This window comes from Schistocerca americana, chromosome 2 (assembly GCF_021461395.2).
Source record: "Schistocerca americana isolate TAMUIC-IGC-003095 chromosome 2, iqSchAmer2.1, whole genome shotgun sequence".
NCBI lineage: Eukaryota > Metazoa > Arthropoda > Insecta > Orthoptera > Acrididae > Schistocerca > Schistocerca americana.
In genome coordinates, this window is record NC_060120.1 from 934,272,691 (window position 1) to 934,416,869 (window position 144,179).

At 43.2% G+C, this 144,179-nt stretch overlaps 1 protein-coding gene across 1 annotated transcript; it reads left to right on the forward strand.

The window, feature by feature from the left end:
- Positions 1-26,939: 26,939 nt before the first annotated feature.
- LOC124596016 (formin-like protein 20) lies at positions 26,940-72,715 on the forward strand. Its single transcript, XM_047134970.1, has 6 exons — positions 26,940-27,091; positions 57,546-57,778; positions 59,299-59,451; positions 62,344-62,644; positions 66,725-66,904; positions 70,344-72,715. Exons 1-6 carry the CDS (start codon positions 27,074-27,076, stop codon positions 70,542-70,544), a joined length of 1,086 nt encoding a protein of 361 aa, XP_046990926.1. The 5' UTR covers positions 26,940-27,073; the 3' UTR covers positions 70,545-72,715.
- Positions 72,716-144,179: the final 71,464 nt, after the last annotated feature.

Below are 144,179 nucleotides of genomic sequence, written 5' to 3' on the forward strand. Positions count from 1 at the left end.
TAACAGGAGGTAAACCGTCGATGGCGGCCATGATAGTAAGACCAGCAGATCTAATTATAACTAAAATTATTCAGCTAAACAATACTCATGCAACAACAGTAGACCTCAAAAGACGAAACGTTACATGGGTAATAGCATCCCTGTACGCCCCAACTCCCTTGCCATAGAGCCATATGCGGACTGGATTAAAATGGTGGCGAACTATGCAAGAGGAGAAAAATGGCTCATCGCACCTGGTACCAACGCGAAGTCGACCCTCTGGCACGCAAACACTACAGGTGATGGAGTAAGAATCATCAATGAAATCCTCGCTGAGTACAATCTGTAGTTCTAAACAAGGAGGGACAGCCGCCAACATTCGACGATGGCAGGTCACAGTGCGAGATAGATATAACTATAGTAAATGATGAAGCCTTACCACACTGTCACACGTAGGAACTGCGGCCAAGACTGGTACATAATGACCATAACGAAATAGTGATAGAGCTACATGGGACTGTAGAGGCTAGCAATGAAGAAGGAAAGCTGTTAAACCTGAAGAGAGCAAACTGGCCTAAACTGAGACAAATAGTGGAATCAGCTGACCTTGCCTCAGAACGTGGCAATGAAGGCTATAGGATCCATGTCCTCACGCAACTATTAGTAAAGGCACAGGAAGAAATATTCCTAAGTTCAACTGCATGCCAAAATACGAATGTCATGGACTAACGAATTATCCCTACTCTCAAAGGACAGTAGGAAGAAACGCAAATTTTATCAAAAGGCTATAACAATACAAGACAAAGAAATCAGATTGGATGACTATCGTGATGCTAAACCAAAATATAAAGAAAAACTAATAATCATAAGAAAACAGCATTGGGACAACTATGTCAAAACGCAACTAGTTGAAAACATCGGGGGCACACAATATAAGCCTTTGACAGAGAACATCAAATCGCCCACTGTCATGTTCACATTGAAACAAGAAAACGGGAATATGACGAGAGAATGGAGGAGCACTGCGGAGCATCTGGTTTTTAAACTTTTACCAGACGATAACTCGACATCAAATAACCCAGACCATGCAGATATGCGACGAAGTTTTAATGATGCCTACGTGACAAAAGCAGTAACTCCTCCTTTCGCGAACGAGGAAGTACAAAGAGCAGTTTTCAGAATGAAAATCCGGTAAGCACCAGGCCCAGACAGTATACATCCGGAGACGTTACACCAAGTAGCCGCACAGATAACCCCTTTCTTGACAAATACTCTAAACGACGCACTATCGGAAGGGGAAGTACCGGCTGCATGGAAAACAGTAAACACAGTGATAATAAAAAAATGCAGCAGACAAAGATGCTACAAATCCGAGGTCATACAGTCCCATACGTCTATTAAACACGTTGGCGAAAGTTCAAGAAATGCTATTATGTGACCGATGCAAGCTCACAGAGAGCTACAGGGACGTAACGAACGTCAGTACAGTTTTTGCAAGAATAAATCAATCGACGACGCCATCAGTCAAGTGCTTCGAATTGTTAGTAACACCGACAGAAAACATGCAGTAGTCCTACTAATAGATATACAAGGAGCATTTGACAACATGTGGCGGACTGGATCATTCTTTATACGGCAAAGAGAGCTGCAGGAAGCCGGCTCCCTATACCACAGCTTGAAAGACTAGTGCCGAGATAGGGTCGCCCAATGGAAAGAAGGCAACAGATAGGTGGTCAAGAAAATAAGAAAAGGATGCCCACAAGGTTCGATCCTAGGGCCCCTATTCTGGGATATTACAATTGAGCCACTTCTTAGCCTGGTGGAAGAAAGCGTTAACCCAGAAGGGATCGTGGGTTATGCTGACGATCTATCAGTAATAGTGACGGCGATTTCAAGAGCCGAACTGGAACGAAAAGCAAACGACACCCTGCTTGAAATGAACAACTGGTGCCAGAAACATAAGCTGACAACAGCCCCAGCAAAGATGTTATATATGCTGATGAAGGGGAACCTACAGCGGAATGATACGATTAGGTACCAACAATACTGCCAGGGAGAAGGTAACCAGATACCTTGGAGTCCAGCTGGACGAAAAACTATCACGTATGCATCATATAAAGCTAAGAACAGAAAAGCTATTCTACACAAACTCACCAGAATAAGCACGGCAGAGTACAGGATGCCGCTGCAAATGATCAAGACATATTACTGTGCAATATACGAGTCGATAGTGACTTTTGTCCCTAGTACATGAGCACACAGATTACGTCTATCGACATATGTGACAGCCGCCAGAAGTGGTCAGAGGAACGTACGTACTCCTGCGGCTATCCGGCGCCTTTGGAACGACATCTACTGAAGCCCTATGCCTAGTGCTCGGCACATATCCTATTGACATAACAATCAGATACAGAGCGGCAGCGTATTTGCTGGTACGGGGCCAACATTACAAGGTTCAGGAGATAACTCACGAGGGTATCCCGACCAGGCACTATTTAAAACTATGGAGATTGACGAAGGGGCAAAGGCAGTGGGACACCAGTGAAAAGGGAAAGCCCGTACATGATTTCTTTCCTAGTATTGAAGAGCGCCTAAAAATGAGACATGCTGACCCAGGTATAGGCATGATGCATTTTCTCACGGGTCAAGGACATACCCAATATATTTCAACCGTATAAATCAGGACAGAGCCGCCAATTGCACATGTGGAAACCTGGGCACACCAGAGCATGTTATTCTCCACTGCAACAGATACGACCCAAGTGAGGAACTTCAGTTGCTACAAGTGGACCTGAAGCGAGCGCTGCCGGACTCTGATAAATGGAAGTTAATCAACGACACAGCGGATAGAGTCTCAAAGGCCCTGAAGGAGAAGAACAGAAGAGAGGGGCAACGCCAGGCTGCGCACTCAGGACCACAGCAACGATAGCCCCGGCAGGACGACAGCGTCAGCCGGGAAACAGAGGGAGGCGGCACGGACGAGAGCTATCACCACCTGTCAGACCAATATTTGTAAAGTCATAATGTTCTGACGGTATAACACAGCAAAATAACTGCACAGGGTCAGCCCCCTGCTAAGGGGTCATGGCTATGACTTTCTATTTTTAACCTAGATTAATAAAGTCTTAACGCCATGACAGCATAATAATTGTACACTGTTTGACCCTGCCGAGATTTTGCAGTTATAATGTACTAATTGTAAAAGTTTTATGACCTGACTAATTGTAAACTTCTGTGAATTGTTGCTGTAGTAATATGTAAAGCTTGTAAACTTGAGTATGAAAAACTTTAACTTTCTGACTGAACAACTACATATGTATGATGTCTGTCAATGTTAACTTTTATCAGGTTACCTTCCATTCAGAAGGCTGTTCACGCAGCGACTGTTATATTGACTTGTAAGTAATAGATTTCAGCTGTCAGTCGTCTTTTTAAAATTTTATTGACAGATCTAGATTTCAGCTAGAAACTAGCCATTCTCAATGCACTATCATTTTTGAGTAGTATTCAATGAACTGTAGATGAAGCCCGACCAACAGGCATTACATGCATTGATCAAAAATGATAGTGCATTGAGAAAGGCTAGTTTCTATCTGAAATCTAGATCTGCCAATAAAATTTAAAAAGGACGACTGAGAGCTGAAATTTATTATTTACGAGTTAAGTTTTATGCTATAATGTCCCAGATTGATAAGCTTTAATGCATACACTTCAAGTAACAACTGAACAACCACATACATATGATACCTGTTAATGTTAAGTTTTATACGCATAGCGTTGTACATCGGTAAGGTTTCAATGGTTATGGTGGAAGTAACAACTCAATGTGAGCGCGAAATAAGTCAGTTTCATTTAAAAGTCCAGACTGATGTTAAATAAACTGTAAAGCGCAAGCAATAGACAAGTCAAACGAAAATTTTATCACTACACTCTTGCATGCTTAAAACATGAATATCAAATTATTAATTAACTTTATCTAAAATTTCATCAACTTTAAAATTAATTCTTCAACTCTATAATTATAATTTATTTGTCAAATCTTCATATATTTATTTTTCAGTAAGTATGTATGGCTGCAAATTAATACTCAGAAAGAGGGCATAGTGGTCTATCTCCACGGTGGTGGGACACGAGCAACGACACACAGAGTATAGTCGTATCGCCCTGTGTGTTAGCTAAGAGACCAGCCCATAAGATTAAAAAGGACCCGTCTTATACATGAAGATGGCGGGTCATTACAGAGAGTAGCAACAGTGAAAAAAAAAAAATGGTCAGAGGCTCCTAACAGGTAGGCAGTTTTTCCACCTCTTCAGCAGAACACAATGTCTACACATCTTTGTGATAAATTATTGGGACCAGCATTCTATCTCAAGTAATGGTTTTGAGATGTTCCTTTGCCTAATAGGTGCTTGTGGCTTTCAAGCCCCAAACGTCCACTACAAGATTTACTGTTAAATGACCAAACTGCCTGCTTATTCTCACCTCCACAAAATACTATTCAAAGGACAGCCACCATAATGATCCCACATCCTTTAACAACATACATGCTCTGATCAATGCCTACTCATGCTGGTAACTTCCTGTCATTTAACAAAAACGATTTCTTGATTGTAAAATCAACATTAAAGAGCAGCTTTGGATATGGAAAAGAGTAAGAGAGTGACCCATCCTCTCTGACTGCCTCCCATCATGGCTGATTCTGCATGTGTAATGTTCTCACTTCAAAATGGGCATAGTGTGACATGGAACAGAGGAAATCATGAAATAGTACTTAGATCTCGCAATGACGACATGAGTATGGGGCGACTTTGCCAATCAAGACTGCACATGAAGAAGACACCCTAACTTGATCTCGTTCACTTCAGGTGCCACTCACTCACACAAAACTGTGCGTCTGCATGCTGAACAGATGAACATTGCCAAGTGTAGTATGATTCATGTGCAACCAAGCCTTCAGACAGACAATTAATAGGCGGTTAAAAAGGCTTTGCAGCAGCATTTTTAAGCACTCATACAATATCTGAGGTCAGAGATGACTATGTCCTTAATCATATTACAATTCCATGAATCTTGCACCGTTCTCTACCTCACTGGTTTACCCTGCTCAGTCATACACCAGGTTTCAGTCATCCATAATAGACAATCAGACAAGAATTTTAAATTAAGAAACACACTCATTGTAAAGTCTAAACAAGTAAGTATCACGTGTCATCTGTTGCATTTATTTCCTATGGCAGTGTAATGCTGTTTCTTCTATCTACAAGACATCTGAAAATCATTCTCTTTAAGTAAAGTTAACATACATACTTGAAAAATTATCTACAATAGATCTGTTGTATAAAAAACTTAAATCAGTTTCACAAGAAAGTATGCAAGATTACATGAAAATCTGGTACTCCAAGTATAACTGGTACAAGCCAGTTACAAATCCACCAATGATAATAAGTATTACTGTAATGAAAATTATTACAAATGCGTGGGCTGTAATAATAACGTTATAGATTTGGTCATCCCCATTTTGTGGTCTGGGTTGACCCGATTTGGCATGAATAAGTATTCTTCCTGATGTTCCCACTATCCCTGCTCATGTTCTGAAATGGAGACACTTTACATTTGCAGTCACACAGATAGAACAGGCACTAAACACACACACTCATGGTCTCTGGACTGGCTGAAGCACCGAGGTGCAGTGATGTTGTGCCAGCGTGAGAGTCGCCCTGATGAAGGAGCAGCGGCGTATGGCTGTGGTCCCCCATTCGGTTAATAGCAACATAAATAAGGCACCTGGACTGTTGGCATCATCTCGACCTGGCAGCAATAGGTAGTCTTGGCTCTAATCAATATGGGACTTAACATCTGAGGTCATAAGTCCCCTAGACTTAGAGGTACTTAAAGCTAACTAACCTAAGGACAACACACATATCCATGCCCAAGGCAGGATTCGAACCTGCGACCGTAGCAGCAGCGTCATTCCGGACTGAAGCGCCTAGAACCGCTCGACCACTGCGGCAAGCATTGGCAGTCTGTCGCGATTTTATGTGTGACGAACATGATATTTAGTGTGTGGGAATGTGACACCGGTCTGGTTGTATGGCTCCCAACATCTCCAACTCAGATAGTGACGTCTCTGCCCCTGTCTCGTCTCTCGATCCGGTACCTGAAAGAGGGTAGTCTTCCCTTGGGTTAGGTGGTGAGACAGTATTGCATCTGATGTGCAACCCGTCTCCTTAGTGAGGATTTCCTCTCTACCATTGTGCCAACTTTTGATGTCTCTACCATCACCAGTGCCCGTCTGCACCATAGTAAGCGACTGCAGGAGTAACTCGTCCATATTGTGCCCACCTGGTTCCGCAATCCGTCTGTAGAGGTGGTGTGTCCAGCCCTCAATTCCCTCTAGGCCTTGTTGTGGCGCCTTTGTGGGTTCTTTCAAGGTGTGGTGTGACGTCAGGGATGAGACTCCAATCCAGCAGTCCCACTCAAAATTGTTCAATGGGTGGATGCTGTCGACTGTCAATTTTCAGCACCAATCCTGTCTGCCAGGCTGTTAAGGATGTGACGTGGCATCAATTATGGGCCACCCTTGTCCGGTGGGCCGCCTCCATTCACAGCCACATGGGGCAAGCTGGTTTACAGCAGCTGTGGCTTGTAGTGCAGCTCCCTGTCTCCTTTCCCTTTTGCTGGGCTGCGAAGACGGCAGACATATCCCTAGCTGGCATAGCATTTCTTCAGTGCTGCTGACTGGCCCTCCACTCGGCACATCTCTGGGAAGCCCACCATAGGCATTCTTCTTTTAGGTACGTCGTGGTCACTGTTGCCGGCTGCAGGGTGTTACCTCATGACACCCCACAGGATCCGTCGATAGAGGGTTTGACAGCTCCCAAAATCTTCACAGTCCTCACAGTGTGTTTCAGCTTCCACTTTTAACAATTACCTACTTACATAGCTTCTTCTGAACAAAAAAACAACCCCAAAATAAGCTCTTTGAACAAATACATTATGAACACATATGCACTGAAGCGCCAAAACACGTAAACATGCAGAATACGGCGATGCTGTCGGCAACACCTACACAAGACAACAAGTGTCTGGCCCAGTTGTTAGATCTGTTACTGCTGCTACAATGGCAGTTAATCAAGATTTAAGTGAGTTTAAATGCCGTGTTATAGTCGGCGCACGAGCGGTAGGACCCAGCATCACCGAGATAGCGATAAAGGTGGTATTTTCCCATACGATCATTTCGCGAGTGTACTGTGATTGTCAGGAATCCGGTAAAACATGAAATCTCCGAAATTGCTGCGGCCGAGAAAGCCCCTGCAAGAACGGGACCAATGACGACTGAAGAGAATCGTTCAGCGTGACAGAAGTGCAACCTTTCTGCAAGTTGCTGGGCCATCAACAAGTGGGAGTATGCGAAACATCATTGGTTTGGGTTTTCAAAGCCGAAAGCCCACTCGTGTATCCTTGATGACTGCACGACACAAGCTTTATGCCTCTCCTGGACCCGTTAACAACAACATTGGACTGTTGATGACTGGAAACATGTTACCTCGTCGGACGACTCTCGTTTTAAATTACATGGAACGGATTGACGTGTACAGGTAAGGAGACAACCTCATGAATCCACTGACCCTGCATGTCAGCAGGGGACTGTTCAAGCTGGTGGACGCTCTGTAGTGGTGTGGGACATGTGCAGTTGGAGTGATACGGGACCCCTAATACCTGTAGATCGACTCTGATAGGTGACACGTATGTAAGCATCCTGTCTAATAACCTGCATCCATTCACGTGCGTTGTGCATTCCGTCGAACTTGGGCAATTCCAGCAGGACAATGCGACACCTCACACCCCAGAATTGCTACAGAGTGACTCCAGGAACTCTCTCCTGAGTATAAACATTTCCACTGGTTACCAAATTCCCCAGAAATGACATCATTGAGTATATCTGGGATGTCTTGCAAAATGTTGTTTAGGAGAGGTCTCCACCCTCTCGTACTCTTACGGATTTATGGACAGCCCTGCAAGATTCATGGTGTCAGTTCCCTGCAGCACTACTTCAGACATTAGTAGTGTCCCTGCCATGTTGTGCTGCGGCACTTCTGCGTGCTCGCAGGGACCCTACACGATATTAGGCAGGTGTACCAATTTCTTTCGCTCTTCAGTGTATGATTACTTGAGTAATCGTAATTAATTAGAATAAAGAGAAGAAATGTGAGTTACCGTATTGACTAAACATCACATGCTTAACATTTATACTTGTCATAAATACACTCCTGGAAATGGAAAAAAGAACACATTGACACCGGTGTGTCAGACCCACCATACTTGCTCCGGACACTGCGAGAGGGCTGTACAAGCAATGATCACACGCACGGCACAGCGGACACACCAGGAACCGCGGTGTTGGCCGTCGAATGGCGCTAGCTGCGCAGCATTTGTGCACCGCCGCCGTCAGTGTCAGCCAGTTTGCCGTGGCATACGGAGCTCCATCGCAGTCTTTAACACTGGTAGCATGCCGCGACAGCGTGGACGTGAACCGTATGTGCAGTTGACGGACTTTGAGCGAGGGCGTATAGTGGGCATGCGGGAGGCCGGGTGGACGTACCGCCGAATTGCTCAACACGTGGGGCGTGAGGTCTCCACAGTACATCGATGTTGTCGCCAGTGTTCGGCGGAAGGTGCACGTGCCCGTCGACCTGGGACCGGACCGCAGCGACGCACGGATGCACGCCAAGACCGTAGGATCCTACGCAGTGCCGTAGGGGACCCCACCGCCACTTCCCAGCAAATTAGGGACACTGTTGCTCCTGGGGTATCGGCGAGGACCATTCGCAACCGTCTCCATGAAGCTGGGCTACGGTCCCGCACACCGTTAGGCCGTCTTCCGCTCACGCCCCAACATCGTGCAGCCCGCCTCCAGTGGTGTCGCGACAGGCGTGAATGGAGGGACGAATGGAGACGTGTCGTCTTCAGCGATGAGAGTCGCTTCTGCCTTGGTGCCAATGATGGTCGTATGCGTGTTTGGCGCCGTGCAGGTGAGCGCCACAATCAGGACTGCATACGACCGAGGCACACAGGGCCAACACCCGCCATCATGGTGTGGGGAGCGATGTCCTACACTGGCCGTACACCACTTTTGATCGTCGAGGGGACACTGAATAGTGCACGGTACATCCAAACCGTCATCGAACCCATCGTTCTACCATTCCTAGACCGGCAAGAGAACTTGCTGTTCCAACAGGACAATGCACGTCCGCATGTATCCCGTGCCACCCAACGTGCTCTAGAAGGTGTAAGTGAACTACCCTGGCCAGCAAGATCTCCGGATCTGTCCCCCATTGAGCATGTTTGGGACTGGATGAAGCGTCGTCTCACGCGGTCTGCACGTCCAGCACGAACGCTGGTCCAACTGAGGCGCCAGGTGGAAATGGCATGGCAAGCCGTTCCACAAGACTACATCCAGCATCTCTACGATCGTCTCCATGGGAGAATAGCAGCCTGCATTGCTGCGAAAGGTGGATATACACTGTACTAGTGCCGACATTGTGCATGCTCTGTTGCCTGTGTCTATGTGCCTGTGGTTCTGTCAGTGTGATCATGTGATGTATCTGACCCCAGGAATGTGTCAATAAAGTTTCCCCTTCCTGGGACAATGAATTCACGGTGTTCTTATTTCAATTTCCAGGAGTGTATATGGTGTGAAGAGTCTCTGGTCTGTATGTGAGAGTTGTGTTGTGTTAGTACCATTTCCCACCATGCACACCCCTATGATAGGCCGGCACTGTATCCACAGTGCGGTCCGAAGACATAATGTCCATTAGTCACAAAGGTAAATTTAGGTTGAACCCCAAGCTCAGTTCAGCCAATGTGCGGAAGTTATCATGCCACATTAAGTTAATACGAAGAGCTGTCCCTTATGACGAATTTCTATTCAATCCCGACTTTCATTTTCAAGCAGGCAGTGAACGCATTGATACGATGATGCATCAACCACGCTATTCATTTCACCACGTTCCTCAAGACGTCGTACTATAACCTAATAGATGACGATTACAAATACATCAATTACAGAAATGCAATTAACGAATTATGTACACCGCGCTACGCAGTACACCTAGAATTGCTAATCCATTGAACATCTATGGACAAATTAATTCTAACCTAGCTGAACTACTACAAACACCTATTCTATAAATCTAGTGTATTCATATTTTAGCATGTTGATGTTGCTCGTTGTGATGGTTCTTGGTGCCTTGTTTTAAGCTGTGTCCGCAGCAGCCGAGAAACAGTTTCTATTATGACATCTGCTACGTTTTCCCTGTGACGGGTTGAGCGACCTAATCTGCATATTATGAGCTTGTTGGTTTTCTTGCTGCCACTGATTATTGTTCTGCCAGTTGTTTCTTTGCTGCTGTGGTTCTCCAAAATCCCACTGGAACTGGTTTGTATTTCGTTGTTCACTCCAGTTTCCGTTTTGCTGTTCGTTGCACTTGCCTCGTCTACCTCTGTTCTCCCATGGTAGCCGGTTAGTTCCTCTATAGTTCGAGTAATTGTTTCCCCACAATCGATAATTTCACCCATTTTGTCTGTTGTCGTTCCTTCCTGACCAGCCTTGCCAACTGCACTCATTGCTTCTGTTCCTGTCTCTTGCGTTTTTGTTTCTTCGACGTAGTTTAATTCACTTACTGCGCTCTTGAATGATTCAATGGAATCGTCGCACCTTCCGATGAGGAGCTGTTTGTAGTGCAGAGGTCATTTGACATAACTCATAATTTCCGTGGGACTGTAGGGCTGGTCCGGATTCTTCTTCAAGAGCGATTCAAAGAACTTCACCGGACTACAGAATCCTGACGCATCTAGACGTTTTCAGAGCATAACAGCATAATCTCCTGCTTCATTCTTTCCTCCGTGTCTTGCTGTCAATATGTGTTAAAGGACGCGTCCCTTAACTCTTTATATGAGCGACATGTGTTGTGCAATCGATCCCTCAAAAAATCCGCCGATAAATTCCAGCTTGTATTTCAGTGGCCACGATTCCGGTAGTACACCGCCTTACTGAGCTATTCAACATTTTGTATGTAATGTATCGTTATTCTCTTCATACACTTGGAAATTTTGAATTGATAAGAAACGACTGTGGTTAAGTGATTTCACATTTCCTGCGAACGAACTTTCCCTCGTTTCTGCACCACGCATCTCCATAAATCGGTGTTCAGACAATCCGTGTGCACTGTTAGGGCCTCCTGTTGTGTCGTCAGATTCACCGAGTAATGTTTCCGTTTGCCGAAAGACGTACACAATTGTGCTCAGAGCGCTCTATGGCGGCTGGTGTGTTCTCCTGCGGCATTCGCCTTCGTGCTGGTGATATAGCCTCTATATTGCGCATCGAAATGTCGTAATACATGGTCTGCTCTCCTTCTCTGATCATGCGGGAGTTGTGCCGAACCAGACCGTCATTCCAATTGCGCAACCCGCTGACGTGCTTACTGAACGTCTTTTGCTAGCTCTTTTTGCTGTGAGGTGGTCCGAGTCTGCTTTTCTTTAACCTCTGATATTTCTGCCCGTTTAATCTCGATCTGTTCGAGGCGCTTCACGTTCACGCTAATAGTTCTTGTGTTCACTGGACGATCCTTCTTCCCCTTTTTAGCAGCGTGGCAAGAACCTTTTTGGTTTTGCACATTTCGGTTCTGGCCTGTTTTACTTGTTCTTTAAGTAACAAAGCGTCCTTGCGTGCCCCTTGGCTTACTAACCTTGACATCCTGGTATTACGTTTTGCCTCGTTCACGATCTCTCATGTCTCTGTCGATGTTTTCTTGACGCTTTCTACTTCTTCGGTAACACCCGCGACTTCCTTCTTAACCTGCTCTATACTTTCAACAAGCTGTTCATCTACCATCCGTATCTCCTTCGTCTCCTTAGTGGCTAATTCTCTCATCTCCTTTGACGTTAATTCCTTCATCTTCTTCATCTCTTTGAGGTTATCTTCTCCCTTCTTCTCCGCTTCCTACCTCTTCTTCTCCGCTTCCTGCATAAATCGCATGAGGTCCTCAAGTTGAGATCCTCCGCTAGTACCTCCAGGACTAGATGAACGCGATTCCATTGCTCTGAGACGATTTGTTCGTGAGCCTGATCTGCCACTCTCATTAACGGTACGTCTTGCCATGCCTGCAAATTCTACATGATGCTCTGCCGAGGTTTCATTTTCGTGCTCCTTGTCTGACTGAATTTCCTCGTCATAATCAGATAATTCCGCGTTCGACGTATCCGCAATGTCAGCTACGACATTCGACTGAAAATTGTCCTCAACTTTCTCTTTATCAGTGCCACCAGTCTGACATTGATACACTTATCACGAGATTCGAATATTCTCACTACTTTGTAGCAAATGTGAGCATGGATTCAGGTTTCTGCTCCCGGGAGATTTCTATTACTCCTCGTCGCAATGCCACACAATTCTACTCTCTGGCGAGCCACAAATTCTAAATCCCTGACAACGCATATAAAATATAAACAGCCATAATCTACGATAAAATGCGAAAGCCACCGATAATCCACCATCCCTCACGTTAACATAACACCGTTCTCCGTCGGGAACAATCAATAAGTGACACACAAATCACAACAACAAATGAATCATAATACAAAGAGACAACACAAACAAATTTACAAGCCATTTATCTCCAGCAATTGTTATGGTCGCGCGAAACTAATTTACCTTATGCACCAACTGAATTTAGACATGAGAAAACGGAATCCTAGTAACGGAAATCGCATCTGACGGTCACAGAAGGCGCAATCAGTTTACGCCATGACAGCAGTCACTTTACACGTAATCCTTTCACTTGACTACCCGGCCCATGCGTTTGCTAAACTGATTTTTCCCTTTGACTGGGTTTGTTGCTGTTAGCCCGCATTTGAGGTTAGCACATTTATCCGAATCTATGTGAGCTTGAGTGCTAAAATAATATTAATGAAATGGGGGGCCTGTCATTATTTTAGTCAATTGTTGATGGGTCATTAATGTATCAACACAGGATTTATCTTTTATAAAAGTTATGGTACAAGTTTATTGATCAAAATATCAGGATAAGCAGTACATGTTAGTGTGATGACAAATAAAAATAACTGTTGGCAGCACAAACAGATGCAATAAATAAACTATGCGATCAAAAGTATCCGGAAACCCCCAAAATTATACGTTTTTAATATTAGTTGCATTGTGCTGCCACCTACTGCCAAGTACTCCATATCAGCGACCTCAGTAGTCACTAGACATCGTGAGAGAGCAGAATGGGGCGCTCCGTGGAACTCACTGACTTCGAACGTGGTCAGTCAGCTGATTGGGTGTCACTCACGTCATACGTCTGTACGCGAGATTTCCACCGTCCTAAACATCCCTATGTTCGCTGTTTCCGATGTGATAGTGAAGTGGAAACGTGAAGCGACACGTACAGCACAAAAGTGGACAGACCGACCTCGTCTGTTGACTGACAGAGACCGCCGACAGTTGAAGAGGGTCGTAAGGTGTAATAGGCAGACATCTATCCAGACCATCACACAGGAATTCCAAACTGCATCAGGATCCACTGCAACTACTATGACAGTTAGGCGGGAGGTGAGAAAACTTGAATTTCATGGTCGAGCGGCTGCTGAGAAGCCACACATCACGCTGGTAAATGCCAAACGACGCCTCGCTTGGTGTAAAGAGGTTAAACATTGGAAGATTGAACAGTGGAAAACTGTTGTGTGGAGTGACGAATCACGTTACATAACGTGGCGATCCGATGGCAAGGTGTGGGTATGGCGAACGTCATCTGCCAGCGTGTGTAGTGCCAACAGTAAAATTCGGAGGCGGTGGTGTTACGGTGTGGTCGCGTTTTTCATGGAGGGGGCTTGCACCCCTTATTATTTTGCACAGGCCTACACTGATGTTTTAAGCACTTTCTTGCTTCCCACTGTTGAAGAGCAGTTCGGGGATGGGGATTGCATCTTTCAACACGATCGATCACCTGTTCATAATGCACGGCACATGGCGGAGTGACTACACGACAATAACATGCCTGTAATGGACTGGACTGGCCTGACCTGAACACCTTTGGGAGATTTCGGAAGGACGACTTCGTGCCAGGCTTCACCGACCGACATCGATACCTATCCTCAGTGCAGCACTCCTTGGAGAATGGGCTGTCATTCCCCAAGAAACCTTCCAGCACCTGATTGAACGTATGCCTCCGAGATTGGAAGCTGTCATCAAGGCTAATTGTGGGCCACAACCGTAGTGAATTCCAGCATTACCGATGGAGGGCGCCACGAACTTGTAAGTAATTTTCAGTCAAGTGTCCGGATACTTTTGATCACATAGTGTAGTTAACACTCAACTGGGTGTCAACAGGTTGGCATAGACTAAGGTTTGTTGCTCGAAACATGGATAACACGATCAGAAATTATCTAACACTGAATAGACTTTAATTTATTTATTCTACACAGAAGCTATACCCCGTTGGTCGTGTTGAGAACAAGTGGTGAGACTGTGATCCTGTTTACCCTAATAAGTCAGAGCAGCAATCATATACCCCTTTCTCGATGTATAGTGCTGTCGTGGTTCAAGCATCTGCAGAGCAGTAGTGTGGGACGCCTCTGATTTGCTATCACGAGCATGAAAATATACAAAGTCACGAATGGCGATTTTGTTAGACGGATCGCAGTTACTCTCTATTGAGGCCCCGAAATCTCGGCTGTGCACACAAGGAGATCAAACGCCAAGGTGACAGATCAGTCGCGAATAAGATTGCCCTCAGCACAGTGATTTATCCAAGACGACTGAGGTCTAAACTGTTAGTACAGTTAAGGCCTCACTACAGGCTGCCCAGTCAAGGCCAGTGCTAGTTCAGAATAAGTGTCCAAGTGCAACTCACTCATAACAAAAGTCAAGACTAGAATCGTCCCCAGACTGAAGTGTGAATCAGAAGACCTACTCCAGACCTGTAGTCTGAATCGGAAGACAAACCTCGGTAAATTCCACAAAAGCACTCCTGCAGCTTCCCCCATAAGGGCCAGTCACAGGACGCTACGAGCTGCATGTGTCACCTCTAACTCGTCTGCTCTACCTATTGGCCAATCCTAATCAAAGTTAAGAACGTTCTTCTTTTTCCTGGAGAGGCAGCCAATCCCTGACTCGCATATATATAGTGCTCCCAATTTTGTTTTTTTCCCATGGACACTTTAGGCAGCGTTTCTGTATAACTCTAAAGTGAACAGACACATTTATCACATAGATCATTATCTGGACAGTCTGAACGTTATAGCGTGTCCGACTAGAGGCATCGGCCAGACAAAAAGAAGTGCTTTTGTGCTCCAGTGTAGATCATTTCAGAACTGCCATAAATGTTGGGTTCCTTCTAAATTTGTTTCGAAAGCCTGAGGCTTCCAAAGAAACTCTCCAGGCAAAGCAATGACAGCTCCCTCGATAGCGTTCAGTCCACGGTGGACAAGGGAACTCACGAATTTTTATGGTCGCCATTCCTCTTCACAATGGGCGGTTACGACGCCGTCGCAAACTTATTGGCCAGGCGATCTGGATTTCTCTTGCGAACCTGTTCCTGCCAGAGGCCTCTAACAGGTAGGTCCAGGTAAGCAGTTTTCCTGCCTTTTTGGCGGAATGTATTGTCTGCAGATTGGTGCGAAAAATTCTTGAGACCAGCATTCTGTCCCCAGTAAGTTCTTTGAGATGTTCCTTCCCTAAAAGATGCCCATGGCTTTCAAGCCCCAAATGTCCACCGCAAGATTTGACCAAACAAACTGCTCGTTGTCAACTGCAGAAAATACTTTTTGAAGGAGAACATTAACAACGTACACTCCTACCAATGCTTGCTCATGCTGATAACTTCCTGTCGTCTCATATAAACGATGTTTTTGGTGCAAAATCAACATTAATAGCTCTGAATAATGAAAATACTGACAGAGTGACTCATCCTCTCTCAATTTGTAAGGGTAATAATTATAGCCCAGATATGCATATTGTACCCATTGCATACAACCTCTGATATATATATATATATATATATATATATATCCACACCTTCTTTCCTTAACTTCTTCCACTAGTGTCCCAGTACTTTCCTGCGTTTTGTTCTACAATCGCTGTGTCCCTACAATCAGTGATCATACGCTTCTCCCAGAACTTCTTCTTTTAGTTCCACTAACTCCACTATCATTGTCTTACACTATAACTCATCACACACAGTGAACTGCAGCTGCAATGCAGATTGTTTACATTTCAAATTACCACCTTGTGCTGTTTGCCCTTCTCCTAGTCCATGACCCAGCGTCTGCATCACTGCTACTTTTCTGCTGAAACCATCTCTGTATGTTTCTTACCAAGCTTTTTTACGACTTCATACGCGAATTTGATCAACCTCAATGTACATCTTGTCAGCTTACTAGAAGCGTCTTGAAGTCCCAACAACCTCTTAAGATCTGCATCGTGAGTTACTACTTTAAACTTACTTCCACAGAAATAACATTGGGAATATTCGATTCCATGTATCACACTAAGCATCTCTACTTCTGCATCAGTGTAATTTTTCTCCACTCTGTTCAGTTGCCTAGAGGTATATGCTACCGGATGCTCCTCTTCTTTTAATGCTTGACTGAGAACACACTGCACAGCTTGATTAGAAATATGAGACACGAAGAAAAACTCTTCCCCATAGTACATAAAAATTACTATTGGGCTTCATGTAAAAGCTCTCTTTAACTACTAGGGCCATCTTGGCATTCCTTCATCCATTAGAAACTTAACGCCCTTTTTTAACAGTCGCATAAGTGGCCAGACCACCTCCCCAGATTCTTGCATGCGATTTCTCTAATAACTACCCAAACCCAGGAAATATTGTAAGTCGTTAGCATTACTAGGGACTGGAAGTTTCCGTACTGCATATACTAACCTCGAATCCATCTTAAATCCTTCAATGTTAATCATATGCTCTAAATATGCTACTTCTTCTACAGCAAAGTGACATTTTTCCACGCTCAGTGTTAAATGCATTCGTAAAATTCTAAACACCTCACAAACGTTGTGTATATACTGCCATATCCTTCCATCTTGCATTTAACACCTGCTTATTCATCCCCTGCTCCCCCTTACCATTCGTACAATCCTGATGGTGGTGTCCACCCACACCACGTCTACTGCACTGGGGTTGGCGACTTTGTCTCTGTAATTGTTGCATCTTCCCACATCTGTAGTACCTCACGTTAGCGGAAAATACTTCTCTTTTATCTTGGGCCGGCCGTGGTGGCCGAGCGGCTCTAGGCGCTATAGTCCGGAACCGCGCTGCTGCTACGGTCGCAGGTTCGAATCCTGCCTCGGGCATGGATGTGTGTGATGTCCTTAGGTTAGTTAGGTTTAAGTAGTTTTAAGTTCTAGGGGACTGATGACCTCAGATGTTAAGTCCCATAGTGCTCAGAGCCATTTGAACCATTTTTTTCTTTTATCTTGCGTTAATGTTCCTACATCAGTTTCTTCAAACTGTGTGATTAATTTGACCGTAGAGTACAAACATTTTAAGATAGCCATTTTCATCCTTCCCGACATATCAGGTGACAAGACACAAATGTGTTCAATACCCTCTTTTCTACTACGTGGAGTATGACACTTGGCTTCTAGTGCCAAACCTAGCTTCATCACCTGCAGTATCTGATCCTGTGAGCATCTCAGATTTCTGGTTGCTAACTGCAGGTCATCGAAAAAAAAGACGCAACATCGTCACTGGCTTTCCAGAAAAAGGCATGATCACACCGGCGGTGGCTGTACCTAGTAAACCATTAAGTTGCATGGCTAATTCTAACTGTTCTTCACCATCTGCAAACTCGTTATGCAAGTCCATGTTATGTGCTCTTAACTGCACTACATCATTAACCAGCACTTGAACTGCTTCCTGACTACTTACACCCCACATCTGTGACCCGATCATGATGAAACCTAAACTTGCAATAGACACTAAGTAACACATATCAAATGTATAACAGGTCATACATCACAATCAAACATTTACATCTTTCGTCTTATCATCAATCATGTTGACTCTGTGCATTCACTAGCCATATGTCTATATTTATGATAGCCACAAACAGACTACAGTTACTGATTCCCTACATGGTGCAAAGGGCCCTAGCATATTATGCTGACCACATTTCACTGCTTTTTATTATCACTAAACTGCGAAAGTTCAGCCACTTCCACTGACTGTATAAGCTAAACCCTCAAAGTTTTGTGAAACTCCCTTAGACTTAAAAATGGTTCAAATGGCTCTGAGCACTGTGGGACTTAACATCTGAGGTCATCAGTCCCCTAGAACTTAGAACTACTAACCTAAGGACATCACACACATCCATGAGCGAGGCAGGATTCGAACCTGCGAGTGCAGCGGTCGCGCGGTTCCAGACTGAAGTGCCTAGAACCGCTGGGCCACAACGGCCGGCCCCTTAGACTCCATACGCTTTACTCGTAAGACAGGAGAAACAACCACAAAAGTCAATGGTGCGACAAAACTGCATGCTGTGGTTGTGAAACCATGCTGTATGGAGCTCGACTGTGCTGACAGTAGCTGCCAGACCGGGGCGACTAATACCAAAACACTTCTGAAACCATTTTGTAGCGAGCCAGGGTGAGTGGGTCAAGTACTGTACAGAGGTGGTCATATCGTGGGGCGTTGAAGTGGTGGTGCTTCCCGGTGGTGGCAAGGAAAACTTGGCTTCAAGGTATAACTCCTTTATCAAATTTTGCGCAATAATAGTGGAAGTGCTGCAACGTCACGGACACTTACTGCGGCAGCTTATTGTCTGCCAGCTGCGCCGTGAGCTGTGGAAGGTCGTGGAGTCATGATGAACATGTGATGTCCTTGTTTGCTTCGCTGGCGCTTTTTTCTTCGCTCAACAGCGGTTGCTCCAATTATCACTGTGCAGCCGTGAGCTAGAAGTGCCTGTGATGCAAACATCTGCCCAGATTCTCATAGAGGTTCATTGCTACCAGAAGAGAAGCTCACCCCAGTGTGGGTAGATAGCAGTGGTAGTGCTCTAGCCACGAACAACGGCTCTCCAAGGCAGAAGCCTGGAGATCGACCACCTGTTGTATTGCTTCTTGTACACAGGTGCGGACTTAGCCACGTGAGCTAGTCTGGTGGAGATGGCAGCCCACACCGGCGTCAGCAGACTTGCATGACTGTGGTTTAGCAGAGGGTACTGCCAGACTGTGCATATTTTTACTAGAATCATAGGGTATTTATAGTGATTAATGGCACGTTTGTTGTGCCGATATATGGGTTCCAGTAATATACACCTTCGTGGACCAATGCTGCGAAAACTGCCCTCATGCCGGTTCACAGTTGCACTGCTTTCCTGTGACAATGCCAGGACTGTATGTCCGGACAGCCAATTTGAGGTAAGTAAACAAGTGCGTACGTGAATTCACATACCAGTGCCTGCTTATCGTCTCAAATGCTACTGTAATGGAACTGTTTTCCACACAGAAATTAGTGACTGTCTTACGTCGTGATGATTGTCTTGGATCTCGTTTTTTAACCACACCATTTCACTTTCTTTCTTTACACACATGGCTATCTTTGTCATTGATATTTGATATTGATATATGCTTATTTTGGCATCACTTCTTACTGAAACATGTACATTTACTGTTCTTGTTGTATACGATCATGTCTCCTGGTATGAGAGTACAGCACCTTTTATAATGTCTGGGAGTAATAATAATGCTCTGCAGCTTGTAGAACCTGCAAATTTGCCATGCTAATATTATCTGTTTGATGCTAGCTGCGTTTTGAAAGTACTTTACTTCACCATCCTTGCCCTCAGCCCTTATGTGGCCAACTGAGGAGCTACTTGACTGAAAAGTAGCAGCTCTGGTCACTACAACTGACAACGACCAGGAGAGTGGTGTGCTGATCACGTATCCCTCCATAGCTGCACCCAGTGACACCTATCAGCAGAGGATGACACAGTGGTTGGTCAGCTCTACTAGGCATTTGGACAGAGAGTTTTTATTTCACCAGAATACCTTTGGCATTCATCCATCATCAGCGGTATTTATATTAAAAATGACAAATATTCCTTATAGTATGTTATTTATAGTATATATAAGAGTATTTCAAGAGTACATGATTTTTCATATCATTATAACACGACTTGACTTGTATGTACTGTATGTACTGCTTGTTATGATATACCAATTATTATATTTCATATTAATCATATAATAATAGAACTAAATTTTGTTTTTAAATCATTCTTTTCATTTAAAATAATGTTATGATGTTTCATTACACATGTGAAAATTTCTATTTCTTTTCATAGATGTTGTGAACTGGCTTTTTTTTGCAATGTGTAGGACTGATGATCGTTGTGTCATATTACTGTCTGTGTTGTGTTATTGTTTTCAGTCTGCACTAAATAGATTCATACTTGTTAGGTTCAGATGTTATTTACCTTGTTTTGAAATTTCATCCCATTTTATGACAGTTATCGCATTTTACCTCATAATTAAAGATAAAATATGTACAACACCATGATGAGCTGATCTCCACCTAAGTAAACTGCAATTGATAAAGGAAATACCCCTCTCACATCTATATTTAACTGTATGAGCACTACAGAATACTGATTTAACAACAAATTAAATTATATTTTCACTCAAAACTATGTGTACAATAATCAATACATAAAAAAGAATTCAAGTGATTTGATACATCAAATTAAATATGTTCACATTACATGCAATGCAAAACCTGTTTTCTAAGATGTAATCAACATGTACAGTAATGTGCCAGTTAATGGAACTATTGAAATTATTGAGAGCAATTTACCTACACATGGTAACATGTGCTCAGTTTAAATAAAAGACTTTGTTACTTCATTCATGTTAACACTCTTTCATATCCCTGTGCAACAACCAACGATGTATCCAGGAATACGGTTTAGTAGTTGGAAATTGCCTTCCTTTTACGCTAGGTAGTATTTTTCTTCACCATATTGGAACAAATTTGTTTCTTATCATCCATAATGGACTATGAAATTTAATATTGTCACAGTTATGTAGAAATGAAATTAATTTCATTTGAAGGACAAGAAAACAAAATAGATATCTTCCCCTTGCAATGGAATAACCTACACACAAAATTTTTGTGGTAAGTTCCTATTGGACCAAACTGCTGAGGTCAGTGGTCCCTAGGCTTACACACTACTTAATCTAATTTAAACTAACTTACGCTAAGGACAACGCACACACCCATGCCCGAAGGAGGACTCGAACCTCTGATAGGGGGAGCCACAAGAACTGTGGCAAGGCCTCCTTGACTGTGCAGCTACACAGAAAGATATTAGAGTTGAACATTGAACCAGTTGCTGTCTTTCATATTGCTCCAATCTTTGTTGATCCTGTTTGATTTTTTGGACTTCTGACTTTCTGTTCATTATGTATCCCATGTTTCTTTCTTTTTTATATCCATCCCTGTTCATCGTTATTATTTATAGACATACTGCACTTTGTATGATGATGGTACTTTCATTTTTTAATGTTTCTCCCATTTACAATCATTGTCCATAAAAACGTTTATTGTATGACTAAACATAGGACCTTCTCCTTTTGCCTTAAAAGAGCTTCTAGGGAATTCCATTTCCAACTAGTGTTATGTAATTTTGCTCTAATATGTTTACACCAATCTGCAACCACATGGCTGTAGTGTAATTTAGCAAATATATAAAATAACATTCTTTAATGTAGTACATCGTTTTTCATCTGGAAATAAGACAGGAGTGGGGAACCTTTTCATTACACAATATCTTATTAAGCTGATCTCTAGTTACATGGAATAATATTCAGATTTTTCTTCAGTTTGAAGTAAAAGTTCTTACATTATTAAACACCAATAAACTCATCTGGGAGTTAAAACCTATGATGTCACAAATATCTGTTGATAATGGTGGCAGTACAATTAAAGGAATTGTATGAATAACACCTAATAAATTCAATATTAGGAATAAAGTTACTGATGTTACACTTTTAGAAACAGAACAGTATATTGCTGGTTTAGTCTAGCACATCCAAGATGGCTTTAATAACTGTTATGATTATTTATTTTTGCATTATGTACTCAACTAGAACTGACTGGTTGCATACCAGGGAACCAGTGTTAAACTGAAGTTAGCTTTTTGACAATAGTATTGTTACTGAGCTGGAGACATTGAGCAGATAATGTAAATGCTCTTAAATGATAATAATATTAACATCAGTGAATATATACACTGTGGAAACAATATTTTCAGTTTTGTGATTGGAAGAGCTATTTTAACATACTGTTTACCGTTTCAGTAATTGATAAATGAAATTAGTTCAATCTTACCTAAAACGGTAGTATCACACAATAGTTTCCGTACCATTGATCTGCCTCCCACTTATGTCTGGAAGATTCTGAGCATATCTATGGATCTTTTTGTTCTCGTGTCAAACTTTTCTGAGTCACAATGAATTCTATCAGGATTTACTTTCCACTCATGTGACATGCATCAGTAATTCGCACCTTTGTGCAAGCTGTAATGCACTTTGTTCTATAAACACTTATCATTCTTTATATTCATATTACGGTGTAAACATCTGAATCACTATACTTGTTTTATGGTCAATGCACGCACTAGTTGATACAAACACTAAATTCTCAGACTTTTTAACTACAGCTGTGATTTATGCAACAGTCTCCCAATGCACTGCATGTACCAGTCGGATTTGACTCAGCAAAATTTTAATCTATTTTCCAAAACTCCATAAATTACACTTTTATTGAAAAATGTCTGGTTGTTCCAGTCAGTGTTCATCACTCCGACATATCTTCAGTGTGTTAGCTCTTTTAGAATTGCATAGTTGTCTCTTGAGTCAGTATGAATCAGTGATCAAAAGTTGTCCACTCAGATTAGTTTATAATTATTTGCTAGGTCATTACAGTTCAACACAATACATTATACAGCATTACATCCCGTCTTTAATATACAGTACATGCTGCTCTTTTGTTTCTTTTCATTGTAAGTTAACTGCATATTATCATAATGTAAACGCTGTTGGATACATCATTTGTTTTCTTTGCCAGTAGCTCTGCTGTTATATCTGTGTTGTAATGTTACTATCGTCAGTGAAGAGTTATTATCTAAATCGTCTCAAAGGTTATTTATGTGTATCAAGAACAGAATTATTTGTAAGATGCCACCCTGAGGAACCATGTTAATGTGTTAAAACTATGTGCCCAACTGGGACTGGAACCTGGAACCTTATCTATCAGGAGCAGTGCTCTCACCTGCTTAATAAAGGATACTGCACAGAAATGGCTCATCCAGAGTGTAGGGGATAGTTTCCAGAACGGACCCTTCACTGCGTGGCGCAGAGTACACTCTGAAATTTCCTGGCATATTAAAATTTTGTGCCAGAATATAAATATAACTCAGAAAACTGTCTGGTTTTGTCAACAGTTCTCTTTTCAGCGTTAGCACTGCTCACGCAGTAATCGAGTACCCAGATCATAGTTGTCGACTATGATCTCCTCTCCAATTCTCGGTGCAGATCGCATGTGCCGTTACGCATGACATGAGTTCGTCACTGCAGACTCGTTTTCTGCCCAGGCAAAGAGGGAGCACAACACACCTACCTTTGTTCTTGCTTATCTCGTAGACGTCGAACTTGCGTAGTTAATATCTCTAGCTCCATAGTCGCAGCTATGCAAGAAAATACATGATGGATTTTGTGATGATAGTTGAATAAATTAAGAAACGGCCGCTAGTTTAAATAATCTACATTCTTTATTGGTGCTTCTAGGTCCGCTTACATATCTAACTTATTGAAGTTTCAACATAAGCGCTAGCATTGCGAACACTATAAGGTATGTACAATTCACAAGACACAAACAGTACATAACTCAACTGACAAGGGACTCCCTTTTCCTCTTTTCCGTGCCAAACATGACAAAGTCAGCACAATCCTTCCATATGTCTACATCTACTTCTAAATGTACATCTACATACATACTCCGCAAGCCACACAGCTGCGTGGCGGAGGGTACCTTATATCACTATCAGTCATTTCCTTTCCTGTTCCATTCGCAAACAGAGCGAGGGAAAAACGACTATCTATATGCCTCCGTACGGTCCCTAATTTCTCTTATCTTCGTGATCCTCAAGCAAAATATATGGCTGCAGTAGAATCATTCTGCAGGCAGCTTCAAATGTCGCTTCTCTATATTTTCTCAACAGTGTTCTCGAGATGAATATGCCTTCCCTCCATGGATTCACATTTGAGTTCAGAAGAATCTCTGTAATACTTGCATGTTGTTCGAACCTATAGGTATAAAATCTAGCAACCTACCTCCGAATTGCTTCCATGAATTTCTTTAATCCTACCTGGTGTGAATGGATTTCTTTAACCAGTCATGGACAACTGTTTATAATAGGCTTAAATATTAAACAGATGCTGGAAACTTCAAGCAACATCTCTGCTGTCGTGCAGTGATCATTGCACTCCGTCTTCAGGCCACAAGTGGCCCACTGGTACCATTCGACCGCCGTGTCATCCTCAACTGAGGATGCGGATAGGGGGGGGGGGGAGGGCGTGTGGTCAGCACACCGCTCTCCTGGTCCTTGTGATGGTTTTCTGTGACTGGAGCGGCTACTATTCGGTCAAGTAGCTCCTCAATTGGCATTACGAGGCTGATTGCACCACGACAAACGGCGACAGCGCATGGCAACTCGGATGGTCACCTGTCCAAGTGCCGGCCACGCCCGACAGCGCTTAACTTCGCTGATCTAACGGGAACTGGTGTATCCACTGCGGCAAGGCCGTTGCCCCACAGTGATCACAGTCTGTACAAATATAATTTAGCATTCCTATTTTCAACAGTTCCTGGAACTTGATCGCGGTAGATATTGTGGATACCCATAAAGGCAGACTTACAATTTAGTGTTGTCAATTATATGACGATTCTTCACGTTTTAAATATTGTTTCAGTGTTACGAAAAATCCAAATATAACGTTAGTACCAGTAGTTGTGCGCATTTAGCGTGTTTTAGAATTTCGATTTGAAATGCAATTTAAGTAACTAACACTTGATTTTTATTACAACTGGACCTATTTGAAATAACCTAATATGCATTTTACTAACTCTGTGCTTTAATCTTTTCACTGAGATATAAATTATCGAAAGGTAATAACTTTCCAAAAATAAGCAATTTTTGAACCTAAGTGTTTTATCAGACTATGTATCCATTTGTATACCTTAATTTTTTTTTCTCTTTTCGGTGTTTTACACAATAGATGGTCATTGACGAAGTGAATTAAATAGTAACGAGAACAAATTGTTCCTCAAGATATTATCTTTAGACACGTAGATTTTCGCCAACATGTCTGCAATTACTGTTCGTCAGAAACCTTTCTTTCTTTATCAGTCTACTAGAATAATAAAATTATAAACAGCCGAACAGTTGCAATACATAAAAAATTCTTTACCTAGGTTTCGACAAATATAAATTTGTATTCTTCAGAAGGTAGCCTAAGGACAATGGACATCATAGCTTACATTAGAAAAGTATGAAACTTAAGCCAAGAATAAATTTTAACACAAATTAGAGAACTCTTGCATTACAGAAATATGATAACGACGACTGGTACTTACAATTTTACATTAGTAAGGACTAATGTACCATCGCCGTTTTTACAATTGTCGGCATAGCTCCATTTGTCAAAAATGAAATATAGCCCTAGAATTAGGGTTTGTCCCGTAAATATAAAATAGTTCACGGATCTTGCAGAGCTCACGACCAACTGAGTGTAATCGGCGAGCGTAGTTACTCTGAATCCAGGGCAGGTGGCGCTCGTGGCGAGAAACATGTGCCAATTGGAGTACAAAGGCAACGTGTAAATTATCAGTATTAATAACGTCCTTAGGTAATGTAACAATAAAAAAGGAAGGAAATTAACAGTCCCGTTATAACAGTATGGGAGAATTGGTGCAAATAATGTAGATATACATCAAAAAAGCATGTGGCGCTTACGCCGAGAAACTTACGCCCAGTGGCATATACAGCCAAAATATAAAAAATTACATTACTATATTAGTGAAGCCCACAAATGGTATATATGTCAGAACTTTAAAATTGACAATAATGGCTCTTGTCGAGAAAGAATTACAAACACTGGTACACGATCCTGTTAATACACATTCAAAGGGAAAACCAAAATTTTAGAGCCAGGCGAAATCACATAAGGACCGAGGTAGTGGCAAACATACATCGTGAGAAAACCACCATTACATAAGGGTTAGTGAGCTTAAAGCATTGAAGGTGCATCATAGCTTCCTGAGGAAATAAACCACTAAGGTTACCAGTATTAATGTTATACCATAAACAGTACAGGTTTAAAGCCTTCGAAATATTGTCTACAAGCAAGGTTCAACTGGTCGTTCAGTATATTACCGTCCTTGAGCTCAAGATGTTTGAAAATTTGTAACTCTTCCCACAGATCTAACCTACGCCCTAGAATACTAGAATACAAAGTGAAAATTAGAAAATTGTATAAGCATGAATATCGAGACTACTGTTCGGACGTGTAGTTACTTGTCTGCCGGTTTTATCTGCTTACGTTTGATCGAAAAATAAAGGAGTGTAGTATCTGATACACGGACTAATACAGTATTGTAGTATCTGATACACAGTCTAATTTATTACACCATATAGAATAGTGTGAACTGTGGACAGTCACGTGACGGCCCCACAGTTCTTCCTCCAGCAGGTCTCGGTGCGGCGCCTGTCGGCGGTCCGGCAGAGGACCTTGTGTTCTCCTCCAGTGGCGGACCTTGTCTGACCCGCACACAGACACACACGGACGGCTGCACCCCTCCCACTAGCCGCGGTGGCATTTTGCTTTTTCCCAGCCGCGGCGGCGGCGCCCCGTATAAAACTGGCTGGAGGCCGCGCCAGCCGGCCCAGTAGTTGCTCTGTCAAGTTACCGACCGGCTCCGCCAAGCAGAGCCACCGGACACCCACCGCTACAGACATGAGGACCCTGGCTCTGGTGAGTACCCACTGCAGTGATTTCTTAATGGGAGCAGAATTTTTGTTACTGCAAATCGTTTTGAGTAATATTCTCACCCAAAGCTCCCGAAGATTTTCCAAAACAGAGGCAAAGTAGTTGACCAAATGACTATAGCGACGGTCGTATGCTTCAGCCATGATCGATGGTGGCCTGGGAAGCCGACAGATGGTTCCTGTTCTGCAAAGCAACATAGAAAATTCAGTTACTGTTGGTAATAGAAGAACATGTATCACCGGTGCAAACCACATTGCACGGTTGTAAAAACGATCGCAAACCGATTATTGATAAGTCCGAAGTCACGTGGGAAGAGTAGTGCTATTATGCGTAAGACTCTGGAGCCGTGTTTACAGTTGTGGACTGTAGTGGCGAAGAAAGTGTGGAAAGGGCTACCTGCTGTCTTCGCCCCCCTTACGAACGAAGTGTTCTGCATGGTAATATGTACAAAATACATAGCTCTCCGATATCCATAAGCTCGATTTTGTCCAGTAAGTAACAATGCGGAAATGTATGGAAGGGTTTTCTTTTTTTCAGTAAAATCCTTCTGGTTGTGTGACCATCGGCTATTGAAGACGGTCTTCGTCATGATATGGCTACACAAGTCATCACCCTGATGATGGCTTTCTTCCATAGCGGCCGGAACGTTGGTAGCGTTATTAGACCATGACATTGTCACACATCCAGAACGAATTTATTAAAAACGGGTACTCCCGCGAAAGCGTACGCTCTTCTATTACATATCTAATGCCTTCCGTCAAGAAATACGGCGTCAACTGGAAGCTCATAATCTACCGCCCTATGGATCATATGCTCTAATAGAACGAGCTGAGTTTCACTAGGTTCCGTTAGAGCAGATTTTTTGCATGCCAACAGCTTTCCCAATGATATCCTGGCTCGATGCAGAAATATATATAGTAACTGTACATGAATTTTCGAAATGAAACGTTCAGATTCCTCTTTTGGTTTCTTGGTACTTAATATTTATGAAGCAACTGCATTCGTTTTCTAAATTTCATTGTGTTAACGACCATTTCACATTACCTCCTGTTATCCTTACCAGCCTGTTGAAATTTATATACAAACAAATCGTATAAGCATTCAGATGCGATTTATCTACTTACTATGAAATTATTTTCCTGCTCAGTTTCTCAGTGGAAAAACATGTTGATATTTGAAGAGGGCGTTCGAAGAAAACAAAAATTAGAGAACAAAGATTAATATTTGACGTCTCGTCGATTACAGGGCCATCAAAGACTCAAGCTCAGTATGATGAAGAATGGGGAAGGAAATCGGCTCTGTCCTCTTCAAACGAACCATTTCGTCATTTGCCTTAACTGATTTACGGAAACGTAAATCAGAATGGCTGGACGGGGATCTGAACCGAGACCCTCCAGAGTGCAAGTCCAGTGTGTGAACCACTGCACCACCTCCCACGATCATGGAAGACAGACCCGAACAGCAAAGCTGGAGAGCCATCAGATAACATGGCTCATACCGTCATGACAGCCCTAGTGTGCTTTTGTCCCACATACAAGAGGCAAATATTTATCGCAATTCACAGTATCGAAAGATAGTTGTATTTGAAATACTTGGACAACACATTCATTAAGTTTTGTGTTTTATTGGTAGCGTTGTTATATATCTCGATTGCACTTAGTTAGGCAAATGCATTATTTCCACTGAAAATGCGCCGTTATGAGCGAGAAACAATGCAGGACTATGATACTGGGGCTGAGTGAAACAATTACAATATGAAATATTGTATTGTAATTTAATCAACCTCACGTCATTCAAATGGTTTCATATTCGCTTTACAATTCCTAAAAATATATCATCAGATGATCTGAATATGTTGCATAGTAATTCGCCACAGTACAACTTAAGCGAGTTTGTGCGTAATGGATACTTGCTAAGGAGTCAAAACCAGTTATGTAATCATGTGTGTGACTGAGGTTGAAATAGAGAATTAAAAAACTCTTTACCATACGATCACTGCGTCCCCTCAGGCAGAAATTCTAGTGTACGTAAGTTACAAGTTATTCGCATTATTTTGCTAGAATTGTGAACCTAACAAATATATAGAATGTGAGTGTAGATTGCAAAATAACTCGGCGTATCACTCGAAGCAACATGAGCAGTCAATGTAAGGTCAAATCCGTCAGTATTAACACCGCGGACGTATGTAAACTCTAGCTGCACACAAGTAAGGCACGTATGTGCGGAATTTTTTTTCTGCTATATTGTGGACGACTGTGGGACTAGAACATTTCGTAAGAACGATGGCGCTTGGGGAGGAAAGATATAGGAACAATAGCAATTATTTTCCAGTGTTAAGTAGATCAACACTACTCTTTAGTTAAATGTAACAGACAAAATATAAAAAAAACGAATTCAAATAAATATGTCACTGTTACGTTGAAGTATGTCCGCTTCTCTAGCTGAGTTATCATCGTGGCAGACTGCCATTCGGGGGAACCCGTTCCTAGTTCAGCCAGAGATGTTTCGTTGGTGGGAGAACTGGAATGGGTTGAACTCAGCCTCTTGATGCCAACTGAGAAGCTACTAGATCGAGTGCTAGCTGCTCAATCCCCAAATGACATCATTGGCAGAGTATTGCACAGTGGTCAGTTGCACCAGGATTGGGCTTTCTGTGGCGGCCACAAAAGCGATGCTATTACTGTAATAGATTTAAGTATGTGACATATTTTGGAAAATATGGTTATTTTTACTTAGAATTTTCTTGATTGCACGTCGTACTGTCGCCTAGTGACCATCTGGGTAACTTGACCTCATCTGGTGCCTATATCAGTCACTTAACATTGACTAATTAGTTGACCTCAAGTGACCAAGATGGGCATTGTGTTTGGTGTGTTACTTTCCTAACAAGATATTGGTTCTGATGATGACTTGTAAGAGCAGAAACCTGCAAAGTGTTGTAAGTCCATCCAGTGGGATCAAGACAATTTTGAATAAAAAGTGTTAAAAGCATTTTACAGACTACTTTGTTTGGACATCTTGCTCACTGGAGCTCGTACGAAATTTAAGCGAAGAAATCTGTTGCTTCTCTTAGATTCCTATACTCTCTGTTCCCTCCCCCCCCCCCCTCCCCCCCTCTCTGCCTCCAGCCCCTAACGAATACGAGCTGGCAGAAAATGAATCTAAATAGCTTGGGTATACAGGTTTCTTGCATAGAATCAATTTCTCAGGTCGCGTTCATAGGTAAAAGGAGGAAGAAAAAACATTTGCTCCGAGTAAAAGAAAAAACATTTGCTAGAAGTAACGGTGCATTTGCTGCGTTGCTGAGTTATCGTCAACCGCCCTCGTCGGTCAGCGGCTACCGTTATGAGCGAGGACGTGGAACCGAGCCATCGAGTGAAAGGAAAAGTGGTTCGCCTCCTGGAGTGGCCAGTCAGAGTAGTCGTGTCCTGGACAAAGGACTCGACATGCAGACAGCTCGTCAAATGCGTGCAGAAACGCTGCATTTTGCACAAGTGTCGCAGCAAGTCTTATTCGGAACAGTGTCTATATTCGAAAAACAAAAGAAGAAATTTGAAAAACGAACCACGCAGTCTGTAAAACAATACTCCCAAATTCAGCTTGGCTTGTGAGAGTCGCGAATGTAAATGTTTTTGAGATTTGCAGCTTTCTGAATATAAGCACTATTTCTGCTATTATTATTATTGTCATTATTGTTTTATTTTTACCTAACGTAATGCTCAGGAACTAGAACTGAGAATTTCTTTCATCACTTCTCTCTATCTTGTAATTCCCATCTTACCATTTGAGAGTACCTTTTTTTCTCGCATTCAGTATATGAAGAGAGGCCTGGAATCCATTTCTCGGCAAGCAAATTTCTTGCAGGATCGGTCTTTCTTCATCATTATCTCCTGAACACTACCTTCGGAGTACCTCTGTACCACTTTGATCTGTTACTTCAGGTGAAATTTTTTTTCAGCAGAGTAGTTACTGAAGCAAGTCTATAGTGTTCGGACTGATCTGTAATGTATTAAGGAAAATGGTTTTAAGAGCTATAGATTTATGACTTTATAAAAGTATAATGTGTAGACATTTCATTTCTTGTACCTTTACATTGAAAAACATATCTCATTTCTGGATATTTATGTAAGTTTAATAAAATGATGAATTGTGTTACGATGCACGTTTCTGTAAACGAAATTTCCGTAAGTAAGCTGGAATGCATATGAACTCATGTCTTACGTATAGAATGTTCGTCAAAGCGAATAACAAATGAAAATGTTTAGAGAAGTTGATAAAGTCGCAAACAGAGCGAGGGACAAACGATTGCCTGTACGCTTCTGTACTACCCTAACTTCTTTTACTTTCCTGGTCTTTACGAGAAATGTGCATTGGCGGCAATGCAACCGTTCTGCAGTCGGCTTTATATACAGGTTTTCTATATTTTCCCAATAGTGTTCCGCGAAAAGAACGTAGTCTTCCACCCTGGGTTTACAACCTAAGTTCACGGAGCACTTCCGTAATACTTGCGTATTCATTGAAACTACCATTAACAAATCTAGCAGCCCGCCTCTGAATTGCTTCGATGACTACCTTCAGTCTGACCTGAAGGGAATCCCAAACACTCGAGAAATACTCAAGAATGGGTCGTATAGTGTTCCATACGCGGTCTCCTTTACAGATGAACCACACTTTCCCTAAAGTTCTCCGAATAAACCAAAATCTACCATTGGCGTTTCTTACTACCGTCCTTACGTGCTCGTTCCATTGCTTATCGGTTGGTTGGTTTATTCGTGGGAGAGGACCAAGCAGCGAGGTTATCGGTCCCATCGGATTAGGGGATGATGGGGAAGAAAGTCGTTCGTGCCCTTTCAAAGAAATCATACCGGTATTTGCCTGAAGCGATTTAGGGAAGTCAAACAAAAAACTAAATCGGGATGGGCGGACGCGTGATTGAACCTTCATCCTCCTGAATGCGAGTCCAGTGTGCTAACCACAGCGCCACCACGGTCCGTCCAATCTGTATGGCCTTACAACACAGATATTTAATCGACAGTTACATTGGGTACAATGGCTTTTAGTCAGTTCACCTGTATGGTAGCACGATGATACATTCTTAAAGAAATACTAGGAATTATAATATCTTCCAGTGATAGAGTGCTAGTCCACAGATCATAGTCTAGTGGCCAGCACGGCAGATCAGCGTGTTTGGTCAGAGGGCTGGCTGTCGTCTGTAGCCGGCCGGAGTGGCCGAGCGGTTCTAGGCGCTACAGTATGGAACCGGGCGCAGGTTCGAATCCTGCCTCGGGCATGGATGTGTGTGATGTCCTTAGTTTAATTAGGTTTAAGTAGTTCTAGGGGACTGATGACCTCAGAAGTTAAGTCCCATAGTGCACAGAGCCATTTTTTTTGTCGTCTGTAACAAAAAAAAAAAAAAAAAACTGAGTGAAGTACTCAACGATGAACTTGAAGAGGTGCCATGTGTTTTCCACCCAGACCCAGACCAAACGTCAAGAACAATGACGAATAAAATGAAAAGGGGAAGAAAGTGGGCCGGCCGCTGGGGCCGAGCGGTTTTAAGCGCTTCAGTCTGGAACCGCGTTGCTGCTACGGTCGTAAGTTCGAATCCTGCATCGGGCATGGATGTGTGTGATGTCCTTAGGTTAATTAGGTTTAAGTAATTCTAAGTCTAGGGGACTGATGACCTCAGATGTTAATTCATGGTGCTTAAAACCATTTGAACCATTTGAAGAAAGTGGTTAGCATCGCTGCCTGTGAATCGGGAGGTCCGAGGCTCGATTCCTAGCTGGATCGGTCATCTTCGTCGCAGGGGGACTGGGTGTTGGTGTTGCCCTCATCATTCCATGTCTTGTGCGTCGAGGTGCAAGTCGCCGAAAGGGCATCAAACAGAAAGAGTTGCATCAGGCCGCCGAACAACCCCAGATGACACCTCCCGGCCAATAATGTTTTCACAGCTGTGCTTTCGTGTTTCAACGTGATGTTTTGGTACTGTCCTCGACTCTTGCACTGAGGGAAACAGGGTAGCCCATTAACAACTTAGCTCCTTTCTCACGGAGGCACAAGGCGTGGCCGATGCACTCGGTGAACCACGCGGCTACAGTTCACTGCTCCGCTGCAGAATGCAGTTTTAGAAAGGGCATCAGCGTCGAAAAGGGCGCGAAATTGCGGAACCGAAATGCCGTGTTCTGGGATACATCTGAAGTGTCGAGACCCTGGATACTTCCAATTGTTTTACAGACAGCTGAGACGCTGGCTCGGGCGTTATCTCGGAGCGGCGAGAATGGACTATTAAAAGTGCCGGCTGGGGGAATAAGGTGATCCGGTGGAGATCGCAGGCAGTTCCGCGAGTCCGTGGCCACAATGGCGGGCAGCCACGCCCTGGCCGGCGAGGTCGGCCCGCTAGCGGACACTCCCAGCAAAGGTCAGACCGCGGCCTTCACACCGCGCGTTTCGCAACGCCGGGGCACTCGTCCGACACGCGCCGGCCGAACGGGGATGGCGAGCCGGTTTTGACACACGTACGGGAATCGCCACCAGTGACTCTAGCTACACGACAGTGTATCGACAGGCGTATGTATAGGGTGGTCAGAAACAGTCTGAAAAGCTCGTAATAGCGTTACTGGGGAGCTTTTGCTGAGAAATATTGTTTAATGGGAACGTTCGAAACATTTCTCCCTGTCCAAATATATTTTGCGTCGTCGTTAACTTATCAGAACGTCTCGAGCGCAAATTCAAGCAGCCTGCCAGAGGCACTGTCGCCAAACGTGTTCTTTTGGGTTAAATTTATCACTTTCGAAAGAGGCACATTTTAAGCGATCATTGCAACAAGTGGTAACTCGTAGACTCACAGATGTCTGCGCATTACGCATTGTAGCCTGTCCAAGTGCTTTAATTTGCGCGCACAACGACCTGACTGGCTAACGTCAGTGCTAAAAAACTCAAAAAGGCGAGAAGTATCGATTTCTTTTTAACAATTATTTCTCTGCACAACCTCGTCTGCAATACCCTTGCAAGCTTCTCAGACTGTTTTTGGCCACGCTATACTGGTATATTCGGTGTTCCAAAATCTTTGCATCAAACGTCCTGGGATGGTGTACCATGTCACGTCTGTTAGAGACGAAATGTTCGCTGACGCTTCCCAGCGAAGCTAGACGTTCTTTAGTAGGCCTTTTCGCCATAGGACGACGAAATTTCTGCCAACTGGCACGTTCTTGGTTCAATGGCTCTGAGCACTATGGGACTTAACATCTGAGGTCATCAGTCCCCTAGAACTTAGAACTACTGAAACCTAAGGACATCACACACAACCATGCCCGAGGCAGGATTCGAACCTGCCACCGTAGCGCTAGCACGTTCTGATAACCCCTTTGCTGCCTACTATCCACCCTAGAAAAAATTATAGCAAGATTTTTAGCAAGAAGCGATCCAGGAACTTTAATTTGGCTCAGCCCAGCCCCTTTCATGTGGATCAGATGATTGTATTATAGGCAACACACAAGGTGTACTCACACAGCCGAGTGCCTATATTCCGCCGCCTCTCAGGGGCATAACCTGTACAAAGGTATGTCTAGTGTGGGTGAAAAGTGTCAACGGACATTTTGCTTCTAACAAAAGTTGTTCCACACGACGTAATCTATCACCCCTAGATGTATAATGCAAAGACTTTAAACACCCTGGCCGGCCGGTGTGGCCGAGCGATTCTCGGCGCTACAATCTGGAACCGCGCAACCGCTACGGTCGCAGGTTCGAATCCTGCCTCGGGCATGGATGTGTGTGATGTCCTTAGGTTAGTTAGGTTGAAGTAGTTCTCAGTTCTATGGGACTGATGACCTCAGAAGTTAAGCCCCATAGTGCTCAGAGCCATTTTTGAAACACTCTGTATATACATTTTTGTCATCTGACTGGTTTAATGCGACCCACCATGACTTCCTCACCTGTGCAATCCTCTCCATCTCGGAGTACCACTTGTACCATACGTCCACAATTATATGTTAGATATAGTCGAGTCCCCGTTTTTTTTTTTTTTTTTAATTTTTCTACGCTCTTCAGCTCCATCTAGTACGATGGAAGTTATTCATTGATGTCTTCACAGATGTCCTATCATCTTCTCTCTGCCTTCTGTCATTATTCTCCATATATTCCTTTCCCCACAAATTCTTCGGAAATACACATTTCTTATCTTATCAGTCCACCTAAGTTTGGACGTCATTCTGTAGCAGTACATCTCAGACACTTCGATTCTCTTCTTTTCCGTTTTCCCACAGTCCATTACTCGCTTACATACAATGATTTGCTCCAGACGTACATGCTCCGAAATTTCTTCCTCAAATTAAGGTCGATGGTCGATACTAACAGACTTCTTTTCGGCAGGAATGTCGTCTTCTCATGTGCTAGTCTTCCTTTCATGTCCTCCTTACTCCTTCGATCCTGTGATTTTTAGCTCAAAGTTAACAGGACTACCTCACTTCATTTAATCGATGTCGGCCCTTGTGGTCTGGACGCAAAACTTGTGCCTGGAAACAGAATGGTCTTGGGATCGAATATCGGCCCATATACGCTATTTTTGGCCTGCCTTCGATCTAGCTTTCACCTATCGACGATGTACGAAGTCCCAGCAACGTCACATGGTTCGCATTCCACGTAAACTGTAGGTCCCCCTTCGTAGCGGAACTATCGTAGATTAGACACTCGCAAGTCACCGAAGTGGTGTCCAGTTGACAGACGAATCCGGCAGTTGAGCCAGACGCAGTCTAATTCGGAGTCACCCATCTTGGTGTTACGTTTAATGCTAATCTCATTGCTGTTACTCCTCGTTACTTTCGTCTTTTTTCGGTTCACCCGCGATCCATATTCTGTACTCATTAGACTGTTCTATACTTTTAATCAGGATAGAAATTTCATCAGGAAATTTAATCACTGATATCCTGTCACGCTGAATTTTAATCCCACTACTGATAATTTTTCTTTTGTTTCCGTCATTGCTTCTTCGATGTAGAGATTAAACAGCAGACGCGAAAGACTGCATCTCTGACTTTTACCCTTTTAATCCGAACACTTGGTCCTTGGTATCCTATTCTTATCGTTCCCTCTAGGTTTTTGTACCTGCTCATGTACCCGTATTCGCCTATAAAGCACTCCGTCTTCAGGCCACAAGTGGCCCATCGGGACCATCCGACCGCCAAGTCATCGTCAGTTGAGGATGCGGATAGGAGGGGCGTGTGGTCAGCACACCGCTCTCCCGGTTGTTATGATGGTTTTCTTTGACCGGAGCCGCTACTATTCGGTCGAGTAGCTTCTCAATTGGCATCACGAGGCTGAGTGCACCCCGAAAAATGGCAACAGCACATGGCCGCTGGATGGTTACCCATCAAACTGCCGGCCGTGCCAGACAGCGCTTAACTTCGGTGATTCCACGGGAACCGGTGTATCCACTGTAGTATGGCTGTTGCCGTATTCACCTATAGCTTACTCCTATTTGCCTCCGAATTTCAAAGATGTGGAACCATTTGGCACTGTCGAACGCTTTTTCTACGAACAGAAACCTCGTGAAATAACTGTCGTTATTCTGATATGTAACGGACGTGTCAATACTTACTTATCGAAATTCGTATATTGTCTGAATATGTTTTCTTTGAGGTGACTGCCTCTAACAGTCTCTATAGTGTCGTCGTGACAGGTGTGGATGCAGTCGACGCCATCTAAATGCCAGTCTGCCAGCTTATTGTTTCGTGTTTGCTGCCTACAGCCGTCGGCATATGGGACGGGGCAACTGACATTGACGTACACGCAAACGGGATGTCCAACGTCACGAGAAACAGCGCCTTCGGCACACGGGACGAACTGATTTACGTAATTTTTCGCTCTTTGGCTAGCAAAAAATACAGTTTGTTCACGAAAATGGATACGCGTAAAATTCCTACTTATAACACGATAATAACTATATACGAAAATTCTTTAACGACCAATATGATGTTTCCCGTCGTTTGATTGCTACAAATCGTAGCAATAACAATTCATTCTAGAGACGTTCAATGTGCTGGTGGCTAGGAAACAGCATATATTCATGGGATCTAAGGTAAAACGTAAGACCCACCGAATATAGGCCTCAATTGAACAGGACAAATACAATATGGCGTCTTACATTTTGCGGCACTAGAGCTCGTGACATAGGGAGCGCTCTTGCTTCGTATTCGTTCTACATTACGCGGTATGTTGACGAAATATCGCTGAACTACTTTTATGTTTCGCGTAATGAACTGGCTCATCATCTTTAAATAGTAGGAAGTGACGTCACAAAATTCGTAGAGCGCTACGTCAACATAAGCTAACTCATTCTCTGTGCCGGCAGCTTACCGGCTAGCCCAGCAGCAGGCTCCCCCCCCCCCCCCCACCCCCCCACCCCCCTTACCGTCTTACATCCTACATCACTACGAGCCCTCCCTCGGGCATGGCTGTATGTGTTGATCTTAGCATAAGTTAGTTTAAGTAGTGTGTAAGTCTGCGACCGATGACCTCAGCAGTTTGGTCCCTTAGGAATTCACATACATTTGAACATTTTCCTCCGTCACCCAACCACGTTCATCACCTCCAACTAAGAGGAAAGCGGCCGTTTGATGAGGTGACGGATATGAGATCTGCGAGTAGTGTTTAATGCTTCTAGCATCCGAATTGTGACACCCACTTTTTTAAATGGAACTACATTGCGCAGCAGAATTAAATGCTCCTCAATTGTATCCCATGATGACACATAAGTTTAAAATCTGTGTCAAAGGTGCCAATGACCTTCCTCTGTGACGGTGCACAAGCACGACCTCCTGTGACGTAATCCTCGGGCTTGGAATCATTTCAAGCAGCGAGGTGTCGACACACGTAAAAAAAGCTCAGAGCTCAGAAGTTCATGTGAGATGTAAGGTGGGTTAACGATGTAATATTGGCACCAAATTTTGCCATAATACCACCCAACGCTACCGCGGACGTGTCACATGATTAGAAGGTTGTCACAGCCTCTCTTACCCACATTTCACCCCTTTTGACGTCTCTGCCAAGGGGGTCAGAGCCGTGACGCCTGGAGTTGAAATCACGCAGTTTTCTTGTGGGTGGCGGAGAAAAACAATTCCGACACATCCTCGATCAGAATCGACACGAAAAGGCCTTAGGGGGTTCCATAAAGGGCGTCAACGGAACCAACACTCTCCCTGGGGCGTTGCTTCGACATTTCGTAGTGCGATGGGCAACAAGAAGATATTCTTGACAACCTTTGACACTGCTGTCACTCTCGAACTTTCCAACCCTTCTATAAGGACATTGTGGGGCCGCACCCCTATTGAAAGTGATGGCACCACTTTGGAGTGCAGCGAGACCTCAGTGATTGTTCTGGTCTACAGGTTGGAGCCACAAGGGATGGTTCAAAACCATTCAACAAAATTTGATCGCGATCCGAAGCTACAAAGGGTATTTATGCTTTTTCTATCCTCCTGTTTTCCACCCTCCAGTGGCGTGATCGTGTAGGAGTGCAACCTTAATATGTGCGTGAATAAATCGGCAAAGGATCTCTGTAGTACCCCTCAGCTCGGCGACACCCTCTGTGCCACCCACGCAACTTCGGTGAGGACGTTACAAATATACCTATCCAAACCTCGACCCAATTCAGCCTGGCGGTTTCTCTAGCACCTGGGAATTAGGAAACGCCTTCGACACCTCTTCGATGCATAATACTGTCCCCTCTCCTCCCAACCGGCCTGCATTTGTTCTGTGCTACATGTTTGCAGCAGCCGTTCGCCTGGTTGACTGTGTATCCATTCACGACCATTGACTTGGTGCAACAAGAAACGTGATTCATCCGATCATGTCACGTGTTTCCATTGCTCCGTGGTCCGATGTTGATGATCTCGTGCCCATTGCAGTCTCAGTTTAGGATGTCAGGATGTTATCAGGTCAACATGGGAAGACGTAGGGGTTCTCTGCTGTGCAGTCCCATGTTTAACAACACTTTTGCCTGGAACAGCATAATATTCTGTCTTCAGACCTGCAACGATCGCCGTAGATCGCCAACATTAGTCGTACAAATTCAAAAAGGTGTACAGATGGAAGGGGGGTGGCTTGTCATCATAATTCTGTAACGCCTCGATAAATTCAACCAAAATTAATACACCCAAATAATGAAATCACTTTAAAAACCACCGTAGGCTGTCAGTTTAGTTATACAAAGTACCTTTATTTCACCATGTATATATTTAACCACACTGGCCTGTTTCGGTCTTTGACCATTTTCAGATACAGAGCGACGATGAAGTATTTGTCATATTTAAAATGGCCAAAGGCCGAAACTGGCCAGTAATGTGAAAATATGTACACGATGCAACAAAATCACTTTGTATAATAAAATTGACAGCCTACAGTCGTTTTTAACACTTTGCCGTCCGCACGTCTCGTACAAGTTGATTCGCTTGGCGCCGGCAACGCTAATTCGGATTAGTTGGCTTGTCACCGGCCTTTCTTGACATTATCGGGAGATTATAAATTGTTAAGTTATACTCATCTCATCGTTAGTTTTCATAAGCTCCCAACCCTGTTCCCCCACTTTCATGAAATTGTAGAGGTGATGCCACTTCCCGTAAGAAGGTGTCAATAGTTCCATCCCTGTCTTTGTTAAAGGCTGTCCAGCGCCGGAATATATCTTAAATGAGGTATCCCGTACTTGAATCACACAGCATCCGAATGACTATGCCATATTTCGTAATTTTCGACGCATTGTAAACTTTAAAATTTAACCGTCCTTCTTCAATTGTGATGTTTTGACCTAAATTAAAAGTTTCTTTAAACTTTTTGGAAAAATAATCAGTTGCGAATTGCACTTTGTAAAGTCGGTCGGCATTATTCGGTTCATTGTTTTTGTCGGGAAAAAGAAAAAATGAAAATATTTGTCTGAATCGGTTGCGGGACATCGTTTTACGAAATATCGGTTTGTCTATCAACGGATTCGTTGACCAATAGTCATCGATCCATAGTTATTTTACAAATCCCGTAAGGACGACAAGCCTAAACCATTTTCTACGTTCCGGTCCCCTAAAGCCGACAAATTTGGCATTTTTTATCCAGTTTCCTTCTGTTGCAATTTTGACTGTAGTATTTGGTTTCGTTGCTAATATATTCAAATACATCGTTCCCAATATATAATTCTACGATATCTCCGACGCTCTGTGTACCTGTGGGAAATATGTTTGCACCCGGAGATCCTTCCAATTTATTATTGGTCCTCGGTAAATCAAAGTATGACAACTGTCCACTGTCTTTTTCGTCTGATTCATCCGAATCACTTGGCAACCGTAGAGCTCGCCGAATTCTTCTTGAACGTATTTCCTTACCTTCCGACGATTCTGCTTCACTTCCATTTCTTTGATATCCAATGTCTTCTTCCCAATCGGCCAAGTCGTCCGGAAAGTCAGACAAGACGTCCGCGTATTCATCGTAAATAATCGTATCGTCTCTTTCGTCTCCCTTGATAAAAACAAAAACTTGTTCACGTGTGTAACTTATTGTTACCTAAACGAAACACCAACAGAATGCAAAAGACACTAAAGTGCTGTCGCCGGTCACTGAGCGATGCTATGCTCACGACACCACTGTGGTGTCGCCGGCTGTTGACCGCTATTTCGCGTACGACACCACTGTGGTGTCGTCGGACGGCATAGTGTTAAAATGATTATACTGTGGGAGTGAGACATTCCTGCCGGCCGGTGCGGGCGTGCGGTTCTAGGCGCTTCAGTCTGGAACCGCGAGACCGCTACGGTCGCAGGTTCGAATCCTGCCTCAGGCATGGATGTGTGTGATGTCCTTAGGTTAGTTATGTTTAAGTAGTTCTAAGTCTAGGGGACTGATGACCTTAGATGTTAAGTCCCATAGTGCTCAGAGCCATTTGAACCATTTTTTTCCCATTATAGCCGGCCTCGCTGGCCGTGCGGTTCTAGGCGCTCCAGTCCGGAGCCGCGCTGCTGCTACGGTTGCAGGTTCGAATCCTGCCTCGGGCATGGGTGTGTGTGATGTCCTTAGGTTAGTTAGGTTTAAGTAGTTCTAAGTTCTAGGGGAGTAATGACCACAGCAGTTGAGTCCCATAGTGCTCAGAGCCATTTGAATCATTTTTTTCCCGTTATTGGTTCAAAAATGGCTCTGAGCACCATGGGACTTAACATCTAAGGTCATCAGTCCCCTAGACTTAGAACTACTTAAACCTAACTAACCAACGACATCACACACATCCATGCCCGAGGCAGGATTCTAACCTGCGACCGTAGCGGTCGCGTGGTTCCAGACTGTAGACCCTAGAACCGCTCGGCCACCCAGGCCGGCTAACGGGAAAAAATAAGGAGTATGACAAACAACAGTTTATGTGTTATAGACTCCTGTTCTCACAGAGTGTGGAGTGTATGCTGATAGGAGGAAATTGACACAGTACAAAAAAAGCTAGAAAACGGCGTCAGGCCGTTCGGGAGGATAGACAACTGAGTTTTAACTTAATGTAGAGGTGAATCTCGTTCTACTGCAAACCTCGATGCTGCGTCAGAGCTTTAGTATTTATTTCAGCGCGTGGCAGCTGAAATGCACAAAAATCTCCAGAACACTTCGTCGTGGTTACTAAAGGAACAGACGTCACAGATGTCCACCCCTCCCGACTGTTTACACTGCGCAGCCCTTCTCTCGCGTCCGGATATCCGCCCTCCAGCCACTCTGTCCCTTGTCTGCAAGTGCCTGGCGGTTGTCCAGTGTCTGCCGTATCGCTGCAGCCATCGCGCACGCGTGCAGCGGCGTGCTGGCCACGGCCGGCGGCATTCTTTCCCTTTCCTTCCGCAGTTTCTACCGCGTTTTATGATCCTTCACGGCGCACGACTGCTGTTACACATGTCCCATACTGCACGCACCAGCGCTCGCGGTAACAGCCCTGTTTGCTGCTAACCCCGTTATTCTGTTTGGTGCCTGGCAGAGACTCCTTAAAAAGAAGAAAATATCACACAAAACGTTTCACTTTGCTTATACCGATTTTTTATCGCTTTAGTTGATGATTTATAGAAACCGTGACTGTAGAACCCCAGTATAATTGTTTTCTTACAAGTGCCTTTCACAAAGCGAATATTGATAAGAAGGGAAACATTAATAGTGACAGCAATAGTCTTTTTGTTTATTGCGCACACAAATACAAACCTTCCTTACGCCTGTACACAGTGGCTTTCACAACCGAAGCAGTTAAAGCTTGTAGGCATATGCTGACTATGACTGTCGTAATACTAATCTCTCTGTTTAACCAGCATCAGCCAATAACAGTTTTTTATCATATCCTTATGGATCTGCCATCGAGGAGTGAGTGATTTGAGATACGGGGACAGTAGCCAATTGTTGCGTTGGCAAAAGAGCCAACATCGTGTTCCTAATGGAGACCGAAATACACGCGCTTTAGCTCACGCAGGCTGGCGTGAGAAGGGAAGAACTATACTGACGTGAGGTCTGTAACATGACAAGGGATTAGAATTCAGAAAGCGAACGTAATTAGTTTGATACTTAACTTTAATCCATTAATGATGAACGCCGCTCTTGACGGTACATGATTCACAATATTATCTGTTCAGATTATAGTAACTGAATATGGCGCCTTGCTAGGTCGTAGCAAATGACGTAGCTGAAGGCTATGCTAAACTGTTGTCTCTGCAAATCAGAGCGTATGTAATCAGTGAACCATCACTAGCAAAGTCGGCTGTACAACTGGGGCGAGTGCTAGGGAGTCTCTCTAGATTAGACCTGCCGTGTGGCGGCGCTCGGTCTGCAATCACTGATAGTGGCGACACGCGGGTCCGACGTATACTAACGGACCGCGGCTGATTTAAAGGCTACCACCTAGCAAGTGTGGTGTCTGGTGGTGACACCACAACAATCACGGTCAATTTCATAAAAAATGTAAATCCCAGTTATCATCGTGGTTGTCGGGTAGCGCTGATTAGCATCGAGAGTTACTAGAATATCCTTGGTAACCCTGCCACATTGTTTATTGCCAGCTGCCCCTAAACCACACGAATTTAACGTTATGATGTTTTGGGCACTGTAAACATACCAAAGAAAAAACTAAATAAATAATCAAGTGTCTTATTCTCCCCACATTTACAAACAATTATCACCTCTTGAGCTTTGGTTACTCATAAATGTAAATACGTGTAACCATTACACCGATCTCTGCACCACGTTTAAATGGTGATCCTATTCCTAGTGTACGTAAACTGAACTTATTATCCGAAGGTGCCATCACTTGATGACATTTTCCATCTATGTCCGCCAAGAAATAAGTGAGTAGTGGAAGCATTCTTCCAAGTGATTTACTGAGAGTTGAGAATGCCAGCTATTAGTTCCCGTTTCGTGGCTCTCGTCCATATTTTCCCTGTTATAGTATTTCGTGTCTACGACAGTATAAAATTGTCTTCATTCATCAGAACACGAATTTAATATGTTATATGTTCATGCATTATTTTAATCTACTAAGCATCTAGAGCGGCGAGCATCGTGAGTCATCTGTAAACATGCATGTAAATGTCAATTGACTTTAGATATCACAACTGATCTCGTGACAGTTATAAAGCTTTCTCTTTGAAAATTTTGTAGTGCCTGTAGTGTATTATGTTAAATTATCCTATTATTACAGTGAAATGAATACTTCACAGAACAATAGCAATCATATTGATGTCCGCCTAAGATGGAAAGTAGTAATTTCAGTAAATCTGATACTGAAATACAAAACTTCATCTCACCTGATAGTGACTTACAAATTCATCGTGATAACATTGAAATCAAAATAAATACTGGTCAAGGAAATTTTCATATAACATATCTTTAGTGGCTCAATGACAAGAACACACTGAAATACATCAGTTACATTTATTGATTTCGTGCGTTTTATTGTTGGATATGGAAGTGACTGTGTGCTCTTTGAATGCATCAGAAATTGAAAAAAATGTGGCGTGTAATAGTGACATTCCCTGTAGCAGTTTACTGCACCCTCGGACTCTCGACAAATAAAATATGTATGCTTTTTTATCAATGCTGTATCTTATTGAACTCATTGGCTGTTATTAAACTAGCAATTGTTAATTGAAAAGGCAACAAGCCACAATTACAAGGCGTGAGGGGTATAAGTACAGAAATTTTTATTGGTCACTGAGAACAGTGTAATGAACAACATTACATCAATATTTATTTCATTTGCAGATTACTAATAATAGCTATTAGGTGCAGTATGTTCTTAGGTTGTGTAGTACCTCCAGGTACATGCGGAAAGAGCAAGCCATTAATGCTTATTTTCCTCTGGGTAGTTAGCCAGGAGTTGAAGTGTGGGCACGTGGATACGAAACCTTAGTCTATACTGACAGGCATAGTCCAGGTAGTGGTGCAATTATGACTGTGCAGAAAACAGCCGGTAGTAGAATGAGATTTTCACTCTGCAGCGGAGTGTGAGCTAATATGAAACTTCCTGACAGATTAAAACTGTGTGTCGTACCGAGACTCGAACCCGGGACCTTTGCCTTTCGCGGGCAAGTGCTCTGCCAACTGAGCTACCCAGAGCACTTGCCTGCGTAAGGCAAAGGTCCCGAGTTCGAGTCTCGGTCCGGCACATAGTTATAATCTGTCAGGAAGTTTCATATCAGGTAGTAAATTATGTGACTTGTATATGAGAAGACTGCAGAGATAAAACAAGCAACACACTGAAGTGGGTACACACTAAGATACTAATGACAGGATTATCTACACTTGTTCCCTTAACACCCTGTATATGTATCTGTGGCTGGTTGCATTCTCCATCAACAATACTTAATAATACATAGTTTGGAGGGAGTAGGATTAGAAGCAGGTTCATACCCATCACTGTCAATGTTAAATGGTTGACGAGTCGTTAAGTGACATGGCAAGAAACTGGAGCTATAACAATTTTCATAGTTCGATACTGATTGATTCTGACACTTTATTAAGTGGCTTTACTTAACAAACACTGAATTCTGAATCGTCCCACTCCGAAATAATCGGAAACAGTAGTCGAAAGTAAAACTCGTTTCTTGAAGACATTACCGTAGCATACCAGCCTCAGTAGCCGCCGTCGCTAACGAACTCTGGTGTAGTTACGTTGGACTCAGAGGTAGCCGGTTCCAGTCCTGGAGATGGAAGAAATTTTCACCACGAATATTTCCCTTGCAGGGGAAATAAATTGGCGTCGGAAAGTTTCTAATCACCATAGCTCGTGCCATCGTCCAGTATCAAATTACAAACCCCTCCGTAGTGTTTCATGAAGTGAGTGTATGAGACGCTAGTTACGGGGATCCGTCCATCGAATGCGTTAAGCGAAGCCCTGACGTCCCTTTGGTGCTATTGGAAAGGAGTCGGCTACATGTTAGCACTGGGTTTCACTCTCTACTTTATCTAATCATCATTACAGCCACTGCACGCGGTGGAGGAAAACCGATCAAGTGGTTGAACCTGCCCCTCAACGTATGCCAGTCAACAACACCATACTTCCTGTCAGCGTAACATTAGCATTTTCTACAACGATTTATAGCTTTGCTCTTGTAAGTGATTTTAATATATACACGGATGTACCAGATGCTACTTCAGCACGACACGCATCTCAAGCGTTTCAGAGAAATTGAGGTTCAAAGTGCCAAAATTGTCATGTTAGTGGTTAGTTGTTACATTTTAGCCATTAACATGACAATCTGGCGTGAGGTTCCAACATATAATGAACACGTTTGTTAACAAAAATTTGGAAGACCTGAAGATGACGGAAAAGCCTATCGAAACTCGTTGTTGAAAATAAAGAACTATTTACGCGATATTGGCTTTAGAAAGTTTTGTTACAAACTCGTCCAGTTTTGAGATCCTACAATACCGTTGAGAAGTACTGTAGCTGCGAGAAGACTCAAGAACACTATTGTAGAAGATGAGCGATCTGTGTAGCTGTAGACGGTAGCTGTGAGAATGAACAGCAGTGCTGTCGCATAAACTACCTTACAGACAGACGTCTGTTCGATAATGAACTGCTTATGCAAAATTACAGTGCAAAAACGACACTGTGACAACAGCGTCCGATTACAGTCGCTGTCTGAGGGAAGAACTTCTTCTAGTACGCTGAAGATATGAGCACTAGTTGTAGGAGAACTCACATACCTCTCCGAGTTAATTGTTAAATTCTTCGATAACCCTTTGTGTACTCTGTACCGGCACTCTTGGAGGGCCAACCTCGCCACATATGGCCATAAGTATGTTCCAAGGGAGATACACCGACTCGGAAGTGGAGATAAAACATCTTCGACAGTGGCCCCAGTGTGAGCACTAGGCAGGTGGTCCGCCAAGATGTGGTAAGCCACTCATCAGTATAGAACGTTCTTCATGACTGCCGCTATCCTTATCACACACAACACCTCCAGAGGTTATTACCTACGGACTTCCCTCTGCTTGCTTGTCTCTGGTTCGTCGCACATGGCACCGTGCTGCTGGGATTGCTGTCATGCATTAATGTTGACAGATGAGGCTATCTTTAGTAAGGGTGGCATCGTGAACCTTCACTGCACCGAATTGTGGACCAAGGAGTCCCCATAGCATGGTGTCAGCGATCCATCTGCGCCCCTTCAACCTCAATGTTGGGGCGTATCGTATTACGGGTGCAGTCATCCGCAGTCATCCTTCCACAACGTCTCATAGGCGAGGCATATCTGCACTTCCTGCGGTAAACTCTGTCTCACTAGCTGGAAGATGTTGTTTTGGTGGTATGAAGGGTAATTTGGTTACTACATTATGATGCTCCAGTTCACTATCCTCTAGAGTGTGGAACTAAAACGCTAGTAGACACATAACAATCTCAGCTGTCTGGTGTGTTTTCATGTGTACTTCCGTTGAGACCTACAAAGCCAAACATTTATCTCCCTCTTCAAGAGAGTACACATGCGTTGAAAGCATTTCTAGCCATGTGCCTGTCACATCTTTTGCGCTCAGGGATCATTTCTTGCAGCTAGTCCCCGTTCAGCAAAATCACTCTATATATATGAGGGTCGTTCAATAAGTTACGCAACACATTTTTTTCTGAAAGCAGGCTGGTCTTATTCGACATTCCAATACAGCATATTATTCCCCATCCTCTTGTCTACTAAACCACATTTTTCAACATCATCTCCGTTCAATGCGACCGCATTACGCCACTTACCTGAGAGGGCCTGGATTCCCACGCGGTATCACTCTACTAGTCGACGTCTGAGCCGACGATGAGCTGCATCGATAACCCTCCTCCCCCCCCCCCCCCCCCCCCCGCCCACACACACACACACACACCAATCATCTGCATACTGCTTCCCGCAGAGTGCATCGTTCATTGGGCCAGACAGATAGAAGGTGGAAGGTGCGAGACCCAGCCTGTAGGGTGGGTGAGGGAGAACAATAAAAAGAAGTTATGTGAGATCCTCCCAGGTGTGCAGACTTTTGTGAGGCCTTGCGTTGTCAATTTTATGGCGACGGATACGCTGAAGTTTCTTCAATACACTTCCGAGTTGATCGTTCCACCATGAGTGAAGAAATCAAACAGGATAACCACTTCAAGGTCCCAGAAGACCGGCTGAGTTATACATTTTTCAACTTTTTCTTCGGAAGAGAGTAGTTGTAGGCCACCCGATGGCATGAACCCATGTTTCATTGCCTGTGACGATATTAGGCGAAAACCTGCCACGATCAGCCTCGAAATGTGCAAGCACTTCCGCACAGATGGTCTTTTGTTGCGCTTTCTGCTCTTCTATTAGAAGGCGAGGAACCTAGCGGTCACACATCATTGCGTACCCCAACTAGTGGACAAGTGTGTCAACACTGTCAACAGAGACGCCAAGCTGTGCAGCGAGGTGTTTGATTGTGTTCCATCAATCGCCTCGAATGAGAGTGTCCGCACATTCCATCATGGCAGGAGTCACAACTGTGCGCGGCCGGCCGTCACGATGGAGATCGGACGGGTTTAGGCGACCTTGTTGCGATGATGACAGACGCTTCGCCCAACTACTCACCGTGCTTTTGTTCACTACCAGGTCTCTAAAGATTTCTGCAAGCACCTGTTAATATATGCACTCTCTGTTTTCCCGCCAAAAGCGTTTCAGTGACAGCTACCTGCTTGGGTCGCACCTCCGTTACGGGCCCCATATTGAAGGCCACGTATGGTGCCGCCGATTATCGGAAGTTCATGACACTATCGGGTCTGAAGCAGGAATACCATGATGTCCCACAATAAATTCCGCATTTTTTTCAACCAAAATTGGTCGCGAAAAAGTTTTATGCATTACTTATTGAACGCCCCTCGCACATTGGTAAAAGAAATATGAGTGCAGTTGAATAATGAGCTATTCATCCAGTTGACAACAGGAGGTATACTGATTAATATTAGTTTCTTCCTACTGAGGCTCGCGCGGCGACCATCTTTTACACTACTGAGCATTAAAATTGCTACACCGACAGGAAGAATATGCTATGATATGCAAATGATTAGCTTTTCAGAATATTCATACAAGGTTGGCGCCGGTGGCGACACCTACAACGTGCTGACATGATGAAAGTTTCCAACCGAATTCTGATACACAAACAGCAGTTGACCGGCGTTGTCGGGTGAAACGTTGTTGTGATGCCTCGTGTAAGGAGGAGAAATGCGTACCATCACGTTTCCGACTTTGATAAAAGTAGGATTAGTAGCCTATTGCGATTGTGGTTTATCGTATCGCGACATTGCTGCTCGCGTTGGTCGAGATCCGATGACGGTTAGTAGAATATGGAATCGGTGGGTTCAGGAGGATAATACGGAACGCCGTGCTGGATCCCAACGGCCTCCTATCACTAGCAGTCGAAATGACAGGCACCTTAGCCGCATGGCTGTAATGGGTCGTGCAGCCACGTCTCGATCCCTGAGTCAACAGAAGGGGACGTTTGCAAGACAACAACCATCTGCACAAACAGTTCGACGGCGTTTGCAGCAGCATGGACTATCAGCTCGGAGACCGTGGCTGCGGCTACCCTTGACGCTGCATCACAGACAGCAGCGCCTGCGATGGTGTACTCAACGACGAACCTGGGTGTACGAATGGCTAAACGTCATTTTTTTGGATGAATGCAGGTTCTATTTACAGCATCATGATGGTCGTATTCGTATTTGCCGACATCGCGCTGAACGCACATCGGAAGCGTGTATTCGTCATCGCCACGCTGGGGTATCACCCGGCGTGATGGTATGGGGTGCCATTGGTTATACGTCTCGGTCACCTCTTGTTCGCATTGATGGCTCTTCGAACAGTGGACGTTACATTTCAGATTTGTTACGACCCGTGGCTCTACCCTTCATTCGATCCCTGCGAAACCCTACATTTCAACAGGATAATGCACGACCGCATGTTGCAGGTCCTGTACGGGCCTTTTTGGCTACAGAAAATGTTCGACTGCTGCCCTGGCCAGCACATTCTCCAGATCTCTCACCAATTGAAAACGTCTGGTCAATGGTGGCCAAGCAGCTGGCTCGTCACAATCCGGCATTCACTACTCTTGAGCCGGCTCCGGTGGCCGTGTGGTTCTAGGTGCTGGAGTACGGAACCGCGGGACTGCTACGGTCGCCTCGGGCATGGATGTGTGTGATGTCCTTAGGTTAGTTAGGTTTAAGTAGTTCTAAGTTCTAGGGGACTGATGACCTAAGATGTTAAGTCCCTTAGCGCTCAGAGCCATTTGAACTACTCTTGAAGAACTGTGATATCGTGTTGAAGCTGCATGGGCAGCTATACCTGTACACGCCATCCAAGCTCTGTTTGTCTCAATGCCCAGGCGTATCAAGGCCGCTATTACGGCCATAGGTGGTTGTTCTGGGTACTGATTTCTCAGCATCTATGCACCCAAATTGCGTGAAAATGTAATCACAAGTCAGTTCTAGTATTATGTATTTGTCCAATGAATACCCCTTAGCAATTTTAATCCCCAGTAGTGTAATCGCGGCTGTAATACTCTGTTGCGTGTAAGCTAGGTGAAAAGCGCAGGAAGAGTAAATACGCGCTGTGGTTAACGAGTACTCTAACTGGAAGTTGCAACTTGCCGCTGGTTACGCCGCCGCCGGCCCTTGACGCCCGGCAGGCTAGGCGAGGCGGGGCGCGGCGACCACGGAGGCCCCAAGGCCGTCGAGACCGGTGCCGGTCCCGTTAGAGGCCAGCCGGACAGCAATTGTGGCAGTCCGCTGTCCGCCACCAAGGATGACGGCGTGCGGGCGCGGCTGCCGCTGGCGCTGGCGGAACGCGTTCAGTTTCGCTCTGCCAGCTACTTTCGCTGCCGACCGAGCTGATTGAAGATGGCACTCTCAAAAACCTGCGGCGTGTCACGTATTTAATAACACAGGCACTGAACAGATGTCTACACAAACATAAAAGCCACTCTGTCTCTCGCAGCTTGCCCAACTAACGTTTTTACTTCTGTAAAATATCTTGGAGTGCGTACGGAACGATTTGAAGTGGAATGATCATATAAAATTAATTGTTGATAAGGTAGGTACCAGGTTGAGAATCATTGGGAGAGTCCTTAGAAAATGTAGTCCTTCAACAAAGGAGGTGGCTTACAAAACACTCGTTCGACCTATACTTGAGTATTTCTCATCAGTGTGGGATCCGTACCAGGTCGGGTTGACAGAGGAGATAGAGAAGATCCAGAGAAGAGCGACGCGTTTCGTCACAAGGTTATTTGGTAAGTGTGATAGCGTTACGGAGACGTTTAGCCAACTCAAGTGGCAGACTCTGCAAGAGAGGTGCTCTGCATCGTGGTGTAGCTTGCTGTCCAGGTTTCGAGAGGGTGCGTTTCTGGATGAGGTATCGAATATATTGCTTCCCCCTATTTATAACTCCCGAGGATATCACGAATGTAAAATTAGAGAGATTCGAGCACGCACGGAGGCTTTCCGGCAATCGTTCTTCCCGCGGACGATACGCGACTGGAACAGGAAAGGGGGGTAATGACAGTGGCACGTTAAGTGCCCTCCACCACACACCGTTGGGTGGCTTGCAGAGCATAAATATAGATTTAGATGTAGATGTAGAAGTTTCATTTTCACTGCACGTGTTTCAAATACGCTGAGCTACCAGAGAAACTAGTATAGTCATGCGTATTCAAATACAGAAATATGAAAATAGGCAGAATACGGCACTGCAGGCAGGAACGCCTATATAAGACAAGTGTCTGACGCACTTGTTACATCAGTTACTGCTGCTACAACGGCATGTTATCAAGATTTAAGTTGGTTTGAACATGGTGTTATAGTCCGCGCACGAGAGATGGGACAAAGCATCTCCGTGGTAGCGATGAACTGGAGATTTTCCCGTACGTCCATTTCACCAGAGTACCGTGAATATCGGGAATCCGGTAAACAATCAAATCTCCGACATCGCTGCGGCCGGAAAAAGATCCTGCAAGAATCAGACCAACGACGACTGAAGAGAATCGTTCAGCGTAACAGAAGAGCAAACCATCCGCAAATAGCTGCAGATTCAATTCGGGCCATTGATAAGTGTCAGCCTGCGAAACATTAAACGACACATCATCGATATGGGCTTTCGGAGCCGAAGGACCGCTCGCGTACCCTTGATAACTGCACGACACAAAGCTTTAGGCCTCACCTAGGCCCGTAAACACCTGCTGGACTGTTGCTGACCGGAAACATGTTGCCTGGTCGGACGAATTTCGTCCCAAATTGTATGGATCGGATGGACGAGTACGGGTGTACAGACAACCTCATGAATCCATGGACCCTGCTTGTCAACAGGAGACTGTTCAAGCTCATGGACACTCTGTAATGGTGTGGGGCGTGTGCAGTCGGAGTGTTTAGGACCGCTGATATGTCTATATACGACTCTGACAGGTGACACGTACGTATCCTGTCTGATCACCTCCATCAATTCATGTCCATTGTACATTCCGTCGGACTTGGGTGATTCCTTCAGGACAACACGGCACCCCACACGTGCAGGAACACCCTTCTGAGTTTAAACACTTCCGCTGGCTTCCGAACTCCCCAGACATGAACATTATTGAACTTCTCTGGGATGCTTTGCAATGAGCTGCCACGTCGTCCTGCGGCACTTATGCGTAGTCGCGGGGGTCCTACACGATATTAGGGAGGCGTACCAGTTTCTTTGGCTCTTCAGTGTAATAACAAACCGAAATTATGCTGTCATAGTCTTATCATTAAAAGGTATAACCTTACCTTAAAGGTTTAACACAATAAGAACAGTAGTAAAGATAGAAACTGTGTACTCTGGCTGTTAAAAAGAAGTGACGAATATTTTGCGGGATGGTAGCACCCACTAAAACAACAAGACAGAACTCTAGCGAACACAGGCTCTAAAATGCATACGTTAAGAGATGTGTTCACTTGTTGAACCGAAGATACGCATTTTACAGTTTCGAAGGTGAGTAACTGCTCAAATCTCTTAAGGTATGCATTTTAGAGCCCATGTGTACTAGACATTTTTTTCTTTTTCGGAAGGGTCTACCACCTATCGCCGGCCGAAGTGGCCGTGCGGTTAAAGGCGCTGCAGTCTGGAACCGCAAGACCGCTACGGTCGCAGGTTCGAATCCTGCCTCGGGCATGGATGTTTGTGATGTCCTTAGGTTAGTTAGGTTTAACTAGTTCTACGTTCTAGGGGACTAATGACCTCAGCAGTTGAGTCCCATAGTGCTCAGAGCCATTTGAACCATCTACCACCTATCAAAACATTCGACACTTCTTTTGTAAACACCAAGTACATGTCGTAAGGCTGCATAGCTTACGGCGCTCAAATTCCCATGATGCATTCATATAACGATAATGATAATGATAACACATAGCGACTTCCAAAAAACTTTACATATAAATTCCACATTTTTCAAAACGTGTTCTCGCTGACACTCTCCTCAAAATAATAAAAGTAAAAATGTTTAGCGCTTACTACATTTCCAGTACTAAAACTTCAGCATCAAGTATGACGCTTTAGTTTATTACTTCTTTAGTACCAACTCTATTCGCAACACATTTTCCAGGTAGTGTCCACACATGCCGCTGAATGGACCTACAAAATTATATCACAGTTTGACACATTAGTGCAGGAGATATGCCGTCATAATCACAAAGGAGCCTGAAAAACTAGCTTTTCTTGAAACAGAGTGCAAACTAGTCAGATTATACTCATCCTGTCTTTGATAATAAGAGCAGATAGCTGCTTCCAACAAGCTTTTAACATAATTTGAAACCTTTTCAATATTACCTTGGTTACAGCCCCACAAAATAATAAAAGGAAAACACTTGGTTTTGACTGTTTCGTTAGACCATGGGTAAATAATCTGAACAAGGAAAACAGATGGTTTTGACTCTTTCGTTAGTCCATGGGTAAAAAATTCGAAGCTGTAACATATGTAAATGTAACATTTTGAGGATACAGAGGAAAAGAAATCCGCTACCATGCAACTACACTATAGATGATAAATTACTGGAAACATCATCCATCATAAAGTATCTATCCAGAGCGGCCTTAAGTGGAATCACCAAATAAAACAAATAATAGGAAAAGCAGATGAGATTCATAGGTACAATCTCAAGGAAATTTAATAATTCATCCACTAAAAAAGTGGTTTACAGGCAGGCTGTTGCACCGATTCTTGAACCTTGTCCATCAGCCTGAGACTCTTAGCAGGTAGGACCGACAGAAGAAATTTCAGCAAAGAGTGTCGCGTTTCTGACAGATTTTGATGAAACTTCTCATATCGTAACGGTACAGTTCCTTCTACAGATGTCAGTCTCGTAGGAAACCAGGACGTTCTGAGGCAGCACAAATTTCCCCTGCGGTGCATGCAACCCATTCATCATTCCTATACTGCGGGAAATCTATACCTTCAACTGCCTGCACGTCGTGACATTACATTTTTATCTACGTCTAGCTATGTCCTCGTGAAGGCCGTTCACGTGAATAAACAATACTCAATTCTGAAACGTGTTACTGTACGAAAAACAAGTGAAAGTAGAGCTTACCAGGGTAGAAGGTATCTCTTTTCTCAGAAATACAAGTTTTTACCCTTGTGTGTTCCAGAGCAAGTGCACATTTCATACTTGAAACTATAAAAATTAGCTCCAACAGCAACAGTAATGAAATTAGGAATAAACGTGATTTAAAGTGATTGTTGGAAACAAGCACAAGTAAACTGATATCGGCTTCAATTGTACAGTAAGAGATTTGCGAAATCCTTCGTAAGTACTTTCGGTTTTTCGTCACTGTTATTTCCTTTACGATCATTTTCCCACCGTGCAAAATAGTTGATACAGCCATGGTTATTACAGTTCTCATAAGTACCCATTTTCCTATAGCTACACGTTGTTGATTTCTTTTTCAGATCTGGGGAAATAACTTTCTATAGATACATACATTCAAAGGAACTTGAGGACATTAATTTCGTTATTTAACCCGATGATGCAATGTTCACAAGGCCCTCCCTTACAATGGACAAGAGTTTCTTACACGCAATACATTCGCTAGTAGTTAATGATAATAATTATCATATAATAGACAGTAATGAAACGACAACCATTTGAAACAAGATATGTATTTATTTAACGCTATTTGGAGTGATAGTACTGACTAAGACCTAACGCAAATAATGGAAGCGATTTTATTACTTCTGCTGCTGCTAACAAGAATAATAACAATAGTGACAGTAACAGATACATAATGTATTTACAGCTGTAAGGAAGTGAGATATGAGCGAGAGTAATTGAAATAGAGAGCACCAGCTAGCGAATTAGGGAAAAGAGGAAGGCGCGATGGGACATAACGCTACGTTGTAAAGGTTAACTGTTATTGTTTTAGTGTATATGCCATTAACTCTCTTTCGAAGGTGGAGATGTCATTTAGTTCTTTGACGAAGTGAGGCAGATCGTTCCAGAATAGGGTTCTCGCTACGATGAATGAGATACAAGTTGTTGAGTGATAGAAAGAGCAGAGAAAGGTTTTCCACTCAATGGCATGGTGATACAGCAACCAGTTGGTAGAATGAGGAGAAAAAAACAGTCATAGTTACGATGTTGAAATTACTATATGTTTATTCATCAATGACACGTGTTTCACCCACTTCAACGCGTCTTTAGATTGGCCGACTAATGTTGATAAGCAAGTTATGGATACTGATGATACAACATCCGCAAAAATAAATTGCCCTTGTCATGTGCAAAGAAAATAGTCGAAGTAAATATATGCTTTCTTTATTTGTTAGAAGCTTAACGTCCGATAACCTTGACGGGACGCGTAGCGTGGTCTAGTGAATACAAGGCAGGAACAGGCCTGTACAGTCTTTCAAATGATAAACATGCTGCAAGCGACGTTCTACGTCCTGCGACAACCTACGCACTGGTCAGTCTGAAGATGACTTGAGTTAGGCGAAACGGAAGTCATTGATGAATAAAGAAACAGTAATTTCAACAGCATAACCAAGACTGTTTTGCTCTCCCCATGGCACAGAAAGGATTTTGCCCCAAAGGAAGAGAGTGTTAATGCTGTGTGATAACATCGCTGTAACCAACAACTGAAAGTACATGTGTTTCCACAAGTCTCTTTATAAAATCAAAGGGAATGATCATTTTTTTATGTTTTTGTAGAGTATGAAGATAAACTACTGGCAATTAAAATTGCTACACCACGAAGATGACGTGCTACAGACGCAAAATTCAACCGACAGGAAGAAGATGCTATGATATGCAAATGATTAGCTTTTCAGAGCATTCACACAAAGTTGGTGCCGGTGGCGACACCTACAAAGTGTTGACATGAGGAAACTTTCCAACCGATTTCTCATACACAAACAGCAGTTGACCGGCATTTCCTGGTGAAACTTTGTTGTGATGCCTCGTGTAAGGAGGAGAAATGCATACCATCACGTTTCCGACTCTGATAAAGGTCGGATTGTAGCCTATCGCGATTGCGGTTTATCGTATCGCGACATTGCTGCTCGCGTTGGTCGAGATCCAATGACTGTTAGCAGAATATGGGATCGGTGGGCTCAGGAGGGTAATACAGAACGCCGTGCTGGATCCCAACGGCCTCGTATCACTAGCAGTCGACATGACAGGCATTTTATCCGCATGGTTGTAATGGATAGTGCAGCCACGTCTCGATCCCTGAGTCAACAGATGGGGACGTTTGCAAAACAACAACCATTTGCACGAACAATTAGACGACATTTCCAGCAGCATGGACTATTAACTCGGAGACCATGGCTGTGGTTACCCTTGACACTGCATCACAGACAGGAGCGCCTACGATGGTGTACTCAACGACGAACTGGATGCACGAATGGCAAAACATCACTTTTTCTCATGAATCCAGGTTCTGTTCACAGCATCACGATGGCCGCATCCGTGTTTGGCACCATCGCGGTAAACGCACATTGGAAGCGTGTATTTGTCATCGCCATACTGGCGTATCACCCGGCGTGATGGTATGGGGTGCCATTGGTTGCACGTCTCGGTCACCTCTTGTTCGCACTAACGGCACTTTGAATAGTGGACGTTACATTTCAGATGCGTTACGATACGTAGCTTTACCCTGCATTCGATCCCTGCGAAACCCTACATTTCAGCAGGATAATGCACGACCGCATGTTGCAGGTCCTGTACGGCCCTTTCTGGATACAAAAAATGTTCGACTGCTGCCCTGGCCAGCACATTCTCCAGATCTCTCACCAATTGAAACCGTCTGATCAATGGTGGACGAGCAACTGGCTCGTCACAATACGCCAGTCACTACTCGTGATGAACTGTGGTATCGTGTTGAAGCTGCATGGGCAGTTGTGCCTGTACACGCCATCCAAGCTGTGTTGGACTCAATTCCCAAGCGTATCAAGGCCGTTATTACGGCCAGAGGTGGGTGTTCTGGGTGCAGATTTCTCAGGATCTATGCACCCAAATTGCGTGAAAATGTAATCACGTGTCAGTTCTAGTATAATATATTTGGTCCAATGAATACCCGTTTATCATCTGCATTTCTTCTTGATGTAGCAATTTCAATGGCCAGTAGTGTATGTTAATGCCTGCTTGGAAACTGTAGTGTAGTGCGCAGCTCAATTTAGGTTTTCGTCTGTTATTACTCCTAGACGCTTTGTAGAGGCATACAAATCTATCGGTTCCATTTAGGGTCAAAAGCGATAGGAATACCCGAAATGATCTATAGTGACCATCTTGGAGCGCTTGGGTTTGGGATGAATTGAGCATTAACTTTTCTCATTTTGATAATGCGCACAAGTCAGCATTGACATGGTAGTGGAATAACTACGTTCAAGGCCCGTTAATCAGCCTTCCAGCTGTCAGTCGCAGTGTGCGTGCCAGAGGAGTGACAAGCAATCGGTTGCGTTGCAGGTGCTGTTGCTGGCGACGGCGTCGCTGGCGCAGTACAACGGCAACTACCTGGACAGCGACTACCAGGACTACCAGGAGCCGGCCCCCAGCCGGCCCGCGCCACCCCCGCCGCCCCCGCAGCGCTCGTACAGCCGGCCGCCTCAGCAGTCCTCGCCGGTGCGCTCCTCCTTCTCTAGCTCGGCCGCCAACGCCGCGCGCCCCACGCCAGTGCCCATCCTCAAGCAGATCAACAGGTACACACTCCAGTCAAAGGGAGGCGCTCTGCCGCTCTCTGAAGGCACATATAGCTTTAATATCATCTTCCCAGCATCCCTGTCAAGCCTGACCATTTGACACTTTACATGACAATTATCTTTTTCCCATATGTGTGAGTTATCACCCTTCCTCCTGATCTCTACAAATTTCTTTGTCTCGGACTTGCACCTACACCGAGCGTCCTCACTTACTTGTTGTACACATTCCAAATTCTGTCTTCACCTACAATTTTCTTCCTCAATCGATGCCCCTAATACCACTGAAGCCATTCTCTGATGCCTTACCTACGTCCTGTCATCCCATCCCTTCCTATAATCAATTTTCCCTTCGCCGCCGATTTTGTGGAGAACTTTGTTATTACAGAATGAGATTTTCACACTGCAGCGGTGTGTGCGCTGATATGAAACTTCCTGGCAGATTAAAACTGTGTGCCGGACCGAGACTCATTCGGGAAACATCCCCCAGGCTGTGGCTAAGCCATGTCTCCGCAATATCCTTTCTTTCAGGAGTGCTAGTCCTGCAAGGTTCGCAGGAGAGCTTCTGTAAGGTTTGGAAGGTAGGAGGCCAGGTACTGGCAGAAGTGAACCTGTGAGGGCGGGCCGTGAGTCGTGCTTGGGTAGCTCAGATGGTAGAGCACTTGCCCGCTAAAGGCAGGGGTCCCGAGTTCGAGTCTTGGTCCGGCACATAGTTTTAATCTGCCTGGAAGCTTCCATTTTCTTATTGCTTATAAGCCCACTTTTCATCATCCTGCTGTAACACCACACCTCAAACTTCTCAAACCTCTTCTTTCCCAGATTTCCCACGGTTAATGATTCACTTCCCTAAAAAGCTGTCATCCAGACGTAAATTCACACAAATTTCTTTGTCGAGATGAACCCTATTTAATATGCTGATAGATTGTTTTGCCTATACTAACCTGCTTATTATATTCTCCTTTCTTCGTTCGTCACGATTTAGTTTCCTTCCAAGGTGCAGTAGTGGAATTCCTTCACTTCGCTCGCTACAGAGTCCCCAGTATTATGTTACAATTATCGATAGTTTCATTTTCACTGTTTTTCAATACTTTTTCTTCGGTTTCCTCTCAATCCATATTATGTGGTCAAATTCTGTCCACTGCATTCGACAGTGTCTGTGTTTTCTCTACTTACTAAAGATAAGACTAAGAATAGATACGTAATCAGCGTATCTTATTATTGATACCATTTCACCCTGAATTTTAAACCGTATCCGAAAATTCCTTTTATTTCCTTCACTACTTCTTCAGTATAAAAGTTGAAGAGCAGAGGAGAAGGACTGTGACCCTACCGTACATTCTCTTTAATCAGTTACTTCTCTTTTGGTTTTCCATTCCTATTTTTCCCTCTTCGTTGTCCCCGTAGTGTTGGCCTTCATTTTATTAGTGGGTTGTAAATATACTGCATCACTTTACAAAGTCGAATATTAGTTAAGTAAAGCCGTAAACATACATCTATAGAGACAGCTTACTATAACTTTTCAGGCACAACGAGGATGGTTCATACACGTACGGTTACGAGGGAGCCGACGGCTCCTTTAAGATTGAGACCAAACTGACGACAGGCGAGGTAATGGGCAAGTACGGCTACGTCGACGACAACGGCAAGGTGCGAGTCGTGGAATACGGCGCCAACAGGTGAGCTATCTCATATGCAAGGTGGGCGAAAGACAACTGTCTCAGAAAATATTTCACTTACCTTAAGATAGGGAAACCAACTTACATCATCTGTCCCACGCGCGGATGATGTAAGTTGGACTGTCTACCTTAAGGCGCGTGAAATATTTTCTCAAGCAGTTTTATTTTGCCCACCCTGTACTCGTTACATTTACAAGATCTTCTATCTACCTACTATCCGGAATATGTTGATTAACTATACATAGCTTGTAGATCGATGTGTCGCTGTCATTATTGTTGTCTTCATTCTTCTCACGACATTATTCCTCTGTCTTTGTAACTACGGTAATTTCTTCACTTGTGACTTAATCTGAAACTGAAAATATTTGCAATCTGTCTTTACTAAACTCATGGATGGAATTTAATGAAGTAGGAGACATTTAACACATTGCTGCTTAGTCTGTGTGTGTTGAGATAAGCGACGTCTCTTAGTACAGATGAGTATTAAGGCGGAAGAGAAGAATCACACGCACAAGGTTTCCTCCGAATGTAACGATGCTGAAATTGCAATTCACTGTAATAATTAAATTAGTCAAATAGGGTAGCAGTCGTGACTGTTGTTTGTTCGTCAAAGAAAAATCATAAAGATTTTCTTCGGAAGTTTTGGGATGAGACATTGTTCATACTGTAAGTATTTCACACTTGGTCTTGAAAACATGACCTTTATGGGCGGAACACCTACACAGATTTAACAGATTTATAATCATTGTACGTGAGACTGATTTTAATTGTCTGCATTTCGCAGAATTTCGGTCACAGAAAACTATTGTTGATAGTTTCCTTTACACTTTTAACTTATGAGTGAGTCTATGTTGACAGTGGTAAGTTATTATTTTGAAGTCTAGCTAAGGGAAAATAATATTACGTAACAGTCTGACACAGGTTGTGTATCTCAGATCGGTTACCTACGCATCTTGTCACATTCTTATTGGGAGCTTGTCAAACCCTAAGGTGTGTGACACAGAGAAACTTACAGTCATAGTGACGAATCGTGCAGTTTAGTTGACAAGGTTGCACATGACGTATCAAACTGAGGAGATGAGGACTGCGTTGCTTCAATCCAAAGCCATTAAAAGGCGATTTTACCGGAGAATATGAAGGTGGTTTTGGGAGATGCTCCTACATTCATCTAATTCCGTCTTACCGAAACAACCCAAAAGATATAGCTTTCTAAACACATTAAGTTCACCTTTAATTATGCTAATCAATATTAGACAACAGGATGCATGAAAATAATGCAGGGGTGAAGTTTTGTGAATGGACATACAATTGAGTAACCATTTTTTAATGTTTATGTCCTGTTTTTTCAGTTTATGAATATTTTGTGGTGATTCTTTCTTGATATTTCTCTGTTGTAAAACTTTTTTTTTATTTTTCCAGTTCATTCAGACTTCATTTGCATTCCATACTTTTATTGTTCATTGCCAACCAAACACTCTCAGCATGTGAATTAAAATGTTTTTTATGAATAACTCGTTGGATAGATACCCTGGATGTAATCATAACACGATGTACCTCCTGAGCGTTACAGTAAAAATTCATTATCATACTACGTATTTGCATACAGTAATAGGATATACTTACCACTTAGGTATCGAAGAAATCTATCTTTCAAAAACTGAATGTGTAATTGTTTCTGCCAACTTTAGCTTACCGAAAAACAGTATATTAGGTCGACAACTTTGCTTCCGCCGTTTTGCAATAGCTGGCAGTAGCGGCAAGTGGTGTGCATGTGGTCATATAGTGAACTTAAGTATTTGTTAACATAATGCCATCAAAACATTAGTCGATTTGTGATTGCGTCATAAAGTTATTCTCGACTGGATATGCCAACTTACAAGCACAGTTCTCGTCACCTGCAGAAGTTTTAATTTACTGCGTTGACATCAGAAATGTGCAACTGACACTCATAACATGAGGGGTAAGACCTATGGTGAGCACCTATTAGAGAACGAACGTACAGAGAATGGTTTCCAAGCTTCAAGAACGGTGATTTTGACGTCGACGATCGGCGTTCGGTGGAAAAAATGTTCAAATGTGTGTGAAATGTTATGGGACTTAACTGCTAAGACCATCAGTCCCTAAGCTTACACACTACTTAACCTAAATTACCCTAAGGACAAACACACACACCCATGACCGAGGGAGGACTCGAATCTCCGCCGGGACCAGCCGCACAGTCCATGACTGTAGCGCCCGAGACCGCTCGGCTAATACCGCGCGGCGTTCGGTGAAAGACAGAAGATTTTCGAAGCTACTGAAACCGATTGAAACAATCAGAGGAGATCGTCAGCGAAATCAAATGATACGCTTGAGCCGAGCACTGATAGATAAACTGCCACAAAACAGCAACAGACTTTAAAAGGTGATTTTGCAGCATGACAGTGCTCGACTGTGTCGCAAAACCTGTCAAAATATACTTGGATATGTTGAAGTGAGAAGTCCTACACCACCCGCCGTGTTTTCCAGAAATTGCTCCCTGTGACTACAACCTTTTTCGGTCAATGGCACACGGAAAGGCTGGCCAGCACTTCCAGTCATACAAACCACTGCAAAACTGAATCGATTCATAGATATCCTCAAAAGACGCTCAGTCCTTCCGCCCTGGGATTCGGTTTTCTGAAAGTATTGGTCAGAGATGGCCAGTGCTTTAGACTGTAAAATTTAAAACGGCGGAAGAAAACTTATAGGCCTAACAGTTTAAAAAAAGTGGTAATTTCCGTATCTTTCCTTCTCCTGGAAAATTTCTCCAGACGCCGTGTGTAGCGACTTCATGTACGCAGCCTAACTGACTTGCCCTCGGGAGGTGTAAGCCCCACATTGCTATGTTTGTATTGGTGCCGCTTGGTGCAGGTTCGGCTTCCAGCCATCTGGAGAGGGCATCACTGTGGCCCCGCCCACGCTGGTGGACGAGACAACGCGCAAGCAGCAGCCCGGAGGCGGGGGCGGTCTCGGCGGGCGCCTGTCGGCGCTGAGCAGCGACCAGCCCGAGTACGACGACGGCCAGTACTACGAGCCGCAGCCGCCTCCCAGGCCCGCCCCCAGGCCAGCGCCTCCCCGCCCCCAGCCAGCGCCGGTGCGCGCCGCGCCGCCCCCACCGCCGCCGCCGCCTCCTAGGCCTGCTCCCATAAGGCAGCCGCAGTCCTTCGAGCAGGTACGTGCGTTCCCTTAACTGCGCCATATGGACACTGCTGTTGTTGTTGTGGTCTTGAGCCCGAAAAGTGGTTTATGCACGTCTTCACTCTAGTCTATCCTATGGAAGACTCTTCACCTCTGCGTGACAACTGTAACCTACATCCATTTGAACTTGCTTACTCCATTCAAGCATTGGTCTCCCACTACAGTTTTTATCCTACGCACTTCCATTACCAGACTAAATATTCCTTGACGTCTCGGGATGTGACCTGTCGACAATGGCTTCGTTCACTCAAATTGTGCCATAATTTTCCTGTTTCCCCAATTTGATCCAGTATCTCCACAGAGAGCAGATGGCAGTTATAAGAGTCGAGGGACATGAAAGTGAAGCAGTGGTTGGGAAGGGAGTGAGACAGGGTTGTAGCCTCTCCCCGATGCTGTTCAATCTGTATATTGAGCAAGCAGTAAAGGAAACAAAAGAAAAGTTCGGAGTAGGTATTAAAATCCATGGAGAAGAAATAAAAACTTTGAGGTTCACCGATGACATTGTAATTCTGTCAGAGACAGCAAAGGACTTGGAAGAGCAGTTGAATGGAATGGACAGTGTCTTGAAAGGAGAGTATAAGATGAACATCAACAAATGCAAAACAAGGATAATGGATTGTAGTCGAATTAAGTCTGGTGATGCTGAGGGAATTAGATTAGGAAATGAGACGCTTAAAGTAGTAACGGAGGTTTGCTATTTGGGGAGCAAAATAACTGATGATGGTCGAAGTAGAGAGAACATAAAATGTAAACTGGCAATGGCAAGGAAAGCGTTTCTGAAGAAGAGAAATTTGTTAACATCGAGTACTGATGTAAGTGTCAAGAAGTAGTTTCTGAAAGTATTTGTATGGAGTGTAGCCATGTATGGAAGTGAAACATGGACAATAAATAGTTTAGACAAGAAGAGAATTGAAGCTTTCGAAATGTGGTGCTACAAAAGAATGCTGAAGATTAGATGGGTAGATCACATAACTAATGAGAAGGTATTGAATAGAATTGGGGAGAAGAGGAGTTTGTGGCACAACTTGACTAGAAGAAGGGATCAGTTGGTAGGACATGTTCTGAGGCATCAAGGGATCACCAATTTAGTACTGGAGGGCAGCGTGGAGGGTAAAAATCGTAGAGGGAGACCAAGAGATGAATACACTAAGCAGATTCAGAAGGATGTAGGCTGCAGTAGGTACTGGGAGGTGAAGAAGCTTGCACAGGATAGAGTAGCATGGAGAGTTGCATCAAACCAGTCTCAGGACTGAAGACGACAACAACAACAACAACAACCTCCACATTTGTTATTCAACTTTAACTCAGTCACAACGTGGCGTATAGTGACTTGCACATCAGAGGCATCGCAGCAAGAGCTCAGTGAAAAATGAAGCCATGTGTTAGGCGACAGTACCCAATTTGGAGGAGGGGCAGGGTCACTTGACACCGTTGAAGTGACCAGTATGAGAGATGGCATGTGCCGACCACAGCTTATTGTCACTCACGGCTCAACAAGTACTTGACACCCTGTGCGGTAATGGAACACTATGCCACCTCAGGTAAGTCTCCATGGCTGCGTGGTCTGCTTGTTAGTTTCCCCAGATTCCCACGTACCCTGTACAGCAGAACAACATTTGCTTCCCCTGTTGTTCTAGAAAGAGCACTTTGTCTCGTATTAACTGTATCATTGGTACAATGATTGTAGGGAACCAAGTAAATCAGGGGAGACGAGAAACATTTTGCTCCTAAGACGTCTCTTCTGCTCCAGTGCCTTCAAGATTGAAACTGCACAATTTACGCCTGATGTGCTGTAGTGAGTTTGGAAAGCTGTCGACTTCAGATGGGATGTGTGCCACATAAGCAATGGAAGTCACATCCAACATGTTTAGCTCTAAGGTGAAAGATGACAATAATACCAGGTCTGCAAGCTTGTATGAATTTGCAACGTTTTTAAGTGCGTTTATAAACAGCATCTGTTTTTAAAGTTGTGACGACAGTCCTGATGGGATAACGGTTTTAACCTCTGTACAACCACTAGCCCATCTCTTACTAGCACTATGCTGAATTAAAAGTAATGATAATAATTGTAATAATATTGATAATGTTTATCAAACTTCATTGCCACAGTAATCCGATATTTGTGAATATTTCTCAACACTTTGGGAATGAATAAGTGATGAAGGATAGAACTTACTTTTATTTCAATCTGAATACTTATATTTTTACTGTTCATTTAACTTCTGTTTGCATCCCTTACTTGATTTTCTCCTAGTTCACTCAGCTTGTAAGTGGATATTGTGTTCCTGTTTCTAGAAGGGATTTTAGGATACAGTTTGGTTTTATCTACATATCTGAATGAAAAGTTGCAGGATTTTTCTTTCAATCTTCCTCATTGCAATGAATACTTTCAACATGACCCTCCTCAAAATACATTCAATTGACACAACACAGCTATGTCCAAGAACATATGAGACTGCAAGTCAAGTCTGATTATAGCTTAGCACTGTCATTACTAACAGCAAATTCCCACCAAGCAGCCAAAAATATTAGCAAAGATATTACATGTCATTAGTACCGATTCTAACATAGGCAAAAGCAACTTTTTGAATGTTACATTTGTGATTCATTTCTTTAAATTATTATTTTAATATCCAGTATTAACTTCAGGATCTTCTCCTGAATCCCTGGATCAATTCCAGTCAAAATACGCACAGATACAGCAGGTGTCAAGAGGATCAGCACTGTGGTGTTATAACATCCTAGTTCTAACAGGAACAGAGACATGGGCAAAAACATGTTTCTTCCCACCCTCGGCATACAGACTGCCCTGCATTACAGACATGTTAGGGAACAGTATGAGCATGCCAAATAAACCTACTTTGTGGGGCAGCCTACATTTCAGGAGCAAAAAATTGTTTTCCAGGCCATGACATGTAGGTTGTCCTGCTTGACAGACATGTAATGTTGAAGTAGTATCAGCAGACTTCATCGAGTTGCTTTGCATGGCAGTCTGTACATCAGGGCAAATAAATGATTTTCAAGCCCCTGATCTCTATCCTTCACTGCATGACATGTATGTTGTGGAAGTGGTAACTGCTGCTATACTGAATTATATTGCAGGGTCTACATGTGCTGACAAGTATGACTGGGGACAGATGGAGCTGGATAGAGGAGGGGATGGAGAGAGTGAGGGGAGGAGGATGTGCACAGAGACAGGGGAGGAGAGGGAGATGTATAAGGCAGATGGATGGTGTAAGGGTGTAGCACTCAAGTGGTAAAGAAAGAGGGTGAGGCAGAGATGGAAAGAGAGAGGGGAGCAAGATACGGTCAGAGGTAGGGAAGGAGGAAGATATGATCAGAGAGGGGTGGAGGAAATGGTAAAGAGATTGGTTCAAATGGCTCTGAGCACTATGGGACTCAACATCTTACGTCATAAGTCCCCTAGAACTTAGAACTACTTAAACCTAACTAACCTAAGGACATCACCCACACCATGCCCGAGGCAGGATTCGAACCTGCGAGCGTAGCAGTCCCGCGGTTCCGGACTGCAGCGCCAGAACCGCTAGACCACCGCGGCCGGCTGGTAAAGAGAGGGGAGGAGGAAACAAAGAGACAGAGGGAGTGAATGGGGAAGAGGAGATTGTGGCTGGAGGATGAGGTGGACAAGTGAGGAAGAGGTAGACACAAAGAGGGGGAGGTGTGTTCAGTATACGTGTCGAACGCATACACACATGAAGCTGCATGGAAAGGCTAATTCTGATAATAATCATTAATAAGAACAATAAATCAATGTTTTAGCTACATGGACACACCAAACGTGTATCCCAATTTTAAAATTACGATGTTTCACTAAAAATAACATTTTATATCCATTTTATATTAGTAGATAAGCAAATCATACGATAATATCAGTATGACTGTAGCTACAAGTAAGAAACAATACTTTGTGAGAAATGTTATTGGATCGCGAAGTGAATAAAGTATGTGCTTCGGGTTCTTCATTAGACAATAAGACTGTACCACTGACGTGTTACCTTACAAAGACTGACCTGCTGCTCGCGTTGCTGTACAGTTCTACGAGTCGCCCGCGCCGGCGCCCTCGCCGCGCTTCTCCGCCGGCCCGCCGTCGCCCAGCCGCAGCCACAGCCAGGGATCCAGCCTGGGACCGGCGCCGCCCCGCGCCCAGGTGCCCGGCGCTGTCCCCGTGGGCGGCGTCGTCTACTCCGAGCAGCCGAGGCCGCCACGCCCGCAGGTACCTACTCGGTCACTACCATCCAGCCACCATACTACACTCATGCCCATAAATTAAGGATAATCCTGATACAGGGTGAAACAACGCTCTGGTGGGCGGTTTGCGGGTTTAAATCACCTCGGGGTATGACCACGCGGTGCATTCGACCTGCGGTCGTCGCAAGGTGGCGCTGGCAACAGTCCACATATGCAGAGGAGTGTTGGTAGCTGTCAGAGTACGGTGCAGCGAGTAGGTTTGCAGACGTGCTAATAGTGACTGTGTGTTGAAAATGGCTCAAAGAACATATATTGATGACGTTATGAGGGGTAGAATACTAGGGCGGCTGGAGGCTGGTCAAAGACAGCAGGTCGTAGCACGGGCCCTCCGTGTGCCACAAAGTGTGATCTCAAGATTATGGCAACGATCCCTGCAGACAGGAAACGTGTCCAGGCGCTACAGTACGGGACGTTCACAGTGTACAACACCACAAAAGGACCGATATCTCACCATGAATGCCCGCAGACGGCCACGGAGTACTGCAGGTAGCCTTGCTCGGGACCTTACCGCAGCCACTGGAACAGTTGTCTCCAGACACACAGTCTACAGATGATTGAACAGACATGGTTTATTCACCAGGGACCTGCATGGTGCGTTTCACTGAGGAGAGCCCGTAAAGCCTGGTGTCAAGAACATAGTACATGGTCATTGGAACAGTGGTCCCAGGTTATGTTCACGGACGAGTCCAGGTATAGTCTGAACAGCGATCCTCGTAGGGTTTTCATCTAGCCTTAGCCAGGAACCAGATACCCCTTAATGTCCTTGAAAGGGACCTGTATGGACGTCGTGGTTTGATGGTGTGGGGTGGGATTGTGACTGGTGCACGTACACCTCTGTATGTCTTTGACACAGGAACTGTAACAGGTCAGGTGTAGCGCGACGTCATTTTGCACCAGTATGTCTGCCTTTTCAGGGGTGCAGTTGGTCCCACCTTCCTCCTGATGGATGATAACGCACGGCTTCACCGAGCTGCCATCGTGGAGAAGTACATTGAAAAATATCAGGCGAATGGCCTACCTGATCTCCAGACCTAAACCCCATCGAGCACATCTGGGATGCTCTCGGTCGACGTATAGCTGGACGTCGTCAAACCCCTACGTCACTTCAGGAGCTCCGACAGGCACTAGTGCAAGAATGGGAGGCTATACCCCAGCAGCTGCTCGACCACCTGATCTAGAATATGCCAACCTGTTGTGTGGCCTGTGTACGTGTCTATGGTGATCATATCCCATATTGGTATCTGGGTGCATGTGCAAGAAACAGTGGCGTTTTATACATGTGTTTCGGGACGGTTTTGTCAACTTATCACCAATACCGTGGACTTACAGATCTGTGTCGTGTGTGTTCCCTGTTTTCCTATGCTATTAGCTCCAATTTTGTGAAGTGCCAATTATCCTTAATTTATGAGTATGAGTGCGTATTGCTTGACAGCTGCTAAGGAACAGAGCTATGTTGATCAGCAACAATCACAGGCAATGATGGACGATATGAAGCACAATGCATACGTGATAGATGTGGAACGGCATGTTTATAACGACAAATGGTACAGATTTGACCACGTGGGAAAGCAAGATAACAGAAATAAGTAACATTCATGTTTGACACAGGTCAGACTCCTAGCGTGAAGTTCGATATCGGACTCTCAGCAAGGAATGTGCCCTCCTGGGGCAGTAATGCACATTTTGCACCTGTTATTCATGTTGGCTAGCAAACAGTTGAAGAGCCCAGATTCGTCGGGTTATGGAGTTTGGACCATCTCCGGAGGTGTACGAAGAGGAACATAGATCTGTGGCCTTTCTTTCTTATGCTGGAGGCTTATCGTTTAAGACTGGACGAATTTTAAGGAATTTTAACATTAAGAGTGTGTTACATCCAACTTCTAAGATTAGGGCTCCGCTCGGCTCTGTGAAGGATGATTTGGGACTTATGAAACCCGGGGTGTACAAAATCCCGTGTCAATGTGGGAAAGCTTACGTTGGCCGTTCTATTCGCACAGTGCATGACAGGTGTGTGGAACATCGCCGTCACACGAGGCTACAACAGCCGGAAAAATCGGCGGTAGCAGAACACTGCCTAAATGAGGGACACAAAACGAAATTTGAGGAAACTGTTGTGGTTGCCAACATTTCCGGTTTTTGGAACATTGTCTATAAAGAGGCGATTGAAATTAGGCTGGCTGATAATTTAATCAACAGAGACAATGGGTATCCTCTTAGCAAAACGTGGAATCCTGTATTATCTCGCATCAAAACTGAATGTTTTTCGGTGCGGCCTTGATTGCGATATATCGTTGCCAGCAGTGTTTCACTAATGGCGGCGCCACCTCCTTGTTTTGGAGGGCAGAAACCGTGATGGGCGGCGCATGCGTCGTATACTGAACGGTGGCCTATATAGGACGTCGATTTACAACCTGGCGTCAGTTCTCAGCGGGACTCATCAGCAGAAGCAGCATTTCCTGAAGATGGCGAACAGTTGGATCGCCGAAATATCGAGTCAAGTTGATTTTAGGATCCGGCAGCAAACCCGAAGAGACTTTCAAGACTTATTACGCCGGGAAAGCCTACGTAATCAGAGCCTAGAGTCATCCGAAAAATTACGTTTTGCCATTCGTGCACGCAGGTTCGTCGTTGAGTACACCATCGTAGGCGCTCCTGTCTGTGATGCAGCGGCAAGGGTAACCGCAGCCATGGTCTCCGAGCTGATAGTCCTTGCTGCTGCAAACGTCGTCGAAATGTTCGTGCAGATGGTTGTTGTCTTGCAAACGTCCCCATATGTTGACTCAGGGATCGAGACGTGGCTGCACGCTCCGTTACAGCCATGCAGATAAGATGCCTGTCATCTCGACTGCTAGTGATACGAGGCCGTTTGGATCCAGCACGGCGTTCCGTATTACTCTCCTGAATCCACCGATTCCATATTCTGCTAACAGTCTTGGATCTCGACCAACGCTAGCAGCAATGTCGCGATACGATAAACCGAAATCGTGATAGGCTACAATCCGTCCTTTATCAAATTCGGAAACGTGATGGTACGCATTTCTCCTCCTTACACGAGGCATCACAACAACGTTTCACCAGGCAACGTCGGTCAACTGCTGTTTGTGTCTGAGAAATCGGTTGGAAACTTTCCTCATGTCAGCACGTTGTAGGTGTCGCCACCGGCGCAAACCTTTTGTGAAAGCTCTGAAAAGCTAATCATTTGCATATCACAGCAACTTCTTCCAGTCGGTAAAATTTGGCGTCTCTAGGACGTCATCTTCGTGGTGTAGCAATTCTAATGGCCAGTAGTGTACCTTGTTACCGCGCTACTACCGCCATCTGTTTGTGTGTGTATTGCTGTCCTGTGACTTTTGTCACCTCAGTGTTGGATATGGTGTTTTACTACGTGAATGTTATGTCCGCAGCCGCCGCCGCAGCCCATCCAGCACCGCAGCCCCGCCCCCGTGTACCACAGCCCGCCCCCACCGCCGCCCCCGAGGCCCGCCCCCCAGGTGAGGCAAGCTGGAACCGGAGGCGGGATCCTGGACCAGCTGGCCAAGGACTACGCTCTGCCTCAGAGCAACAGCGCGCCGCTCACAGACATCAGCTTTTCTTCCTTCTACTAGTGCAGTGCCCCGCCCCCTTATGGGAGTGTGCACACCTTTGTACAGTACTCAAACCTCTCCTTCTTTCTTTTGTACAGACATTTCAACATCTCTGCTTTCTACGATTTACTCTATAGACACTTTTCCGTAGTACAATTTGAAAGGCGAGCTTAAGAAAAGACTTCACAGTCCTCTTGTACACTTTTCGCCCTGTATGTCAACAGAGGACTGTGCGAACAATAAGACGCACAATAAATTCCTGACCTATCTATTCACCTTCTCTTACACCTTTAATGTAATTATATCTTAATGTTCCTATAGCCTTCCGTTTCCTACAAACACCCCAGTTTCCTAAGGAGCAGCAAAGAACGAATGGCAGTGTGTCTATGATTCCTGCGAATTTTCTTTGAAAACATTACATAATGCTAAAGTCCTTCTTGAATCTCTTTTCGTACTCTACACAGGAATTAACCACTAATATGTTGCACTTTTCTGAAAGTAGTTTCTGAAGCTAATCCCAAGATACGTAAATGTTATTTTGTAACAAGCAGCAACGTTAATCACCTGCTTGCACTTTGCCTTATGTCTCCTGAAATGGAATAATCAGTTCTCCTCGTTCTTCGCCTCCAAATTTTTTTCTAGAATTGTTTCCAGGGATATTCACAAGCTACTTAACAGTTTAGACGTATAAAACGGGTTCTTCATACTGCGTCATGGGAAGTTTTCTTATGCATGTTCTTTATTATTCTTGGTGATAGGGCGTACCATACATTTATGATATTCATGTCTCTCTCTTTCTGATACGGGTTTAGTATATACTGCATTTCGGTAGCTGAAACTTATGTGCACTTTAAATTACAAAACTTCAAATATTTCTGTCTTTTTCTTGATGGACTTTATACTCTTCTTTTTGTTACAGCCGTAGACAATAGAGCTATTGTACCCATTTAACACACCATGCGAGAATTAGCCTCTAATTTGGGTGCAAGTACTAAAAATTAATTTCCGTCGTTAACACAAATTAAGATAAGACTAATTTCTTTTCATACGGCAAAGTTAACTATTCTTAGGCACTTATATGTTACGTTCATTGGAATGGAATAACCTCTCCCACTGTTCTACGCCTCTAAAACAACTTTTTCTGCTAATTCCTTTCAAGGACTTTCTTACTGTAACTTTACTACTCTCCTCCCACATTCGTTCTATATCTAGTGAACGATCTACTTCAGTAGTTTAAACATGTAAAATGTGTCCTGCTATTGCTATCTGGAACGTTTTCCTATGCTTATTCTGTACACCAACTGGTAGTAGCAAAGCAAACCTTCCATTTTCGATATTTCTATCTCCATCTGCCTCGGCTGTGTTCACTATCTAATGAATAACGTAACTGAAAGGTATACTTGCTTTAACTTACAATGTATCTGTATTTTTCTTTATGGAGTTGGTACGGAAATTTTAATACTTTTAGCCATAGAACACAAAACCAGCCTACCTTACAACACCCTAGATAACTACTGGATAGACGCTGATAGTTACTGAGCCCTTTCAAACTTTAACAGCAAAACTTGAGTGTCTCCTATGCACTAACACTATTTTCTGTTAATCACTCACATTTCCGGACTTCTAATGCTCTACTTGAATCCTCGTTTACTTATAACGCGTATGCTCAGCTTCAGAATTAACTCAAACACCGTATACTACATGGGTAAATTTATTAATGTAGATGACATTGTACCACAGTGCTAAACAATTTTGGTATACAGGTACTAAAACCAAACTTACAGCTTTAGACTACTGTATATGTACCTAATTATTATTTTGGTAGAACTTTAACCTTCCTCCGAATCACAGGAACACTGCCAGTTATTCGTTTTCTGATATGCTTCAAATAAGTTCAATACAAAATTTGTTTTAAATATTGACTGTTATCCTTAGGGTGTGACTGATATTATTTATCACTTTTAGTCGAAGCATTCCAATTGTAAGAAAGTTTTCAATACTTCTGTATTGTGTGTGAAAATTAGATTGTTACTTTCCGGCTTTTATGTTTTGAAAAATAATAGCCATATTTTTATAAATTTGAATGCAACAATTTTCCTCTATTTATTTGACGACAATGTTAATTGACAAATGGAAAACAAATTTTGTTTCGAAATATATTTCCATAATAAATAAAACTGTGTTTTTTGTTATATTTATTTTTTCATTGCACCTTCTACAGACAGTGTCATTCCATAGAAACAGTTTCTTGTGCTTGATGAATTTTATTAGTCGAATGTTGGTAGTAGCAACGTTGCAATTTTCTGTGAAAACATAGTGGGATGGTTTCATTCACCTTCAGTAACGCTCACAACATGAAGACAGTAGCAGCATTGGAGGAAGAGATTATGTCTTTGTATATGTTTACACATTAAGACTATAAACATACGATTTATTGAATGTTTCTCAGTCATATACGATGAGATACACATCAGTGCATTATGCATGTCTATGATAAAAGTATAGGAGTTACTTTCCAGTTGGTCTGCTGGACCAATATTCGAATCTGGAGTTTTGCCACTAGTTAGCATTATCCAGATTCAATTCCTGCCATCCTGAAGAATATCGGTGCAAAGACGGTCGAATCATCGGCATTTTAATAGTTTTTATACAAAGTGGTCATAACATTTTGGTTCATCAGTTTATATGTCACAATTCTTTGTCTGAGTGTGAAGAATAATAGTGCATTAATTATTCCACGTGAGCCACTGGACGTAGCTGCATGTGGCGATAAACACATTACAAATGGTCGTCGCTCTTGGAGTCGTTAGCCCCAATGAAAATGGAGAGAATTATGATGCAGCTGCGTATAATCAGCTTCTTCGTGGAGGTCGCAAATAAGTTAGGTACTGAATCAGACTCCACTTGGCGTTACTGCTGGGCTTACCTAGTGAGTATCATATGTTGGCAATATAAATCCAGACGTATCATACGACGAACTGACAGAACAATCTGCAGATCAGTGATGAGTCTCACTGTATAGGTAATATGATGACTTTTCATGCGTACAGCCATTTTGTTTGAGCTCTCCTCTTCTTTAGCTTCTCAGAGGCCTGTTTTCTCCATACTATGCCATCTGTAACAAATAACATTTCACTCCAGAGATGATGGAAGCTGTTACTCATCTTTCAGAGTTATTATTTCTTCACAATTCATCGGTGATTTTCGTCTATCTACATAGTACTTAGATTTCACCAAGAAACCTAAAAAAAAAGATCTCTTCTGATGTTCCCAAGTATCATATATCATCTCACACAGTCGACATTGGTTTCTTCCGGTACGGTTTCAAGTAGCTGTACACCTCAGGGGGTTTATATTAGACGAAACCGTGGGTTAGGCATTCATTACACTCCACAGAAGGTGGTATCCTGATGTCTACTAAGACTATTGTAAGGAGATGAGGAATGCAGCAGATGTTTGGGAGTTTCCGTGCTCGAAGCGTGCTCCGGAAGGTAGGTATTGTGATACAATTCTATTCAAGTAGCCGCTCTTTTCATTAACCCGAGGACGATTGCGAGCAACCAATCTATTCCAAATCGACTGCTGCAGACGAAAACTGCTTTGTTCATCATAATCTAAATGTTACCTAATAAATTGGCTCTGGTGTAATATAACAGACACTTCCAGCCACTACAAAAAACTGCTGGAAATTATCCACCCCTTTCCATACCGTGCTCTTAACTTACATTTATTTTATCACCTTTCTCGTGCGGCTCAAGTTTTCATACTTGTTTTATCTTATATAAACTGAACGAGATAGACACTGAATCTTCTATTTATAAGGTTTCTGCATTATGATAAATGGTAGTCTTATTTGTCATATTTACCACAGTTAGCTTCTTTGGATGTCTGAACACATGTCTGATGTGTAACTCCTTGGTTACCAGAGGTTGTGTTAGGAGCAAATGACATAACTGTCATTCTGCCTCACGCGGGAGTCTGTTGTCGGTGGTCGATGAGAGAGCAGTGTGGCTGGCGGACATGCCAAATAGAGGATAGTTTTTTGAGATGCTTTCTGCTGTTACTTCTTTTGGATTGAGGTAATATGGTAAAAGTTTTTATTTTCTGCGAGAGCTAAGGTGCGCTAAGCTGCTCAAGTATCGGTATTCACTCTACAAATCACTAAGATAAAATAAATACGAAATTCTAATCAGCAAGCCATACTTTGGTATTAATTTCAAAATTATCAATCATATGTTGAAGTGCACTGATAAACTATTCTCATCTTTCACCTTCAAGACCATTGGAAAAAGGAAGAAAAGATAAAATTTTATGTACGAAGTGTTCTTTAGTTTCTATGTGAATCAGCTTCATTGTTTTAATAAAGCGTGAGGAACATTACAGTCCCAATGTTAATGTGATTCAAATTCTGTGTGTTTCAAAGTCTCAATACAATTTCAGTTTGAAACAACCTTTTCATTTGTATAAAGCCTTCTTGGACTTCTTGCCGGGACAGTTCACGGTGAAATGTCAAGCTTTCGAAGATTATCTCCAGCGTCTTCGTCCGGAGCAACTGAAACATTAAACGCGGCACGCGGCAAGAAGTTCGACAGCAGTGTTCTATACAACCCCCCCCCCGCCCAACTCCCCCCTCTCCCCCCCCCCCCCCCCCCGTCACCCACTGTTTGAAAGTGAAACTTCACGTAACTTTCCTGACATGCGATCAGCAAACTGATGCATTCTTGGCTAGGTATCAATCCTTATTTGGATTTGGAAGCAACTAGAATAAATTTTAAGGCTATCAGCTGGAAAGTGGTTTCTGTCAGCGACATGCAGCTTAGCGGTACAGAGTAGCGTTTCCCGTTCCGCAGGTTAAGAATCAACCGTAGGGCCAAGACGAACTTCGTGAGGAAGCATTAGGAAACTGTATACATTTATACATATTTCATAAAACCCAACTGCATATTCTAACAGCATACAGATTTAATACGCGTCTACTAACGATTGTAGCTTTGATTGTTCATGAGGAACTTATTCAGTATATCACAGATAGTTACTCTTTATATTCAATTATTAATCATTCAAATACTGTCCAACTCGGTTTGATGTAGTTGAATATCACATATTTGCAATTTTGTCATATGATGACATGATGGAGACCGTGGCTGTTGTTTGAAGACAAATGTTGATGGTGTTAGGACAGCAACCAACCACAAATTTACTTTGAGTTCCTTTATTCAAAGGAAACCGTTACCGGTTTCGAATCGTTGTGATTCATCATCAGTCGGTTTACACGCTTTCTTTATGACATTTGGTATGTTTTTATAGATTAATTGTCCTAAAATATAAATAAAACATAATTATAAGCACGTCACACACAGATGGTTGCGTTACATATTTTCGTTGCATGTGACTTACGTGAAACGTCGGTTTCGAGTGTTTGTTTTCATAACATTCGTCGAACCGATGTAAATGCATTCCCACTGCATCCTCGTTGTTGCACACGTAAATAGTTCTCACTGTACACTTTAGATTTGTTGCTGAGATCATTTCAACCACGCACCACATGTTTTGATACATACAAAGAGCTTACAAGCATATGAGTATCACAGATGCTATGATATATCGTAACATTTGACGATGATGTCCTATGTTTGGAAAGGATCATATATTCATTTACAAAACTGTAATGCCTTTTACATTAGTACATTGGACAGACAGGCAGAAGTTTTGAAATTAGATACAAAGAACATATTGATGCTCTAATACTTGGTAACTTGAACAAATCGGCATTTGCAGCCCATATTGCCGAAGAAAACCATTCAGTGGGAAACATTGAGGACAACTTAAAAATTTTGCATCTAACAGAAAAAGGAACCACTATGAATATATTAGAAGAATTAGAAATACACACACACAAAAACAGCACCCCAGACAATATCCTTAACGAACAAACAGAGTTAGCTAACACCCCTTTCCTGAAAATTTCCAAAAATTACTTTCCAGCCTCCAAAGCAAATAATATTAATACACCTATCTGCAGATCAAGTAGCAAATTTATATGTTACTATAATTCTCATGATGCCAAATGTAATAAAATAATATACTATTTTACCTATACAGTTCTAAATACATATAAAAAACTTTATAACTAATTTAGCAATATCAGCTCAAAAATTCAATGTCTCTGTACTAATGTAAAAGGCATTACAGTTTTGTAAATGAATATATGATCCTTTCCAAACATAGGACATCATCGTCAAATGTTACGATATATCATAGCATCTGTGATACTCATATGTTTGTAAGCTCTTTGTATGTATCAAAACATGTGGTGCGTGGCTGAAATGATCTCAGCGACAAATCTAAAGTGTACAGTGAGAACTATTTACGTGTGCAACGACGAGGATGCAGTGGGAATGCATTTACATCGGTTCGACGAATGTTATGAAAACAAACACTCGAAACCGACGTTTCACGTAAGTCACATGCAACGAAAATATGTAACGCAACCATCTGTGTGTGGCGTGTTTATAATTATATTTTATTTATATTTTAGGACAATTAATCTATAAAAACACACCAAATGTCATAAAGAAAGCGTGTAAACCGTCTGATGATGAATCACAACGATTCGAAACCGGTAACGGTTTCCTTTGAATAAAGGAACTCAAAGTAAATTTGTGGCTGGTTGCTGTCCTAACACCATCAACATTTGTCTATCACATATTTGTCAAAATTTACATGGTTAATGTTTATATTCGAAAGCAGTATATTTCTAGGACTTCTGAGTCACGGCATACTGTAGGCAATAAGGTAATCAGAACTTAGAACACTTGCTTCTTGCTTCATTATTCCAAATGGTACGGAAAGTCACACAACATAAACAATCAAGCAAACAGGAGAACATACGCACGAGAACATAGGTATTTAGTGTCGTATCAGTATAAGTGCTGCTAAAAATGGTGAAAACATACGTTCCTTGTCATTATAGCGCTGCCATATTGCTTTCGTTTCCACCAGACCCATCTATTTAACATTCAAAGAAGATGGCTACAGCAGTGATGGCTCCCGTGCAGTGCAGGAGACAGCGGATGCGTCACACGTGAAACACCCTGCCTGACAAAAAGTATCAAGTATCCAGAAGACATGGACGGATGTGAACGCAACTTTGTATACTTGCACACCATCAGCGGGTATGTAACGGATCAGAGTAACAATTCACTGTGACAGGCTTGAACGTCCGCTAGAGCACATTAACGTTGTTCGTGTTTAGCGATATCAGCAGGCTTGATAGGAATGTAAGGGGCATGAACACGTTCTGGTGATGAGTGATCACTGGACGAGGTGATGCCGCGTGCTCGTTTGAGACAGAGTTATCGGCGCCTGACATCGTTTGAAAGGAGGTCTCACTTTTGCCGGCTGGTCGAATCGTGCAATATCCAGATTTGTGGGGAATTCGGATGTGATAGTGGTTTGATGCTGGACTGTGTGGGAACGTGAGGACAGACAAACTAGTCGACTAGGTTCTGTTCAACTATGTTTGATCACGCCAACGGAGGGTCGCCGTATTGTTCACCAGGCATATCGTAACCCCTTCATATCTGCACCTACCGTTCGAGAAAAACTAATGTACTTCCTGCAAGATTCTGTGTCTTCCCGCACAATTGGTCGGAGACTAGCAGCAGCTGACTTCGGGAATAATAGTCCCACGTGTAAGCTGCCGTTAACAGCACGACGCAAACGGTGCTGCTGTGACTAGGAAGCATGCTTTTCGGATGAATGGCGTCGCATTGTGTTCAGCGGTTAATTCCGCTTCGGCACTACGCCGCCTGACCACTGTCGGCAAAAATGGCGGCGACCTGGGAAGAGGTCTCATTCTTCCAACACCTGTGGGGAGCCATCAGGTATGACTTCTGATCACTGTGGCAAGTGACTATGCGAACTCTGATCGCACAACGATACGTCTCAGATATCCTGCGTGCTCAAGTGTTACCTATGATACGACAGTATCTTGGGGCCATTTTTAGCAGGACAACGCTCATCCATACATGGCAAGTGTCTATGCACTGTCTGCGATATTTGTTGAGGAACTCCAGTGGCAGCAAGATCTCCAGATCTGTCCCCGATAGAACACGTGTGGGACCAGCTCGGATCTTCATACCCCCCTCCCCCCCCCCCCACCCCGATTGCCAGTATCCAAGATAAAGAAGACCAGTTACAGTCCCTCTTCAGCTTGCCTGAGGAGAGGATAGAACGGCTTTACGAAGTTCTTCGTAACTGAAGCAGTGCGTCCATCCTGACCAGAGTGGGTGAAACGTCAAAGCGGACTCACACAGCCAAGTTCTTTGTAAATTTAAGTCGACTTTCTAATCGCTGACATACCATCACATACGCTCTCAGCCTGTAATGTTTCTTTGCGTTTCCTGCTCCCCTTCAGGGTGCTTCACATTTTTTTGTCAGGCACTGTATTTCTCAAAACATTTTGCAATAGCGAGACATGACAGGATCATGAATGTTTTGCTCGGAATTGTCGCGTCCCAGCACAGCCTCACTATACCAGAATGAAGTAAGTGCGAACTGCGTAGCGCAATCGGGACGTTAACGACAATGGGTTAGCTATAAATTGCTGTCAACCTTTATATCGGAGATGAGAGGGAGAGAATCTCCTTGGTTTGAAGCAAATACGTTTCCTGAAAACAGGTTACAGAATTGCAATAAGCAGAAAAGATAGGTTAGCTTCTATCAAGTTTATTCTCACATATACTTATGTGAGGTGTTGGACCATAAACCCCTTAGTAAGATTCAGTCTATTTATTCGGTGTTGCTACTTCAAAGCTAATTGCCAGTACGTATAAGAAACAAGTACAAAGCAATCACCTGTTCTTGGTTAGCACTGAAATCTCTCTAAGTAATTGAGACAAAGACTCACAGCCTCTGTTCAACACTATTCCAATGAAACTCTAAAAATCCTACTTGACCTGCAGTTCCTGAATGTCCACCAGAGTCTATCACCGTCTTCTCGTAGATGAAGTCTTTATCAGCTGTATCGGCTCCTATGGGGCCTACTCGGCCCCGTTGGCGTCTCGCTGCGGAGTTTCCAAACTGCCGGCACTGGCTCTGAATCTGCATCTGAATCTCTGCCTCTAGATATTCCACTGCCTGGCCTTTTACTTCGTTTCTCATGTACTTGGGTGCACACGAGTTAATTTGTTTCACACAACCCTTTGATTTATAACTGATCGGATTGCACAAGAATGCCTATGGTTCCATACGACACTCTCGTTTCTAATTGGTCGGCTTGCGCAAGAATGCCTTCGGTTCCACACGACACTTTCGCTTCTAGCTGCACATAACTTAATTTGGTTCCACACGAGTCTTTTCCACACGTGACTGACACTCTCTCTTGCTGTATTATCGCCCTGGTGTTTGCGTCTTCCATTGCGCAATTTTGATTCATGCTGCTTCCTCTGGCAGGAAGTCAAACACTAAGTTATTTGATCAACAAGCCATACTTGGCAGCCTCCGTAGCTTATCTTGTCCCTACGTCCTGGTAGACTATTTCTTAATGTCAGCTGGCTGTTTGCCTATGGAGCCTGGACTCTTTTTATGGTCACAAAAGCAAGAATAAAAATTAAAATTTTCTACGGTCACAGCAGTATGTGTGAAGAGTGAGAGTGACTATGGACAAAACGTAAATGAGGAATTTTTCCCTTAAAACGTCAACAAGAAAGGAAACGTTGCAAAGGAATGTAAATGTGATAGAAACACATCTCAGAACGTGGCTGCAATTTCGCCTCCTTTCCTTGCTTAGTGTAAGTTGGCATACGCAATGAGTCCCAAAGATGCCTGCATGTATTGGAGGGTACGCCTTACACGACTACCTTTGTGATGATGCACGTCAGGGCTACAGAGCGGCGGCCAATAATTCCTCGACCATGCGAAAGACTGCATGGACTGTTCATTCTCTTAAATCTCGTGGCAAATCCACGGTCCTGAGAGCAGGCAGACTTGGTCAAAGACCCGTGATCCTGTAATCGATGAGATCGCACAATACGTTTGTGCTTAGGGAAAGCAACCCTTTTCAAATTTTCTGCATTTGTCTTCACTCTACTTCCGATGCTTCTTATATATATATATATGACTGATACACACAATTTATTTGCGGTTTACGTCAATCAGAACTCGATGCTTTGCGGAGGGATTTGAACTACATAATCTCGTGGATGAGGAAATGCCTTACTTCGAGTGTTGCGGAATACGTATGTGTAACAATTGTCTTTTCTTGTGAGACAGAGCCACGCGTGAGTAAATAGTAGGTGTAGTCATTATAGTGATTTTCTTATCCTTTGAGCTGATGTATTATGAGAAATGCAAGATGTTGCCTCTTAATGTATCCATTGCTCATGAATGCATGTGGAAGATCCTTTGCAATGTTAATTTGCGAGACCTCCGTTTTCCTCAACTATCACTTCTCCCTTATTGCCAAAGGACTACAACAGGTATTGCTACACAATTGATACTACTTTGTTACTGAACTTTCCACAAGAAAGTTGTGAGGCTCGTCATTTTGATTACCTGTAAATTTCAGCGCCACAAACTAAGTGGATCTGTAGTGCATCCAGAGACTACACGTCTTTCATTTAGAATGAAATAATCTCTCTTCACATACTTAACAATATGTTTATAATTTGAAATCTGTTACGTATATCTTTCTTTCTTACTTTTTTCCAGTGTGTATTCACATAGGTTCGCATGTTAGATACGTTCCATTCACATGGACATTTGATGGATGATTTCTATAACGAAGACTCGAGATGCATGTATGTTATTAGATATAAGTAGTACATTTTAACAAGAAACACAGTAAGATTTCAATCTGTATTTTTTCATCAAGGAGCTACCATTTACTACGTTTGTTGAACAATATAATGTTCTGATGACGATGAACAACTGCGTGGTAGTAAACAAATGCGGATTCTGCAAGTAAGGCAATCGGTTTGCAGTGTTTCCTGCCACTGCAGAAGAACAATGTAATCGAATTTGTGAAACAAAGTTTGGTTTCGTTTAAGTTCTCTGGGTGTTCAGAGAGGATTATGCTGTCAACCCATAGTGGGTCGTTTATACACACCATAAGAACACTATGCTACACGTAGTAAAAATATGAATAGCTCCATTATTTAAACAAGTTGTACTATAGAACTGGCACAAAGTGATATTAGATGAAGAACACCGACTGCCTGGAACGAGCATACGACGACGACAGGATCCAGAGCAGCTCCAGGAAAGCGGATACATAAACCAAGACTGATAACATCGCAAAATATTCAAGTACACTCGATACAATGAAATAATTCCAGGCAGACAGAAGTACCCAAAGTCGATACTAAGGACATACGTTAAGAGGCGACTCCGCCCTAGAACTTCATTCCTTTTTCAAAACAACTTTAATCGCTATTCCAAATCTTTGGAGTGTTTACTGTTAGACCCCAAAATGTTTTGGCTGTATTCGAATTACAAGTACACCTAACAAATATTTGAAATATGGACTGCGGGAGGGACCGTGGCAAACTGACAGCCGCCAAAGTGGTCCAGATGGTACCTGTGTATCATGGACTTGCATCAGATGCACTACTGTCAAGATGCACTGATGGCAGGACGCTAAATGCAAACGAAATTTTTCACAGTATCATCTGGTCCCAAAGAAGAAAAAAGAAAAAAAAACTACTTTTGGGTCTTGTAGAAACTGTTTCTCAGTTCTTCCCAGAAGAAGATCTGTTTATCCAGAGATCAACGACGGATCCAGCTAGATGCTTCATGGAAGAAAATAGATTAAAGAAAACTACTAATGACGCCTTTGGCACAATTGTTTTATGTATCTCCAGTGCAGAATGTGATTTTAGTGTATTTTACTTCTGATGAAGGTATATTTAAGTATACCGAAACCGTGGTCAAGAATTTTAATAAATCTTTTTCCTGCAACTGTCTGGCTGTTATCATTTACAGTAAAGAAAAAAACTAGCCTAGTCTTGAAGTTACTAGGAGAGGTGTTACAGGAGCAGGAATGGAAAACATACGAAGCTGGTGAATTTTAATGGGTATATGTCTTGTACTAGCGCTTACTTTTTTAATGAAATTTTAACATTCACTTTCCCGTAAGTTTGTTTTTCTAAGGGCACTGCCATCTTTTACATCCTAAATGTTAACCAATCGCAATGAATTTTTAGAAGAAGTAGTCTTCAGATATTTGCATTAATATTGTCGAAAATGTAATTTGTCTGTTTGATTATTACATTTATGTACAGATAATTACAGAATATTTATGTCTGAAGCTTGGGAAAAACACTGAAAATAAATTAATAACTTTCTTCATAAAATGAATCCATAGGACTGTTGCACTATGTCTTGTGAATGTGTTTAAAAGTTCTGGAATATGAAAACTGAGGACTGAGAACCAAAAGTTCGTTTTCAAAAATACAGTTGAAAATCATACTAAAAATTCTAAACTCAAAAATCAGTGATGTTCTGGAATTCAGAGCTTTGGTATCGCTACATATTTACGTGATAGACATGATTTTAAAACTCGGTTGAAATGGAACGAAGTAGAAGAAAAGTTAAATTTATGGGTGGAGTCTCCCCTTAAGTGCGCTAAGAATTCTGTTATAAATCAGAAGCAGAGTCAGCGTTACTAACGGAGGTCAGAAGGAGTAGGCTTAAGACCAATGACGAAAGAACTGGTTTCTGTCGAATAACCAACGATAGTACGCATTAACAATCAGTGCAATCAGTATTCGCTCTTTAAATAATGGTACATTAAATCTGTCAGATTAACATATCACCTTACTATCCGGATGACACATAGTATGAACCTGATCAGGAAAAAAGCTCATTTAAGTCATGACATTTTTATGCAAGGCGTCTTACAGACGAAAATTTGTAACAACATGATGTTATTGAAGTCTTCTTCCAAACTGAGACACTCAAAATCTTTGGTTTGGACTCACCAGTTACCAATTTCTTCTAATAGAGTGCAGCAGTCAGCGGTTAGTGGAGATGGCGACAGGCCCAGAGAAGGTTTATGTTGTGGTTGAATTCCATTTCCATCTGTGTAACAACATTTGTGAACGATGTACTGGATGTTAAATGTATTCCATGATGATAACCACACATGGCACCCACTGGATGCCTCTATAAAAGGAAATCAGTGGACTGGCCACAGTCTCTGTTCTAGGTGACCATATAATTGGACACCTCAGTTCTCACCACACCTTCTATTAAGACAGTTGTTTTTAATCTTACACGTGCAAACTAATATCTGAATTTGCTCCTGCACTCACTGCCACTTTGATCTAATTATTTGGTTACAAGAGTACCGTGAAGAAAGGAATTGTTGGGAAAAGAATTTTGCTGGTTACGTTATCACCTGAGAAACGCATGTTTTTCTGCTGTGAACACTTTTGTGACTGGCAGGTGGTGCCACTGAGCTAGAGAGACGCCAGCGTGGCACTCCAAAGGCTGTGACGGTCACAGAGGGAAAAATGAGACGGATAGGCCGAAGAGGCCAACAGTGTTTAGTGTGTTCACGTTCGGGAATGCGTGTGCAGAAATGAGAAAAATTCATGAGTGGAAAAATCATGTTGAGGACGCAATAAAGACGCTATTATTCACGAATTAGTCATTGGTAAAATACTGCGTCTAATGTTAGCGACGTGTCTAACTTTGTAGTACTCCTGTACGCTAACAGTTGGTGCCGAGAGTCTGAGTAAAAACAGTTCGTAACTCGGGAACAGGATCGTTTGCTTTTTATTGTCATAATAATCTGCCAACGAATTTCACGTTAGATATTTACCGCGATGTCAACATGACGAGAATGATGCAATTAGCCAGGGTTTGTCGTCTGAGTACACCATGTGATCGAAGATATTCGGATACTGCTACGTAATGTGGAATTGAGCGCTAGAGGTGGACCCACCAATATCAAAGGAGACAGGGAGTACTGAACAGCTAAATGGGTCAGTGAGGAGACTCAGTAATTCACCTGAGTAACGAATCCATCAGGGACATTTCAACCCTTCTAAAGCTGCCCAAGTCGATTGTTGGTGATGTGATTGAGAAGTGGAAACGCTAAGGAATACCCACACCTAAACCAAGACCAGACAGACTTCGTGTACTGGAGGACAGGAACCGTCGGTTATTGAGGAGAGCGGTTGTAGAAATCGCAAGAAGTCAGCGGAAAGGATCATTCGAATGAGTTCCAAAGAGCTACCAGCAGTCCAACTAGCACAATGACCATGGTTATGGGGCTAAAAATATTGGGGTGCATTTGTCGAACCACTCTTCATAAGACAGATATTTTTCTTGTCAGTGGTAAGCAAGGCTTGATGTGGTCTAAAGATCGACGTCAATGGGCACTGGAAGGGTGCAAGCGAATGATATGGAGTGATGAATCTCGCTATACCATGTGGCAATCCACAGTGGATTTTCCGGATGCATGGAGAACACTACATGCCGTCATATGTAGTGCTAGAAGCGATGTACGAAAGAGATGGTGTTTGAGTATGAGGATGTCTTTCGTGCTTGGGGTGTAGATCCCTTATTGCTCTTAAGGAAACGCTAAATGTGAAGGATATGTACACATTCTACAGGACTGAGTACTGTGTGCATTAGAGGGTCAGTCCGGAGAAGATAATTGCTATATCAGCGTGACAACGCACTCTCTCATAAGCAGCATCTGTGAAATAACATTTAGTGGACAATAACATCCCTGAAATGGACTAGTCTGCTCGAAATCTCGACCTGAACCCAATGGAACACCCTTGGAATGAGTCAAAACGTTGTCGTCGCTCCAGACATCGGCGTATAACATCACCGCTTTGCCTGCTTTCGTCTCCTGAAGAGGAATGGGCTGACATTTCTCTGCAGACATTCAGAAACATCAGTAAATGTATCCACAACAGAGTGCAAGGCGTCATATTAATGCTCACTAATGGGTGTCCGTATACAAATGGTTCAAATGGCTCTCAGCACTATGGGACTTACTTAACATCTGAGGTCATCAGTCCCCTAGAACTAAGAACTACTTAAGCCTAGCCGGCCGCAGTGGTCTAGCGGTTCTAGGCGCTCAGTCCGGAACCGCGCGACTGCTACGGTCGCAGGTTCGAATCCTGCCTCAGGCATGAATGTGTGTGATGTCCTAAGGTTAGTTAGGTTTAAGTAGTTCTAAGTTCTAGGGGACTGATGACCACAGATGTTAAGTCCCATTGTGCTCAGAGCCATTTGAACTTAAGCCTAACTAACCTAAGGACATCACACACATCCATGCCCGAGGCAGGATTCGAACCTGCGACCGTAACGGTCGCACGGTTCCAGACTGAAGCGCCTAGAACCGCTCGGCCACTGCGGCCGGCTATCCGGATACATTTGATCAGACAGTATACAAGTAAAACAGACCAGATTGCTCGCATGCCCTAGAAACCATTACTTCTGACGTAAAGGACAAATCAAACAGTTTTAACAGTAGAGCATTGGAACTCAGTATTCAAGAACAGACATTGCCTGTTGCAGATTCTTTTATTAGTATTACTCAGTCGGATTGTAACAAAGTAAAACTGTATCGCAACAAAGGTTTAAATAATTAATTGTCTATAGACAGCAAAAACGACCTATTTGTACCACAGACTTAATAGTCGGCGGCAACGGCCTTGCCGCAGTGGAAACACCGGTTCCCGTGAGATCACCGAAGTTAAGCGCTGTCGGGCGTGCCCGGCACTTGGGTGGGTGGCCATCCGGCCGCCATGCGCTGTTGCCATTTTTCGGGGTGCACTCAGCCTCGTGATGCCAATTGAGGAGCTACTCGACCGAATAGTAGCGGCTCCGGTCAAAGAAAACCATCATAACGACCGGGAGAGCGGTGTGCTGACCACCTGTCCCTCCTATCCGCATCCTCAGCTGAGGATGACACGGCTGTCGGATGGTCCCTATGGGCCGCTTGTGGCCTGAAGACGGAGTATGCTTATGCTTAATAGTCGGTAGCAGTGTAGTTAATTTATGCTTGGTCTTCGGCTCACGAATAAAATCAACGATCTTAATCCTGCAGTATTGTACGTGGCTTTCCGTGCCAGCTGCACATTCAGTAATTTCTGTCGAATTGCAAGTGTAAAACGGTTGTGCGTGTGCTGTTGAGTTTTCTACGTAAGCCAGAGATGTCCCAGTTCGGAATATCTTACTGAAACGAATGAAGAAGAAACACTGACGCTACATTTGCTAAGAGAACTAAGGCCCGGAGTCGAAGTTGCTTTGAGTTTTCTCCAGTCATCCAACAGAATATCAAAGGGGATATTTTAAGTGAGAAACTTGTTTCCTAATGAAGCAAATTTCATGTGAATGGTGTGGAAAACAGATACAAAGTACGAATTCAGGCTTTCTCTGCCGGAATTTGCGTATTTGACAAGTGCTATATCGGCATTAGGCCGTGGTCCAAGGCATGAGTCTACGCCGAAAGCAAGAGACATATTCACAGTCTCTAAAGTTTCCGATAGTACTTAAAAACTTAAACAAGCTTAGCAAACTAAACTGTTTCTACGTATTTGCGAAATGGTAGGGTCCTGAAGTTATTAGACCGGTGCCTAAGATGGCAGTGTCGCGTTGACCTGCAGTACGGAGTTTTTAGTTGGAAAGAAATGCTGCTGTTTTGTTTTAATCAATACTGAGATCTACAGTCTGTCTAATTTCAGTCCTCCTCCTTTTCTGTTAAAGAAGTTTTTGTGCCTTTGAATTATATGGCCTCTAAATGTATGGAAAGGCAGAGACTGGAATACATCGAACAAATAATTGAAGACGTTCTGTGCAAGTATTACTCTGAGATGAAGATGTAAGCGTAGGAGATGAATTACTGGTTAGCCCCATCAAACCAGACAGAAGACTGATGAACCAAAAAGAATGATCTCTCTGTACGTGGAAGACATAATAATGACAAAACCAAAGTATTGGAGAAAAGAATTTGGTGGGTCCCTGATCTCGGTGTTCGATATTCTACAGCCGATTTTTCCGCGTTTCCCAGACGGCAATTACACTCCAGTTCTTTAATCTGGGTGTTAGTGCTTCGTTTTCTGGTTTCTCTTCTTACCTGACCGGGTGTACTAGTCCTATTGTATACTCCTGCTGTGGCACGCGGCGGACACAGGTCATTTTCAGTGTTCAAATACGAAATACGACCAGGAAGTACGTACTGTTTGTATTTATTTCCGCGGCAGCAGTAAAATGTGTATGAATTCTTAAGGGACCAAACTGCTGAGGTCATAGATCCCTAGACTTATACACTACTTAAACTACACTCATGCTCATAAATTAAGGGTAATTGCAAAATGTGGTGCCACACAACGTGGCACTACACGAAACTGGCGCTAATAGTACAGGCACATAGGGATCACCCACGACACAGATTTGTAAGTCCACGGTATTGGTAATAAGTTGAGAAAACCGTCCCGAAACACATGTGCTACAAAATGCCACTGTTTCCTGCGCATGTACCCCGACATCTGTATGGGATATGATCACCATGTACACGTACACAGGCCACACAACAGGTTGGCATATTCTAGATCAGGTGGTCGAGCAGCTGCTGGGGCATAGCTTCCCATTCTCGCACAAGTGCCTGTCGGAGCTCCTGAAGTGTCCTAGGGATTTGAAGACGTGCAGCGATACGTCGACCGAGAGCATCCCAGACGTGCTCGATCGGGCTTAGGTCTGGAGAACAGGCAGGCCACTCCGATCGCCTAATATCTTCTGTTTCACGGTACTCCTCCACGACGGCAGCTCGATGGGGCCTTGCGTTATCATCCGTCAGAAGGAAGGTGGGACCCACTGCACCCCTGAAAAGGTGGACATACTGGTGCAAAATGACGTCCCGATACACCTGACCTGTTACAGTTCCTCTGTCAAAGACATGCAGGGGTGTACGTGCACCAATAATAATCCCACCCCACACCATCAAATCACGACCTCCATACAGGTCCCTTCCAAGGACATTAAGGGGTTGGTATCTGGTTCCTAGTTCACGCCAGATGAAAACCCTGCGAGAATCACTGGTCAGACTATACCTGGACTCGTCTGTGAACATAACCTGTGACCACTGTTCCAATGACCATGTACTGTGTTCTTGACACCAGGCTTTAGGGGCTCTCCTGTGACCAGGGATCAGTGGAATGCACCTTGCAGGTCTCTGGGCGAATAAACCATGTTTGTTCAGTCGTCTGTAGACTGTGTGTCTGGAGACAATTGTTCCAATGGCTGCGGTAAGGTCCCGAGCAAGGCTACCTGCAGTACTCCGTGGCCGTCTGCGGGCACTGATGGTGAGATATCGGTCTTCAAATGGCTCTGAGCACTATGGGACTTAACATTTGAGGTCATCAGTCCCCTAGAACTTAGAACTACTTAAAACTAACCTAAGGACATTACCCACATCCATGCCCGAGGCATGATTCGAACCTGCGACCGTAGCAGTCACGCGGTTCCGGACTGTAGCGCCTAGAACCGCTCGGCCACCGCGGCCGGCTAGATATCGGTCTTCTTGTGGTGTTGTACACTGTGGACGTCCCGTACTGCAGCTCCTGGACACGTTTCCTGCCTGCTGTAATCGTTGCCTTAATCTTGAGATAACACTTTGTGTCATACAGAAGGCCCGTGCTATGACCTGCTGTGTTTGACCAGCCTCCAGCCGCCCTAGTATTCTACCCCTCATAACGTCATCAATAGGTGTTGTATGAGCCATTTTCAATACACAGTCACCATTAGCACGCCTGAAAAAAGGCTGCATACTTACTCGCTGCACCGTACTCTGACATGCACCAACACACCTCTGCGTATGTGGATTGCTGCCAGCGCCACTGTGCGAAGAACGCAGGTCAAATGCACCGCATGGTGATTTAAACCCGCAAAACCGCCCACCAGAGCGTTGTTTCACCATGTATCAACATTATCCTTAATTTATGGGCATGTGTGTAACTTATGCTAAGAACAACACACACATCCATGCCCGAGGGAGGACTGGAACCTGCGGCGTGAGGGGCCGCGCAGTCCGTGACAATGCGCCTCAAACCGCGCGACCACTCCGCGCGGCCGGCAGCAGTACAATCACAGTAGTGTGCATGTGAAGTAACTGTTTTGATTCAAGGAGAAGGAGATGACACGATCTTTAGTCATCTGTGTATTGTTCCTGCTGCGTAGAGCTTCTTCCGAATAGTTAAGTGTATTGGAAATCGCGCTCTTTGTGGGATTAGATCTATAATTCGATTTCTGAATGCAAAGAACACGAAATCAGTCCATATTCTTCGATAGATTTCGAAAGTTTAATAAGAAGCTGCAATGAGTGGTGCACCGGTAAGGGAGTGGGTCCGACAGTTGAATCAGGTGACTACGACGAAGTGGGCGGACACGGCCGGCCGCTGTGGCCGAGCGGCTCTAGGCGCTTCAGTCAGGAGCCACGCTGCTGCTGCGGTCGCAGGTTCGAATCCTGCCTCGGGCTTGGATGTGTGTGATGTCCTTAGGTTAGTTAGGTTTAAGTAGTTCTAAGTTCTAGGGGACTGATGACCTAATATGTTAAGTCCCATAGTGCTCAGAGCCATTTGAACCATTTTTTGATGTCCTTGGGTTAGTTAGGTTTAAGTAGTTCTACGTCTAGGGGACTGATGACCTGAGATGGCTTAGAGCCATTTGAACAATTTTTTTGGGCGAACATGCATGGTTAATGAAGAAATGGTTCGTGTATTTGAATAACTCGTAAAGGGAAACAGTAATAGTATCCGATCTTTTTAAGAAAATGTGAAGATCTCTTCTTCTAACAATTGTATCTGAAAAACTCAATTTTTGAATACTGAGTGCTTGTATGCTGCCAAAACCTCTTTCAGAGCATCATATAAAACAGTTTTTAGGCAGTGAACTTGACCTTTTGACAAGGCACAACACGTGATAATTTTCTAATATTGGCTAGGATGAGACTTCAGTTGCTTATGAAACCCCTAAGTCGAAACGACTGTCAATGGAATGGAGGGACACTGCGTCACCAGTAAAGAATAAAGGCAAACAAATACTGACAGCACAAAAAGTCATGTGCACAACCTTTTGGCATGGACACGACATTTTCCTGGTGCATGTTTACCGCGAGGTGAAACAGTGAGTGCCAATGTTTACTGTGAGACGCTTATGAAACTGTTCCGTGCTAAACACTATAACCGCCGCGGAAGCCTCACAAACGGTATTATTGTGATTCATAACAACGCCCGACCTACTGCTGCGAAGAATAGAAGAATACATGACACCTCTCACAGGACTTCAGTTGCAGTCAGTCTGATCAGCCTCCACATCAGAGAACTTCCCTTGGTGATCAAAAATTCAACAACCTCAACGATCACGAATAACAAGTTACCGCATGATTGACAACACAGGTGGCAATATTCTATGAGGAAGGCATACAAAACTTGTGCCACGCTGTGCAAAGTGCCTACAAAATTGTAGGAGCTATGTAGGAAGATAGTATTGATTTTTAGTATTTTCTAATGAATAATTTTTTTGTATCTGTACCCGTTTTGTTTTTATTACCGGAACTTGCTTTCTGGATTCGCCTCATATTCACACACCTTTCTTCTTGGTTTAAACACTGTGTTACTACCGCGCCTTCTTGGTGCACTGCCGATGCAATATATGACAGTTTCTCGAATGGGAGGAATACTTTCCCTTTAGATTGGTCCTTTTCACTAGAAGATAAAATAAAGTGAGCAGTGCCCACTCTTACCCATTACAAGCTCCATACAAGTCGCAACGACACCGTAATCTTAGGCATTATCAGATGACCTCACGACTCTACCATTTCACGGAAACGTATAAACATTTCGGTTTTTCCGTGCTTTTTTCCATTTTTAAGAACCGCCTGACTCTTTACAGTCCCTGATGATGTCTCCAGCATTAGGAGACGAAATTTTGATTAAGTCATGCTGATGGTAATCATCAGGAACTCTTGTCATGTTTGTCATACTCACCGGACTTTACTTAAGAGATTTTGTCGTGTTAAGTTGTGTGTATAAGCCACATCACTAGCTGACTTACTAGAATCACAAGCTAGCATCAACAAATCTTCGAACAGATTCGTGTGAACATTTTAAGTCGAGTGAGTGTTCAGCTTTGTTACAGACATCATATACACAGAATCGACGACTGGGACGTTTTGAACACTTTTGACAAAAATTCGAATTAATTTCTCTGTATCGCTGTACAGTTCTGTAATATTATGTTAACCATCTCACTACGATGCATTAGGGAAATCATTTCCATTTTCTGACGACGGTGCTCTTGCTCAATACTCCACACACGCACTCAAAGTCCCTTGCGTTTCACTACCACGAAAAATCACTGCGAAGCACGGACACGGGGCTATACGCTATGAACGTTTTAGAACGCTGTGGTCGACCTTAAAACACACGAAATTAGTCTTCTGCAAAGACTGTTCTAAGCGTAATAATACAAAGTATTGTTGTACTCTACTGTCTAACTATGATTAGTTAAGAGTGAAAGGCTGTAGCCAAAAAGTGGATTTTTTTTTCAGTGTTAGAATTTTAAACTATTGATGTGCGAACATCTAAACATTAAAGCAGAATGAGAATAAAGAGGAATTCACGTGTAAAAATTATGCCACTATTCGACACAGTACACTTCCCCTCCAACAGGATATGTTGTTTAGTAATATAAGAACATTTAACGGTAGACAAAATACAGAGGTTAGTATGAATTAATATCTGTCACGAAATGCAGTCGGCACAAAAAATATCCATAATGTGTGAATGGCAATGACTATAGGTGAACTGCTGAAAACGCCTTGTATCCGAACGATATCAAGTATTACTCGCTTAAATATAGAGGGATTAAGTTTGCCTATTGCTCTTTAGCTGAACAGTTAATAACGTAAACCTCGAAACAGTGGGAAGCAGCTAGATTATTTGAAAATCGACTCACATCCGTTCAAAGAACAAGGATTTTTATGAGTTAAAAGATGTGTTGCAACTTGCTTTAAACGCCCTTGTTAAAATTTCCTAAGGAAGGCTGAATTTTCGCCATCATATTGGCGGTAATGGAGACGATTTTATAAAACGTCAGGTGGCATCCACCGACCACGGGAATGGAATGACGATAAACCAGTTTGCGGTGCGACTGACACTTCAAATAGAGAAAAGTAAGACACAGGAGTTATCTCTGGCGATCAAAGAGTCTTAGAACATGAAGCAAGTGCCACAAACCCAACCAAAAAACTCGGCCGTTGTTCCAAGCTACGTTGCTAAGCAGTGATTTGCGATTTTCTGTTGAGATACGCAAATCCAAAGATGCTGCAGGCACAGAGAAAGGAGTGAATTGTAAGACTATCGCGTAATGCAAAATTATGTGAAAGTAGCTATACATTCAGGCTATTACGTGATGGTATTATGTGCAAAGCACTCACAACAAGAACACTATTCAAGTGGTTATTCTCAGATAATTACTAGGAGAAACTTTTTGGGTTGCAATAGGCGTTTGAACAAGGAAAACTGGAAGTTAACTGACAACAGATGAAGTAAAATCTGATCTTACTTTCTCATATGAATAATTAGAACAAATACGGGCAAAGAAAACTGATCACATAGGCTACATTAAATCTTCTCCCTAATTAGATTGAACGAAACTATTGAATGATAAACTTTTCAGTTTGGAAAGTCACTGAGTGAACGTACAGAGATCACAATCATTGTAAGATTACTGCTGTCCTGTACTGGGTGGTGAGGGCAGACTCCGTTGTACTATACAGGGTGTTCCCGTAAGAGCGTGCAAAAATGTAACAGCCAACAGGACGTAGAGAATGATCCACTGAACAATTTGAGGTGGGGAACCTGGGCTCAGAGAAGCCAGCTGAAGGAGATATGGAAGTAAACTTGTCTATCGTTTTATCTAGCACAGCTGTTTTCCAGTTTATTTACAACCGTACTGTGCGGTTTATTTAAACATACATTCTTTATTTCCGGAAGGAAACAAGGAGGAGGGGCCTGTTTACTAGGAAGTCACGATGCAGGTTTTGTTTACTTTACTTGAGCATAAGGTGGCTCTTTTGTGTCGTATTTACATTGTCTCATGACAAAACGTGCTACGAATCAACGACAGACCCACTTATTACTCAGTGCTATTCAGAGGCATGCAATAGAATACGATGAAGCAGTCCCGTTATGGTTTTGCAGAACTCACTGACATGCACCTTCTGCATGGAGAAATACGTTGCAATGTTCTCGCTGCTGAACGATTTCCTAAGAGGTATCATCCGGCACGACCAGTATTTATTTCTCTCGATCGACGAATGCGGGAGACTGTTACATTAGAAAGAAGAAACGAAGGACCTGACAACATGAGGACCACTCGCACACCCGATTTTGAATGTATTTCGTACGCTGAACGAGAAGGTTCCTTCTCATGCTATTTCGGCACATTCATTTAATTTACCAGCGGCGACTGAAGGCGATGCACAAATTACCTTAGCGAACGAAGCAAAAGTCTTTCAACGCTTCCCGCGTTTTCGCAGTGTAGCAAGATGGTTTGCGACTTCACAGAGCGGTGGCAGCACCAGCGACGGCTGCGTGCGCAATACTTTCCATATCGTCCGCTAGAGAGCGACAAGATACAATTTCGAGCGCTTTCGCGCCGCTAAGTCATGTCAACGAAATCGTCCTTTCTCCAGCAGCGGTCTGTACCACGTTTATCCATGTTTTGTCTGTCAAAGGAACTTCGCACGTAATGTGTAAGACAGTTACATTACTTCTTTATAAATTCAAGTTTGTGCCTCATTAATGCTCGAAAGAATGTATTTCTCTGGAAACTATAACAGACATTTAGTAACTGCACACCATATTGTGGAAACCTATCTTTGAACATTTTGAAAGTTTTTGAAGTATAATTTTATGCACGAAGGAAAAAAAATCAACTCAGTTTTATTGCAACATAATAAAAACGCTAATAATAGTAACTGGAATAACGGAATGCAAACTGCCTACTCTGCAACTGCTAGAACGTAAATGGAACATTCTCTAAATTGCCCAGCCTTTAAACAGACACTGGTGACAAAATAAATTCAAGCAACTACCACCTCGAAACACATATAGAGCTCAGAAGGTGTAAAACAGTCTGTTTTTCCAGTTTTCTGTGGAAATGAATGTTGTAAATGAGCATATAATTTTCTAAGTTGACTCAGGAGTTAAGTTTTACCGAGAAAACAACTTCGAAGATAAAACAATAGTTAATATTTGTATACAAAGCACAATTTTAAAAACTCTCCACTAATTGCGGACAAAGTTGTTTCGAATTCTAGAACACTTTGGAATGTTGTTATCTAACTTCTAAGCTTTTAGTAACAGCACTAGCCACTGGATTTTTTTTCTTATCGCAATGGAAAAAGAATGTTAATCCAAGTTGTTGAAATCCGCCCATGTAAAAGGACAACCTAACAGCACTGAAGCCGAGCGACGTTGCACAGTATTTACCACACTGGACCCGCATTCGGAAGGACGACGGTTCAAACACGCGTCCGGCCATTCTGAATTAGGTTTCCCGTGATTTGCCTAAATCGCTTAAGGCAAATGCCATGATGGTTCCTTCGAAAGGGCACGGCCGACTTCCTTCCCCATCCTCCCCTAATCCGATGGGATCGCTGTTTCGTCCCCTCCTCCAAATCAATCAACCAACCAGGACTTAAAAATGCGATTTACAGGAAACTAATGAGTTCACTTCCGTTCAACATATCTGCAATGTGGGGTGGTAAATAAGGCAATCACTAATATCACCAGTCCTGGAATCTTGCTAGGTAATTGGAGTTCGATAGTTGTCAAACAAACACCGTCAGAACAGCTTCACTTCGAGCACTAATCTGAGTTCCTAGACAACTTAGTGTACGCAAATATTGTTCATTTCTGTCCTATAGCAATGATAAATCTATCTCCATATTTTGCGTGGTGAGTTTCCGCCGATCTCGTTGTCTCATGTTTTGATGTTAGTCACTACAGATGGATAGTTTTTCATTCACGTTCTGGCGCAAATCTCAGTTAGTTCTGGACGGACAGTGCGGATATGTTCGGTACGCGTGGCACACAGGTGCTTAATGACACCATTTACGCTGGGCAGTTTGTGGTATACATGGATACGGACAAAAATTAATCCGTATTCACTGGCTGTTTCAAATCGTGTAAATGGAACACTCCACAGTGCAAGTGTGTAGTATTATCCATTTGTTCGAAATGGCGAGAGCATACTACAGCACTGCAAACATCCAATGTGTCTTTCTTGCGGCATTCCCGCAGTCTAATCTGTTGAAAACTTGTATTGCGAGGGAGAACACGAAGCACAAGGTCAGTGGCCTTTGAGTTACAACTGAATTAGCCGAGCGGTCTAGGGCGCTGCAGTCATGGACTGTGCGGCTGGTCCCGGCGGAGGTTCGAGTCCTCCCTCGGGCATGGGTGTGTGTGTTTGTCCTTAGGATAATTTAGGTGAAGTAGTGTGAAAGCTTAGGGACTGATGACCTTGGCAGTTAAGTCCTATAAGATTTCACACACATTTGAACATTTTTTTTAGTTACAACTGTGGTCATTAAAGCCAATATCAGCACAGCCTGGTACTGCTTAATCATACTCACAACGATTTTACTTGTGAATCGGTTACCGAACAAAAGCAACTAAGCGAAAACCGTAACATACACTACATCATACATACAAGTATATTGTACGGTCAAAAGAATCCGGACACCTATTACTGGACATTAATATGGGATGTGTCCACCCTTCGCCTTTATTACTGCTTCAACTCTGGTGGGCCATTTTCAGTGAGGTGTCTGGGTGTGAGTGTGTGAAGGAATGACAGTCCATTCTTCCTCAACAGCCGGAACCAGTGAAGGTACTGATGTAGGAGGCTAGATCTGGAGCGAGGTCGACGATCTACATCTACATGGTTACTCTGCAATTCACACTTAAGTGCCTGGCAGAGGGTTCATCGAACCATTTCCATACTACTTCTCTGCCACTCCACTCTCGAATGCCGCGTAGGAAAAAGGAACACCTAAATCTTTCCGTTCTAGCTCTGATTTCTCTTATTTTATTTGATGATCATTTCTCCCCACGTAGGTGGATGTCAACAAAATATTTACGCATTCGGAAGAGAAAGTTGATAGTTGAAATTTCGTAAATAGATCTGGCCGCGAAGAAAACAGCCTTTGTTTCAGTATCGCGTATCATAACAGATCATATCAGTGAGTCTCTCAGCCTTATTGCGCGATAACACGAAACGAGCTGCCCTTCTTTGCACTTTTTCGATGTCCTCCGTCAATCCTACCTGATAAGGATCTCACACCGCGAAGCAATATTCCAGCAGAGGACGGGCAAGTGTAATGTAGGCTGTCTCTTAAGTGGGTTTGTCGCATCTTCTGCCAACAAAGCGCAGTCTTTGTTTCGCCTTCCCCACTATATCACCTATGTGGTCTTTTCAATTGAAGTTGCTCGTTATTGTAAATCCTAGGTATTTAGTCGTATTGACAGCCCTTAGATTTGTGCGATTTATCGTATACCAAACATTTTTCGGATTTCTTTTAGTACCCATGTGGGTGACCTCGCACTTTTCTATGTTTAGTGCTAATTGCCACTTTTCGCACCATACAGAAATTCTCTCTAGATCATTTTATAATTGGAATTGATCTTCTGATGATTTTACTAGACGGTAAATTGCAGCGCCGTCTGCAAACAATCTAAGAGGGCTGCTCAGATTATCAAAAAATGGCTCTGAGCACTATGGGACTTAACATCGGTGGTCATCAGTCCCCTAGAAATTAGAACTACTTAAACCTAACTAACCTAAGGACATCACACACATCCATGCCCGAGGCAGGATTCGAACCTGCGACCGTAACGGTCGCGCGGTTGCAGACTGTAGCGCCTAGAACCGCTCGGCCACTCCAGCCGGCTCAGATTATCACCTACATCGTTTATATAAATCAGGAACTCTCCCCAAAGGCTTTCCATTGGGCTCAGGCCCTGACTCTGGCCAGCCCATTTCAGGAAAGTTATTGTTCTCAAACCATTGAGTCACAGTGGCTGCCTTATGACGCGTTACATTGTCTCCGAAATATTCGTCTTCTGTGCTCAGTACACAGTGCTGTAAAATGGCTTCATATTCTCCCGCATTTAGAGTTTTCTTAAGCGCAATAAGGGCCCATATCCCACCCACGAAAAACACCCCATACCGTAACACCTCCTCCTCAGTACTTCATTGTTGGCAGTACGCGTGATGCGAGGTAAAGTACTCCAGGCATTCTCCAAACCAAACCCTTCCATTGCATTGCCACAGTATAATGTGATTCACCAGTCCCAATCGCTCGTTTCCAGATATTCACTCTCCAGTGGCGTTGTTCTTTACAGCACCTCGAGCGTTGCTTAGCACTGACCACCGAAATGTATAGCTTACCAGAAGCTGCTCAACCACTGTACCCCATTTTTAAACTCCCTAAGCACACAGTGGTAGCTGGTCTGTGGTAGAACTTTGGTGCTCACGTGTGATTCCTTCCGCTGACTTAATGCAACTTTTTTTAATCACCGTCCACTATGATCGACGGTGTCTGTCCGTCGTTACATGAGGTTCGTCTGGTTTTGAGGTTATTCCTTTACAATTATCAACAGTCGCCTTGGGAGCCTGAGAAGCGTTGAAAAGTCCCTGATGGATTTCTTACTCAGATGATATCCAACCAGTAGTCCACGTTCGAATTCACTGAAGTTTCCTGACCGAACGGTTCTACTGTTGCTGCTTCTCTGCTGACAACGCTACTTTTTTTTATTTTTTTTTAGGAGGGGGCCCCTCCACGCCCACATCAACGTGGTGACCAAACCAAAAGTTCTCCTGTCACCTCCGTAAAACATGTTAGTTTTTGAATCAGGAGTCACAGGATGCGGGCTGTGATGTTATCCATGCGTCTGGGTAATATTACTCACTAACATGGTCCACCAGGAGATAGAAAGTGGACGAAAGCGATTGAAGGGTAGCGGTTGTAATGGCAGAGGAAAAAAAGTGCCAAGGCAAGCGCCAAGGGGAAAAAACCTCTGCGACAGTAGGACGGGTAGTAAGGGCAGTAGCGGCTTGCTATCTGCGACAGTGCATGCAAGGTGTGGTTATGTTAGTGCGAGGTATCGTGCATCGTTACCTTTGTCGTTGCGGAAGTTCGTTGTAGGGCCTGCTGCAGTTGCTGCGTCCCTGTAACAGTTCAAGGTCGTCATACATTGGTGGGCTATCTGTCATAGATCAGCTCACAGTGTAGAGGGTGTGTGTGGCTGGTTTGCGTGCTGTGTACAGTACGGTTTCCCTGCGGTTGCCTGGTTTTCGGCGGATCGAGCATCTGGGGTTTCCAGTAGTAGCTGTGTTGCAGGGGCTCGCCAGTACTGTCGTGTTAGCGTCCTATGAACCATAGATGTTTAGTTTCTAGCCAGTAGTGTCTTTGGTCTATTATGTTTCATCTATGGTTGTGGTCGTGGTTACCCAGACAAAGGATAAACGGGTTACGCAAGTGCCTCGTGTTATTGTACAGTCGTGTTGAGAGTTTTTGGAATACCTGCAAGATGGTATCTAGCCGATATTCCCGGTGAAGGTCCACGGTGCGTTTGTAGCGCGGAGCGTTGCTTATGATTCTGAGTACTTTGTTCCGTATGAGCTGCAGACGGCGCAGGTGTGTGGGCGCAGCGTATCCCCAGACAGGGGCTGCGTACGTCTTCAGGGGTCGAATAAGTGTCATGTGCATGGACCTAGACACCCTCCCATTCAGTGTGCTACGCCTGTTAAGCATAGGGTAGAGTTGTTTGAGCCTCGCGTTTGCTTTGTTGGTCACGTGTTGAATGTGGTCCCCCCAGAGTAGTTTCCGGTCCAGCTAGACACCGAGGTATTTGACCTCGCGGAAACGTATTGGGCGTGCATATAGTGTTATTGGGATGCAGTGCTGATGTTTGCGCAGTAGTTTCGGTCTTCTAGTGAACAGAACGGCTTCGCACTTGTCGACGTTTACTCTAACACACCATTTCACCAGCCAAGGCTCTGCCGCTCTGATTGCAGTCTGTAGGAGTGAGTTAATGTTAGACGGCTTCCAATCTTGCGCAATAATGGCGGTGTCATCCGCGTGGATTGCCACCGTCGTGTTGTGTGTACCTGGGAGGTCGTTAATGTAGAGGTTAAACAGTAAGGGCCCTAGGACCCACAGTACCACCCGCCTCCATTTATACTGACATGTCGGCCTCTCGTGACATCTAGTGGTCAATTTCGCATTACAGACGGGTGACTGCATACGTGTACGAGATAGGCTATGGACGCCAAGATTTCCACAGTGACATGATGTGATTAACAGTTTTTACTTCTGTACAATATTTACAATATTTACTTCACCCCACTTGTCGACTATTGATATATATCTAGAACATCAACAGAGAGAAGTCAAGTACTATACAGGGTGGAGAAAAACAATCAGAGTCATTCGCAACATGTCAGGAAGAAGAATGTGCGTGAATCATTTCTTCCATGGTTCCATGGTGTCGAATCTGTAGCGATGTCGGTGATAGAAAATTCGATGTTAACTGTAAAAAAAAAAAAAAAAAAAGAAGACTGATTTGAGGAAAAAAAGATGGTTTAATATTTCTTTTGTGTTTCCTTTTTCACCATTGTCTCAGTTCGCAAATAATGGTCTACTGTATTTGTTAGGATAAAAGTTCATCCATGCTCTCTGTACATAAGAAAAAATTAAAATATGTGGACTTTATATTAAATTATAGATAACATTGCACCAGTGTGCAATTAAGGAAACAAATACTATTCCAGGAGGCAAGTTGAAAGGTACATACGTCGTAGCACGAAGCAACGCAACTATACTTAGATTCTGGAGAGCCCAAAGCAACATGCAGGTATATTTCTGTAGAGGGGTATTCTTACAGACGACTGAAACGAAAATATGTCTTTGGAAAATGTGATGGGTCGCCTGCTGCTACGGCCAGTATTCATTTTTAACCCTCAAAATATTACAAGTATAGGCAGTTATAGTCCATCGTAACAACTGAGCGGATAAGCTTGGTAAAGTGGTTGGTTGGCTGGTTGGTTTGGGGTATAAATGGACCAAACTACAGAGTCATCAGACCCTCTTGCTAAAATGGAGGAGGTGTATTTGTGCTAATGGTTGGAATGATAATGTTGCAGCAGTTCCGTATTTCTAACGAGTCATGCAGTTTTCGAAGGTGCTGGCGGATAGTATAGTAGCTGGCACCCAACAGCGTGAGCCGTGATAACGAGGCTGCAATCTGAAAATTAAAACTCTTTTTGTTTATATTAATGTTCAGTTCTTGATGGGATTGTATTCCATTAAGATCGATGTCCCAAGCCAAGACTTTATTTTAATTTCCATTGTATTTGCATTGACTGAGAGTACAATTATTGAAGGATATGCCTAACGTTCCAAAACGCTGTAAAAGAAGAACCGTTGCTCAAAATGACGTCGGATTTGAACGGAATATTATCGTAAATGGCGGAAATGTTGTATAAACAAAAGAAAAAACATTAACGTTAATTTTCCCACTAGATGGCACTGTACGCTTCATAGCGGAAAGGGGTTCGGCTACAAATGACAGATAATCGCAATACTACAGCAATGGAGAGAACTGCACGTCAAACAAACCATATTGTGCATTGCGCTTGACTGCACATGTCTGGTATTCCACAGTTGTGACACCGTTATTTAGGTGAGTTCATCCACCACACCAAGGTCATACAACATCAGATGAGAAAAACGGGTTTGTAACCCTACTGAGGCCAAAAGTAACATTTCGACGACATCAGTTTTTAATTACCCCAAGACCAAAAACAGTATAAAAAATAACAATCTAATCGGTTTTAACTGTCCTGAAGCAAAAACCGCATAAATACCAACAATGAAATCGGTTTTTAACTGTCGTGAGATTGGCGCAAGACATGTTCAATATCTGCCCACTGTTTTCTGTCACGTGCTGAAATCGAGAAACAGCATGTTTCACAACAGACAGGAGTGTCTCAAGGGTCACTTTCAGAACGCGTTGCGCGACGTGTGCCCTTAGTTCAGCTACGTTTGTAATCGGAGTCTTGAACGCAAAATCTTTCAGATAACCCCAAAGCCAGAAATCACACGGATAAAGGTCAGGTGATCTGGGCGGCCAGGCTGTAGGGAAACGGCGGCTGATAATTCTAGCGTTTCCGAAAAGCATCTGCAGCAGCTGCTTTACTGGCCGTGCAATGTGCGGATGAGCGCCATCTTGCATAGAAATGATCCTACCAACACATTCACGCTGTTCAATCGTTGGAGTGACGTTGTTGCCCTAAAGACTCACATAGCGTTTGCCACTGATGTTACAAGTAATGGTCCTGCAATAAAGGATGTCGTCAACCCGCACAGCGAGTTACCTATGCATAATGAATCGGTATTAGCTGATATGCGAGCGGATTTTCCGCCGCCCATGAGCTACAGCTCTGTGTATTGACTTGTCCTTGGATATGGAAATGGACTTTGTATGCCCACAGAATGTTCCACGGTCTTTCACTGTCCACATCCATTAAAACAAGAAATGCTAGAGCAAACTTTCCTCATACTGACAGGTCAGCATGAAGCAACTACTGAACGTGAGTAATTTTGTATGGATAGCAGTGCGGGATGTTTCGTGGAATTTTATGCACCATGTTTACCGGCATGTCCAAAGTTCTGACAATTCCCCTTAACGCGGCATGTTTGAAAACCACAGCTCGACTCCCCCTCCCCCCTGCAATTCACATTTTCTAGAGACGTCGAATCAATTGTGTTACTCCCTCGGTGGCATAGCACTTCAAAAGAACCTGTCTTTTCGAATTTCGGAATCTTCTCCGACCCTTGACAGGTATCGAACCAGCGCTTTTTTCATGCCTTTGAACGCTCGGAGCTACTGGCGCAAGTCACCGTTCTTGTAAGACAGCTTTACCTGCATTCCGCGACCTTGCGTTGAGACAGTCATGCCGAGAGCCTCAGACGCAAACGGCGGAACAGCCGTGTAACCAGCGTCTTTTATTTCGCATATTTTGCCGCTGACACCGCCGTCCATTGGCAATATTTTCGTCAAAATCTCTTGTTTCCATAACGCTCTCCACTTCTACAATATTCCGTTCAAATTTGACGACATTTTGAACAGTGAATCATTTTTGCAGAGTTTTGAAACTGGACCGTTAATTATAATTACCCTGTGCTTAACGTTAGCCAGAGACTGAAGGGGAGCAATACCTGTAATTACTTGCGAACAGTGTAAGTTTCTTGAATTACAGCAGTTGTGACTGTGTTTTGTGGTCTTGCAGCCATGGAAAGGACATCAATTTACAGATGATCGTTGATTGAAACACAGTAGACAGACCACTGTTATTCAGAAGGGAAATTAATTATGGTATTTTGCGGTGAAGTAATTACTCCAGAGAAATACTAGAATCATTGTCTGTCTTGAACTTTTATTAGTTCTGAACAGTTACAATTTTCTTAACTTGAAGCACCATGCAGTTGGAGCAGATCTTTTGAATCAGAGCCATAACAATTATTAATCACTGCACTTTATCAGAGTATTTATTTTAGTACACTTTGGTTAGCGCTGCCCCTTCCGTCAGTTTTTAGAATCTTTGCGCGTCTAGGTACCAGAAAGCGGAAAGTGAACTTACTAATACCGGCTATAATATTCACCTCCGGATGCGCTGACCGTCACAAACATTAAACGTCCATCCGTTTTACAAATAGACAGCTGACGACAATCCTTAATGAACAGAATATAATAATTTTGGCTTTACAGCAAGTAAAATTCGAAGACGAACACGTTTTGGAAATCGAGAATCATAGCACGTATAAAGGCAAACCCGGGAAACGTGCAATGCATGGTACGCCATACTTGGGGACAGCTTTTGATGTGAACAGGATAATCATTGACTCTGCGAATTTACATCTCTCTCTGGAAGGGTTTCTCTCCTCACAGTAACATGTGAAAGCAAAATATACACATTAATGAATGGTCATGAGCAAACCAGTGTTGATAACAAAAAGAACGCAAAGAATTTAGAGATGTTTTGGCAACCGCTAGAATCGGAAACCAAGAAAATTCCAGACAATAATATTAAAATTGTAGTGGAGAACTTTAACGCACACATTGGGAAAGATATACGTTTTTTATAAAATTGTTGAGGAATTTCCAGCACATAAAATATCATATAAAAATTGCAATTGCTTACAGATAGGCACTAACCGTTACGGCTGTAACTAATGTCCACAAATTTCAAGATGTTACCTCACAAACAGAAATCCTGGAAATTTCCAAATAAACTTTTTGGGAATTCCAAATAGGTCATATAGCGATCGGAAGGAAATCGTGAATGTCACGGTTAAGAAACGGATAAATCTCGAAACAGACCATTGTCCACCATTTATCAAGATGAAGTTCACCCCTCAAAATCAGTTGAAGTTTAAGAAGTAAACAGCTAGACTTGATTTAGAGAATATAATAATAAGCAAAGAAATCCACTTAAAAACCTGAGACATTGACGTCCGAATGTAGGAATAGACGAGGAACAGAATAATCAAGGTCGCTGAGGATACAGCTTCGACAAGGAAAACTAACAAACAGATGGAGGAACCTAGAGTGTGAGGAATCCGTGATGGAACAGAAGCAGGTACGGCAAAGTTGATACTCGAACACGAAGGATAGTTCTGTTTCAAAATTTAACGAGGTCCGCCGCTAAACAACAAAATTAATAATAGTCTGCAAGTGCATAAGTGATAAGAACGAACTGTGTCACACTGAAAATGATTTTCAGCAACAAAACACTCAAGATTTCTACAAAGTGTTGAAATATAATTTCTCAATAAATAATACATCAAATCTTTGTTTTGGAAAATAAAATGGAAAGCTAGCATAACCCCACAAACAAAACTGTTAATAGCTACGTAGTTCTATTAACTATGAAGGGTCGTCGAGCAGATGCGCAAAACTATAGACCTATATCTCTGACGTCGATCTGTTGTAGAATTTTAGAACATGTTTTTTGCTCGAGTATCATGTCGTTTTTGGAAACCCAGAATCTACTATGTAGGAATCAATATGGATTCCGGAAACAGCGATCGTGTGAGACCCAACTCGCTTTATTTGTTCACGAGACCCAGAAAATATTAGATACAGGCTCCCAGGTAGATGCTATTTTTCTTGACTTCCGGAAGGCGTTCGATACAGTTCCGCACTGTCGCTTGATAAACAAAGTAAGAGCCTATGGAATATCAGACCAGCTGTGTGGCTGGATTGAAGAGTTTTTAGCAAACAGAACACAGCATGTTGTTATCAATGGAGTGACGTCTACAGACGTTAAAGTAACCTCTGGCGTGCCACAGGGGAGAGTTATGGGACCATTGCTTTTCACAATATATATAAATGACCTAGTAGATAGTGTCGGAAGTTCCATGCGGCTTTTCGCGGATGATGCTGTAGTATACAGAGAAGTTGCAGCATTAGAAAATTGTAGCGAAATGCAGGAAGATCTGCAGCGGATAGGCACTTGGTGCAGGGAGTGGCAACTGTCCCTTAACATAGACAAATGTAATGTATTGCGAATACATAGAAAGAAGAATCCTTTATTGTATGATTATATGATAGCGGAACAAACACTGGTAGCAGTTACTTCTGTAAAATATCTGGGAGTATGCGTGCGGAACGATTTGAAGTGGAATGATCATATAAAATTAATTGTTGGTAAGGCGGGTACCAGGTTGAGATTCATTGGGAGAGTGCTTAGAAAATGTAGTCCATCAACAAAGGAGGTGGCTTACAAAACACTCGTTCGACCTATACTTGAGTATTGCTCATCAGTGTGGGATCCGTACCAGATCGGTTTGACGGAGGAGATAGAGAAGATCCTAAGAAGAGCGGCGCGTTTCGTCACAGGGTTATTTGGTAACCGTGATAGCGTTACGGAGATGTTTAATAAACTCAAGTGGCAGACTCTGCAAGAGAGGCGCTCTGCATCGCGGTGTAGCTTGCTGTCCAGGTTTCGAGAGGGTGCGTTTCTGGATGAGGTATCGAATATATTGCTTCCCCCTACTTGTACCTCCCGAGGAGATCACGAATGTAAAATTAGAGAGATTAGAGCGCGCACGGAGGCTTTCAGACAGTTGTTCTTCCCGCGAACGATACGCGACTGGAACAGGAAAGGGAGGTAATGACAGTGGCACGTAAAGTACCCTCCGCCACACACCGTTGGGTGGCTTGCGGAGTATAAATGTAGATGTAGATGTAGATGTAGATGAAACTTCCGTCAACCAAAAGAGAGACTTCCCGCCTCAGCTCCTGGAGTGAAGTTTCCAGAACCGATGTCAGCAGATAAGAAGGAACTTACGTAAGTCATAACAGACGCATAAAACATCAAACCAATCGAAGAAGAAGCAATGACTTCATCCATAATGGTTTTTGAATACCGTGGCTGAATTCACACATTTTATTTAGTCGTACACAGTTTTGGGCCGAGCCCATCGTTGGAAAGCATCGAGGACCTCTTGTACGAATTTCACATTATTTTGGCCCTATAACACAGAGTGTTCGGTAAGTTACTGTACAGTTACACCATAATTTTGCTGGAAATGACATCCACAGTCACTTACACAAGTCTGAAACTACTTAATTTTATCGAAAAATACTTTCTGAAGATGTGATTGTGATATGCTTCTCACTTTCGCAGTTATTTCAAATTTTAAGGTACAAACCGTGCTTGGGCGATTGCGATATACTACAGATTTTGTTTCTCCCCAAAGAAAACTGTCTGGTGGAGAAGTTCCGGAGAGTGAGAAGGCCATACATTTTTTAAGATCACAGGGTCCGCAAAAAACTCTTACCGAAGACTAAGAGTGTTGATAGCCGTGTGCGCAGTAATACCATGTAACTGAAAGCGTGAATAGTTGATCTTGTCTTCCTGTAGCTGGAGACTTAAATTGCGGATCATTAAACAATAACGTTCACTGTTCCCCGTTTCCTCAAAAAATGAAGTTCCAACAATCCGCCGTCTGGATATTGTTATCAACATTATATTTTTCTGATCATGCAATGGCGTTTCAAGCACAACACGAAAATTCTCTGTTGACCTTTATCGTGTGTTTTATGTGTTAACATTACCAGAGAGTCGGAATCCGGCCTCGTCTGCATAGAAGGTGACATCAAGAGTATCAGGGGCATGCCTCTCAATAGAAGACGTAAACCATTTGCAGTAAGCTATTCGCTTGTCATGATTCACGTCTTTCAATACATGGACATGGGTGATAAAAATGGAGGATCCGAAATGTGGTGCCTCACAGATATATCATAAATTAACCAGATAAAATATGAAGCGCTAGATGGAATAAGTGGAAAACTTATACGAAACTTTTTTCAGAAGAGAAGCCACATAACTTTTACACATTCTGAAGCACTTGTGTATAGTTATACTGTCACTGGAAGTAGCCGTGTGAAAAAACATTGTGTAGACAAACAACAATTACAGCAGGTGAATCAGACTACTGAGTATGATGGGTATAGATGCAATACACAGATGAAACGACAAAGGTGAGCTAGGAAGACGTAGACAGCGCAACAGACTATCTGAAAGAGTAATGAACTAAAACAAAAATATATCACTAATAAGAGAAGTGAACGTGAGAAAGTGCAGCCTAACTATGGCTTAATAGTATTGCAAACTCACCGGTGTATCGAGTTGTAGCGATCACTTCTGATACAATGTCTGATTAACGCTTTCAAGACGCGATCTTTTTGTCGCGAACTATAAAACACTGAACGACAGTGCTGGTCGTAATTGGATCACGAAGGTTAGAAAAAGAGAGCTATTAAATTTCATCAAGGGAAAGGCAGCGTTACATCATTACTTAGAAGCGACGGTACAGGAACGCGAAGTAAGTGAAAGTATTTGAATTTTTTCTGTTAACTGTGGTAGTGTTTACGTGCTACTAGAACAGACAGAACTACCAGTATTTCTTAAGTAACATCATGAATTAATTGTGCTTTGTAGATACTACTGAACAGCATGTCAATCGTATTATCTTCCTGTGCATCAACATGAGAGCCAGTGAGCTGAATAACGCCATCTCCATATTGTTGAAAGGTATTCTGACTTTATTAAGATTAACCTGTGAAACCAAGAAAATATTTTAGTAAATGGCTTTCCCTGAAATACAGTATTACCCAACCGCACAGCTGACCAATTCCGGTGAAAAAATTTTGAATTCAGCTTCATATCGTAAATTCTATTTCAGCGAAAGAGATATACACTGATGAATCGACTTTATAGGCTCTTCGTCCACTTTTGGAAACCAATACAGCAGCCATCCAGAGTGGCATGGGTTCGACCTGTCCGGAAGTGTGAGGGACAATATGTGTACCCAAAAGTCATACAATCTCTGTCAATTACGGACTGGTGGTTTGTGAGCGGGCAGCTGGTGTCAGTTAGAGATCTAGATATTAGTCTTAAAACGTCGGCTCAGCTGCTTATTTATAGTGTAAGAAGCTGTAGAATGTACGCGTTTTGAAGGACGTCTTCAGAATTACTGTACAAGAAACCTCTAAGAGCGGCCAATACAAAACACAGACAAGAGCAATAAAAGTAATAAAATGACGTTACAATCGCGATCTCATATCGATTGTTGATAAAAATCAATGTCCCAGTTCTATTTGCATCGAGTTCAGATCAACTAAATTTACTGGCTAATTCATAAACGTAATGTCAGTCTGATGTTCTTCAAAGCACTGTAACACAATTCTGGTGTTCTCACACTGACCGTAATCCAAGCAGGCCGCAACTGTCACAGTACCTCACCTTCGACTAAATCCCATGAAATACAATGTCCTATATGGACATGACCGTCGACGCGTGAAAGAAAAGTGAGTCATCTGATTCTAGGCGCTTCAGTCTGGAACGGCGCGACCGCTACGGTCGCAGGTTCGAATCCTGCCTCGGGCATGGGTGTGTGTGATGTCCTTAGGTTAGTTAGGTTTAACTAGTTCTAAGTCCAAGGGACTGATGACCTCAGATGTTAAGTCCCATAGTGCTTAGAGCCATTTGAACCGGCGGGCCGCACACGGCTGCGACTCGTGCAGTGTTGTAACATGCGTACACTCTCATTCGAGGTAATCGACGGATTACTTATGTGACCAGCCAGTACGCCAGCAGACTCGACTACATCCACATCTCTCCTGACTTAGCGATGGTGATTCTGGAAGCAGAGTGCTGCCTCACGCTTTTCATGGACTAAAATACATACAGTTACATTGTCAACCTCTGGAAGCACATAATGCAGAGAAGTCAGGGATTATGGGAACTCAATGTGGCACTCCTAAGGAATCAGGAAGTTAAGCAAGTATACGGGCCTCATGTGAATGTCGATTACTGAGATATACATCGACGCTGATGCTGAAAAGTAACATTAACAGAAATCACGTTATCGAGAAGTAACAGTTTAGTACACTACTGGCCATTAAAATTGCTACACCAAGAAGAAATGCAGATGATAAACGCGTATTCATTGGACAAATATATTATACTAGAACTGACATGTAATAACATTTTCACGCAATTTGGGTGCATAGATTCTGAGAAATCAGTACCCAGAACAACCACATCTGGCCGTAATAATGGCCTTAATACGCCAGGGTATTGAGTCAAACAGCACTCCGATTGCGTGTACAGGTACAGCTGCCCATGCAGCTTCCACACGATACCACAGTTCATCAAGTGTAGTGACTGGCGTAGTGACGAGCCAGTTGCTCGGCCACCATTGACCAGACGTTTTCAGATGGTGAGAGATCTGGAGAATGTGCTGGCCAGGGGAGCAGTCGAACATTTTCTGTATCCAGAAAGGCCCGAACAGGACCAGCAACATGCGGTCGTGCATTATCCTGCTGAAATGTAGGGTTTCGCAGGGATCGAATGAAGGGTAGAGCAATGAAGGGTAGAGCCACGGGTCGTAACACATCTGAAATGTAACGTCTACTGTTCAAAGCGCCGTCAATGCGAACAAGAGGTGACGAGACATGTAACCAATGGCACCCCATACCATCACGTCGGGTAATACGCCAGTATGGCGATGACGAATACACACTTCCAATGTGCGTTCACCGCGACGTCGCCAAACACGGATGCGACCATCATGATGCTGTACAGAACCTGGATTCATCCGAAACAAAAATGACGTTTTGCCATTCGTTCACCCAGGTTCGTCGTTGAGTACACCATCGCAGGCGCTCCTGTCTGTGATGCAACATCAAGGGTAAGTGCAGCTATGGTCTCCGAGCTGATAGTCCAAGCTGCTGCAAACGTCGTCGAATCGTTCGTGCAGATGGTTGTTGTCTTGCAAACGTCCCCATCTCTTGACTCAGGGGTCGAGACGTGGCTGCACGATCCGTTACAGCCATGCGGATAAGATGCCTCTCCTCTCGACTGCTAGCTATACGAGGCCACTGGGATCCAGCACGGCGTTGCGTATTACCCTCCTGAACCCACCGATTCCATATTCTGCTACCAGTCATTGGACATTTGGCACTACAGTACATGTATTTGAGTGATTAATTTTGTACTTAAAACATTTATTTTTAAAGGTTTTCGAATTACAATGATAGAAAGGTTTTCCGTGATACATTTCATTCCATTGCTGTAATCTGTAACACCTGATGGTATAATTACATTAATCCTCAGGGGGGTACACGCCTACTTTGTGTACCATGTGTGTAGCAAGCATAAGGAGCCCTAGCTAATATGGTATTTGCTTATACAACTTTACACATCGGTACCATATTTCTGTACCACAGAAGTACACAGCTATCTGATCATGTAACTGAGAGAGACAAACATTTTTTTTACTACATCAGAGACACATGTTTACGCAGTTACACAGTCTGATAACTTCACACTTACGAAATTGTATTTTTGTTGGTACTTTGTGAACTCTTCATATATTTTCGGAACCATTATGATACTATGAGAGCTTTGAATGATGGATTTGGCGTGAGATCATGATTGTTAAAGTACGTTTGAGGTAGATGACAATATTGAAATGAGCAGAATATTTTTTTTTTTTTTAGGTTTTGAAATTATTGCAAAAATCTACGACGATTTTGAGATTTGACTGAGGGTTTATGATGTTATTATTACGATGACAATGTGTATTATGCTGCTGAGGTATGTTTATGATCAATAAGCTGATGCTATATGAGAAATTTGATTATGCTACGTATTTATTATGATGAAATATTGAAGAAGTGTCGACGAATATGTATATGTGTAATAATGTAAGGAATAATGAGTAGTGGTTAGGGACTCTGGTTTGTAAAAAAGGATGTTGGAAACCAAGAATTGTACTTTAAGAGTTATGAAATGTGTGTACATATGTGAATGTATCACAATGCCGGCGGAAATTTTTTGGACACTGTTATATTTATAGCATTTTGTTTTTACACATTTGTAACGCAAATTTTACGATCTGTGAAATTTTTTTATATGAGACTGTCACTGTAGTGGAAACTGCTGCCATAAATATTTCGGTAAGAAAGCTAAGTGACCTTGACGTAATGTGTTGTGGAGACCCAGCTGCGCCAGAAGGCTGGAGAAAAAGCCATTAGATGGAGAACAAAGAGGCCATTAACCTCGCTATTGACATTCCTTTGTAGAAAGCATCGCAAATATGACACGCTATTACTTGGAATCATATGATTATACTGTAGAGCACGTACTTTGTGCTACTTGCTGAAATGCTTATGAATTGATGGGAAGTATTCTTACATGTGCACACCTTATTATGACAACTGTCTTTCTAGTTGAGAGATTTTTTTACTGCCTTATGAAATGCCATATGCCTAGTGAATTATGTTTTATGCCTTGCTTTATATGTGCTCATTTCATTTAATATCTAGTTTCTAGCTGCACTGCAGCAATGGTTAAAATAAAATTTAATAGATGTACTAATATAGATATTTTATGCCTACAGATCCAGTAAATAATAATTTAATGATCTACTTCCAAAAAAACGAGGGAGCACAAAAAGACATTTCCCTTCACAGGAATTATATAAATAATTTTTTAACGATTTGGTAACTTGTTTCGTAGAGTTAGTCAAGGTAATGCATCACTCTAGTGTTAAGATCTGACATAGGTATTAGACATTTCCTATCTTTACTGTAATATTTTTTCTGCTTGAGCTTTGTCATGTTTAGATGTAAGTTACTGCATTTGCTGCTACTGTTTGCCAGGCATAGTTCTACTGAATTTTACATTGTATTAAGCCATTTTTACTACTGATTTATTTTTCTTGTTTGCTGCACATTGCCTTATATTAGTTGTAATGTTGCATTTGCTCTGCTAATTTAGATATACTGCTGCTTGCTTTGCCAGTTTCCATTTTTTGCCATTGCTGTTTGTGTTAATTTGTTATGTGCTGCTGCATTGCCTTGTCGCTTAGTTTATATATCTGAGCTCAGTAGATTTAAGTTACCTTAAGATGGGGTAGGCTATATAAGAGAACGAGTCGTAATGAATTGGAAGAAATGCATTGAGAAGCTATAAGAAAATGGTTTGGCCAAAAAAGTAGTGTACAGTGGAGAACAACTGTTTAGAAAGAGGATATGAATAGAATACAGAAAGCATGCTTTTTTGGTGGAAACAAATGTTGAAATAAGAGGAAAGATCTATGGAATGAAGTTTTGGATTGAACTTCAGTACCAAATGTTACACTGAAAACAAACCCTGTCCTTTCCTTTGTGTTATTCTGCTCTGTGTTTGTGTAGCCTTGTGTATTTGTGTATTTCCTGTCTTTATGTGTTTAGCTAATAAGATTTATGTTGTAGAATTTTTCTAATGCTAAGTTATATTCGCTATGATGAGGAATATTGTTATCCTCAAATATAATTTGCATTAATAATATGTCATTTACTTTGTAAAGATGTTTAGACATTATTTTCGAAAGCTGTTCTGATATTTTATTTATTTACTTATGTCATAATTCCTGTAACACTGATGTTTATGTTTATTTCTATTCTTTTGTAAAGCCCATATTACTACAAACATTATATGTACTATTATGTTCTTTAATGATGTATTTTGTACCTTTGTAATTGTATTCTTATGTCGTAAATTTATAATTGTGTAGACACCAGTTCTTCAAATTAAGTTTCATTTCACTGCACACGTTTCTATTGGTCATAGTATATGCACAATATGTGAGAAGTTGGGACTATTAGTGTTTGCACGTGTGTTAATAATTCAGCAAGGGACTGGTTAACAGCATTGCTGGTTCTAAGGACATACCAAACAGTTTGAGAGTGCACAAGTGGTGGTTTATGGACTTGCTATATTGTCTGCAAGACTCTTTGATGGTGATTGTGCACCTACACAATCGCAACAGATGGCTGCTGGCCATCTCTACAAGGACTACAGTGGGTCTGCACCTTTGATGACCCACCAATACCATAATCTCTACCAGGACTACAGTGCTCTGTGATGACCTACCTACCAATATTCCTCAACTTCGACTGACTCTGCTGTGGGTTTGCTCTGTTGTGGCCCATTACCTGTCTGCATGTCAAGAGTCAGCACTGTCTTTCCGTTGGAAGGACAACACTACTTCTTCAAGACTGCATGGAAATCCACAACTTCCGTGTGCATTTTCTTTTACTGCTCAGACTTTCAGAAAAAAAAACACTGCAGTTTTACTGTGATGAATGATCAGGACTGTCTTTATGGACTGAGAGAAAATTTTAGCTTTTGACCAACATTGTATCAATAAGTGTGTGCATTTGGTTTCTTTGTTATTGTAATTATGAAAATTTTTTTCAAATCTGTATTGGCCAGTGCCCAAAACAATTCGTAACATTTTTGTGGGGAGTACGAGGGCTATGTAAGTAGGCTATTTAGGTTTTTATGTTGGTAACGCCATGTAGCGCTCTATTTGAAAATCACTGACTGTGCTGTGTGCAGTCTGTGGCTGGTTTGCATTGTTGGAATTTGCTATTGTAGCGTTGGGCAGTTGGATGTTAACAGCGCGTAGCGTTGCGCATTTGGAGGTGAGCGGCCAGCAGTGGTGGATGTGGGGAGAGAGATGGCGGAGTCCTGAGAGCGGATGATCTGGACGTGTGTCCATCAGAGACAGTAAATTTGTAAGACTGGATGTCATGAACTGATATATATATTATGACTTTTGAACACTATTAAGGTAAATACATTGTTTGTTCTCTATCAAAATCTTTCACTTGCTAACTATACCTATCAGTAGTTAGTGCCTTCAGTAGTTAGAATCTTTTATTTAGCTGGCAGTATTGGCGCACGCTGTATTGCAGTAGTTTGAGTAACGAAGATTTTTGTGAGGTAAGTGATTCATGAAAGGTATAGGTTATTGTTAGTCAGGGCCATTCTTCTGTAGGGATTTTTGAAAGTCGTATTGCTTTGCGCTAAAAATATTGTGTGTCAGTTTAGTGATGATCGGAATAAGTAAAGAGAGAAATGTCTGAGTACGTTCAGTTTTGCTCAGCTGTTTGAAAATCAAATAACGTAAGGGGTTTATCAGCACAGACATTCACTAATCTTTCTAAGGGGACGTTTCAAACGTCTCACCAGCCAACGCCAGTCATGTCAGCACGTTGTAGGTGTCGCCACCGGCGCCAACCTTGTGTGAATGCTCTGAAAAGCTAATCATTTGCATATCACAGCATCTTCTTCCTGTCGGTTAAATTTCGCGTCTGTAGCACGTCATCTTCGTGGTGTAGCAATTTTAATGGCCAGTAGTTTTGATCCTCACTGCGCACTACTTTGAAAAGATCGGCCGTCTTTGGCCGATTTCGGCCGGGCCGCAGCTTTATCGAGGGGTAATGCAAAGAAAGCTTCCAGTGTCTTGGCGCACTGCGTCATCCACTGGCGGTGGCGGCGTGACGTGGCCTACGTGTTGGGATGCTGCGCAGGTAGCGTATGACCAATGCCTGGTTCGATTTGGCACGTGCGGCGTGTCACCACCACGCAATGCGTGACGCAACTCGCGGAGAGGGTAATGCCCATTTCTGCGCCCTCGGCATATCAAACAGGTGCGTGCCGGTCGCTACCGGGCTATCGAAACGCCGCGCCATCTGACGTCGCTCTCAGTGGCTCTTCTGTCGTGTTCGTAGCGACACTGCGACCTTCACAAGGCAAGAATACAGGTAATGCAACGACTGTCCGACTGATGCGAGAGAAATAGATTAGAAAATAAATGACATGCCTGTGCCCCTTCTTAGAAAGGAATATGATTTTATTTTGACGTTGATATCCTCGAAGCCCGAGCGGTATAGTTCAGCCTAAACATACGTCCAGTTTATACTTTTGCTGTGGTGAACCACCGCAATAAAGGAACAAAACAAAAACGCCCCGGGCAAACAAAGTTCGCAGCATAGAATTCATAACTGGGCCGCTAGATATAGCACAAGACTGCATTGAAATGTTGCGTCGCTGACAAAAGAATAGAACACAAAACGTTAACGTTAGTTTATGCATTTGGGATCGCGTGAACTCAGCGTCCATTAACAATTCTTGGTGAATAACGCAACCAGGCACAAATAGTGTCAAAAAACTTTGCTCAAAGGCCAGTTTAGTATCTACGTTTAATAAAAATGAGGTATGATTACTCAAATGAATTGTTTGATGAAAAACATTGCACACAAAAAATTAAATGTATCATTATTGTAAATAAATTGTGTAAACCAAATAAATTGAAAGTAAAATAAAATCTATATCTCTTTGTTTATGGCAACTGACGTAAATTCACTTTAGTACGAGCAGATTTTATTTGCTCCTCATAAATTAATAATAGTCCTCAGTCGAAATAGGTCAAAATCAGAAACCTTTAGTCAAATAGCATATTTGCTTCACAACACGCATGTCAGCATCTGACATCATACATTACCGCACGTATCGAAGTAACAGAAAGACGCCCATTTCTGGACGTGTGATGTGTAGACGGTACTGCTGTTGATAAAACATCGATATATCAAAAGACTTTTTCAAAAGATATCGTTATACACCGGAGATATTTCTGACCGATATATCGATATCGAAATGGCAATATCGAGAGCTCATATTTTTATTTTATATCATATTTTTTCGTAATTTTCGATAAATGTTTGAAGTTGTTCTTTTCAAATTGTAGTAGAAAATAATTTTACTTTCACTGTGTGAAGGAGTTTTACTACTTTTTGAGCTTTCATCAAATCGTCTTTCTCTTCGACCGTGTGAGGCAAGTATAGATAGGACAATTTTTAACGTAACTAGTGTGCTATTTCTTCACATCGGGACACCAGTTGCATTAAGAAACAGTTTTTAAAGCAACTGGTGTGCTATTTCTCCACATCGGCATTCTTCAAATACAGATGCTGAAACTGATGAAAAAATCTAAATGACAAGATGGATCTTTGTGGTGAAAGGAGACGTGTGAGGGGAAATTCTGACGTAATCGGCGCTCGGTGTTACCAACAGAAACTGCCATGTTTAACTTCACCATGTAATTTTGACACTTCCAATGCTAGGTCGCTGGCGTTTGCAGAAATGATAAAACACGGAAGTCGACATGAGTTGTTCTAGACAAACACGAACAAACACGATATGTGACGAAACCGAACGGCGGACCCATTGGACACCTTTTATTGTGCAACTTACCTACAGTTACCATTGTTAGCAAAGTGGTTATCGCCGAGCCTGAATGTGCATCTTTTTCCTTTCAGTTCTTCCTCTAAGGGGAAAAGCAAGCTGCTAGCCTTTGGTGTACAGAATATCTAATAATAAAGCAATACTTAAACATACAACTCTAAAACTGCCGGCACATCTACATTTCATCCGTCTATATATGGATGAATTTATTAATTTCTTCGGTATATCCAGGTCTGATAATGAAGTTCTTTTTAAACACCGATATATCGGATGGTCGATATTTTTAAAAATGTCGAGTCCTAGTAGGCGGGAGCTGAACCGAGCGCAGTGTTGCGACCTAAACCATGTTAGCCACAGACGTGTCTGTTCGACAGTACTCCTTCCTTTACGATGCTACTTGGACCAAATGACACTGTGAAAACAGCTTACGTTTACAGTCGTGGGCAGAGAAATGACTTCATCTCTTAGCCATGTACCTCGTGCATCTCCCCATTTTAAACCATCTCTCTTTCTTGTTTCGACGAGTTTTAGCTCCCGCTGTGTGACTGCAACATTGTCGGGGCGCTATCTTGCCACCCCTGCGGTAAGGTCCTGAGTTATCGATAATCTAGCTCACTTAGTACAGTTTTTGCGATGCTGGTTTACGTTCGTTTCATAATTTTGAGTTGAGAGACGGTGCGTCTTTGTAATATGTTTGTATGCCATGTTTCATGTATGCTTTAATCTTTTACCCTCGGAAATACCTCGGTATTGCCATTCCCTCGCGCCAGATGTTGCTGTGTCAGTTTCAAGCTGCCGCCACTACGCATAACATAGCTTAGCCTCTCCCAACCTATATGTCACGACGTTTTGCTGTGTGACTCCGAACTATAGAGCGTGACGAGAAATATTTTTTTTTTTTTAACCAGAGGTTAAGACTTGGTAAGTTTATAATACTACGCATTAACGTGAACTGTAATCAGTTATAATGCATTTTGAGACAGTCAGCGCAAGTCAGCGCCTGCAACGGCGATCAGTTGTCGCTTACTGCGGGTAATTTGAGAAAAGGTGAGAATATGTAAGACTGGAGACCATAGTGTTTCCACTTAGTGAAAACAATAGTAAGTGCAGCCCAGTGAGCTGACTTAAGCAGTTTGTGGTCCAAAAACATTATTTCAGTTTTTGATTCTCCTTGCAGTAACAATGGAGCTACTAAGAGTAAACGACGACAGGTAGTTTTAGTGAACTGAGTAATGCTGATTATGTTGCTCGGTTGATGGTTCAGACATCAAGGTGCTTAGTGTTTGTTAGTAATTAAATTAGTGACATATAATTTTATTGGACGCCACCGTCACATATATAGAAGTAAGATAATATGTCTAAAATTCTATGAGTGCTTAACGCTGAACAGGAAGCCCCTCAGTTCATCAGTGTTATGGGCACCGCACGTTCTTAAGCCAGCCTTGACTACAAGCATGCGCAAGATATATTTCGGGGAGTCAAACGAATATACTTTTCACGAGTCGTTCAGTAGAAACACTGTAATTCCACGTTAAAAGAAAAAAGAAAGGTTTATGGTTCTGCGCCGTCCAAACGAAAACTTCGAATAACATAAACACGCGTGATGGAGGTTCCCGACACAGTTTCCGTTTTTGTGGTGCAATGAGGAGCGTAGCGTCCACTTTCCACTCTTCACGCTGTTCTGAGGACGCTAATTGTCTCGATATCCTGCAACAGAGAAAGCCGCACTATGTGAAGATACAGGTTCGCAAACTTAACTGCAATTAGTAGCAACGTTGTGAATAACTTTCTTCCACGCTAACGTGACGATCGTAGATCAAACAACGAGAAAACCAAACTGCACTGAAAGCCAGACTGAACGACTTTCACAAAGCCTCTAATCTCAAAGTATTTATCTGTCCACAAACAATTCAGGTGTGATATAAGAAATAGTCATTATATATAAGAACAGAATTAAGTTTCAAGGTGAAATTTCTGATCCATTCAAAACCAAAACTGGAGTTCGACAAGGAGATGGACTGTCCCCAATTCTCTTTAACTTGGTTTTAGATAAAATAGTAAAAACATGGGAAAGCACATTAAAAAACAGAGGCACAAAGGGTATAAGCATGGTCCAAGAAAAGAACAAATTTGAAGTGAAATGTTTAGCCTTTGCGGATGATATGGCACTAATAACTGAAAACCGAACAGACGCAACAGTTATGCTTGGTCTGTTACACGAGACTGCTGAAAAGACTGGGCTAAAAATATCCTATGAAAAAACCGAGTGTATAGAACACAAACATAATACAGGAAAGTTTATGAAAACAAAGTATGGAAAAATTAAAAGAGTTGATAGATTCAAATACCTGAGGGAGTGGATCCAAGCCAATGGACTGGATAACATAACAAATAAAGAAAGTATAAAAAAGTTAGAATTTGCATATAAATTAACACAAAACTACTACAATAACAATCAATATCCATACAAGCGAAGATTACACATTATAATTCAGTTATTAGGACACAAGCAACGTGTGGATCAGAGTGCCTAACACTGAATAAGAAAGGCGAATCAAGAGAACTAGAAAAAAAAGAGAGAGAAAAATACTAAGAAAAATTCTATGTCCTGAGAAAAACAAGGAAAATAGGTGGATTAAAAGGAAAGATGAAGACATACAAAAATATAGAAAGATTACAGATACAATGAGGAAGAGATGGCTAAAATTTTATGAACGTTTAAAAAGAATGGAAGAACACGGATTACAAAGAAAATTTTTAATTACGTTAGTAAGCTGAAAAAAATTTTAGGCTGGATAGAAGCAGTAAAGAAAGACGCCAACAAAATAGGTGTTACAGAAGAAATAATACGTGACAAGAATCATTTCAGACTACTGATAGAAAACGCAAACTATGAAGAAGATGAGCCAAAACCACGACCCAAGAGAATGTGGACAGATGAGCAGAGACGAGCAGTTGGCGAGAAAATGAAGAAGTACTGGGAAGAGCGGAAGAAAAAGAAACACCATAAGTCTCAAGTTGTATGCGGTCTATAGCTGGCCAGATTCACAAATAAAACAAAATAAGGACAGAAATGAATTATATATTGACGGACAAAAATCGCAATACCAGAAAAATAATTAATGCAGAGTAATGAAGTTTGGGGAATGCATTTGCTTAGGTAACATATTTAAGCGGTTAACATTGCAAGATCATACCTTAATGTAAGTGCGAGATAAGCCGTTGAAAATGTGAAATGTTAGTAGATTAATAACCAGTGTACCGCCAGAATGTTAAATGCAAGTATGTAAACATGCATATTTTGTGTTGTACAGGTGTCGGATGTCACTTTGTGGGATGGAGTTCCATGCCAATTGCACGTGATCGGTCAGTGCAGGGACTGTTAGTACTGGTTGTGGATGACTCTGGAATTGTCCTTCGATGATGTCCCACATGTGCTCGATTGGAGACAGATCTGGTGATCGAGCAGGCCACGGCAACATATCGATACTCCGGTAAAACGTATTGGTTACAACAGCAGTACGTGGGCTAGCGTTATGATGTTGGAAAACGACTCACGGAAGGTAGTTCGTGAATGGCAGCAAAGCAGGTCGAATCACCAGGCTGACGTACAAATTTGCTGTCAGGTTGGGTGGGATAACATCAGAGCGCTCTTGCTGACATACGAAGTCGCACCTCATACCATAACTACACTACTGGCCATTAAAATTCCTACACCAAGAAGAAATGCAGATGATAAACGGGTATTCATTGGAGAAATATATTATACTAGAACTGACATGTGATTACACATTCACGCAATTTAGGTGCATAGATCCTGATAAATCCGTACCCAGAACAACCACCTCTGGCCGTAATAACGGCCTTGATACGCCAGGCCATTGAGTCAAACAGAGCTTGGTTGGCGTGTACAGGTACAGCTGCCTATTGCAACACGATACCACAGTTCATCAAGAGTAGTGACTGGCGTATTGTGACGAGCCTGTTGCTCGGCCACCATTGACCAGACGTTTTCAATTGGTGAGAGATCTCTATCTGTTTCTGAGAGATCTGTTTCTGTATCCAGAAAGGCCCGTACAGGACCTGCAACATGCGGTCGTGCACTATCCTGCTGAAATGTAGGGTTTCGCAGGGATCGAATGAAGGGTAGAGCCACGGGTCGTAACACATCTGAAATGTAACGTCCACTGTTCAAAGTGCCGTCAATGCGAACACGAGGTGACCGAGACATGTAACCAATGGGACCCCATACAATCACGCCGGGTGATACGCCAGTATGGCGATGACGAATACACGCTTCCAATGTGCTTTCACCGCGATGTCGCCATACACGGATGCGACCGTCATGATGCTGTAAACATAATCTGTATTCATCCGAAAAAATGACGTTTTTGCCATTCGTGCACCCAGGTTCGTCGTTGAGTACACCATCACAGGCGTTCCTGTCTGTGATGCAGCGTCTAGGGTAACCGCAGCCATGGTCTCCGAGCTGATAGTCCATGCTGCTCCAAACGTCGTCGAACTGTTCGTGCAGATGGTTGTGGTCTTGCAAACGTCCCCATCTGTTGACTCAGGGATCGAGACGTGGCTGCACGATCCGTTAGAGCCATGGGGATAAGATGCTCAGAGCCGTTTTTGAACGACGGTCTACTGCTGTTTGTGTATGAGAAGTCGGTTGGAAACTTTCCTCATGTCAGCACGTTGTAGGTGTCGCCACCGGCGTCAAACTTGTGTGAATGCTCTGAAAAGCTAATCATTTACATATCACAGCATCTTTTTCCTGTCGGTTAAATTTCGCGTCTGTAGCACGTCATCTTCGTGGTGTAGCAATTTTAATGGCCAGTAGTGTAGAAGTGTAGGTCCAGTGTGTCTAGCACACAGTCGGGTTGGTTGCAAGCCCCGAGATTGCCGCCTTCTCACCAACATACGGGAGTCACTGGCATCGAGGCAGAACCAGCTTTCATCAGAAAACATAACAGACCTGCACCCTGGTCTCAAATGAGCTCTCGCTTGACACCACTAAAGTCGCAAACGTGCGTTGGTGTAGGGTCATCGGAATGCACGTTATAGTGCGTCTGGCTTCGAATTCTCCTTGACGTAACCGATTTGTATCACTGTGGTGCCAACTGCTGCTCAAATTGTTGCTGCAGTTGCAGTACGATGCACCAACGCCATGTGCCGAACACTATGGTCTTCCCTCTCGGTGATGTAATGTGGCCGCCCGGAGCCCGCTCTTCTTGCGACCATACTTTCTCGTGACCACCGCTGCCAACAATTATGTACAGTGGCTACATTCCTGCGAAGTCTTTCTGCATTATCGCAGAAGGAACATCCGGCTACTCGTAGTCCTATTACAGGAGCTCGTTCAAACTCAGTGAGGTGGTGATAACGGCGTCCTTGTCGCCTTAGAAGCATTCTTGACGAACATTAACTTCCACGTTCACTCTCGATAGTAACTAACGTTCACGACCGTTACAATGTGTATTTAAAGCAAACCTGATTCGCATCCTCATAGTGGCACTACTAGGGCCATCCCTAAACGAATGGCGCGAAATATGGTTCAGATTCCTCTGAGCACTGTGGGACTTAACTTCTGAGGTCATCAGTCCCCTAGAACTTAGAACTACTTAAACCTAACTAACCTGCCCGAGGCAGGATTCGAACCTGCGACTGTAGCGCGCGAAATATGGATATACATCATCTTTCAGATATAAAAACACTGTAAGTAAGCTATTTAGGTTTTTATGTTGGTAACGCCACGTAGCGCTCTGTATGAAAATTGCTGACTGTGCTGTGTGCAGTCTGTGGCTGATTTGCGTTGTTGGAATATTTGCTATTGTAGTGTTGTGCAGTTGGATGTGAACAGCACGTAGCGTTGTGCAGTTGGAGGTGAGCCGCCAGCAGTGGTGGATGTGGGGAGAGAGATGACAGAGTTTTGAGAGCGGACGATCTGGACGTGTGTAAATTTGTAAGACTCGATGTCATGAACTTATATATATATATATATATATATATATATATATATATATATATATATATATATATATATATATATATATATATATAAGGTGGTTGGTAGAGGTAGCACCTTTGCTTGGGGTTGACTCAGTACTGGTCCTCACCACCCCAGGGATGAGCTGAGGAGGTATGCAAGACCTTTGCCTCTGAGGAAGCTACGTCCAAGGCCGTCCGTGCGTGGTGAAGAGCCACATCCTACACGAGGTGACCCTGTTAACGCAGAACACGGCGGATCTATAGGAGAAAACCTTGAAAAAAAATCTCACATTCCAAATCCTCAATGCGTCTGTACTCGAGTCGAGCGGCAGCGAGGTCAGCGTCTGTCCATCTAGTAGGTGCGGCTGTATTATATGCTCCAGGAACTGACAATCCCTGGTTCTAAACACCCAGTGGTAACACTGGACCAAAACTTACAAGCTATCATGATTCGTGAGAGTAATGACAGAATTACCCCAGGTGGTAACCAATCCACTCGTCGACAGACGACAACTGGGTTTTCGGATTCTGGGGAACCCGTGCCATCACAATCAGAGTTCTCAAGCAAACTTCGTCCCAAGGTTCCCATGTACATTGGTACCTTTAACATTCAGACCCTAATTCAACCTGGAAAATTACACAACTTATTAACAGAGCTAGACCAACAAAAAATTAAGATCTTAGCGTTACAAGAAACTAGATTCACGGATGAAAATACAATAGACTATGGAAACTATCGCATCTTCAAGAGCAAGACTGACAAACTAATTGCCAATGGTACGCCACTCTTGGGCATGGCATTTGCGGTGCACAGAAATATATTAGGCTCAATTAGTGAGGTCTCTTCCATAAATAATCGCCTCATGACATTGCGTATCCAGTGCGCCAACAAGAAATACACATTGATAAATGTTCATGCACCCACAAACATAGACAACAAAAAACGCCAACTACAAACTGAAAAATTCTGGACTAAACTTTAAGATGTCATGGCCAAAATTCCCCGGGATGATATCAAAATCTTAATGAGAGATTTCAATGCACAAATTGGCAGAGAGAAAGAACACCAAAAAACTGTAGGAAAATATCCAGCACACAGATTCACCAACAGAAACGGACTGAGATTTATTGATGCCAACAAAATAATCTAAAAATAATGTCTACATCTTTGAGAAAAAAAACCTAGAAAACAAAAGACCTGGAGGTCCCCCATACAAGAGATCGGCGAATATCAGACTGACCACATTGCCATCTCCTATTTCGTATAGAAAGAGATCCATGATGTCCAAGTCCGCAGAGGGGCGAACATTAACTCAGACCACTACTTAACACGCATTAAAGTGAAATTCACCCCAAAAAAATTCTGTCCGAAGAAAACACACATGATGAAATTTGACACACGAACAATCAAAGAAACCAACCTGAAGGAGGAGTGGGAAAAGGAACCAGCAGACTCTTGGGAAAAATTTCGAACAAAAATTACAAAGAAGGCAAAAGAACTGATCCCATTGAAAAAGAACACAAAACACCCCTGGTGGGACTCTAGATGTGAAAAAGCGCTGGAAGAAAGAAAGAAAGCCTTTCCGAAGTATAACAGTAAAAAATCCCCAGAAAGTCTAGATCACTTCCACAACACCAAAAGACAAGTGGCAAAAACAATCAGACAAGTCAAGAGGAAGTACCTCAAGGAACAGTGTGAGTCTATTGAAGAAAATTTCCGTAACTATAATGTACGAGACTTCTATAAGACCTTTGCTGGGAGAATCAATGGATACGGCTCACGAAATCTATGTTTCAGAAAACCAGATGGAAAACTAGCGCTCACAAATCGGGAAAATTGTGAGGAGCTGGCAAGATACTTTTCCGGACTCCTCAATTGCCCTGAACCTTCTTCAAGATTCCCTCAAGAAACTGCTATCTACACAAATCCAGAATCCCCACCACCTACACTAGAGGAGATCCAAAGACATATTCATAGACTGAAAAACAACAAGGCATCCGGAGAAGATAATATCACTGCAGAACTACTTAAAAATCTTGGACCAAATTCCCTCAAAGAACTCACTCAAATCATCACAGACATTTGGCAGACAGAAAAACTACCAGAAGATTGGAAATGCGCCCTAATTCATCCACTGCATAAAAAGGGAGACATGGCAGATATAAACAACTATCGAGGAATCTCCCTTCTCCAAGTCACTTATAAAATCCTCTCAGCTTGTCTTCTTCAACGAACACAAGAACAACTCGAACACAGTATTGGTGAATATCAAGCTGGCTTTCGCCCTCACCGATCCTGTGCAGAACAAATTTTCAATTTGAAGACAACACTAAAATACAAAGCAGTCAGAAACAGTCCGATCATTTTTTCCTTTGTTGATTTCGCAAAGGCTTATGATTCAATCGATAGGCAATCTCTCTTTATTATCCTTGAGGAGCTAGGACTCGATCCGTAAACCCTAAACCTTATCAAAGAAACGCTCACAAACACAACTTCTAAGATAAAATTCCTGGGTGAAATATCAGAGCCCTTCCTGATCAAAACCGGCGTCAGACAAGGTGACGGCTTGTCTCCACTCCTCTTCAACCTTGTCTTAGACAAAGTCATCCGAGAATGGGAAAAAGAACTGAAGAATCAAAATTACTGGAAGCCTATACAACTAGGAAGATCTAAAGATGGTATTAAAATTTCATGCTTGGCATTTGCAGATGACGTGGCCATTCTAGCAGAAAACGAGACCACAGCAATTAAACAGATAGACATTCTCAAAGAATGCGCCGAAAAAGTTGGGCTACAAATTTCCTTCCAAAAAACCAAATTCATCTGCTCAAAATTTGAAACTCAAAAACTGACTACAAAATATGGACAAATTGAGAGAGTTCCATTCTTTAAATACTTAGGCGAGGTCCTAGAACCCACAGGGGGAGAGAAAACTGCACAAAAAGTTCGACTGCAAAAACTGAAAAGAGCATACTGGAAAACCCACAACATCTACAATAAAAAGTGCCTCTCCATTCACTCAAAAATACGACACTACAATACAGTAATCAAGCCCGAAGCACTATATGCCAGCGAAACACTCACACTCCATAGAAAAGGCGACCTGGAAGGCATCCTGAAAGAGGAACGCAAAATTATCAGAAAGATTCTTGGCCCAAAAAGAACGGAAGATGGATACAGGTTACAGTCTCGGAAAACTACAGAAAAATTATCTAACCTCACCGCAGACATCCGGAAAAGAAGACTAAAATTTTACGGTCATATCCACAGACTCCCAACACCCAGACTCTCCCACAAAATTTTAATATACATTGAAAAATTGAAAACCATACCCTGGACACAAGAAACCAAAACAGATCTAGCAAATGCACAAATAAATTCTTCAGAAGTTATAAACAGAAATGTATACAGGCAAAAAATCAATAGCTGGAAAGTACAACCCGAGAATGAAGTTTGCAAGAGACAGGGGACAAAATGGACAGAGGAAAGAAAGAGAATTCATGAGGAAAGAATGAGAGAAGTTTGGAGAATTAAAAAATTGAATCGGAAATGCTTTGCGTGATCCGTATGGGTCCAAGCGCACATAATATATATATATATATATAATGACTTTTGATCACTATTAAGGTAAATACATCGTTTGTTCTCCATCAGAATCTTTCATTTGCTAACTATGCCTATCAGTAGTTAGTGCCTTCAATAGTTAGAATCTTTTATTTAGCTGGCAGTATTGGCCCACGCTGTATTGCAGTACTTCGAGTAACGACGATTTTTGTGGGGTAAGTGATTCATGAAAGGTAAAGGTTATTGTTAGTCAGGGCCATTCTTTTTTTGAAAGTCAGATTGCGTTGCGCTAAAAAAAAAAGAAAAAATTGTGTGGCAGTTTACTGTTGACCAGAATAAATAAAGAGAGTAATGTCTGAGTACGTTCAGTTTTGCTCAGCTGTTTGAAAATCAAATAACGTAAGAGGTTTACCAGCACTGTCATTCTTAATTTTTCTAAGGGTATATTTCAACACGCCTACCAACTTTCGTTCATGTCGCACAGATCCTTCTTCGTGTTCGACTTTTTTTCTGTCATTGTATGTCCATTCGTATATAGATATAACTTACCTTCAACTTATCTTGTAGTTCATTTAGAGTAAAAATTGTGTTATAGACAGAAATTTACATGTAAGTTTTGTAGAATGAGTTACAGTTTTGTTTCTTAACAGAAACATTTATAAGGTAATGGCATGCTATTTTTCAATATGACAAGTGTTTTTAACATTGTAAATCCTTATTCTTTATGTGTACATGTTTATTTCTCAACATGTTCACCCTGGCAAAGAACACATTTCTCTCGCCGACAGACCAGTTTATTATTACCCTCACTGTAGAATGTTTGACTTTATTGACCGAGACACAACGACACCTCTGCTTGCATCACTTCATTACTATCAAAGTGAAGTCCTAGAGATCAGTGAACCCAAGACGCCGAAATGTTGCCAGATGTCGCAGCGATTGGAATCGGAACTCGATTACAGAACGCTGTTTCTCAGGCACCGGTATGGTTACGTAACACACCGCTATGTTGTACGTTACAATTCGTAGTCCTCTAGCGGCAGAGGTCTGAGAATTTGTAGTCGCGAAGAATAAAGGCGTAGAATGTTAGTAACGTTTGCATGTAATTAAAAAGCTTTAAGAGTTTTCACATTAAAAATTCGGATGTGTTACTTTTCAGCACACCCTTGTAATCTTAATATTCATCAACTTTCTGTTTCTCGCCCCATATGAATGAATATCTGATTCAATTTAATACACATAGCTATTCTTTTTGGCGCGTAGCAGTACTTTGGGTACGTAGAGGCTGAGGATAAGTGTTCTGTGATCAATATAGTATTGTTACAAAGAAATTAACGTAGTTAAACTGAAAACATATCTTAAGGCTTTCTGCTGCGAGAAGAAACGCTCCTTGTTTCAGTAGTATTGGGCCACAGCCGTTTTATGTATGGCAAATGGCATAACAACTCAAAAACTAGAACGCTGTTCCCACACAGTTCTTCGGTTACACTAATGCAAAGCTTTTCTGAGTGAGTATTCCAGAACAGTTTAATGTTAAGGTAAATGTAAATGACGTGTGACTAGGGCCCCCCGTTGGGTAGACCGTTAGCCGGGTGCAAGTCTTTCGATATGACCCCACTTCGGCGACTTGCGCGTCGATGGGGATCAAATGATGATGGTTAGGACAACACAACACCCAGCCCCTGAGCGGATAAAAATCTCCGACCCAGCCGGGAACCGAACCCACGCCCTTAGGATTGACATTCTGTTGCGCTGACCACTCAACTACCGGGGGCGGACAATGTCAAGGTAAATACCTAACAATTTTACAGGAATCAATTCGCACTTTGTCAATACTAGTTAACTTTGTCAATACTTCTAAGGGGAAGAAGGGTGCACCCGGTTTAACTGTTGTTTAATGTAAACGTACTAACGTGGAACCATTGAGCTAATTAATTTGCATCATTAGCGCGACAGAAGTGTCTTCCGGCAAGCAAGAACTAACTGACTTAATCCGTTGGGCTTTTAATTCACTCATGGCTGTACGAACCTTATGACATTAATGTTAAGGAATGGAGTGTGGTCACGCCTTAACAAAAAGCAAAATTTTTAATTACGTTCCAGACGCGATTCGATGATGTGACACTTCGCTTAGTTGACGTCTTATTATTTTAGTTTTAAAATGTTTCAGTGGAAATTATTTAATACACAAGCAAAATTTATTGTGCTATTTCCTCTTCGATATCTGTTTTCTTCAGACCTTCTTTCACGGTGACCTGCTCTCCGTCACATTCTTGCTATCTGTGCTTTCTTTTGCTTTAATCGTAACTATCCCATCTGCACTCTATATTGTAAGATCTAACAAGTTTACATTTAACTTCCAGAAATTGCGAGTACTTTGCTTACAGGAGTCTACAGCTCGTGGTATCGTGGTAGCATTCTCGCTTCCTGAGAACGGGGTCCCCGGTTCGATTCCCAGTGGGATCAGGGATTTTCACCTGCCTCGAGATGACTGAGTGTTGTGTCGTTTTCATCGTTGTCATTCATCCCCATTACGGTCGGAGGAAGGCAATGGCAAACCACCTCCGCTAGGACCTTGCCTAGTACGGCGGTGCAGGTTTCCCGCATCGTCCCCTACTCTCTGTCGAGGAGTATGGGACATCATCGTACTTACAGGAAGCGTCAGTACCACCTAAGTATATCACTTTTCCAATTTACGTACGCTGCTGACCTTATATACTCTAGACTGCCGCTTCGACTAAAGCCTGTGTTCAGTGCCAAGGAGGATATCCACTTTTTTAAGTGGTCATTACCTCACTGTTTGGGATGCTGATCTTCGTTCATTTCTTTGGAGCTCACTCTCCTATTTCCTATTACTAGGTTACGATCAGAATTAGCTTCCACTTTCTGGTTTGTTTTGAAATTCAGTATTTGCATCCTACATCTTTTTCCTTGTTGGCTTTCATTTCCAAGTATACAGGGTGTTACAAAAAGGTACGGCCAAACTATCAGGAAACATTACTCACACACAAAGAAAGAAAATATGTTATGTGGACATGTGTCCGGAAACGCTTACTTTCCATGTTAGAGCTCATTTTATTACTTCTCTTCAAATCACATTAATCATGGGATGGAAACACACAGCAACAGAACGTACCAGCGTCACTTCAAACACTTTGTTACAGGAAATGTTCAAAATGTCCTCCGTCAGCGAGGATACATGCATCCACCCTCCGTCGCATGGAATCCCTGATGCGCTGATGCAGCCCTGGAGAATGGAGTATTGTATCACAGCCGTCCACAATACGAGCACGAAGAGTCTCTACATTTGGTACCGGGGTTGCGTAGACAAGAGCTTTCAAATGCCCCCGTAAATGAAAGTCAAGAGGGTTGAGGTCAGGAGAGCGTGGAGGCCATGGAATTGGTCCGCCTCTACCAATCCATCGGTCGCCGAATCTGTTGCTGAGAAGCGTATGAACACTTCGACTGAAATGTGCGGGAGCTCCATCGTGCATGAACCACATGTTGTGTCGTACTTGTAAAGGCACATGTTTTAGCAGCACAGGTAGAGTATCCCGTATGAAATCATGATAACGTGCTCCATTGAGCGTAGGTGGAAGAACATGGGGCACAATCAAGACATCACCAACAATGCCTGCCCAAACGTTCACAGAAAATCTCTGTTGATGACGTGATTGCACAATTGCGTGCAGATTCTCGTCAGCCCACGCAACTTGATTGTGAAAATTTACAATTTGATCACGTTGGAATGAAGCCTCATCCGTAAAGAGAACATTTGCACTGAAATGAGGATTGGCACATTGTTGGATGAACCATTCGCAGAAGAGTACCCGTGGAGGCCAATCAGCTGCTGATAGTGCCTGCACACGCTGTACATGGTACGGAAACAACTGGTTCTCTCGTAGCACTCTCCATACAGTGACGTAGTCAACGTTACCTTGTACAGCAGCAACTTCTCTGACGCTGACATTAGGGTTATCGTCAACTGCACGAAGAATTGCCTCGTCCATTGCAGGTGTCCTCGTCGTTCTAGATCTTCCTCAGTCGCGAGTCATAGGCTGGAATGTTCCGTGCTCCCTAAGACGCCGATCAATTGCTTCGAATGTCTTCCTGTCGGGACACCTTCGTTCTGGAAATCTGTCTCGATACAAATGTACCGCGCAACGGCTATTGCCCCGTGCTAATCCATACATCAAGTGGGCATCTGCCAACTCCGCATTTGTAAACGTTGCACTGACGGCAAAACCGCGTTCGTGATGAACACTAACCTGTTGATGCTACGTACTGATGTGCTTGATGATAGTACTGTAGAGCAATGAGTCGCATGTCAATACGAGCACCGACGTCAACATTACCTTCCTTAAATGGGGCCAACTGGCGGTGAATCGAGGAAGTACAGTACATACTGGCGATACTAAAATGAGCTCTAACATGGAAATTAAGCTTTTCCGGACACATGTCCACATAACATCTTTTCTTTATTTGTGTGTGAGGAATGTTTCCTGAAAGTTTGGCCGTACCTTTTTGTAACACCCTGTATATGTGCCTCTTGTCATTTTAAGTTTGTATTCGCAACCATTGGTTGACCTCTGTGATAGAATTCCTAACGTCTTTCTTCCCCCTCCGTTCTTACCTAATCCGTATCTTAGTACTTTGCTGTAGATTTTCATATACCTTATTCTGTTCAGAATCAGACTCTCCTCTTAACCTAATCCGTACTTTAGTATTTTGCTGTAGATTTCCATATACCTTATTCTATTCACAATCAGGTTCTCCTCGTAAGGTGGGTGTTTAAGCCTTTATAGTGGCGGTATAAGTTGACTTCGTTTTAATTCAGGGGAGAATAATTCGTCAATACCAGTTATTAGCAACTTTGATTTTATTTACACGTCTTATTCCATAGGAATAAACTGAGGCGAGTCTCCATGGTCATGGAATTGGTCAGTACGTGAAATTAACACCATAAAAATAGATGACAGATACAGTAAAATTTACACGAAGCGACGACAAGCAGCTGCGTATAATCTAGCATAATCAACGGTATAGCACTGGAAACTGGCTAACATTTTCAAAGGAATTTCTTAACAAAAGACAATGTGTGAGCCAAAAGAAAATTCTTCAATCTATACTTAAAAGTGCGTGAATTACTCCTAAGATTTTACTATTCGTAACGACATTAATACCTATCATCTCCTTTTTCGCCTCTCCATCTCGTTACTGTGTTTCAACCAGCCGAGACGAGACCTTCTTCAGACTAACATTTTACTCAAAAAAATGGTTCAAATGGCTCTGAGCACTATGGGACTTAACATCTGAGGTCATCAGTCCCCTAGAACTTAGAACTACTTAAACCTAACTAACCTAAGGACATCACACACATCCATGCCCGGGGCAGGATTCGAACCTGCTACCGTAGCAGTCGCGCGGTTCCAGACTGAAGCGCCTGGAACTGCTCGGTCACCGAGGCAGGCTTTTGCTAACATGTTCTGTTGATATTGAGATTGTTCTCAGCCGTTTAAACAATGACAGATCAATCGACAGTTCTCGGGATTCCCAGATCGTTTTTGCATCTCCGCTTTTCAATTAAGAATTTCATTCTACAAGTCCCGGAGTCATGGCAGCGGAATATTTTTTTTCTGGAATCAAAGAGGACAGCGTAAGTTTTACCTTTAATACAGAATAACTCGAATCATTTTCGGTTAGCAGTGGTTTGCGTTGTTGTCTTTTCCATGCCGAAACACTTTTCGTGAATCTGATCTGTGTCGGAAATGCCTATATTCCTATATTATCTTTATGTATTTTAGTATTTGTGTAATAATGTTGCGGTATGCACTCAGCCGTTGCGAGACCAATTGAGGAGCTACTTGATTGAGAAGTAGCATCTCCGATCACGAAAGTTGACAACGGCCAGGAGAGCGGTGTGTTGATCACACAACCCTTCAAATCCGCATCTAGTGCTGCCTATCGTTGAGGGCGACACGGTGGTCGGTCGGTACCACTGGGCTATTCGTTTTTTTATATATAATACTGGTAATGCTATTTCCTCTCTGTCACTGATATGTCGTCCATTGTTGTAAATGACGTAATTGTAACACCTCGAAAAATTTTTTCACTGTTTTGAGTGCACTATTTCAGAGCCTTAATATGGAAAGTATGTAACACACTGTTTCTATAGGTGAATAAAATGTAGCACCGTTCAACGTGCTGCGTCCAGGGCAAATACATATACACTAATGAGCCAGTAAATTATAGCCAAAGACCTGCTATCGATATAAACCCGTCCAGGCGATAGTAACGTCAACTGGCAAGGAATGACTGGCAGACACACCCGTGGTGCATGTACGAGGGTCACTCCAAAAGAAATGCACATTATTTTTTTAATCCATATTTTATTCTACATGTCTGAAAGTTTCACAGTGTGTAGATACATCCTTTAGGAACAATATTTTCATTTCTCCACATAATTTCCATCCCTCTCAACTGCCTTACGCCATCTTGGAACCAGCGCCTGTATACCCGCATGGCAAAATTCTGGACCAACTTGTTGGAGCCACTATTTGGCAGCGTGCACAAGGTAGTCATCATGTTCAAACCTTGTTCCACGAAGAGAGTCTTTCAGTTTCCCAAAGAGATGATAGTCATATGGAGCCAGGTCAGGACTGTAAGGCGGGTGTTTCAGTGTTGTCCATCCGAGTTTTGTGATCGCTTCCATGGTTTCTTGACTGACATGTCGCCGTGCATTGTCGTGTAACAGAAGACATCCTGCTTTTGTCCATATGGTCGAACACAACTCAGTCGAGCTTGAATTTTCATCAGTGTCGTCACATACGCATCAGAATTTGTGGTGGTTCCACTTGGCAAGCAAGAGTCCTTCGGAATCGAAAAACACCGTAGCCATAACTTTTCCAGCAGAAGGTGTGGTTTTGAACTTTTTTTTCTTGGGTTCATTTGCATGATGCCACTCAGTTGATTGCCTATTTGTCTCTGGTGAAAAATGATGGAGCCATGTTTCATCACCTGTCACAGTTCTTCCAAGAAATTCATCCTCACCATGCTCGTAATGTTCCTAAACTTCGTTGCATACCGTTTTTCTTATTTCTTTGTGAGTCACTATCAACATACTGGGAACCCACCTGGCACAAACGTTTTTTAACGCCAACACTTTCAGTATTCTGCAAACACTTCCTTCCCCTATCCCAACGTAGCGTGACAATTCGTTCACTGTCATGGGTCTGTCAGCTATCACCAACTCCTTAACTCTCTGCACATTGTCGGGAGTGTGTGCATAACGAGGCCTGCCGCTGCGAGGACAATCCTCAATATTGCCGTGCCCGTTTTCATCACGTTACCTGCTTGCCCACCGACTAACTGTACTGCGATGGACAGCAGCATCTCCATACACCTTTTTCAACCTGTTGTGGATGTTTACCACTGTCTCGTTTTCACATCACAGGAATTCTATGACAGGACGTTGCTTCTGACGAACGTCAAGTGTAGCAACCATCTTGAAGACATGCTGTGACGGCGCCACTCACGGGAACAAGTTGAACTAAGTTTGAAAACAAGTGGGAAGGATGTATCTACACCTTAAAACTTTCACTCGTGCAGAATGGAAATTGTATTTTTACGAAAATAGTGTGCATTTCTTTCGGAGTGACCCTCGTAGTATCAGTGCGCGAGCTCTCCGTGTGTAGATCAAGGAAGGCGCACGATGTATCTGAGTTTGGTGGTGGTGGTTAGTGTTTAACGTCCCGTCGACAACGAGGTCATTAGAGACGGAGCGCAAGCTCGGGTTAGGGGAGGATTGGGAAGGAAATCGGCCGTGCCCTTTCAAAGGAACCATCCCGGCATTTGCCTGAAACGATTTAGGGAAATCACGGAAAACCTAAATCTGGATGGCCGGAGACGGGATTGAACCGTCGTCCTCCCGAATGCGAGTCCAGTGTGCTAACCACTGCGCCACCTCGCTCGGTTGTATCTGAGTTTGATCGAAGACAAATTGTGATGGTCCGGAGGCTCGGCACGAGCATTTCGGAAACCGCACGACTAGTCTAGTGTTCGAGGAGTGCTGCGGTGAGTGTCTTCAACACGCGGCAAAACCAAGGTGAAGGCATGCCCAGACGATGTGGAATTGGGCGGCCACTCCTCATTACAGATGTCGGACGTCGTAGGCTAGGCAGATGATAAAACAGACGGCGAACTGTGGCCTGAGTAGCCGAGCGGTTCTAGGTGCTACAGTCTGGAACCGAGCGACCGCTACGGTCACAGGTTCGAATCCTGCCTCGGGCATGAATGTGTGTGATGTCTTTAGGTTAGTTAGCTTTAAGTGGTTCTAAGTTCTAGGGGACTGATGACCTCAGCAGTTAAGGCCCATAGTAAAAAAATGGTTCAAATGGCTCTGAGCACTATGGGACTGAACTTCTGAGGTCATCAGTCCCCTAGAACTTAGAACTACTTAAACCTAACTAACCTAAGGACATCACACACATCCATGCCCGAGGCAGGATTCGAGCCTGCGAACGTAGCGGTCGCGCGGTTCCAGACTGTAGCGCCTAGAACCGCTCGGCCACTCCGGTCGGCAAGGCCCTTAGTACTCAAGAGCCATTTGAACTGTGGCGGAACTAACATCTGACTTTAATACTGGGTAGAGTGCAAGTGTGTCTGACCACACAGTGTACCCAACACTCCTAACGACGGACCTCCGCAGTCAACGACCCATGAAGGCGCCAGTGTTAACACCACGACATCGGGAACTGCGGCTGGAATGCGCACGTGACCATCGGTATTGGACATTGGCGCAGTGGCAGAGCATTGCATAGCCTGACGAATCTCGATACCTTCTCCATCATGCCGAAGGGTGGGCGTGAATCCGTCGTCTCCTATGGGAACAGTTCACTCACATCTGTACTGTGGGACAGAAACAAGCTGGTGGCTGCTCCATTACGCTCTAGGGAACATTTACGTGGGCGTCTTTGGGTCCAGTGGAGCTCGTTCGAGGCACCATCATGGCCAACGGGTATTGTACACCGGTTGCAGACCACATACATCCCTTCATGACGATCATGCTTCCCGACGGCAGTGACATTTTTCACCAAGATAATGTGCCATGTCACAACGCCTGGAATGTGATGGGGTGGTTCAAGGAACACAGTGGCGAGTTCCAATTGATGAGCTGGCCCACCAACTCGCCAAATCTGAAATCGATCGAACGCATTTGGGATTAGATTGAACTTGGCGTCAGAGCTCATAGTCCCCCTCCCCGGAATTTACAGGAATAAGGTGACTTCCACGTCACGACTCATATAGACTCGTTACTGAAGTATCTTGAAGATGAAAATGAGAGGACTCTAAACACCCCGTGAATGATACTGCAAAAGTTTTTAACTAAAACAGAAAAATGTTTCATTTTGATCCACGTCACATAGGCTCACGAGTTTGTAATAAACAATCAGCATGGATGGAACTGAGTTTTATCATGTGCATTCATCACAATATTAAACAGCCAATAGTTCCTGTTAAGTTATTGTGAGGTACTGAATTATTGCTTCGTGATATTTCAAGAGATGAGTAAAATTATTGCTGGAACCTACATAACGCACATTTGTAGTTCGTAGTCCTGTTATTGTGACATTGCACCGTCTGTCTGATGAGATAAAGATTAAAAACACTAAAAGTGAGTACTTTTTACTGTAATGCAGAGCTAACAATAGGAAATAAGTTTAAGAATATTCATACGCATGGCGTTCTAGAGAACTGTTCAAGTACTGTGCCGTGATGAAAGTCGTAATCAAATGCTTCACAGCTGTTTCAGGTATTTGATATATTGCATTATTAGTCTATTTGATTTGTTATGCATTTAAAAGTTTTGCCTTCAACAAGATTACCCCTTAACTTCCGCCTGAAATTCCGACGACTACACTGGAATACCAGATAGTGGGCCCTTTCGAAATAAATGAGTGTAGCGTCCAGACAAGGACTTTGCGAGGGAACCGTTACGGCTGCAACCATACACCTTGGCCCCTGAAAACTGAGACCAGCTTCATGTAACTGCACCGCTATGCAGAAATTTGTCCTTTGCCTCGCGACTTGAACACTGTGAATCGATGACGTAAGTGAGTGGTACAAATGTATTCATTTTCCTGCGGCTGCTTATGTGAAACTGATTATTTTATAACAGACCAGGTTTTTTCTGGGACTGTGAAATCTGGCTATGTTCGTAATTTGTTTGTCTTGGTTTCAGACCTACTGCAACTGTAAGGTCAGCATTTGTGGATAAAGTGGTACTTTTGGCGTCCTCCCCTATACCTACGTCCCCATGCTTATGTATAGCGTCCACTCGCCAATTTTTGTCTCCTCTCTCTTGTCCTCCGACTCTTTCTATCGTCATGCATCTCCCTTTAACTTTTACTGTCACAGGCACTCACTGACCATCAATGTCTCATCTCTCTTCGGCTGCCACTGCCATTGTCTTCGCACCTCTCTTCCTCTTTCACTGACACTTTCTTTCTCTACCACCATTACTGTATGCTCTCTCTTCCTTTCTCATTAGCACTATCTCCTCTCTCTTCCTCAGCCACTGTCCCTCTGCTATTCTCTTCCAGCACAAAAAACGCGACTATGTCTGGGCTCCGAAATTTTTGTTGAGGAAGACGGATGAGGATTGAAGCAGCTGGTTCCCCACTTATCTATCAGTTTCTTTTCAAGGGGAATACATTCGCCCTTTTGTGCTCCATTGGGAGCATTTTTCCGCTGCTTTCCCTCTTTTACGTGCTAAAGCACCGTATGCAGTTTATATAAAACGAATTCTACAAATCAGCAAAATTTTGACAGTTTGTTTATATGCTTCGACACATTTATATACACTCACTCGTAAACAACAAATACGTGCGCATAATATAAGTTTGATACAAAATCATTTGCTTTGCGCTTTTCTCAGCACTTTCTTCATTGATCGCAATTCATCGAAAACGCCCGGTTGGTTTACTGTTTGTATCACAAACGAGTGAAAAAGAGATATTAGAAATATTTTATTGATTTTGCAGTGTTTCCAATTGTACACAATTTTTGGCAGTAAGTTCCTTTGTAGCCCAGTTTTTTTGTTACTCAAGTACCACTTTGGACATACTTGTTTAGGCGTGAAGCGCCCATTACAGAGAGATAATGCGTCATAAAGTTTAATTAGTGAAAAGCGCTAACGAAAAGTATAGTTTGCTGATCTCAGTTTTCTTGTCATGACCTTAGAACCCTTTCCATGTGTCCATAACTTCCGGTAAAACAACATTTACTGCTCAGACCAGATATTACGAACACATTTTACTGCATACGTGCGACAAATTTAAATCTCTGTCTGGATCTTGGTAACGGATAATGACATCGAAAAAATTTCGAAGTTTCCCGAGATCATCATCTTAAGAATATACGGCAAAATTTTCTACCATTAACAAAAATCGTGGTTTTTATGGGTTTTCTCAGGAGACGCCCATTAATAAATGGAGATTTCAAAAGTCACCTGATTTCCATCCTACACCACACCTAATGCAAAAGAGCCAAGCCATTTTCTCAATTTCCCTGGGCCGAAAAAGGCGTGGAATGTTTAAATTTTGTCCCTCTACTGTAGGATATCTACGGTATGCCAATTCTTCCGATAGGTACACATATGGCAGCTAGGCGGAGGGTTGCCCAAAACATTTGACCCCTTATCTTCGTGATCAATAGAATCCGAGATATAGCACCCTGAAAAATCGATTTTTTGCGCGCTGCCTTTTGGAACCGATTTCACTTGCGAAGGTTGTTTAGTAATAAATTAAATTTATTCTATAATTTCATCCCCATAAGCATAAGCATTCCCCGAATTACATTACGTTTAAATCATGTCAAGCCTTTTCTAAAATGACAACAAAATTGGTATATTTGGAAATGGGGCCAAGTCACACATCTTGCCCCGGCGGCCGTGTGCATACAAATTGAAAATCGCACGTAAAGGAGTAGGCATATATACTCCGAAATAAACTGCCGAGGTACGTTATTATAATACAGCTGATCGTGAAGATCAATACAGAAACCTCTCCTCCGTATACGAGGTGTGTTAAAGTTCCGGAACTTTGGCCACCAAATATTTCTACGCTTACCTTTTATTTATTGTGCACTGTCTTCTTCGACATACTCTCCTCCACAATTGATACACCTCTCCCAACGCCGTTTCCACTTCCGGAAGCAATCTTGGTACAGCTCCTGCTGGATTACGTGAAGCGCCGTCGGCGAATTTTCTTTTATCTCGTCTGTCGTTGCAAAGCTTTGTCTTTTCAACGGGGTTTTCAACTTTGGAAATAAAAAAAATTCCGCAGTGGCCATTTCTGGAGAGTAACGGAGGACGAGGCAGCATAGTGATTTCGTTTTGTATGTAGTAATCACGCATCGACAGGGATGAATGTGCGGATACGGTATCGTGGTGCAAGACCCATAAATTGTCTCGCCACATTCTGGCTGTTTCCTTCTCACATTTTCTTGCAGGCGTCACAATACGTCCCGATTGTACCATCGATTAACAGTTTGTCCCGGTGGCTCGAATTCATGATGAACTAATCCTTAAAATCTCAAAGAAAACTGTCAGCATGACTCTGACATTTGACCTGTCCTGACGAGTTTTTTTTTTGGTCATGAATGATCTCAACATCATAACGGTTACAGTTCTCTTACGGAAGATGTCATTCTCATCTTATCGATCCAAAAGCTATTCGCAGATTTCAAGGTGTAAGTCTTTCTGATCTTGACTCATGAGCCGTTGGACGAACTTGGCGACAACAAGATGCATTCCGAGATGCTTTGTCAGGATTTCATGATATGATCCAACTGAAATGATACATTCTTCTGCTGTCTCTCGGACAGTGAGTCCTCGATTGGCACGCACAATTTCGTTGACGTTCCTGATACGAGCGTCGTCGCCGGCCGCTATGGCCGAGCGGTTCTGGGTGCGTCAGTCCAGAACAGCGCTGCTGCTACGGTCGCAGCTTCGAATCCTGCCTCGGGCAATGATGTGTGTGATGTCCTTAGGTTAGTTAGGTTTTAGTAGTTCTAAGTCTAGGAAACTGATGACCTCAGATGTTAAGTCCCGTAGTGCTGAGAGCCATTTGAACCATTTTGAGCGTCTTCGGTAGACCATTTTTAAACCGTGTGTACCATTCGTAAGACCGAGTACGGCTTAAGCACTAACCACCGCAGGGTTCCTGCGTCATGTGGTGTGCCTCTGTAAAGGTTCTCTTGAGTTAACAGCAAAATTTAATGCAGACGCGTTGCTCCTATAACTCTGCTATTTCTAAATTCGCAAACAGTGCTACACAACGCTCTACTCAATACTGCAGTGAACAATAACTAACAGATATACAACAATGAAACTTCCGGCAGACACAAATTAAATATAAGCGTGTGCAGCGATGCCAACCGCATTTCGGTCCAACCTCCTACACACCACTGGCGCGAAATTAAGAATGTTCCGGAGTTTTTTGAACAGATCTCATACATCTGGATTAGGGCGCTAAAGCGTTGTTGAATTCCATTTTTAGAACACGAAGCAATGAGTACGGAGAATGTTTTTCGGAACAGCAACAAAAAAAGGAGGTCTGCCGGCTAGAATATTGCATTTGATGAAGTGCAACATTAATGAAAACTTATTCACTGAACCCACGCGGGATTAGCCGAGCGGTCTCAGGCGCTGCAGCCATGGACTGTAAGGCTGGTCGCGGCGGAGGTTCGAGTCCTCCCTCTGGCATGGGTGTGTGTGTCTGTCCTTAGGATAATTTAGGTTAAGTAGTGTGTAAGCTTAGGCACTGATGACCTTAGCAGTTAAGTCCCATAAGATTTCACACACATTTGAACATTTTTTTATTCACTGAAAAATGTACCAAATTTCTAATACGACAGCCTGATTCAGCTACTGGGACACAACATGAACAATAACAGTAAACAATGAACAATAACAAGCAGAAAGAACTATCGGAATACCTCTTACCTAGCGTGCACGCGTTATTGGCGCCTAGTGTATGCTAAATCTCCTAGTTCCAGCTATTCTACCCTAGATCTAGCCACGCAATTCATGTTTACTATCGTCGTGTAATACCCACTAAGCACCTGTGCGGTGCGGTGAGGCGAGAAGGCAAGCAGTGACGTTATCACTCTGAGCAAGGCTGCGGTGACACCTATCATATACACTCCTGGAAATTGAAATAAGAACACCGTGAATTCATTGTCTCAGGAAGGGGAAACTTTATTGACACATTCCTGGGGTCAGATACATCACATGATCACACTGACAGAACCACAGGCACATAGACACAGGCAACAGAGTATGCACAATGTCGGCACTAGTACAGTGTATATCCACCTTTCGCAGCAATGCAGGCTGCTATTCTCCCATGGAGACGATCGTAGAGATGCTGGATGTAGTCCTGTGGAACGGCTTGCCATGCCATTTCCACCTGGCGCCTCAGTTGGACCAGCGTTCGTGCTGGACGTGCAGACCGCGTGAGACGACGCTTCATCCAGTCCCAAACATGCTCAATGGGGGACAGATCCGGAGATCTTGCTGGCCAGGGTAGTTGACTTACACCTTCTAGAGTACGTTGGGTGGCGCGGGATACATGCGGACGTGCATTGTCCTGTTGGAACAGCAAGTTCCCTTGCCGGTCTAGGAATGGTAGAACGATGGGTTCGATGACGGTTTGGATGTACCGTGCACTATTCAGCGTCCCCTCGACGATCACCAGTGGTGTACGGCCAGTGTAGGAGATCGCTCCCCACACCATGATGCCGGGTGTTGGCCCTGTGTGCCTCGGTCGTATGCAGTCCTGATTGTGGCGCTCACCTGCACGGCGCCAAACACGCATGCGACCATCATTGGCACCAAAGCAGAAGCGACTCTCATCGCTGAAGACGACACGTCTCCATTCGTCCCTCCATTCACGCCTGTCGCGACACCACTGGAGGCGGGCTGCACGATGTTGGGGCGTGAGCGGAAGACGGCCTAACGGTGTGCGGGACCGTAGCCCAGCTTCATGGAGACGGTTGCGAATGATCCTCGCCGATACCCCAGGAGCAACAGTGTCCCTAATTTGCTGGGAAGTGGCGGTGCGGTCCCCTACGGCACTGCGTAGGATCCTACGGTCTTGGCGTGCATCCGTGCGTCGCTGCGGTCCGGTCCCAGGTCGACGGGCACGTGCACCTTCCGCCGACCACTGGCGACAACATCGATGTACTGTGGAGACCTCACGCCCCACGTGTTGAGCAATTCGGCGGTACGTCCACCCGGCCTCCCGCATGCCCACTATACGCCCTCGCTCAAAGTCCGTCAACTGTACATACGGTTCACGTCCACGCTGTCGCGGCATGCTACCAGTGTTAAAGACTGCGATGGAGCTCCGAATGCCACGGCAAACTGGCAGACACTGACGGCGGCGGTGCACAAATGCTGCGCAGCTAGCACCATTCGACGGCCAACACCGCGGTTCCTGGTGTGTCCGCTGTGCCGTGCGTGTGATCATTGCTTGTACAGCCCTCTCGCAGTGTCCGGAGCAAGTATGGTGGGTCTGACACACCGGTGTCAATGTGTTCTTTTTTCCATTTCCAGGAGTGTATTTCGGTAACCGTACAACAGAGTACGGGGCATCGCACGCCGTCTCATGTTGGACTGGGAGATCAAAAATGTTCAAATGTGTGTGAAATCGTATGGGACTTAACTGTTAAGGTCATCAGTCCCTAAGCTTACACACTACTTAACCTAAATTATCCTAAGGACAAACACACACACCCATGCTCGAGGGAGGACTCGAACCCCCGCCGGGACCAGCCGCATAGTCCATGACTACAGCGCCTGAGACCGCTCGGCTAATCCCGCGCGGCGGAGATCAAAATGTTCAAAAGTATGTAAAATCTTATGGGGCTTAAGTGCTAAGGTCATCAGTCCCTAAGCTTACACACTACTTAACCTAAATTGTTCTAAGGACAAACACACACACCCATGCACGAGGGAGGACTCGAACCTCCGCCGGGACCAGCCGCACAGTCCACGACTGCAGCTCCTGAGACCGCTCGGCTAATCCCGCGCGGCTTGGCCTGGGAGATTGGCGCCGGTATAGTACACGCACAACGTACACACGGGGCTGCCACACACAGGCACTGGCGTGTCACAGAGTCCGGTCACGCGGCGATTTCTCCCGACTCTCACTGTCGTGCCAGCCAGAGTCCCGCTACCTGCTACCTATTATCTGCTAGCTGTTGTGTTGCTCACTGCTCCTAATTGCGACGCGCTGTGTTGCGCGGTGACCACCACGCAGTTCCGGTTCTGCGTTCCGGCCGCTGCGTCATCCTGTTCGATGACTGTCGTACGCACCCGGAGCTATCCAGTCAGCTGTTGTTGTGATTGACTCATCCTAGCACCACTACTACGGCTGACAGGTATCCGGCTTTAGCCGGACATTTTTTTTTACGGTCGTGTCTGGCGAAATAGATCCAACTCGGGCCTTTGTTAGGACTTTTGGCAACGAAGTATAGAATGCAGAACGAAGGCCCTTTCCAAACTAATGACGAAAGCGCGAGGAATGAGGAAATATACCAAATGGGTACTGATATACCAGCAAACTCTATCCTTATTTTTGTTTCTATGCCTAGGTTTTCTTTTTATTAAAAAAAGAATTTAGAGCAAACATGAATATGTTGTATCTAATAGCCAAAAACTACTTAAAGTCCTGGGCACGTGAATTACGCATCCAATTAAAGCACTTTCAGTGAATGGTATCAGCTATAGTTCCAACCTGGAAACAAGTAACAAAAACTATAAATATTTACATTGAAATGAATACCCCTAGCTGCATACAGGCGTTGATATAAGTCAACGGGGACAGCTGAAAATGTGTGCCCCGACCGGGACTCGAACCCGGGATCTTGTGCTTACATGGCAGACGCTCTACCCATCTTTTTATCTTATTTTGTTCTATATTGTTCGTTTAATTTGTTCGTGACGGACGTCCGATGACGTTCGTTCAGGTTACTCATTTATCCATTCACTCAGTTTCTTTCTTTTTTTTTTAATTACAGAGGGTAGGTAGGTAAAAACTCTGACCGAACACGCTGAGCTACTGTGCCGGCGAACCCATCAGAGTCACCGAGGACACAGAGGATAGTGCGACTGCAGGGACTTCTCTCTGGCACGCCTCCCGTGAGACCCATATTCCCAACTTATTGTCCCGCACTATATTCATAGCGTCCCTGCCCTTTCTACTCATGACTCGCGGCTTTTTGCCGATTCCCGTAAGCGTTCGGGCACTGTTTGAGCATCCGCACAGAAGAAGATGGTCAAATGGCCAGTGAGCGTTGTATCTGTTCCGAAAGAACAGATGAACATATATCATCTTCACACACACACACACATATATATATATATATATATATATATATATATATATATATGTTGTTGTTGTGGTCTTCAGTCCTGAGACTGGTTTGATGCAGCTCTCCATGCTACTCTATCCTGTGCAAGCTTTTTCATCTCCCAGTACCTACTGCAACCTACATCCTTCTGAATCTGCTTAGGGTATTCATCTCTTGGTCTCCCTCTACGATTTTTACCCTCCACGCTGCCCTCCAATATTAAATTGGTGATCCCTTGATGCCTCAGAACATGTCCTACCAACCGATCCCTTCTTCTGGTCAAGTTGTGCCACAAACTTCTCTTCTCCCCAATCCTATTCAATACTTCCTCATTAGTTACGTGATCTACCCATCTAATCTTCAGCATTCTTCTGTAGCACCACATTTCGAAAGCTTCTATTCTCTTCTTGTCCAAACTATTTATCGTCCATGTTTCACTTCCATACATGGCTACACTCCATACGAATATATATATATATATATATATATATATATATATATATATATATATATATATATATATATTCTAGAGAAAACGTAAGGGTGGACTCCTCGTTTAAAAAGCTTTTGATACATGAAATAGAACAGCTTTTTTCAGATCACAGCATAATGAAGGATTTTATTCGGTATTACTGAAAGTGGTAGTACACTGCAATTTCAGGCCGTAATACCAACGTCGAAAGGGTGTCCCCTTCAGAAACGCCCAGTGGAGAAAGGAATGCTATAAATTGCAAAGTGACAAAGTCACAAACATGGTGTTATTGCTGTGTCATTGAAACTTATCCTGTAAAGAATCTCACGTAATGATTTCCAAGAAAAATAACATCCATACATATTATAAAGTATGGCTTCATGTATGTGTGTGTGTGTGTGTCCACGTATGTTCCTCATGTGCTCCTAAACCACTGGACCAAATCCAGAAAAAGCTC

Coding starts and splice junctions, on each gene's coding strand:
- LOC124596016 (XM_047134970.1), top strand. Junction 57,779..59,298: donor ATCCTCAAGCAGATCAACAG/GTACACACTCCA, acceptor ATAACTTTTCAG/GCACAACGAGGATGGTTCAT. Junction 59,452..62,343: donor GTGGAATACGGCGCCAACAG/GTGAGCTATCTC, acceptor CGCTTGGTGCAG/GTTCGGCTTCCAGCCATCTG.